General features: G+C 39.8%; 4 protein-coding genes across 8 annotated transcripts; 2 read left to right on the top strand and 2 right to left on the bottom strand.

Annotated features, from left to right (window-relative positions):
• Window positions 1-29,617: 29,617 nt before the first annotated feature.
• pla2g4f.2 (phospholipase A2, group IVF, tandem duplicate 2) lies at window positions 29,618-57,368 on the bottom strand. The gene is made up of 20 exons (XM_077239393.1): window positions 57,263-57,368; window positions 56,417-56,489; window positions 54,154-54,290; window positions 51,580-51,711; window positions 51,371-51,411; window positions 39,333-39,375; window positions 38,890-38,944; window positions 34,261-34,406; window positions 33,997-34,110; window positions 33,869-33,906; window positions 33,432-33,570; window positions 32,937-33,073; window positions 32,572-32,794; window positions 32,351-32,468; window positions 32,023-32,160; window positions 31,812-31,919; window positions 31,184-31,363; window positions 30,908-31,077; window positions 30,635-30,821; window positions 29,618-30,281 (listed from the first exon to the last, which is right to left on the bottom strand). Exons 1-20 carry the CDS (start codon window positions 57,278-57,280, stop codon window positions 30,043-30,045), a joined length of 2,436 nt encoding a protein of 811 aa, XP_077095508.1. The 5' UTR covers window positions 57,281-57,368; the 3' UTR covers window positions 29,618-30,042.
• On the top strand, window positions 42,282-46,402 carry LOC143746372 (uncharacterized). Its single transcript, XM_077238190.1, has 3 exons — window positions 42,282-42,362; window positions 43,308-46,278; window positions 46,380-46,402. Exons 2-3 carry the CDS (start codon window positions 43,314-43,316, stop codon window positions 46,400-46,402), a joined length of 2,988 nt encoding a protein of 995 aa, XP_077094305.1. The 5' UTR covers window positions 42,282-42,362; window positions 43,308-43,313.
• A 9,170-nt stretch (window positions 57,369-66,538) lies between the features above and the next one.
• pla2g4f.1 (phospholipase A2, group IVF, tandem duplicate 1) lies at window positions 66,539-95,681 on the bottom strand. 2 transcript variants are annotated; one of them, XM_077239392.1, is made up of 21 exons: window positions 95,598-95,681; window positions 82,451-82,494; window positions 82,136-82,208; window positions 81,580-81,716; window positions 81,268-81,399; window positions 81,108-81,148; window positions 80,933-80,975; window positions 80,616-80,673; window positions 80,225-80,391; window positions 74,922-75,041; window positions 74,644-74,678; window positions 74,341-74,479; window positions 74,075-74,211; window positions 73,565-73,787; window positions 73,289-73,406; window positions 71,921-72,058; window positions 71,623-71,730; window positions 70,589-70,768; window positions 70,180-70,349; window positions 69,778-69,964; window positions 66,539-68,802 (listed from the first exon to the last, which is right to left on the bottom strand). In XM_077239392.1, exons 2-21 carry the CDS (start codon window positions 82,457-82,459, stop codon window positions 68,504-68,506), a joined length of 2,514 nt encoding a protein of 837 aa, XP_077095507.1. In that variant the 5' UTR covers window positions 82,460-82,494; window positions 95,598-95,681; the 3' UTR covers window positions 66,539-68,503. The 2 variants fall into 2 exon arrangements, with proteins under 2 accessions (XP_077095507.1, XP_077095506.1); XM_077239391.1 differs by lacking the exon at window positions 95,598-95,681 and having other exon boundaries at window positions 82,136-82,211; window positions 82,451-82,589.
• A 226-nt stretch (window positions 95,682-95,907) lies between these two features.
• vax1 (ventral anterior homeobox 1) lies at window positions 95,908-110,995 on the top strand. Of its 4 annotated transcripts, none has more exons than XM_077239390.1 (8): window positions 95,908-95,924; window positions 98,689-98,746; window positions 98,840-98,938; window positions 100,706-101,478; window positions 101,630-101,655; window positions 103,048-103,301; window positions 105,571-105,758; window positions 108,253-110,995. In XM_077239390.1, the coding sequence occupies exons 6-8, from the start codon at window positions 103,085-103,087 to the stop codon at window positions 108,796-108,798; spliced, it is 951 nt and encodes a 316-aa protein (XP_077095505.1). In that variant the 5' UTR covers window positions 95,908-95,924; window positions 98,689-98,746; window positions 98,840-98,938; window positions 100,706-101,478; window positions 101,630-101,655; window positions 103,048-103,084; the 3' UTR covers window positions 108,799-110,995. The 4 variants fall into 4 exon arrangements, with proteins under 4 accessions (XP_077095505.1, XP_077095502.1, XP_077095504.1 ...); XM_077239387.1 differs by having other exon boundaries at window positions 101,630-101,840; window positions 102,411-103,301; XM_077239389.1 differs by lacking the exon at window positions 101,630-101,655 and having other exon boundaries at window positions 102,416-103,301.
• The last annotated feature ends 2,865 nt before the right edge of the window (window positions 110,996-113,860 follow it).

Here is a 113,860-nt window from a genome sequence, read left to right as displayed (position 1 = left end):
GCCTGGGACTTGCGATATAAAGAGTTGAGATACAAATTGAATATAGAAGGATGGGAGATTCAGTATAGAGCATCCGTTGTGCGAATGAACAGACGTGAGCTACAAATAACTCCAAGAATCCTTTTTTCATTTGCTTTTTTTCTCTCTCTCTCATCCTATTCTTTTATGTTTCTCCACCCCCGAATGCAGGTTATGGAAGGCAGCTTTCATTTTCCTTAACACAAGGTTTTCCCTATCACAATATATTCTTGTTTTCTTCCTTCCTTTATGTGTTTCCATTGATCTTTTTGTATTTTTATAGTTTAGTAAAAACTAAAAGCCAGGGTTTTTCATTTACCTTTTGTTGCCAAAGAATTCTAAATTTAATGTGTTCTGTGTAAGAGATTCCTTTGCTAAAATATAAAGGCGGTATAAAGTATTTTCATGTGCAGTATGAAGTCCCATTAATATTATAAAGACAAAATGCTGTTATTTAAATACCTTATAAAATCCTAAATTAAATCATTAGTTTATTTTCATGTCAAAAGATGATTAAAATATTACCTGGAAGTTCTTTTAAATATAACTTTTAAATAGTTATATTTGTACCGAGTAATGCTGCATTTATAATCATTTTTTCACAAACTATTTGCAATTTAATCATGATTTCTCATTTATAAATTTCTTTTTTACTTTTTCAAACTTTTTTCTATCTATCTATTTATCGTATGTATCTTTAATGAAATTTTTTAATGAAAAAGAGTTTTTCAGCAGCCACCTGTGCTCTCCTGACCCCAATTTGAAAACGCCTTCTTTAAATGAACATAATAGTGTAAATAAAATGTATAATTAAAAATGTCAAACCAAGTAAAATAAACCTGTATGTACTGTATCTATATTACTTCTAAACCCATCTGCTTTCCCATCACTCCATACATGCATGGCAGAAATATGCTTGAATATAAAATACCTAAAAATGTAATTTGTGACAATCACAAATAATTTGTAATTTGTGCGATTGTGGCAACAATTTTAGAAAACAAACTCGACAGACAGCACACTTTGTTCTCCCCTTTCTCAGTAGACCATGCTATTCTGAACCCAAACAATGCAGCCTCTTTTGACCAGAGAATGCCATCGGCCTCGTCCTATCTTTGGATAGTGGCTGGCTAATGTTCCATGCATCATTAAAGAGGGCAGCAGACCAATGCTCCTGGCACAGATGACCAGAAGAGAGAGGGGGAGAAGTAAACTCATTCAGCCCAGCATTCAGAGGCCGTCCTCCCTCCATTGATACTGGTGTACAATATTTATGTTTCTGCTCCAAATAGAAATGAAAGCAGAACTGAGGATTGAGCCTCAGGGGGCCTGACGCCTCAAGTAAAATCATATTAGGACTTAATCTGATCTAATTCTATGCCTGTTGATAATACCTATTCACTAGTGCAGGTGCTATAAATACACTGTATTGGGGGAAGGGGGCACTGGGAAGGCCAATGTCTCGGTGTTTGTGGTTTGCATAGTTTTGTGTAGCCAGATCTCTGATTAAAAAGAGTTCTGGTCCTTATTACAGCTTATTATAGTGAAGAACAGTCTGAGAATGTCTGACCGATTTTGCTTGCTTTACTATAACAAAAAAAGAGTGAAAAAAAATATATATACATATATATATATATATATATACATATATATATATATATATATATATATATATATATATATATATATATATATATATATATATTACTATAGTAATAACAGTAATTTAAGCATAATTACATGCAACTAACCCCAAACCAAACCCTAATCCTAGCCCTATGGCTTTCCTGTAGATCAAATAGTAGAGCTTTGGCGCTTGCAACACCAAGGTCATGGGTTCGATTCCCATTCCCAGGAAAGCAAAACTTGATAAGAATATAAATGTGTACCTTAAAATGCAATGTAAGTCGCTTTGGATAAAAGTGTTTGCCAAATGCACAAAAAAATGTAAATCTACTTAACTAATATATTACTCAGCACTTAAATGTACAAGAACACTTTAAAATAAAGTGTAACCTTATGTTACAATGTTTTGATGTCTACATTTAAATTTTAATTTACATGCCTAAACCGTGTAGCATTTAAAAAGTTTTTTTAAGATTTGATAAACTATGGCAAATCCTCAAAAAGCACTTGCTGAATCTGGTAACTTGTAAACATGACTGTTTGCAGGCGGACCGAGTTAAAAAAGAACACAAAAAAAAACTGTGCCCTGAACTGCAAAAGGCCAGCCAGTCAGATAATAGCTTGCCAGATTGTGAAAGTACTTTCCAGGTTTGTGTCCAATATGCATCAGACGGTCAGTGAGTGGACTGTGGGCGGTCCGTGGGTGTGCCGTCTGTGGCTGAGACATGTTAGGGATGACAAGAGCATAGAAATGCACAGAAAAACTGTAAAACACGCTCTATTTTTATTTTATTTTTTTGGAATGAAATGATGAGCATTTAAGCCACTGAGCCAAATACTGGGTTGAGATATGCATAAATGAAATACTTTCCTCAGATTTACTCTTATACAGAAGCTATAGAGTAATGCAGCCCGGAAGTAGCCTACATTACATCATCTCACTAACGTTTATTTTTTTTTACATTTAGTATGCACTTATGTAAGTTATAATATGAAAACATTTTTTAGGAATAGATTGTGCTTAAGAGTAAATGTATGTATTCATATTTTCAAAAAGTAAAGCAACGTAACCCTCGAGGCGCCCTGCATGATGAATCATTCTGGTGGAATGGGCCATCATCCTGAAAATTACTTCCCCTCATGCTTCTTTTCATCTCTCTGGTGAGAATCCATACTATCAAAGTCTTGAAGCAGTCCTTGCAAACCACTGTCTTTGACTTAATTAGTTTAAGCCCCAAATTAAGCAATTAGGCAATAAACAGGAAACAAGTATTGCATGGGTTAAGTAGCACGTCCATTACAGTAAATGTCACAAGGTCACTTAAGAGTTACCAGAAATATTTTATGACTGAACTCAGCAGACCATTAACACAAGCTCACTATAGCTCACTGAAGCAGGCAGACAAATCTCCCTATTTGGCAGTTTCAGACAGACTTACACCATTATGACTGGCTAACACAACACAAGAAATTAATACCACTCAGGCCGACACCATTAAGACTAGCAAAAGCACTCATGCAAGTTAATGCTGCATATAAATGACTCCACAATAGCACTCACGGTCCTCTGTACTTGTAGGAATGTTAGCATGTCTGAAATACACTACATGGCTAGAGGCGACATCAGTTTATATTACCACGGATGGCCAAATATTTTGCTGACTAGGTTATCAATTAACAATTGGTGAAGTGTGGAGTGAAATATTTTAGTCAAACACCTTCATTGTTGCTGTGGGGTTCACTTTAACTGCAGTGACTGTGAGTCCTGCAAAGCAAAGAGGGCCAGCACAACAAAGAATGATTCCATTTAATAAATAAAGTCCACAATTTGTCATATGGATGAAGTGCATCTCAAATGACATAAATGAACTTTGACATTAATGCTGTCATTTTCTTAAATTTATAGAATTGTATAATTTTATCTTAATATATTTACTTATTTTTATTTATAAATGTACATTTAAAAAAATATATATACACTACTGAAAAATGTGGGGTTGGTAATGATATATAGTGTTTTTGAAAGACATTATGATCACAAATGCTGAATTAACCATATTTACAAAGTAACCATGACAACTAATGGTGGCAGGAACATGGGAACAAAAACAAGCAAACTAAACGTCTATAAAGAACGTTAAAGTGAAAAAAAGCCAAAACGTGACAGCACTCCCCTCATCCGGGAGGCAGCTCCTGATGCCGAAACAAGTTCAGTATATGCGGAGGGTAGAAGGAAGTAGAGGTCTTCTCGAAGGGAGTGTCAGGGCAGGTGGCAGGAGTATGTACCAAGGTGGATCAGATGGTGGGAGGAGCCTGGGCCAGACCGCCAGCGATTGACCCAAGATATCTGGATACTCGTGCGAAGACAGGACTGAACGAGACCACAGGATCCGGAGGCCTAGGCAGAGCCACAGCGACAGGCACCTGAGGTGGAACCAGGCTACTGGAGGGCTGGGGCGACTCATGTGCAACCGAGGACCAGGGCAGAACCGGAGGGAAGGCGGAGCCAGTAGGATCCTTAGAGGAGGAGAGACGAAGTGGGCGCCGAAAAATGAACTAGTTCATAGTTCTTTTTTCCATATGTAGCTGCGAGCTATTTATTTTTTTTTTAATTATTGCGACAACCCATATACAACCACAGACAGCGGTCGTTTTATCGGCGGGCAAAGTTTACACAGAAATGTAAGATTTTTCCCATCCTCACCAACCTTGTCTTAAAACTGATCATACGATACGACGCCTCCTCGCGGCTTTGTCGACTACATGCTGCTTTCAAAATGTTTAAAAGATCATTCTTTCTCGTGTAGGCCTCACAATAATACAAATTCAAAGATGTGTAATATCTGATTTGCTGGGGTATGAAATTGCAAAAACAGAGAATGGAGAGCCTTTATAGAGCATAAATTGTGCCAGTGAACAGATGACATGAGCCATAAATAACTGAATTATTTCTCATTGGCTTTTTTTCTTCAACTTATATACCCTTTTATTTTCCCCCAAAGGTTATGGGGGACAGCTTTCATTACCTAAAAAAAATTAAAAAGGGGTTTGCCAGGGGTTGGGCACAAACAATCGACACACACACACATAGGTAGGATGAAGGAGGTATTCACAGGAATACACACAAACACACGCACAAACACAGCTCCATGTCAGAAGCCAAAGGGCATCTGTCTGCCTGTCTGGCCAAGTTTTGTGGCTCTCAGAAGAAAATGGAAGTGAAATGTTAATAAAGGCGGGCTCAAGACCTACATTTCACTTCCCTTTTCTTCTGAGAGCCACAATAAATGTATAATAAATGTAAAAATTCAGAATGTTTTCTGTGATGGGCAGGTTTCGTCATAGGGTTATGGAATATAATATACAGTTTGTACAGTATAAAAATGATAATGTCTATGGAAAGTCCCCATAAAAAATGGAAACCGTGTGTGTGTGTGTGTGTGTGAGTGAGTGTGTGTGTGTGTGTGTGTGTGTGTGTGTGTGTGTGTGTGTGTGTGTGTGTGTGTGTGTGTGTGTGTGTGTGTGTGTGTGTGTGTGTGTGTGTGTGTTTGTGTGTGAAGGCAGACAGTGGGTCAGAGCGATGAAGGGTTTGGTTGTTGGTTTGGATAGCATGTTGACTCAGCACTGAGTTATTCTGCAGCTGTTATGATCTGGTGGATGTCTTTTTAAGGCAGAGACTTCAGCCTCTCAATACACACTCCTTTTGCCAAAAATTACTAATACATCACAGCCTTAGACACTCCAGAGTGCAGTAGCCATGACAAACATGAAAGCTCTGCATGGCAATTTCTTGAGGTGATAGAGCAACTCTTTACGGTACTGCATGGATTTCAACAGGTTTCAACATTGTAGATGTAACCTGTTGTCGTTGAATAATGTAAGATTAAATCCATCTGTTCTTTTTTCTTTCTTATCTGTTTAATGGTTGTATATTGCATATGTACATATGTTGTCTTTTTGTACATGTACATGACTTAATCGCATTAAATGCTGTGTGATTAATTATGGAAGTGTTTATTTTGCTGTAGGTACCTAGAAATAGCTCAAGTGCAATACCCTTCCAAAAATTTACAATGGTAGCACGCCCCTAGCATTCACAAAAATACTTGCTAAATTAGTATTAGCCACCATCACCAAAAAAAAAAAAGTTTTAAGGAAATTATAGAGTTAATTGCTGGGCCATTTGATGTCTCAAAACGTTTGCAGAGAATGCTTCACATTCATTGATTTTATTAAGATTTTATTAAGATTAAGATCATAGATTAAACCCTGTGGAGGTGAGCACAACTTGTATTTATTTATTTTTTAAAACAAAAATGAATCCCTTTAGCTAAAAATATGATTAAAAAATGATCTAGAGAAATATGTTTAAAATTAATGTGATTATCTGAACCAGTTACATTTAGATTTAAGATTTAGAAGCCTGTGATAGATTATGACATCTGACAATATACATTGGTCAATTTTAAAATTCTGTGAAAATTATGAATCATATAGCTCATAATTGTTCAAGCCTTTTTTATCATGAAAATTATCATGTAATGCAAAAGAATGTTGTTGAGTGATATTATATATAAATAAATAAATAAATAAATAAATAAATATATATATATATATATATATATATATATATATATATTGACCTCATTCTGGTTTGTCTCCCTTATTGTGCCTGTCTCCAATCTCTCAACCTGAATAAGGGTGGTATAAATGCACAACCTAACTTTAGTTATTAACAAAAGTTAATAGATAAATATTTGGTGACATTGAAATTGTCTTATGCCATTCAACAAAGAGTGAAAATCGCAGCGTACCAACCAACCTCCAAATTTACGATTTTAGAGTAGGCTAACAATAACTATGGTATTTTAGCGTAAACTGTGGTTACCGTTGTAAATGTTTGTAAGGATAATAATGCCGTTGAACTTGCACGAGGTCGTAGGCTACATAGCAAATCGTCTGTCACAGCAGCATCTTCTGTCCGATCTCAATGAAACATTGTGCGTGTGAAAATCCTGATGACAGCCTCTATTTACGAAGCGTTTCTCAATGGACTTGTTTTCGAAATCATCTTTTTTACGCTATAGCCTAACATCCAGTTAGTGTCAGACGGAGCATCGCTATAAAGCTCTCATCTAATGTTTGGGTAATCTATAAGCCTGATTCAAACGTGTAACACGTAAACCCTAGAACAATCTTGACAAAAATACCTTTATATTACTCACGTAGAAAACTTACCTTGACAACTTGTCCAGCTTCAATATTCCATTGAACGCGTTATTGAATTTGAGTCCGCGATATAGAGAACTTTCTGAGCGACTGAGTTGATGAAAGCCTTTCTGTCTCTGTTCAACCACGAATGAATCTCTCTCTCTCTCTCTCTCTCTCTCTCTCTCTCTCTCTCTCTCTCTCTCTCTCTCTCTCATCAGAGGTTCAGTCAGTAGAGATACGTTGCATGCTGCTGTTACTACTGATGTGCCAACACAATCACAACTATATATGAAATCAATCTATTTGAGATAAATTATAAAACAGAACAGAAGAGCAAAATATTAAATGGACTCAAACATTAAAACATGGAGGGATAGGTAACCTTTGTTATTCTGTGAAAATATGATATTCATAATGTTTATAACAATGAGTGAGTTGAATAGCCTACGTGAGTGAATTTTGTGACAATTTGGCAAAACCTGTTGCCAACTCTGTATGAAATTAACATTGTTAATTGTTATCGTTGTTGTTTGATCCCGCCGTTGTGCCAGTAAACACGTCTTCAGAGCAGTTATTTTCAAAAATTTTATTATCTTTAAATATTTTAAAAGTATATAAGCATCATCCTTTTACCTATGTTCACAATACAACTTTTAACCCACTTTAAAATAATTGTTCTTTAGTATATTGAAATGATCATTTACATTGAAATGATCATTGTAACAATGCATTGAAAGTATCCTTTCAAAATATTATACAATATTATTATGCAAAGTATAGCCAAGTATTATTTGTCTATAAATGAGAAATAGGGTGGGCGGGATTTGATTTTGTCCATTGGGAATTGATTGGATTTGGTTTGCTATATGGCTTTGATCTCATGTGTGACAGGTTTTCCCACCCTCACGCCAGTAAACACGTCATCAGAGAAGAGATGTCACTGCAAGAGAGAGGGGAAGTTATTTGTAATAAAGTTTATGAGGACACATGAATTTTAAAAGTACTGTATGTGCACAGATAAATAATTTATAGTAAACAATAGGCCTATTCCATATTAAAAAAGAATTGTCGATTTTTATTTCATGGTGACTTTAAAGATGCCTCATATAAAGTGTGGCAGAAGTATTTGCAAATTTTCAAAGTGTTGAATTTCTTGAAACGGGTGATATCTCCCCCATTCATTGGTTAACATTTTGACTTTCATGTAGCCTATTAGTTCATTGAGAAAAGGATCCATTTTTTTTTTTGCCAAGGGAACCAGCTTTGCACTGCACTAGTTATTTTCATACATCTTCAAGCTCGTATAGTATTCAAATATATAATAAACACCGCCTTAATCCTCTTCACTTTGATGGATTCACAAAAGTCCATGGTTGAGCTTTGAGATTGATGGTGTGTGTTGTCGTACACATGATAAAACCAAAAACTCAAAACCTTTGGCAGGTCACATACTTTTTCCAATGGGAGGAAAAAATGATCACACAAGATAAATTCACTGCAGTAGGGATGCCAAAATAAATCAGTGGTAAAAGGAAGCATGGGCAGTTTGAACAGAAGTCATTGCATAATTGTTATTGATTGGTTCAAAATTGATTATTCTGTTTTCTGGCACTCAGACTGCAGTCGTGGCAATTTGTCAGACCACAAATGTAAGACAATAACCAAGAATCAGAGTCTCTACAAAATATAGCTGTAATTAGCTGTATGTATTCATCAAATCCAGAAGTTTTTGAGAGGAGACTTTTCATTTGTTAAACTGAATAAGGGGGGTGACAATATACCATACTCAATAAAAAAAAATGGAAACTTCTTTTATTTCCAACAAATGTCTTAACGTGTAAAAAATTTGTATGAACATAAGTTTCTACAATTTGATGAACATAAATGGAATAATGAGTCCCTGAACAAAGGGGGTAGGTGTCCAAATCGACAGTAGCAGTCAGTATCTGGTTAAAGGGTAAGTTCGGTATTTTACACTTAAAGCCCTGTTTTAAGATCGTTTCTGATGAAATAGACACATGCTGCTGTCCCGAGAATTTTCGGTTTCTGTGGTAGCACCCCCCACCTCCACAATGGTTTCATAGGGGCACTGGAACAATCATTATTAAAACGCATTAAACTTTAGTTTACAAAGACGTGAAACTCACCGAGTGGTCTGAGGTGTTCACTGATATGCTCACACAAAAATCGCTGCAAAACATGCTTTCCAACAGGTTTTATCGTAGTTTTTGTCCATCTTCATTGACTTAAGTCAGGACAAATGGAATATTGAAATGCATCTGATGAAGAAATCTGCTGAGCTTTTTGCAGAACTCTGTTATGAGTCATGCATTCATCAGCACACATCCGTTCTCACCTCTCACATTGCTTATTTTGCTGGGGAATTCCTATTTCACTGGAAAGGCACTATGCCATGTGGGAATATGCACATTTGGTAAAATTCCCATAATGCCATAAATGAGTCAGAAATTAAGTCAATTTTGTACAGAATTGGCTTATAAGCTACTGTACTTGCTTGTTTTACTTTTTATTCAGGAACTTTTATAGCATGATACATTTTGCATGAAGCAATCATTTTCAAATATGGATATACACACTGACAGAATTCTGTCTCTGTCAGTCCCCTGATTTTTTCCAATAGAGTGAATGTGTAGCAATAGCACAGTGATTCAGACGATTGTGACAAAGACTAGAAAATGAGTCAGAGTTCAAACTTGAGTCCTAAGGCAGAGCATCATTCTTGTGATGCAACTATCTATAATTTTTGTAAAAGTTCTGCTTTTGTAAACATCAGTATAAATATGGAATGTACATTTTTTGAAAAGCTACTCTGTAGGCTTAGCTAGCTTTCCAATATTTCAGTCATTTGGTGTGTTTGTTACAGCGGCATGATTCCGATGCCATTTCTCAGAGCTAATCGCTCTCTCTCGCTCTCTCTCTCCCTCTCTGTCTATCTCTCCGTGTCGCCATCAGTGCCAGCAGCCCACCTCTTCAAAGAGAACTGCCCTCTGGGAAATCAAAATTTAATTCGCCGTAACGAATGGGATTTGACTAACACTGTCACATCCTCGTGTTTGTTCAATGGTCTGTTCTCAACTCAGAATCAGAGATTGAACAACTGGGTTTTGTCTCAAAGCAGAAACGGATGTTATTGATTGTGGCCGGGGCCCAATAGGGGTCCTTAACCAGAGGTGAAAATAGGACTGAAAAAATATACTCAAGTAGAAGTACCATTACTATCCCCCCAAAAAATGTAGTGTGAGTAGATTAAAAGTACTTGTCCAAAAAACTAGTGATGTGACGTTCGGCACCAAGGCTTTGAAGCTTGTATCAAAAATACGAAACATCTCACATTGAAGCAGTGTATCTTAGCTTGATTTGTTTTGCCATAACCATGTGATCTGTGACGTCGGAAGCTTCGTTTACACACACAGTCACGTGACTGCTTCGTATTCAGATTCAAAAAGATGTTTTATTAACAAGGTTCGGGAGGAACACGTTCTAATGATCAAACAATCAAGTCATTCCAACCAGCTGTCAGCAATCAGTAATCAACAGGTCCACTCAATCAGCATGAGTGAGGCCTATAAATATACGCAGTCGACTCACCCATTCCTCGACATACTTGCCTGGTTATATTCCTAACCAGAGATACGGGGGGGGGGGGGGGGGGGGGGGGATAGATTTTGATGAACCCTGTAACACATTCTGTTGACTATAAGTAATGTTGCACCTACATGTCGAGTATTAGTAGACTGGTAGGGTTAGGGTTATAAGTTTACATCTAGTTGCAAAGTTACTTATAGTCAGTAGAATGTCAGTTGGAGAGCATCATAATAAAGTGTTAGAAGAAATTAAGTAGACTGTCAGGAGCGTGGGTGGTGAAAGGAGCGAGGCCTCAGGTGCAGAGTTGATGGGCTTTAAATGATAATAAAATAAAACAAAACATACAACAAAAATCAGACAGACTTGAACGACTTGACTACACAGCAGGGAAACACACTGTTATGCTGAGGTTGAAACATGGAGGAAGCAGGATCCAAATACAGCACACTTTATTCCATAAACTCAACGCTAGACAAAGACTCAGACTAGGGAACAGGACTCAGGAACGGAACAACCAACATCAACGTTACAACATCAGGTTCAAACAAAACCAAGAACTCACAATGACTAAACTAAGACACAGGGCTTAAATTCAAGGCCAAACAAGCTAAACAAGATAACAAGGGGGCGTGGTTTATCTGAAACACATGGGGAGACTAATAGACATAACAGGGAACTGCTAAACATGAAAAGACAGGGGAACACAGACTGACATCACAACATTGCCCCCCCCCCCCCCCTCTATGGGCGGCTCCCGACGCCCATCAAAACAGAAAACAGAGTTTGGGAGGGTGGTGGAGCGGAGGCGTTCCCGGGGAAGGGATGGAGGGCCAGGCTCATGCAGGGGAATGGGACCAGGGCCTTGCAATGGGCCGTGGAACATGGGCGGACCTGGGCCGTGAAACGGAAGATGGCCTGGAGATTGAATTAGAACTGGAGGCCAGGGCGCAGCAGGCTGTGCAGGCTGTGCAGGCGACCAGGACGGAGCAGGCGGAGCAGGCTGTGCAGGCGACCAGGACAGAGCAGGCTGTGCAGGCGACCAGAGTGGAGCAGGCTGTGCAGGCGACCAGGGCGGAGCAGGCGACCAGGGCGAAGCAGGACCTGCAGGTGACCAGGGCGAAGCAGGCTGTGCAGGCGACCAGGGCGGAGCAGGCCGTCCAGGCGACCAGCCATGCAGGCAACCGGGATGGACTAGGCAGTTCAGAAGACCAGGATGGACCAGGCAGTTCAGGGGGGCAGGGTGGTGGAGATTTTGCAGGCGGCCACGGCGGAGAAGACCCCTCGGGTGGCCCTGGCGGAGGAGATCCCTCGAGTGGCCCTGGTGGAGAAGACTCCTCGGGTGGCCCTGCCGGAGGAGATCCCTCGGGTGGCCCTGGCGGAGAAGATCGTTCGGGCGGCCACGGCGGAGATGACCCTTCGGACGGCCATGGGGGAGATGACCCTTCGGGCTGCCACGGGGGAGATGACCCTTCGGATGGCCATTCCGGTGAAGACCCTTCGGGCGATCATGGCAGTAAAGACCCTTCGGTTGGCCGTGCGCCCCTGAGCAGCCGCGGCAAGGACCTACTGCCCCCCCCCCCCTCCCCCCAAAAATTTTCTTGGGGGCAGCTTCGGGGTCATAGGCTGGAGCCGGCATCGGTTCAGGAACATACACCGGCTCAGGAGGAACAAACACCGGCTCAGGAACAGACACCGGCTCAGGAGATATGGTTCGATGGTGGCCATCTTGTCTGGGGACACCGGCTTGGCAATGGCCATTTTGTCCGGGGACACTGGCTCGGCGAACGTGACGTGAACGGTCTCTGGCTCGGTAGACGAAATGTGAACGGCCTCTGGCTCGGCAGACGAGAATTGGACAGGCTCTGGCTGGACTGGATCTGGCTGGACAGGCTCTGGGACGATGGCCCTCTTGGCAGCACGTGCTGACATCAGCAGGGGATCGGCCAAGCTGGAAACCAGTCCTGGACAGCCATAGACCGATCCGGTGGCTGGCTTGATGGTTGGCGTGACGTGAAGATTCTCAGGCTGGGCGGGCGAGACATGAACTGACTCAGGCTCAGGGGGTACTGTGAGCTTGCGGGGTTCTTCATCAGCCAAGTCCACAGTAAATGCAGAACCACTCAAGAAAAGGGCCAGGTCGATATACTGTTCAAGGGTCCAGCCAGTACAGTCCTCCGGCATCATTTGAGCAATGTCCTCATCCAGCCTACTCCAAAACAGGTCCCTGAGCTGGGTGTCATCTAACGATCCCAAATGACAGCAAGCCAAAAAGTCCCTAACATACCTCTCAATGGGCTGGCCATCCTGAAACATGGAGGAAAGAAATCTCCTAACACAAAATCTTACTTGCAGCTGCTGGATCCATTTTTTGGTGAGTTCTTCTGTTACGCTGCGGTTGAAACAAGGAGGAAGCAGGATCCAAATGCAGCACACATTATTCCATAAACTCAAAGCTAGACAAAAAAACAGACTAGGTAAAGGACTTGGGAACGGAACAACCAAAATCAACGTTACAACATCAGCTTCAAACAAAACCAAGAACTCACAATGACTGAACTAAAACACAGGGCTTAAATACAAGGGCAAACAAGCTAAACAATATAATAAGGGGGCGTGGTTAATCTGAAACACCTGGGGAGACTAATAGGCATAACAGGGAACTGCTAAACATGAAAAGACAGGGGAACACAGACTGACATCACAACACACACAGTGTACATATGACAACGAACCAGCACAGGACTGCAAACACAAGGACAATAAATAAGGAGAGCCAACAAAGGAGGTAACGAGGGAAGACAGGTGGGGCAAATGAATCAATCAGTTAACAAGATGGGAGGGACTAGACAATCGACAGGAGAGCACATGGCACAAAATACATGACAAGCCATGTGCTCACACCAAACATGACTTGAACAAACACATGGCCAGTAAAACAAAATCACAAGCCATGTGCTAACACAAAAAGAGACATCAACACGCAGCCAATGAGAACACTCATAAGCCACGTGTTCACACAAAACATTGCAACATGAAAGCACGCAGCCAGTGATAATCACAAGCTGCATGCAACACAGCACAAGACAAAACATAACATGAAAGCACATGAAACAAGGCACACAGACAATAAAAAACAGGAGTGTCAGGGCTCTGTCACAAAACCAAGAAATAGACTAGACAGAAGTGACAGAACCCTGACACTACCCCTCCTCTAAAGGGACGCCACCTGGCGTCCCTAACAAGGAACACCTCAAAACAAGACAGGAACATGCCATGACAACTCAACAACAGACAACACAAGACGGCAAGATCAAAACACAGAGACAAAGTGGGGAGAGAGGGGAGCCAAGACAGAGCCAGCATGATAAGGAGGGTTAACCCAAGGAGGGTCAGGCAGTTCTGGATTCCTGGCCAGAGTCCAGGGCGGTACCGGAGTGACGGACCAGGTGGGCTCCAGCGGATCTGGAATCCTGGCTAAGGACCAGGGCAGTGCCGGAGGGACAGACCAGGGAGACTCAGGCGTGTCTGGAGTCCTGGCTGAGGGCCAGAATGGTGCCGGCTGAGCAGGAAGCCAGGGCGGAGCAGGCTTGACAGGCATCCAGGGCGGAGCAGGCCGGGCAGGCGTCCAGGGCGGAGCATGAGTCCAGGGCGGAGCAGGCCGGGCAGGAGTTCAGGGCGGAGTAGGCATCCAGGGCGGATCTGACGCTTCAGGGGCCAGGGCGGATCGGACGCTTCAGGGACAGAGGCAGCCATCTTGTCCGAAGACACAGGCACGGCAGACCTGACGTGAACGGTCTCTGGCTTGGCAGGCATGATGTGAAGAAGCTCAGGCTCGGCAGGCCTAACTTGAAGAGGCTCTGGATGAGCGGCCACGACGAGACGAAGCTCCAGAAGGGTGGCCTCCAGGAGCTTGAGCAGAGCCGGCATGACAGGCAGCATGGGCGGAGCCGGCAAGGCAAGGAGCTTGGGCACTATGAGAAAGTAAAGACAAGGTATGGGATATAAATGTTTCAAAGACTAATACATTGATGCAGACGCATTATATGGGCCTATGTAAAGCAAGAATACATAACAGTCATACTGTGCTGTGAAAAGGATGGTTAATAATTCGACTGAAATCAATGAATTACTCCCTTCTGATATCAATAAAGTTTTATTTTAAAGGTATAATAAATATTAGGTCTTATAATAGATCTGCTACATTGCTGTTGCTGCTGCTGTTATTACTGCTGCTGCTGCTGCAGAGCAAGTACGGGACTTGCTACTGCCAATACATACATGACACGCTTCTGTGAGCAAGTAAGACATGCTACGGCTGTACAATATAGCGTGCATGAATTACCTGTAGCCAGGGGCGTCATGCAAGCCAAAATTCTGGGGGGGCACAATCGGAGGCAATTGTTTTCTGACGGTTAGACTAGGCTAGCTATCGATAACGTTACACTGACACAACTTAAGTTAATGCTCTGAATTCGCAGCTAATATCAAATCCATAACTTTTTGATCAAGTTAAAATTTCCAGGTCAACCACACATAATCCCACTACCTTTTAATATCATCCGATAACTAATTCAATGCCGATTTGTTGCTTTGCCCACTTACCACTTCAAGACCATCTGTAAAGCATTGCCAGCTCAACGTGCGAGACGAGTTGCTTGAACATACACAGAAAAGATTGTAGAGCGCTGATTTGATATACACAGACACCGTATTAGGAAAAAGGGTTGGGCGGATGCTGACTGATTTATTACACATCCAGAAGAATCAGGCATGTGATTTGCTAAGGACAAAAAAGCAGGAAAATATACCGATTTTGTTGTTTTATTAACATTAAATAGATAGTTCTCCCAAAAATTTTAATTGTCATCATTTACTCTCTCAAGTTGTTTAACCTGAATAAGTTTCTTTCTTCTGTTGAAGTTATTTGGAAGAATGTGGGTAACCAAACAGTTGATGTACCCCAGTGTTTTCCATAGTAGCCTATATTTTTCGCTATGGAAGTCAATGGGGACCAGCAACTGTCTGGTTACCCACATTCCTCAAAATATCTTCTTTTGTGTTCAGCACAAGAAATAAATTAATATAGGTTTGGAACAACATTACTGTGAATAAATAATGACAGAATTTTTATTTTTGGGTGAACTATCCCTTTAAGGACAAGTGGCTGCATGTTTATTATTAGGGCTACTGTCTCTTTAAGACCTGTACGTGACGTCTAATACACGCATTTGACAAGCAGATTTCTCTCAATTTTCTCGGTTTGCTTTCAGTTTAGACATAGCCAACTTTCCTTATGTATTTGTGTGTAACCTTGTGTGTATTTGAGAGTAGGCTATTAGCGAAATAAGACTCGAAAGATAACTTAGTCCAGTAACCAGGCGCTGTTAGACAGGCTTTTTTAGTGCATGTGCGCGTCGGGTGTTCGCGCTCAGTAAAGCGCATTAGAACAGCGCATCTGCACTGCAGTGAATGACATGTTTAACTGGAAAGGCTTTAAAGCACATGCAAATAATTAACTTTTGTGAACTCACTGAACTGATGTGTCCCGTTCCTCTGCGTTAACATTTGATATGAGTATTTGTCACGTTGTACACTAATGCTGTTGAGACGGAGGCGCCAGAACTACAACTGATAGAATGCATATACATATTTCTACAAAAGCAGTCAGCAGCTTGCTTGGAGCAAGGATCATAGCGCAAATTTGAACTATATCGATATATGCGATATGGTCTAATTCCATATCACATTTAAAAATATATAGATATATTTTTTATATCGATATATCGCCCACCCCTATGGTTGCCTAACAGCGATGTTCTTGTCAACTGACAACGATACCACTGTAGCGCGAGAGCGACTGGGGTACGAAATTGAGCAGGTGAACAAGCTGAACGCAAATACGTCCTTGTTGATACTTGGAAAGGAGGAAAAAATCTGTACGCACGTCAGCCTGTTATGTCCTCGTATCCTCTCCTTTTCACTCCGGCAGAGGCAGACCCCCGCCCCCCTCCTTTTATTTTTTTTATAGATCTGCATGATACACATAGGTCACATTTCCAGGTCGGAAAATCCGGAATTCCGGATTAATCCGGAAAAATCACATCCCGGAGAATACATTTGAGACGTTATAGGCTCTGGTAATTATGGAGCATAATAGGAATAAAGTTGTGACAAAAAAATTATCAGGGAGGAAAAATCTGAGGGGCCACTTTGAATGGGCATGACACCACTGCCTGTAGCTGGTCTATACAGGTGGAGCTGGGGAAGGTGGGGGGTTTCTGAAATCGCTCTGCAAACTGCTACAAATGGCGTGCAAATGCTGACCATGTATTTTAAGGTTTAGCAGCGAGCTCATTGGCTACTGATACAGCTAGGAACCAATCAGCTGGGCCCTATAGAGAATAATGTGATTGAGTTAAAGAACTGTCAGTCTGTGCCATCTAGAGTTTCATGTCAGAACTTAGTATTTTATTCATGCCAGAGCAAAGAAACTGCATGCATTTTTTTTTAATATCACTTTTTTAAATATTTTATGTTCATGTTTTCAAGTAAAACAGTTAACTTCTACAAATGAAAAACTTGAAATTCAGACTTTATACATTTTATATTATTATATAAATATTAACTACTGTGGGAAACAATTGGCCATTCTTGATCCACTTGAGCTTTTTTTGTAAGGTCTCAGAACTTAATTGACTTGGTAGGTCTTAATCTAAGTCAGGTGATGACAATTCCAGAGCTTAATGAACACTGTTAGTCTGTGGAAACGCTCAACAACCGAGTGCTCCTCTAAGGGGCTGGCAGAGGATGAGAAAAACAGACTCATACAGAGCAGAGGAAGCCCATCTGTATGCTTCGTGCTTGCAGTTTTCATGGTTTGTAATGTAATTATATACAGGGACTTTGAAAGGGAATTGTTCAAGTCCATTCAAAATCAGATCTTCAGATTTCTGCTTGTACACTCATCAAGAACAGTACTAAATAATCTCCACATCAATTCAAAGGACATGCAGGAAGATTTAGGGGTTTATGAAAAGGAAAGGCATGGAGAAAACCAAATGCCAGTCATTCAGGAATGAGGGAAGGTTGGTTATGCTTGGCAGTGATAGCCTGTAGCAGAAGATATGCGGGAGGAAGGAATGAGTGGATTCCTCATGAACATGTTTAGGAAGTAATGATAAGAAACAAGATATAACTAGACAAAAATCCAAAACATACCTCAACCAGTGTTTGAAGTGGAGAAAACAAAGTGCCGGGATTATGCCAGGGGGAGGATTAAAAAAACATTTAATATATTTTCATATTCATTAACATTCATTTAGAATATAGACAAATCTTACATTAGTGTAATTGTCTAGATTGGCAATATGCTTAATCTGCCCTATATTAAACTATTCCTTTTTTGTTTTTAATTTTATTAAAAAATAACAGGACATGAATCTATCAATTTGCCAATTCTATAATTCAAAGTGACATGGAAAACCAAAAACTCCTTTACTCTAATGCTATAAATGTCACAATCAGCTGCTGGGTCATTATTTAGTTGACCAAAATAACTACATGATGTTTCTCTGTCCCATGTCATTCATTCTGATAAGCTGTTTAAATCAGTGCATTGAAAACAATAGTGTTATAAAGGGGTGAACGCAGAAAAATCTTTACAGTGGATACGAAACTGTCTCGTATCGCTAATGCATCACATTTTGTAAACAGCAGAGAACTGCAGATGCTGATATCATGACAATCTATCGATAAACACACACCTTGTTCTCTGCTTCTGAAGCTGGCGCTGCGCTGCTGTGGACTGAGTAGAAAAAGGGGCTAGTAATGCCCCTGGTACCAACAACATGTCAGAAGTGCCAGTACGCAAGAAAAAGTGAGGGTACACTTTGCTTAAAATATAGAAGTGATTGTTTAATATTGTATTTATTATAATATATTTTTTACTAATTCTTCCAATAACTGCATTGTAATTTGTGTAAATGTTTATTTTTCTTAGCCTGCAGAGGAAAAATCAGAAATCATGTTAAACATCTCATTTTTTTGTGTGTTTTTTTAGTTAGAGGGTGATATGAAATTATTATGGAGACAGGATGAGTTAGATACAGTGCAATCTAAAACCATCTATAATCTTTAACACAGCTAATTGTTGCTGTTAATGTTTTGGATTTATAGTCTCATAATTTTTTCAACCGTCTATTCCAGGATGCATCCCATCTTTAATGACAGACCCCCACAGCATTTTCTGATATGTATAAAATGTCCATATTTGAGGAATATGTGTGTGACGAAGAGGCTGAGGCGTTTGGATCCATCTAGAGTAGTTTATTGATACAGGTGAGCAGTGGCGGTTCTAGACCATTTCAACTGGGGGGGCCAAGCTGGGGCCAGTTGTACTGTTAGAGGGGCCAGTTACATTTAGACTTTATTGTTGTCATATCATTTTCTGCACTGCACTGCAGGCATTAACAGGCAAAATACCATGTTTATAATCATTCAATGTATTTGCATTTCCATTATATTTTTACATTTGCATTACATATTCAGTATTAGTCACAGTAACTGTAATTGACATGATGTCCTTCTTTCTCTTCATTTTGGTGAGAACTATAGAGCAAAAGCAATGGGGACCAAGAAGCTTATTAATTCATTTACTGAAAATAACTGACTTGCTAGGTAACTATGTCTAACCGTTTACAGGGTTCCTGCACACTTTTTAAAGTCAAATTTAAGGCTTTTTAAGACCTGAAGAAATCTAAAATTAATACCGTACATTAGGGGTGCGCAATATTGACAAAAATATATCTCAATATTTTCAACGTTTTGTTGATAATAATTAGATGATATTTTACTGATTGTGTTTTTGTGCTGGTGCCATGGCTGGTTTAGGCCTGTTGTTGACAGCAGACTCACAAAGATATTCATATTTTTCATATTCTATGCAGTGGTCAGCTCACAGCAGTGACAGAAATTAATTTTTTAATTAAGGGCAAAATTTGCCACCTTAAATTGATTTCCAGGGGCAATTTCACCTATGGACATTCTTTCTAAACTTATTTAGAGTTATGCATCACCTTTTATGTCAAATACTAACATTCAAATTATACAGTAATTTTACTTATTTATACAATAATACTTAATTATACAATAATTATACAGTACCACTGTTACCAGTCAAATTAAATCATTCAATCAAAATCCATCTTTGCAGTGCAGAGGAGACACAGAAGCGGCATTAATATATTTACCCTCCATTTACAATTGCATAAATAAAGCTATGAGATTTTTTTTTAATCAATGTTTAAATATGAAATGATTTCGAATTTTGACGTTTTAATTAAAGGGTACTTTAAATATGAAACTAAAACCGCCAGTAGGCCGCGGTAAGTCCCTGTCTTAAGTGAGTTGAGGGAGTCATTCATTCAACCGATTCGTTCAAACGGCTGATTCATTCGGGAAAGAAGCAAGTGATTCCTTTCCAAACGCGGATTTCAGTCAAGTAATCATCGCTGTCTGACTCTGCTACGGTTTCATTTTGAAATTCTAGTCGGCGAAATAAAGGGAAAACAAACAATATTGACAATATTGTGTCTAAAAAGTAACTCCCAATGTTAACTTATTGTTAATTTAACTGTTGTATAACATCAATATCACAGTTGCAATTGTGCACGGGAAACAGCGCACTTGTTGATTTGATATTCTAATATAAGAACATAATATGATATAAATATAAGACAAAGACTAATTTGGGGGCATAGGCTACCTATGAACTGCACACAGCAGTGAAAGGACGATAGACAAATGCGATGTCAGCTCACAGTGCCTCCTACTATAGTTTTGATTACAATATCATAATAAAAAATACACATCGCACACCCCATACGCACATAAAGAATGAACTTACAACTGAACTGACATTTACCAGCTTTCTTCTTCTCTCCTCTCTCGCGTGCATGAGACAGACGTTATTCTGCCGCGATTCCCGCGAATGTGATGCGAATTGTCACGTGAACAAGCAAATCCACAAAAATAGAATAATAAAAAATGATAGGCATACAACGATAACAATGATAAACAACGATAGCAAAAAACAGTTTTGTAACTTTGTAAGTTTTGTAATTATTTCACACTCCACATTTAGGGGGGCCACAAGGGGGGCCAAGCTTGTTGTCACAGGGGCACTGGCCCCCCCTGGCCACCCCCTAGAACCGCCACTGCAGGTGAGCCAGCATAGAACAGCAGACATAAAACTCAAAAACAGCTCACAAACAAGGGCAATCCAAGAATAGTAGTTTAAACAGGCGAAGGTCAGGGCCGCCGGCTGAGGTTCACAAACGAGTACAGAGTCCAAGTCAAAATATACAAGCAAGCACGAGAAAACGGGTCAGAGATAGCGTGAGGGTAAATCAAGACTTCACAAAATGACAATGAACAGAACAGTCCAGATAAAGGGGAGCATATGGGGCATAGGTGATACTACTGAAATGAGGGGATAATCAGGAGATGATGAGCAGGGAAGGATGATGGGGAATGCAGTCCTAGTACGCAGGAGAGAGAGATCTGATGCAACCAGGAGGAGGCGTCGCTGAGTGCTCAGTAACAGAGCCCCCCCTGCGAGCGGCGAGGGCCTTGTCGTCGGCGCGGTCTACCAAGGGGTCTTGGAGCAGGTCGATCTGGGTGGTCTTGGTGAAAGGCATTGATTAATGCGGGGTCCAGGATATCCCGGGACCTGACCCAGGAGCATTCCTCGGGGCCGTACCCCTCCCAGTCGATGAGGTACTGTAACACCCCGCCGCGACGTCTGGAGTTCAGGACCTCTCGCACCCGGTAAGCCTCAGCGCCGACCACCTCAACGGGGGGAGTCTGCACAGGAGCAGCCTCCTCCAGACTTCTCTCTCTCTTGGGGGCAACAGCGGGTCTGAAAAGGAACACATGAAATGTGGGTGCGATCTTGTAATGAGCAGGGAGAGCTAAACGAAAAGAAACTGGTGTTATCTGGTGGAGGATGTTGAATGGCCCGATGAAGCGAGGAGACAGTTTCCTGCTCGGGAGCTTGAGACGGAGATCGAGCGCAGAGAGGCACACACCCACTGGCCGGTTCGATACCTGGGACCCTCACGCCTCCTCCGATCCACGTGGTGCTGAAAACGGTGGATGGCGCGTTGTAAGTGAACGTGAGCAGCATCCCAGGTGGCCTCACTGCGCGGGAGCCATGCGTCTACTGCTGGGAGGTCGGAGGGCTCCCCGGCCCACGGGAAGAGTGGTGGCTGGAAACCTAAAACACATTTAAACGGTGTTAGACCAGTGGCAGGTTCAACAAGGTATTCTGGGCATACTCCGCCCAGGCCAGAAAGCGACTCCAGTCCTGCTGGTTCTGGTGGCAGTAAGTTCTCAGAAATCGAGTCAAATCCTGGTTCAGACATTCAACCTGCCCATTGGCCTGAGGATGATAACCAGAAGTTAAACTGACATTGATATTGAGTTTGGAACACAACTCTCTCCAGACACGAGAGGTAAACTGGGGACCACGGTCAGTGACAATGTCCTCAGGAAAACCAAAGAGCCGAAAAACCTGATTGAGAAGAGCCTCGGCTGTCTGTAAGGCCGTGGGCAGGCCGGTCAGGGGAATGAAACGGCAGGACTTAGAGAAGCGATCCACCACGGAGAGGATAGTTGTAAACCCCTGTGATGGGGGTAGATCCGTAACAAAATCCACTGCAATGTGCGACCAGGGACGCTGAGGTACTGGCAGAGGTTGTAACAGACCAGCGGGCTTGAGATGGGAGGATTTAACTGTGTTACAAACAGAGCATTGGTGAACAAACTTTATGACATCCGACTGGAGAGAAATCCACCAAAAGCGATTGGTAACTAACTGTATGGTAGCCGCAATACCTGGATGACCTGCGCTGGGGGAGCAGGGAACCCACTGAAGCACCCGATGGCGGAGTCCGGGTGGAACGAAGAGACGGTCGGAGGGACACTCTGGTGGAGCAGGATGACTACTTAGAGACGCGGTGACCTCAGAGATGATGTCCCATTGAACCGGAGCCACGATAAGAGGAGATGGAACAATGGGTTCAGGTTTCGATTCCTCACAAGGACTGTCAAACTGGCGAGACAGGGCGTCAGCTTTGCCGTTCTGGGAGCCCGGCCTGTAGGTGATCTTGAAATCGAATCTTGAGAAGAACAGTGACCAGCGAGCCTGGCGAGCATTTAGACGCTTAGCTGACCTGATGTACTCAAGATTCCTGTGATCAGTGAGCACAGTGAAAGGCTGGCGAGCTCCCTCCAGCCAGTGCCTCCACTCCTCAAAGGCGGCCTTCATGGCCAGGAGTTCGCGATCACCCACGTCATAATTGCGCTCCGCCGAATTAAGCTTGCGAGAGTAGAAGGCACATGGGAACATTTTCGCCGGGCTCCCCTGCCGCTGAGACAGAACAGCCCCAACTCCTGTGCTCGATGTATCCACTTCAACGATAAACTCCCTCTCAGCATCTGGGTGACGGAGAATATGAGCGGAAGTGAATCTCTCCTTAAGTCGATCAAAGGCCGCAGTACAATCCGCCGTCCACTTAGAATATTTGCCCCCTTCAAGAAGCAGCTATGTGAGAGGACCAGCGATTACACTGAAATTGCGGATGAATCTGCTGTAAAAGTTGGCAAAGCCCAAAAAGCGCTGCAGCTCCTTAACAGAGGAAGGTTGGGGTCAATCCACCACGGCTCTGACCTTGCTGTCATCCATCAGAACTCCGTTCGCACTGATGATATAGCCCAGAAAGGAGATACGTGTCTGGTGAAACTCGCACTTGGAGAGCTTGGCATAGAGCTGGTTATCGATCAGGCGCTTGAGAACCGCACGAACATCCTGGACATGCTCCTCAAAGGAATCAGAATAAATCAAAATGTCATCAATGTAAACAATAACTCTCTGATGTAACATGTCCCAGAAAATATCATTTACAAAAGTTTGGAAAACAGAAGGACTGTTGGAAAGGCCGAACGGCACGACCCCATATTCGTAGTGAACAGATGTAGTGGAGAACGCCGTCTTCCACTCGTCACCATTCCGAATGTGAATCAAGTTGTATGCTTTCCTCAGGTCCAGCTTAGTGAAGTAACGGGCAGTACGGAGCATCTCCAGGGCTGTGGGAACCAATGGAAGGGGGTAGTAGTATTTGACTGTTACCTCATTAAGACCACGATAGTCAATGCACGGCCGAAGACCCCCATCCTTCTTAACGAAAAGAACCCGGCGGAAGCCGGAGATGTGGAGGGAGTAATAAAACCTTTAGCTAGCTGTTCATCTATGTACGCCCTCATGGCCTCAGTTTCAGGTTGTGACAGCGGGTAAACCCTTCCGCGTGGTGGTACGGCTTCAGGCAAGACCTCGATGGCACAGTCCCCAGTGCGGTGAACAGGGAGGTGAGAAGCTTCCGTTTCACTGAAAGCCAGAGCCAGATCTTGGTATTCGGTGGGAATTTTCTGAAAATCTACTCCCTTGAGAGCGGCGCTGTGGAGATCAGAACCTTGGACAGCGGCCGTGCAGTTTATCTGACAGAACGTGGACCACTGGGATATTCTCCTGTCAGACCAGGAAATTTGGGGGTTATGTCTCTCTAGTCATAGAAGGCCCAACATTGTTGGATGCATGGGCGAGTGGATCGTGAAAAACTGGATAGTTTCAGAATGCAGTGTCCCGAAGCAGATTGTGAGGGGTTGTGTGGTGTATTGCACCTCTCCACACCCTAGGGGGCGTCCGTCCAGCGCCTCCACCGTCACGCCAGATTCACATGCGAGGAGAGAGACACGATGAGTCTTAGTAAAAGCAAAGTCGATAAAATTTCCTGCTGCTCCAGAATCGATCAAGGCTTTTATGTCTAAAGTTTGTCCATTAAATTTTAAGGAACAATCCACAGAGAATGAGTTAGAAGAGTGATTCAGACTCACAGCAGTGGAATTCCTGAGTGCTGGATTAACCGGACAGGTCGCCCTCAGATGTCCCGCCTCGCTGCAATACATGCAGAGACGATTACGGCGCCTCCTCTCTCTCTCCGCCATAGAGAGGCGAGTGTAACCAATCTGCATGGGCTCCGACTCCGAATTGGGGAAAGCACCCTCGAAGAGACTGGATCTGATAGGTGTGCGTCGGGCGCGAATTAGGTTGTCGAGGCGGATGGCGAGCTCCATAATTTGACTCAATGATTTACCGTCGTCACTGCACGCCAGCTCTCCCTGGAGCTCCGGGCTGAGTCCCTTGCGATACAGGAGCTTTAAAGGTTCCTTCTCCCATCCGGCCTGGGCAGCGAGGGTCCGAAACAAAAATTTATAATCACCTCCAATCGAATTTCCCTGGCGTAACGTGAGCAATAATTCTCCAGGATCCTTTCCTCCCGCAGAATGCTCAAACACTTCTCTAAATAGGGTCAAAAACAAATTATAAGAGGGGAAAGAGAGCCGACCTCCATACCAGAGTGCAATAGCCCATTCCAAAGCCCGGCCGGTGAGCAGAGAACACAAGGAAATCCGGCTCTCATCAGTGGAGAAGGACTGGGTCTGTTGGTCAAAATACAAGCTGCACTGCAACAAAAATCCCCTACAGGTAGAGGTTGAGCCATCAAACTTCTCAGGAAGGGATAACTTGGGATAGTTTGAATTGTTACTCACGGCAAGTGGAACGGGAGCAGATGCAGCTGGGCTCGAGGCTTGATTATCAGCCGCGCTCGGCGGAGATAGGGCTCGGACTGATCTCACGAGTTCCTCTGTGAGATTTGTCAATTTTACCAACTGTTGCTGATAAGTGGCCAACACATTAGCTTGAGTGGATACCTCTGAGGCCAGTCGATGGAGATCTGCTGGATCCTGTTGCGGTGAAGTCTTCTGTGACGAAGAGGCTGAGGCGTTTGGATCCATCTAGAGTAGTTTATTGATACAGGTGAGCCAGCATAGAACAGCAGACATAAAACTCAAAAACAGCTCACAAACAAGGGCAATCCAAGAATAGTAGTTTAAACAGGCAAACGTCAGGGCCGGGGGGTGAGGTTCACAAACGAGTACAGAGTCCAGGTCAAAATATACAAGCCAGCACGAGAAAACGGGTCAGAGATAGTGTGAGGGTAAATCAAGACTTCACAAAATGACAATGAACAGAACAGTCCAGATTACGGGGAGCAGATGGGGCACAGGTGATACTAATGAAATGATGAGGGGATAATCAGGAGATGATGAGCAGGTAAGGATGATGGGGAATGCAGTCCTAGTACGCAGGAGAGAGAGATCTGATGCAACCAGGAGGAGGCGTTGCTGAGCGCTCCATAACAATGTGAAAGATAGAACATTTGCAGATGCAGAGAGTGTTGGGGAGTTGTAAGGTCACAGAGATGACTGTGTTCTAGAGAACAATAACCCCTCTGACTTTAACTGTCAGTTCATGCTGAGGTCCAGGTTGAGAATAAGGACACCAAACATACTCATTCGTCCCTCCCTCTCTTGAGATCTCCACCCATTTTCGTTCCCTTCCCCATCTGCCTTTTTAAAAACACTTGTTTACCATCCCACTGCCCTCATTTTCCTCTCGCCCAACCCCATACCAGCCAACTCATTAGTCTCATCTTCTTTTCCATCCTCTCTACATTCCTGTGGTTCCATGCTCAGATCACACGTCATGTTTATTTCCCCACAGACTCCAGTCATCATGCTTCCCCTCGGCTGCGGTTTTCCATCAAACCAGAGGGCCAAGAGGCCAAATGATCATCTCAAACCAAAATCACCTTTTCCTGTCCACACAAAACGCCACCGCTGTGGAAAAGAGATGGGCTATAGAACAGAAAATGACCCCATGCATGGATCAGATGGCATTTTATCACTTCACAACACTGTCCTCTGTTCAATGTCTCTCTCAACTGCACTTTTTGTGCTCAAATCAGCTTGATTGAGCTCAGTGTAATTCTAAACTATTTGGAAAAGGAACCACAAATCTGGGTCTTGGGTTAATATTGCTATTTCAGTCCTACATTAATTTGAATGCTTGATTATTATATCAGAGCACGGTGACCCTGCTGTTTTAAATATTATGCATGCATTTCCATAATAGGCCTACATCTAGCAACAGAAACGCAGTCATGAACGGATTTTCATTATTATCATGGAAGTCCACAGAAATGAACAAAATAATTATCTTAATCAGTATGTTCACCTCTTGTTCCAGTAAAAAATATGTAAACATCCATAAAACGTGTGTGTGTGTGTGTGTGTGTGTGTGTGTGTGTGTGTGTGTGTGTGTGTGTGTGTGTGTGTGTGTGTGTGTGTGTGTGTGTGTGTGTGTGTGTGTGTGTGTGTGTGTGCGTGCATGTGAGCTCGTGTATGCGTGCGTGTTTGTGTGTGTGTGTCTTTTATGTTCACCAAAGCTGCATTTATTTGATTTTTTTTAAAATTTATTTCGTGAAACATTACTAGTTTAAAATAACTATTTTCAATTTTAAATTACTTTTATGTTTTATTTATTCCTGTAATGACAAAGCTAAATTTTCAGCATCATCACTGCAGTCTTCAGTGTCACATGATCCTTCAGAAATCATTCTAATATACTGATTTGGTGCTCAAGAAACATTTCTTATTATTATCAATATTGAAAACATTTGTGCTGCTTAAAATATATGTGAAAACCTTGATAAAAGAAAAAAATCAAGATTCTTAGAGGAATAAAAAAGTACAAAAGAACAGCATTTTTTGTGACATTATAAATTACCATTTTGATTAATTTAATACATCCTTGCTGAATAAAAGTACTAACTTAAACATTTCACTAACAGGGTAAGAAAAATAAACATTTAAAGACATAGTCTCTGAAAACAAGTTGTAATGTCTCAAAACTCACAACAAAACTCAGATGATGCTCCTTCTTAAATTCAAATTCATTGAGTGCTGCACTGGTTCTGGTTTGGATAAATGCATGTTTTGATCAACTAGTGAAAGGTTGTTTGTTTTTCCATCATCACAAATTGCTGTTGGGAAAATAGTTTGCCATTTCCTTTTAATCTAAACATGAAACAAACTTGGACATGAGATATTCAAGATCTTTTCAATCAAAGCTTGTTTGATCTTCATTCTCTCTCTCTCTCTCTCTCTCTCTCTCTCTCTCTCTCTCTCTCTCTCTCTCTCTCTCTCTCTCTCTCTCTCTCTCTCTCTCTCACACACACACACACACACACACACACACACACACACACAAATCTCAGAGCTTCCAAATGTTTAGATTGTCTTTTTATCCTCTGTTGTTTGTTGAAACAAACTGCTTTACCTTCATCTTTTAAGCATTAAAAAAATTCACTAAGCTTACAGTCACATAACTCATTTAGATTACAGCTTTAGTGTTTGTTTATAATGTGTAATATTAAACATACAAAAACTTGTGTAATATTTGTGTTGCCAGATTTCCCAGACTTCTGTGGTGGATTTCTTCTTTCTAGCTCATCTAAAAATAGTTCAGCTTGGTGAAATCATCTGAGTTAAAAAAATAAATAAAATAAATATATAAATAAATAAAAGGATCACAATCCCGATGAACTGTCATATTTGCACCCAGTATCGTCAGTCTGACTTTACATGAGGTCAGAATAACCAGTAGTTCCTCCTTGGCCTCTTTTCCTCAATAGCAGAACAGTCATGCTCAGTGTCAGAGAATGAATCTTAGCACAACTCAGAATATGTGTAATGGAAACCAAATGACTCAACACCTTTTAGTCAGTGTCCATATTTCATTTAGCAATGTGAAGAATTGCTATACTGCTGATATGTGAATTTGGCATCTTTCATATCCAAAAGAGCACAACTTAGCCTAAAATGCTTTATGAATAACGAAATTTAAAAGTTAAATGTAATATTAAATGTATTCATTTAAATTAAATCCATTTAATGTGTACATTTTAAACTGAGGAAAAGCAACTTTTACAACTTCACTGATATTTAAAAAAAAACATTCAAGAGCTTGTCACCCACAGCAAATCTATCAAATCTGCTCAAACAGGAGCTGCTTTGCTCCTGCTTTTCCCCTTGGTGATAAATAAAATATTATTATTTTTTTGTTGTCTGGTAACACATTCAAAGAAATACTAGCCCCAGGGTATTTTGAACATTGTGCATCAATGTCACTCCTGTTGAGCAAATCATGACAGGCAACGGCAGCGTCCTAAGAGACTCCCATAATTCCTTGCAAACAGTCAGAAACAAAATAGAGGGGTGCTAAACCCAAGGAAAAACTGAAACAGCACAACACTGATACATTAGAGAAAGTGCTGGTCTCAAAGGAATTGATGACAGCCAGGCCTGAGACCTAAGTGAGCATGTCCATCTAGTGGTCAAAAGTGTAACTGAAAATTCCATGAATCTTAGACCAATGTTACATTAGTTACATAAAAATTTGGGGTCAGTAAGATTTTTTTTTTATAGAAATGAATAATGTTGTGCAGAAAGTTTCAAATAAAATTCAGCTTTACCACCACAAGTATAAATTACATTTTAAAATATATTACAGAAGAAAGTTATTTTAAATTGTAATACTAATATTTCACAATGTTTACTGTATTTGTGATCCAGTAGATGCAGCCTTGGAGAGCAAAATAATTTTCCCCAAAAACTATCTTTGAACAGTAGTATACATTTCACTAAGCTTTGTCACTCACAACTCATTTCGATTACAGCTTTAGTGTTCGTTTATAATGAAAAAACTCTTGTAATATTTGTTGCAAGATTTCCCAGACCTCTGTGGTGGATTTCTTCATTCTTTATCATCTAAAAATAGCCCAGCTCTATTGGTGAAATCTTCCAAGATGGATCATGGATCACGATCACGACGAAGTCAGTCTGACTTTACATGAGGTCAGAGTTAGTTCCTCCTTGGCCTCTTTTCCTAAATGCTGTAACAGTCATGCTCAGAATCCGAGAATGAATCTCTCAGCACAAATCAGAATAAGTGTAATGGAAACCAAATGACTCAACAGCATTTAGTGAGTATCCATATTTCATATAACAATGTTAAGAATTAAGTTATACTTCTGATGAATTTTGTGAATTTGGTCTCATCTTTCATATCCAAATGCCACAGAGCACAATTTAGCCTAAAACGCTTAATGAATAATAAAATATAAAAAGTTAAATGTAATATTAAATTTATTAATTTAAATATACAGTATATAAATGTAATGTCTACATTTTAAACTGAGGAAAAACAACTTTTATAACTTCACTAATATTTTAAAAAAATTCAAGAGCTTTTGTCTCCCACAGCAAATCAATCAAATCTGCACAAACAGGAGCTGCTTTACACCTGCCTTTTCCCATCATAAAAAAATTCGAGCTTGACAGCCCCTGGTCACCCTTCACTTTCATTGTAAATAATAGATTATTGCATGAACACCCTGTGATCTACAGAGAAGAATAATAAAGAAGAAAGAAAAAAAAATCACAGTTTTGGGTCAGGAATGGATGAACTATACCATTATTAAATGAATCCTTTAAGAGTTAAATATACAAAAACCAGTCGCTCCAACCAACTGCTCCTGCTGCCAGCCTTAACTTCCGGCCTCACACTTTTGATGACTTTGTAACAGGAATTCTCTCCATGTTTCTCTTAAGCACTTTGTTTAGCGTGTTTAAAATGACATCTTTGTTGTTCAGAATGTTGTAGGTGGAAAGGTTGGCCATCTTCTGGAAATCTTCAGGCTTGTAGGTAAGGTTTTGAGTGGCGAATGGACAGAACATACTGGTGAAGTCAATATCGAAATCTCCTTCCTTCATCTCCACCTTACCCTCTCTCTTCACTCCTACCACACAAACACACACATAATTGCTTTTAGTTTATATAAATACACTTTGAAATATACTGAGTATCTTCATGCAAAACCATAATCTCTATCTAAGATTTTTAAAAGAACCATCATTTATGCACTCTTCTGCCATTCTAAACTTGAATGAAATTCTTTCTTTTGAGGAACACAACTTGATATTTGAAAAATTTTATTCATAGAATGAAAGTCATTGGGGTCCAAAGTTGCTTAAATGAGTAAATAATGACAGAATTTTCATTTTTTTTGGGTGAATTATCCCTTTAATAATTCAAACTTGTGTTGATGATAAAATTATGGTAATAGTAAAGTTTACAAATGGCAGTACTCACCAGGAGCTTTGAATTGTTTGAATGAGAGATTGATCATGGGAAAGTGAATCACTATGGGGACCTCTGGATTATCTTTATCTTCAAACACATAAACTTCTCTAATCGGCTCAGACTCCAACTTTTTGAAATCGATCTTCGGAAATGGAATCTTCCGATCAGCACAGAACTCCTGAGTTTGCTTAATGGCCTATCGGACACACACAAACATCAAAATCACAATTTCCTCCATAATTCTTCTCCATGTAATCTATTAAATCTTCCAGGGCTTCTCACCTTGAAGTGGTCCGGGTCCCAAGCGTAGTTCAGGGACAGAATGACATCCGCATGTCTGTTACACCGTAACACAGGAGGGAATCCTGACTTGAGGACAAAGGCAGAGTCCACCAGGCCAAGTGTGGCGTCTGCTGGTGTCAGAGAGTTCGGGAAGGCATCTGGGTGCGTGTCTGCAGAAAGTCTACTTTATTAGTCCATTCCCAGTTTGATTGAACTTATCCAAAAGGGTAATGGTACAAGGTAGGTTAAACTTAACAACATAAATTATGTTCTGACCCTTCCATGCGGTGAAGTCACAGTTGTCACAGTAGTTCTTATGCAGCTGGAAGCCTCTCAGGAAGTTGAACACTTGGCTAATAATGGGGCGGCTGGTCAAAAAGTTGTTCAGCTTTTTTGCCATGTCAGTCATAGGGCTGACCTGAAGCGTGTCCGACGTTGTTGGGTTGTTGTCTGGATCTACAGATAAGAGAGAATGACATTTATTCATTGTTTGCATCAATGTAGATAAAACAAATTTGAACATAAAACTGAACATTTTCTATATACTGTAATCAAAGCTTTTTATGTCTAAAATCATATGAGATATGTATGTGTATTTTTGTTTGGGGGGGGGGTTGATTTTTTAATTTTTTAAGTTTTTATATATTTTGCATAGTGGTATGTAGCCTATATTATGTGAAATGACCAGTTTTAGAACATATTGCCAGATTGTGCGGTATTGTAGTTGTTTTAATGTGCAAAAATTTGACTTGTAGGGGCTAACTTGAAGGGATACACTACAATTAAGCACACTTTTACACATGGGTATTCATTAATTAAGCCAAAAGTCAACCAAACTTTTGAGAAGCTACAAAGGGAACATTTGGTCAGGTATTCATACTCATTGATATTGCATTCCACTTACCTGAGCGGTTCACTTCTTCCCCAATACTGCTGGCCCAGGAAGGGATCACTCCAGTCACAATATTCCAAAGCTGAGTCAGACTCAGAGAGAAAACACTGCTCCATATCCCTGCAAACACACCATATCACACACAATACATATCATTATCAAATGATCTTTAACTTAAAATTGTTTACCATTCATTAACCTTTGGAGTATTCACATTATTTACCCAATAGAGAGTATATCCCAGTTTCAGGGAGTTTCTTGACCATGTGTCCAAGGTAATATTCACTCCCAAAGTTCTGTGCAGGTATGAAGGCACCATACTTGGTAAATCCTACCTCATATGGGGTGAACTCACACCATTCTGAGAAGAGAGCAAAGAGAAGCATGGACAACATATCTACAGTAAGGACTTCAGTTGCTATCAGTAGGCTACAAAGAATTGATCTGTTAAGGAACAAACATAATTAACTTATTGACCATAAAGGACCATTATCTTGTAGGACTAAAAATAGAAGCCAAATTAAACTAGCTAGAGTGAATTCAGTACTTACCAGTCTCTATGATACATCCTGTCTTCCCATTCTTCATATTGAGAGCTGTGTAAATGGGTAGAGGGTTCTGGCCCGTTGTTAGTGCCATCTGCTGGTCAGATAGCGTACCCATTTTTTTCTGAGGAAGAAAAGAATTTATGAAGTTTCTGACAGAGAAAATTATTTGGAATTATTATTTTCAAAATGTATTTTACATCTGTGCAATGAAGAGTTTTATGTACCTTCCCTTGGATGAGATACTCTATAGACAGACCAAACATGTCGACAATAGATACGTGGCGTCCTTCTTTCGCTCTCTCTTCCATCTTCTCTTTATAATGACGTAGCTGCTCAATGGAATATACACTGAACAAACCTTTAGAGATCTCCTTCTTTACAGACTCCATAGCCAAATTTAGGTCATTGTTTGACCAGTTAGCGTCATTATAAAGAGAAGCCATAGTCCTACGAGACAACGAGAGAAAGTTTGATGTTTAATTACATTTAATCCAAAGAAAACGTTGGGATTTGAAACAAACCCTGATGAGAACCAGAACCACTTAGAGTTCAACAAGTCAAACTGGGACCTAGTGCTCTTTATACACACCAGGTGGAGCCAGAAACCCCTGTGATGTAGCTGACTGCATCAAGAAGTTGGAGTTGTTGCAGGGCTCTTATGCCTCCGAATGTGCCAATCATTGCTCTGCTCCCGCCCCCAGAACACACCACAGCCACCAAAGGAACCTGAGAAGTCACATCAATCTTATAAATAAACTAATCAAATAAGTCTTTTCTGCATGAACAAGACATGCCATAAACAATATACTATTAAAATGAAATATATATATAATATATATATATATATATATATATATATATATATATATATATATATATATATATATATATATATATATTTACATTTAATTGTGTTTATTAATTCATATTTAATAATTTAATTAATTATAATTATACAGATTATTACATAAATTGAATAAAAAATGGGATGGGAATATGGAATATGTGGAATATGTCAGGTCACTATGGCAGGAAGTGTGAATCTGTTGAATGTGTATACTCATGTCTGTGTTTGTTTTCTTGCCTTGCTGGGCTCAGGTGCAGAGCTGAGATTCAGAGCTTTCTGAAGAGCTTGTGACACGACTTTTCTTCTCTTCACCAGAAAATTTTTTTCTTCCATTGGAATATCAAAACCCAGACGCACATCCAGCTTTTCATCAGAGCTTCAGAACACACACACACACACACACACACACACACACACACACACACACACACACACACACACACACACACACACACACACACACACACACACACACACACACACGCATGATTATTCTAAGGAATCTATGGAATCAGATCAAAACTAATAGAGGAAATTTTGGTGGTATACGGTTTCATTTAACAACGATCAATTTCAGACTTAAAATCATTCAGTTTTGGTTGAGATATTACATGCCATTATGCCAAAATAGTATCTTTGAAATGGTTCCTGAACAAGTAATTTAAATTGTTTACCGGCCCTCTGCTGTGCTTAGTTGCAGATCCACTTCACCCTAAAATGAGTTTATTCCTGCAGTTAGTGACTAGCTTATCTTTTTATTGTGGGGGAAAAAATATTCAAATTTGATTTTACCAGTACTCACTTCTCTAACAGGCATGGAGAGTTGAATCTGCTGTTTTGCTTGAAACGGTTTCATGGAGACCGATGACATAATGCCTACAGTCTTTGGATTTACCCCATCCACTTCTGCCACAGCCTGGACAAAAAACAAACATGCAAACAAACATCAACAAACAAACAACAACAAGCATCATATAGTCTCAGCCGGTCTAGTGTTGTGCATGCTTTATTGTAAATCGTTTTAAGAAATCTTCTGCTAAGAATATCAGTTCAATCGATGACATACTTTTGGTGGGATGAGACAAAACTCAGTCTCCAGGTCTCGGTTGATGTAGAAGCATAACGTCTGTATGCCACTGGGGGTTTCAGAGCCCGAGATCATCCAGTCTTCCTTAAATGCACCTCGCAGTTTTAATATCATGCTCTTCTCCGCTGAAGAATAAAACAGACAAAAATATGAGATAATTCTTTTGTACTGGTTTTATTTCTGTAGTCCTATTTATATAAAATCCAAAAAAAAATATTTTAGAAGACGTCTGGCTTTTCAATAGAGCTTCAGAACACATAAATTATTATTCTCCAAGATGAATGGAAACAGATCAAAACTAATTGAGGCAATTTTGGTGGTATACAGCGTCATTTAACAACGATCAATTTCACAATTAAAAAATAAAAGAGATTTAAAAAAAATTCATTTTCATTTTAAAAGACTTGCTGCTATTTATACGTATGAAATGGATACTTCTTTCTCAAGCTTTCAGTGGTTATTATAAAGCGTCACGAATATTTAAAGTCCCCCTGTAGTCAATAATTGTATCCCTTAAAACTCATCTTTGATCACTGAAAATTAGATATTTAAAACGTTAAAAACAAAAACAACAACAATTCTTCAGGCCTTAAAATAGCTTGACTGCAACTACACCCTTGCTTCATTTACATATTACCTCTGCCTCCACTTACTCACGCCAGTTCATAGATCTGCTCTTTACAACGTCGGACACATAACGGTAATTAATATGATTAACCTTTAGCTTGACTATTATATTGTAAGACTTGAGAAATTAGAAAATGCCAGGCAGTCTACTTGAGGAACGACCACTCCCTGATGACACAAAGGACCGCTGATCGGAAAACCTTCTTTGGGCGATCCAGCCGGGCCTTACAATATCAAACAGCTAATAATGTGTTGCTAATGTTACACAAACCATGTTCCTGTTCCCCATTTCAGAGTCAGAAAGCAGCCTTCTAACAATCAGTATCCTTAGAAATGCTTTGAACAACTTAGAAGGTCAGTGGTGAAAGGCATAGGTTCATCATAACATAATAACAAATGTGTAAGGGAGGCAGGACCTGTGTTAAAAACTGGTAGAAAGTGGTCAGCAAAGAAATCTGTGGAAGAGGCAAAGGCTGACCTTCAAATTGGTGATATCGTCGGACAGGTACAGCATGGAAGAGGGGGTTTTGGGCTCAGTTTAGCTCCTCCTAAATGGCACAAGGCAGCCCCAGCTCAAAGGAGGAATCTGGTAGTCAACGAGGTGCGAAAGCAGGAGGAGAGAATGAGGTGTATAAAGGCCATTTACCAGGCCAAGCAGGGAGAGTGAATGAGATTGGAGAGTGTGGAACAACGCAAGGTGGGCTGGCAAGACCTTTGGTCAATGGAAGAGAGTAGGATCAGTTTCCTTATCAGGTCAACATATGATGTTCTCCCATCACCACAGAACCTAAACCTCTGGGTAGGAGAGGATCCCTCTTGTCCTTTGTGTTCATCACCTGCCACATTAAGGCACATTTTGACAGGATGTAAGGTGGCTCTTAGCCAGGGTCGATGTTTGGCTTCAGCATTGGAAGATAAGCGTAACATGACCAATAAGTTGCCACCTGTTCTAGCAAAACATTACACACAGAAGACAATATTCCTCCGCCCAGGCGAGCAACCACCAAGAAAAGGTGTTAAAACCAATTCTCGTCCAGGACAACTGGAAGCTGCTAGGGACTGGAAAATGCTGGCTCATCTTGATCAGCGGCTTATTTTTCCACCTGAGATTGCCACCACTAACCTCCGACCAGATATTGTTTTGTGGTCTGGATCAGCACGCATTGTTCAACTGATAGAGTTAACAGTGCCATGGGAGGATGCTGTAGATGAGGCATATGAGAGGAAGAAACTGCGGTATGCTCAGCTGGCTGCTGAAGCAGAACAGCGAGGATGGAGAGTCCGGGTTTATCCAGTGGAAATGGGTTGTCGAGGATTTGTGGCACACTCCACAACTCGGTTCCTCAGAGACGTCAGATTCAGTGGCCAAGAGTTGCGTCGCACAGTAAAGAACCTATCTGAAGCAGCAGAGAGGAGCAGCAACTGGCTGTGTTTGAGACCGAAAGATTCTGGCTGGCAGTGTACAGGCCGCCATGCTACGGTTTCGAAGAATTCTTGAAAACTCGAAGAGTCTGTTGGTTTATTTGTATAGTTTGCATTGTAATATTATGTTCCTGTGTATTTTACGTGAATGAGGATTGGTGTCTGGACAGGTAGTATGCCATACGGAACCGTTGCCACTGAACCTGCTTTAATGACGGCAGTGGGGCTCGACAGCCTTAGTCAAACGGGTTGGCGCGTATGGTCGGGTTGCGTTTGAGATTGTGAGAGATTGTGGTTAGGTCACATGTGAGCTATGAGGAAGGAGCAACCTCAGCAGCAGGAGGGAGGTAAAGGTCAGTAAGCTGGGCTGAGTTGAGTGGGGGACGGAGGGGGGTGACTCTGGGACGCCAGAGTCACTGTCGAGCCCTATTGAGGTGTCGTGGGCTAGTCGACGAAACACTGAGGACGGAAGGTGCCCACTTGAAGACCCTAGAGATGTTCCCTACTCAGCTCAATCCAGACGGTTGTCATGGGGGACCGCACTGTGGTTGCAGCCGTTGTGTGTGCTGACGCGCAAATACACTGCAGCTATTAACACCAGACAGAAGGAGATTCACATCACCATATGGAAAGAAGCGTAAATGGATGGAGAAGCATATAGGTTACTGTAAAGCTACGTCTTAGTTGGTGCATATCTTGGTGAAAGCTGAGTACAAATCAGTGTAGGGTATGGACCAATCAGACACATACTAATTATTCATTATATACAAAGGTTTATGAAACTCCTCACACAGCCCAAATGAACAAACACAAGGGCAGAAACAGTGTCATGTTACAGGGCATGATAAGGAGATTTTACGACCTCCGAGGAATGTGGCCACATACTCAAGAGAGAGACTATGAAACAGAAACCCTCTTTAAAACAGACTTTGCTGCATTAATCATAGACTAACTGATCTATAAATGAACATGCATAAAACTGTGAAAGAAACAGTGTAAATGGTTTACTGTCTCATGTACCATTAGGTATATATTATGGTATGTATCCTGGTATACAACCAACTAACGATCAATGTAACCTCACCTGTATCATGCCTCCTACCTAATTAATCCTCATTTAATGACTCACACTTTGATGTACATCACCTTCTTCTAGAATGCAGTGTGGATGTGTTATAGCTATTTTAGCATTAATGAAGGTATAATCATGCTAGGGACAAAGATCCGTAAATCAACTAAGAGCCACTTTCCCTCTCAGACATGTCCCCTTTCTTATTGGTCCAGTTCAACCCTTAGGGGATGATCTTCTCCAGGCCTTATTAGAGACAGTCCACATGTGACCTCCCTCTCTTAGTTCTTTCATCCAGCCGCAACACTGTTCTGGTGATTCTGGGGAACCCCCTCCCCCTCCACGGGGGCCCCAGGGCCCAGCAGGCCTCGATTCCAACCAGATATGGGCTTAGGCAGGAGAGAGATGACTCTCTCACAAAGAACCAAGGACAATCTCAAGAGTTTTGGAACAAAGACTCCAACCAACAACGACTCCAATCACCCATCCTTCCGACTTCCTCACTTCTCCTGGGTGCTCGGTGTGGCCTCAACAGAGTCCCAGGCCTTGACCAAACCAGCGATGCGTTCCTGGAGAAAGAGAACGCTCAACCAACTTCCACTTTACACTGCCGGAACCATCAACAACTTCAATTTTCAACAACTTCAAGAATTGTTCCCATTACAAATGCAAGTATTCAATTCAATGAAATGTGAAAATGTAATTCTGATGGTTCTTCTCATAGACCCTCTTCCGGTTTCCAATTTCATCCTATCACTAACCTATTTATGTATTCATGTGTGTATGTTGTTTAGTTTATTTATATTCATATAAATATCTATATTTAGTTAATAAAACATGTACATAATATGTATTTGGTTCCGTTTTGTTTGCAATACAAGTCACTTTACGATCACGGTTTTTGCTACTGGCTCAAAGTACTGTACAGGCGAAGAAATAATTATTCTTCTGTGGCCATGGAAGATACCCTTTTCTTAGAATAAATTAATAATCAAAAGAGTTCGTTGGAAGAACTGATTAATTGATTGTAATATTAATTCAGCCACATCAAGTTAATCCAATTAACTGACCCAAATATTTATAATTAATAATAACAAGATATTATTGATTATTAATATTTCCAAAAGCTGAGTTCCTTACATCAGCATGAAATTTTAACATCTACTCTCGTGTAATGGAAATCACCCACTATATTGGTAAATTTACACTTTTTTTTATCATAAAAAAAAACGGCATAACCTTTTTATCCCGGCACTTTGATTACAAGGTACTTTGTGACATAAGGAACACCTGCTATTTCAGAGACCAGAGACTGTGTTTAGATCACTTCAGTTTTAAAGAAAAAATATTCTGCAATGGTGTTGACAAATTAATTTGCACACGGTTTGTCTTAAAGCAAAATTAAACACCACATAGAAACATAAACAGGGGGACTTTAAATATCTGATTGAGGGTCTAATAGCTATAGACTACAGTATGTATCCATTTACCATTAGTCTTTAGACGTTTTTGCACCTTCACATCCAATGCACAGAATGGACCAGCCTAAAAATTAAGGAAAAATTTAAAGTGTTTTCAGAGGTTTACTTAGTTCAACTAATATGTCCAATGTACAGTCAGTTTTGTTCTATAGCAACCTGAACTTGTTTCTTATGATGTTGCTAAAGATTTTTTCATAATGTATGTGTAAAATATACAGTTAAAAAACATCAATGTCATATGATGTCAGTTTTATTGAATGAAAGTAAAGCATATAAGTGTTCTACTGAATAAAATGTGTACATTTATTTTGCAATATCATGTAAACATTTTATTAAGTGTAAGTGGGTTTAGCTGTATTTGAGTTTATACTGAAATATAATATTAGGTTATATTGATAAAATATCATGATAATTTCTAATCTATTCTTTTTTTAATGTATCAAATCTCTTACCATCAGCACTCCATTAGAGAAGTATGGTTCAGGCTTCTCAGAGCTTTAAAAAGAAAAGGAGGAGATAAAACGACAGATTAATTCAAGGTTCAAGGTATTTTTATTGTCATTCTGTACATGTTGACACATGAGAATGAAATATGTACTCAGGACCAGCAGCATAATAAAACAGATAAATAATATACAATATACATACAATAAGTAAAACATAGTTCAATAGACTACATTTAGAAATAACTTAGTAAACTAAAAATACCTGAAGAGTAAAACATATATAATAAATAACTAAGCAGCAAGTTTTTAAAAGCAGTGCATCAAATTCACATACAGTATAAACCAGAGCATCATTATCACACAGTGAATAAGAGGTATAAATGATAAGGAGAGATCAATCCCTAAGGCAGGGAATTCATGAGTCTCACAGCCTCTGGAAGAAGCTGCATTTGATTCTTTTAGTTCTGGCTTTAACGCTTCTTAGCCTCCTGCCTGAGGGGAGGGGACCGAACAGTTTGTTTGCCGGGTGGGTGGGATCCTTCATAATACAGGATGCTCTGCTTCTGCACCTGCTGGTGTAAATGTCCTCAACAGAGGGGAGGCTGCTAGAAGTTTTTTTTTGGGGGGCAGATTTGACCACCCTTTCTTCTTGTCAGCAGCCGAACAGTTTCCATACCAGTGATGGAAAAGGGGAGTGTAGAGGCCAAAGTATAATTCATAGTAATGTGAATAAGAATTTATGTTAAACAGGTAAATCATTTCATTTAGAAGTTCATGTAATGGTTAAAAATGTTAAATTATACTTAAAAGGTTAAAAGCATACTATAATTTATGTGCTTGTAGGATTGGTAAAAATAGTGTACTGCCTCTTTAAGAACAGGCCAACTCAGATTACATTATGTTGATTTTCATTACGTGTCGCAGATATTGAGAGCTGTGGAAGCGAACGGTTTTCTTACCTGATAACTTCTAACTTATAGCTATTTCTATTAGGAATTTCTTATTTCATTATCCATTATAATAAGTGTATTAATCAGCTCACTTTTTCTTTTGTAAACCGGAAACCAAGGAATAAAAACCGGAGATTTTCATCTTTTATTTCAACGTTTCTCAAGTGGATTTATTGAACTGTGTTGCTGAGCTTACAATGGAAACTGCAAATGGGACTAGCTGCTTGGAACAATGTTAGATAGTTATTAGTGTAAGCCATTGCACTTCTCAATATTTCAAACCTTTATATTAGTAAGAAAACCTGCTTGACATTGGACAACGAGCCTTTGGAGAGGTTTGCGGAAAGTGGGAACATGAATGAAGGTTCAAAGAGTGATCATGCACTGTGCTAGTGGCTGGTGAGTGCTAAGGGGATTGATAACGCCCTCAACGAGCATTGTTGTTGCTGCGTGACTGTTGCAAGTGGAAACTGTTAAAAAAAACGGATCGACTATCAAAGCAATCATGACGGAGACAGGCACAGAAGACACGGTAAGCCTAACCGAAGAAAAACGAGTGGTTAAACCGACACTTAAAGCATTGGAATATAGTCTGCAAACAAAAATAAGTTCCAGAAGAGCTATACTAGGAAAACTTACTGTGAAAAAGAACGAATTGCATGCTTTAATGGATGATGATGCAAATGTGGAAATCATTGCAAACGAATTGTTGGCCAAGTATGAAACACTAATAAAGGAATTCAGAAAAATAAATGCTGACGTTAAAGACTTATTCTGCCAGATTGAATGCGTAGAGAATTTGAACACAGATCAAAGTGATTGGTTTGAGCCAAGAAATAACGAGCACAGAGAATTTGTGCAAGAAGTGAATGCATGGATACAGAATGCAATACTACGCAGAGAAGAGGCTAACAAGGTTAGTGAGCAGATACATCCTGAAGATAGTGTGTCATTCACAGCCAGTAAGTCTAGAAAATCTAAGTCTGTTTCTGCTACTTCTACAACATCGTCTGCTCGTGCTGAACGCTTAAAGGTTGAATTAGAGAGAGCTGCTTTGTTAGCCAAGTCAGCTACATTGAGAAAAAGACAGACTTTGGAAGAGCAGGAACTACAGCTCAAAGTTGAAAAAGAACAGTTGGAGCTGCAATCAGAGCTCGCTGCAACTGATGCACGATTAGCCGTGTTAAGAAAATATGAAGGTTCAGATGTGTCAAGTAGAACCAAAGGCAGTAAGGTGGAAATATTGATGTCTGCGCCAAGGAAACGTGATGTCAGCCAAAGTAAGAGAAGCGTAGCTAGCTGTGGAACTTTGCATTGCCACACTAGTGAAAGAGGTGCAGATGCTATGCAAGCTTCTGTCACTTCAGTTAATTTGGTTACTGTCATGCAACGGCAAAATGACATCACTGAAAGCTTAATAAAACAGCAAAGGCTATCTACATTGCCATCACCGAACATTCCAGTTTTCAAGGGAGATCCATTAGAATATCGTCTCTTCATGAGAGCCTTTGAGCACCGCATAGAAAGCAAGACTGAAAACAGCAAAGATCGGCTTTACTATCTAGAACAGCATACAAACGGGCAGCCTAATGACTTAGTGCGTAGCTGTTTTCATATGGATCCAGATCAGGGATACCTTGAAGCCAAGAGACTGCTAAAGGAACGCTTTGGTGATAAATATAAGATATCCATGGCATACCTTGATAAGGCTTTAAACTGGCCTGTCATTAAAGCAGATGACACCAAGGCACTTGAAGCATACGCCCTCTTTATGACAAACTGCAATAATGCAATGTCGGATCTGGAGTACTTAGAAGAGATGGAAAATGCCGCTAACATGCGCACGATCATCTCAAAGCTCCCATACAGGCTGAGAGAGAGATTCAGGAGTGTCGCCATAGACATTCAGAAAAAACAAGATCGGCGGACAAAGTTCAAAGACGTAGTGTCATTTGTCAACACACAGGCTGAAATGGCAGCACACCCTGTGTTTGGTGAAATCTCAGGACAAACAAAGCGCCAGACTGAAAGGTCAAGTTGAAAGAAAAACATCACAACGCTAGCCACTGAAGTAAAAGAACAGAAAGTTTTTGCTGGTGCTGGAAACAAGAAAGCTCATGAGAAGGGAACAAGCATGGACAAAGCCTTCAAGAAACCTTGTATCTTCTGTCAGGGAGATCATACCATGGAACAGTGCAAGAAACTCCAAAGAAAGCTGCACAAAGAAAAGCTTGAATTCCTTAAGAGCAAAGGACTTTGTTTCAGTTGTTTTATAGGAGGACACATGAGTAATGCCTGTGAAGAGAAGAAGAGCTGTCAGATATGTTCAGCGACACACCCTACGCTCTTACACATAAAGCAGAAATTTAAAGACTTATCAAAGGAAGAGGCTTCACATGAAGAGCAGAAAGAGGGGTTTCCAAAGGAAGAGCAAACCGTTGTCAGTGGATTTGTGGATGCAGGGGAAGCATGCTCTCAGACAGGGGTCGGGGGTACAGGTAGTGTCCTCGCCATTGTTCCTGTGAGAGTAAAGGCAAAGAAAGGCAACAAGGTACTGACTTGTTATGCATTCATGGATCCAGGAAGTAACGCTTCCTTCTGCACTAACAAGCTGGCAAACGACCTTCATCTGCAAGGAAAAAATGTGAACATCCTACTCACTACTATGGGAGATCAAAAGACAGTCTCATGCAAAGCTGTATCAGACCTAGAAGTGAGTAGCCTAGAAGGTGACGACTTTATCGAGCTTACAGGTGTTTTCGCACAAAAGGTTATCCCCGCAAGTAAAGAGAACATTCCAACACAAGAAGATGTGGATAGGTGGCCACATCTACGAAGTGTACGAATTCCATCGATCAACGCGGATATCGGTCTTCTGATTGGGACCGATGTGGCAAAGGCTTTGGAGCCAGAAGAGGTAATCCACAGTGTCAAGGATGGACCGTATGCAGTACGCACAGCTTTGGGATGGACAGTAAACGGACCGTTGCGTGAGAACAGCAGAAGCTGGACAAAGAATGGATACCCGCAGGTCCAGATGAATCGGATCTCAGTGGCTCGACTCGAGGACTTGTGGACTCAGCAATTCAAGTATGATTTTCCTGAGAACGCTCAAGGAGAGCAGTTAGAAATGTCTAAAGAAGACCAACTGTTTATGGACAGAGTCTCTAAATCGGCAAAGCTGGTCAACGGCCACTACTCTGTTGGTCTGCCGTTGAAGAACAAGGATGTGAAAATGCCAAACAACAGAGCAATGATAGAGCAACGAGCGCTCAACATGAAAAAGAAGCTTCAGAAAAATCAGACGTTCAAAGAGGACTATGTCAGCTTCATGAATGAGGTGATAAAGAAGGGCTACGCTGTAAAGGTCCCAGATGAAGAACTAAAAAGGAGTGACGGAAAGGTGTGGTTTATTCCGCATCACGGTGTCTACCACCCTAAGAAGCATAAAATGCGAGTGGTATTCGACTGTGGCGCTTCATATCAAGGAACCACACTCAATGAACAATTACTGCAAGGGCCTGACTTGACTAGCAGTCTGGTTGGTGTCTTGACTAGATTCCGTCAAGAGCGAGTCGCAGTCATGGCGGATGTGGAATCGATGTTCCACCAGGTCAAAGTCCCACCAGAAGATGCTGACCTCCTCAGGTTTTTGTGGTGGCCGGACGGCGACACCTCAAAAGAGCTGCAAGAGTACAGAATGGAGGTACACTTGTTTGGAGCCACCTCCTCACCAAGTTGCGCGAGTTATGCGTTGAGAAGGTGTGCCGAGGACAATAAGAACATGTTTGATGCAGCAGTAGTGGATACAATCTTAAATAATTTTTACGTAGACGATTGTTTGAGATCAGTTGCCACTGAACAAGAAGCAGTCAGACTATTCCAAGACTTGAAGGCCATCTGTCAAACAGGAGGTTTTAGACTGACGAAATGGACAACGAACAATCGAAATGTGTTGTTAAGCATTCCACTTGAGGACCGGGCAACAGAAGTCAAAGATTTCGATCTTGACCAGGATTCACTCGCCATCAAGAGAGCTTTAGGAGTACAGTGGTGTATCCGGTCAGATCAGTTCAAGTTCCATGTACACATAGAGCAGAAGCCTCTCACCAGGAGAGGTATCCTGTCTATTATGAGTTCAGTTTACGACCCACTGGGAATGTTATCGCCAGTCATATTGCCTGCTAGAAACATCTTACAAGAATTGTGTAGACAAAGAACAGGCTGGGATGAAACTGTGCCAGAACACTTCGCACAACAATGGACAGAGTGGACTGAAGAACTTCAACAGCTCACTGACTTTGGAGTGGATCGGTGCTTTAAGCCACCTGAGTTTGGCAAAACAATGCAAGCTCGGCTGCATCACTTTTGTGACGCGTGCGAAACAGGCTACGGTACTGTTACTTACTTAGTCCAGAAGAACAGTAGCAACCAAATACTCTGCTCATTTGTTTTGGGAAAGGCAAGGGTTGCCCCCCTCAAACCACTAACTATCCCGCGGATGGAGCTGACGGCGGCTGCCTTAGCTGTAAAGGTGGATGTCATGCTGAAGAAAGAACTACAGTTGCCACTGTCAGATTCCAGGTTTTGGACGGACAGTACTGCCGTACTTAAGTACTTAGCAAATGAGAACATCAGATTTAAGACATTTGTGGCGAACAAGATTGCCATAATCTTGCAAGCATCAAAGGTGCAGCAATGGAGCTACGTCAACACTCAGTTGAATCCTGCTGATTGTGCCTCTAGGGGACAAAAGGTGAGTGTCTTCATGAAGAATGAAGTTTGGATTGAAGGGCCTGTCTTCCTCAGTAAACCTGAAAGGGAATGGCCAGACAAGCACGATCACCTAGAAGAGCTCGCGGCTGAAGATCCTGAGGTCAAGAAAGGCATACTTGTCAATGCTATAACAGCAGAAGAAAGCACTGATGCAATGCAACAACTAATTCAATACTATTCTTCATGGATACACCTCAAGAAGGCTGTGGCGTGGCTCATACGACTTAAGGGAACCCTGGTAAATCTGTCACGGAAGAGAAAGGAGATGAATGGATTGTACAGTGATCAACAACGGGTGAACAGGGAGATGTTGAGCTACAAAAAGAATCTCAAACAGACTTACCTGACCGTGGACAATCTGCGACAAGCTGAGACAGACATCATCGGCCATTGTCAGCAAAGTTTGTTTCATGAAGAGATATCTGCTCTTCGGAGAAAGGACTCCATCAAGAAGAGTAGTCGAATCTTCAGACTGAATCCACAACTTGAAGAGGGAATCCTTCGTGTTGGAGGGAGGCTCAGTCGAGCATCCATGCCAGCTGAAGCCAAGCACCCGATTATCCTGCCTAAGAACCATCGTGTGGCTGATCTGATTCTCCAGGATTCACATGAGCGACTGGGACACAGTGGACGTAATCATGTCTTGTCTCATGTACGTCAAAAGTACTGGATTTTTGATTCTTCCTCGTCAATCAGAAGAATGCTGTCACGGTGTACTATCTGTCGAAGACAACATGGGGCATCAGGCACACAAATGATGGCCAACTTACCAAGAAACAGAGTTGTACCAGATGAACCACCCTTCACCAGAACTGGAGTGGATCTATTTGGGCCATTCCACATTAAACGTGGAAGATCGTCTGTAAAAAGATATGGGGTTATATTTACCTGCCTTGCATGTCGTGCAGTCCACATAGAAATGGCAACATCATTGGAAACAGACTCCTTTATTCAAGCTCTGCGTCGCTTCATTGCAAGAAGAGGTCAGGTGAAGGAGATGAGATCTGATAATGGGACCAACTTTGTTGGAGCTGATCATGAGCTCAGAAAGGCAATAAAGGAGTGGAATACTTCACAAATCGAGAACAGCTTGCTCCAACGTGACATCAGATGGTTATTCAATCCACCATCCGGATCCCACCACGGAGGGGTGTGGGAGAGAATTATCCGCTCCATCAGGAAAATCATGGGTTCTACGCTGAGAGAACAAAACTTGGATGAGGAAGGTCTTCAGACGTTCTTTTGTGAATGTGAAGCCATTCTGAATAGTAGGCCTATTACCATGCCTTCCAATGATATTAATGATTTGGAAGCTCTTACCCCACAGCACTTACTCCTGCTCAAGACTAATCCCAACTTGCCACCAGGACTCTTCGATAAGGATGATACTTATGCGCGTAAAAGATGGAGGCAAGTCCAGTATATGAGCGATCTATTCTGGAAGCGTTGGACCAAGGAATATCTGCCTCAACTCCAGGAGAGGCAGAAATGGAACCATCCATCACGGAACTTCATCCCGGGAGATGTAGTCTTGATTGTCGACGAATCAGCCCCCAGGGGATCATGGCTGATGGGAAGAATCGTTAAGGCTATGGAGGACGAGCATGGAGTGGTCCGCAAGGTTCGAGTCAAGACAAAGACGAATGAACTTGAGAGGCCAATAACTAAACTCTGCTTACTTCAGGAAGCAGTATGAGAAGGACTGTTATTGAGTTTTACTCAAAAGAAAGACATTTAAAGTTGTAATTGCTTCTAGGATAGAAGGCAATTAGGGGCCGGGTATGTAGAGGCCAAAGTATAATTCATAGTAATGTGAATAAGAATTTATGTTAAACAGGTAAATCATTTCATTTAGAAGTTCATGTAATGGTTAAAAATGTTAAATTATACTTAAAAGGTTAAAAGCATACTATAATTTATGTGCTTGTAGGATTGGTAAAAATAGTGTACTGCCTCTTTAAGAACAGGCCAACTCAGATTACATTATGTTGATTTTCATTACGTGTCGCAGATATTGAGAGCTGTGGAAGCGAACGGTTTTCTTACCTGATAACTTCTAACTTATAGCTATTTCTATTAGGAATTTCTTATTTCATTATCCATTATAATAAGTGTATTAATCAGCTCACTTTTTCTTTTGTAAACCGGAAACCAAGGAATAAAAACCGGAGATTTTCATCTTTTATTTCAACGTTTCTCAAGTGGATTTATTGAACTGTGTTGCTGAGCTTACAATGGAAACTGCAAATGGGACTAGCTGCTTGGAACAATGTTAGATAGTTATTAGTGTAAGCCATTGCACTTCTCAATATTTCAAACCTTTATAGGGAGTGTAGTGTACTCTCCACCACACACCGGTAAAAAGCTAACAGAACCGGAGTGCTGAGACCAGCCTGCTTCAACCTCCTAAGAAAATAAAGGCGTTGTTGGGCCTTTTTTTATAATGCTAGCTGTGTTGATGACCCATGTTAATCATTGGAAATGTGTATTCCAAGATACTTGAAGCTCGAGACCATTTCCACAGCCGCTCCTCTGATGAAGAGGGGAGAGGCGGTGTAACCTCTCCTCCTAAAGTCCATGACCATGTCCTTCGTCCTCCCCACATTAATCCAGAGGTTGTTTGCTCTGCACCAAGCGGCAACCTCCCTGTCTCTCTCTTGAAACCAACACGGAAGTGAATTAAACTGCAATTCATCGACTGGCCGCTTGAGGCGGGCAGCAAAAGTGAGTCAAATCTATATCTCGCCCATGTTAAAATGCCCAACTTTACAGCAAAAAAATATGTTTACAGCCTAGTGTCTTAAGTTGTCTTGGTCTATACAGCTAATTTTGCCCTTCATGACAACTGTGAGGGGGGTGAATTTTTTTTAGAACTCATCCGTTTAAGCCTTAAAATGCTGCATAATCAAGGGCGTGGCCACTTGAATGACATTTGGATTGCTGCTGCTGTTACTAGCCGTTTGTCTGCTCTCTGTTAGCCATCATGTCACCTTAGCTGCTGAACTTGTCATCTCTGCCGTGTTTGTACTTTTTTCGGGATTATTTCATACAGTTTATTACACGCCGCCCTTACCTTCGCCCACACCGTTGGATTCTGTTGTTGTCGAGTGTCGAGAGAACAACCAGCGCTGTTCTTCAGTTGTTTTCCTCTGTGAACATGCACTCATGGATGTCTGACAATATTGTTACTTTTTGGAGTTCAGATTTAAAAACGTCTAAGATATAGAGGCCACACTCGATCTGCTGTACCGTTGATCTTACGGAACAGATAGACTATAATACGCTTATTTAACTTTTTATTGTTAAATAAAAAGTACCGTCCGTCAGACGAAATCCTGCAGGTGTCAGTGCTTTCTCTCCGTCCCTTAAATGAGAGCGGATTTCTAGTGCATTACTTGAACTTCTTAGGTAATATCTATCAGAATTTAAAATGGACTGAATAAAGCTCTCTACGAACTTGACGTGCGATGCCGCGCTGACTGACATGAATGCGCATGAATCACTGTCACACAGACATGCTCAGAGCAAATATTGTAAGTTACTGCATGAGAATAATAATGCATCACAATACACATAGTCTCACGGTTAGTTATGTCTTTTAACTATAATAGTATTTCAAAGGGCAAAAACATGAACTTTAACAATTGGCTTTAGGCCTACTTCTTCAAGTCAGCTGTCACTTTACCGCGAGGTCAGTAGCAAATTAGCTTAGCCTGAGCAAACTCGATCACGTCGAGCTAGGCGGGCGTAGTTTCAGCATCCAGGCACCTCAACTCCACCCACGTCCCGCCTTCCGCACTGTGACGCATTTCCAAGATGGCGACGAGCGACTCCGCCCACTTTAGGCTTCAAAAACGCTCTTCAGAAACCTACGGGCGACGTCATGGACACTACGTCCATATTTTTTTAGAGTCTATGCTCTGCACCAGTCCTCAAGTTCTTCCACCTCCTGTCTGTAAAAGGACTCGTCGTCGTGGGATATCAATCCCACCACAGCCGTGTCATCAGCAAACTTCACAATATGACTGCCCGGATATTTAGCCGAGCAGTCATATGTTAATAGCGTGTACAGCAGGGGCCTCAGGACACATCCCTGGGGGGAGCCAGTTTAAGGATGACAGATGAATATGAAATGCCATGGACTTTGACAGTCTGTGGCCTGTTTGTTAAAAAGTCATGGACCCAGTTACAAAGTGATGGTTTAAATCCAAGAAGCAGCAGTTTATAAACTAGAGTATTTGGAACAATTGTATTAAAGGCCGCACTGAATTCCAGGAAGAGCAGCCTGACATAGGAGTCCCTGCTCTCCAGAAGAGTGAGAACAGAGTGGATGACCGATGAAACTGTATCAGACGCAGACTGGTTCTCCCTGTAAGTATACTGATGGGGGTCCAGATTAATGTCAATGGTATCCTTCATGTGGGCCATAACCAACCTTTTACCTTTAACCAACCTCATTCATGCACGTCACGGCCGAGCTTTTGGGAACGGGGATGATAGTAGATGTCTTGAGACACACTGGCACCATACCCTGGGAGAGTGAGGTGTTAAAGGTTTCAGTCAGCACCCCAGCCAGTTCATGAGCACAGTCTTTCAGAGCCCTGCCTGGGATATTATCCGGACCTGCTGCTTTACGTGTGTTAATTCTCAGCAATGTCCTCCTCATATCCTCAGCGGACACAGTGTGAGTCTAGAGAAGGGAGAGGGATTGGATGTCTCAAAGCGGGCATAAAATGTATTCAGGGCATCGGGAAGAGATGGATCCCGAGGGCAAACAGCATCTCTCTAGCTGTAATCAGTGATGCTCTTGATGCCCTTCCACATGCTCCGGGGGTCATTGGTGGAAAAGTGACCCTGTTGTGTGCATACTTAGCCTTTGCCCTCTTAATCCCTACCTCTAGTTCTCTCCTCGCCGTTCTCAGTGTAGGTGCGTCTCCTGTCCTAAAGGCTAAGTCCCATGCCTTCAAAAGAAACCGCACCTCTCCATTCAGCCAAGGATTCTGATTTGGACAGATGGGGATCTTCCTGGTAGTAGTGACATCATCAATACATTTACTGATGAAGCCACAAACAGATGATGCATATTCCTCCAGGTCCACCCCACCAACACTGGTTGCTGCTTCTCTGAAGATCTGCCAGTTGGTGCACTCAAGAGTCCTGCAGCATGAAGGCAGCTCCACGTGGCCACACCGTTTTTATTGTGGGCTTGGTGTCTTTCAGCAAAGGACGATGAGTATGAACCAACAGGATGGATATGTGGTCAGAGAAGCCCAGGTGGGAGCGGCGCACTGCTCTGTATGCTTCCCGTCTGATAGTATACACACGGTCCAGCGTGTTGTTTGCCCTGGTTGCTATGGAGACGTGCTGGTGGAGCTGGAGCAGAATATCCGTCAAATTAACATTGTTAAAATCACCTTCTACCACAAAGAAAGCATCTGGACGTTTGTTCTGTAACGCAAAGATATAGTCATGAAGTTCTACGAGAGCCATGCTAGCGTTAGCACTCTGAGAGATTTAAACAGCCACAATAAACACAACTGTGAACTCCCGAGGCAAGTAGTATGGTAGGCATTTCAATGTCAAGTATTCCACCACTTCAGAACAGTGGCTGCTTACCAGATAGCAGTTTGTACACCAGTCTTTGTTTATGTAAAGACAGAGTCCTCCTCAGCAAGATTTCCACGAGAGACGGTTTCGATCAGTTCGGAAGAGGACTAACCCGTCAATATGGCAAACTGATTCTGGGATGTTGTTACATAGCCAAGTCTCCGTTCACAGAAGTACACAACAGTTTCTCATTTCCTTATAGCTGCTTAGTCTGAGTCGCATTAAGTCCATCTTGTTGTCAAGCGAGCAGACGTTTGCCAGAAAAAGCGTTGGAAAAACGGGTCTGTTATTAGCCTTTAGCCTGGCTATCAGACCAGCCCGATTACCCCTCTTCTGCCTTCGTGCACACTTTCTCCTTCCCTTTAGCCGATGTGTATCGCTCCACCACCTCGCTGTGCTCAGAAGCCTTAACCTGCCCAACGTTACTTTAAGCTCTGGTTTAATCACTGCATTGCGATTAATACGTTTAAGAAGTCCAGATAAACTGTACTTTAACACACAATTTCTCATGTTGGTATTAATATAAGGGATTTGTTGTACACGCGCCGGTAACTGAGATTGATGTAATAGTAATTCAAATGTATATTTTTAATAAGGCGGAAGTGGACAATTACTAATTAGTCTGCATAACCACATGCAGTACTTGGTAATGACACCACCATTGTTGTTTTTGCAGATTCTTTTCAACAGATTGTTAACATTTTCACTCACCTCTCCGTCATCTCAAACTCTACCCACAGCTCATTCTTTTTCTGGAAAAAAAAGACAGCACAATCAAGCATATAGGACTATTCTCACTCAAAATTAAAAGTAAAACATTTAAAGTAATGGACACCAAAGGCCACTTCCACTCAGAAGCCTTCGTATAATAAAATAAAATAAAAATGATTTAATCTTATATATAATCTAAATATATCTACCTTATCATCTGAAATGAAGCATTTTGTTTGCTTTTGTCCAGGTGTGAGGTTATTTATATCGAATAGGATGGTGGAGCAGTAGTCATCTTTCGTTAACACGTCAGCATCAAAAATGTGAAATTCCAGAATGTTCTATAAGGAGACAAGAACATAGAGGTGAGGTCATCATGAGGCCCCCAAATATAAGGTCAAACTTCTGCCTAACCCATTACATCATATCACAGCCTATGGGACTTTTACACAAGTTCATATCAAAATATTTTTAAAAAGCTGTTAGTTTGTTTAATACATTTTTTTCTACTTATTTCCCAGGGTAATGGAACAAATGTAGCCATTGGTTGGCAATTTATCATTTGGAAGCATGCCATTAGTTTTCACTGTTATGCTGATGATACTCAGCTCTATATTTCTTCACGCCCTGACGAAACTTACCAATTCACAAAATTATCGGAATGCATAGCTGATATAAAAAACTGGATGGCAAGTAATTTCCTACTACTTAATTCAGAAAAAACAGAGATTCAAATTATTGGACAAAGAACTTCCTCACGTAATAACCTACAATACTGTCTAACACTTGATGGTTGCTCTGTCAAGTCTTCGCAGTCGGTTCTGGTTGTGCTCTTTGATACCAATCTTTCATTTGAAAGTCGCCTTTTTTCTAGCATCTGTAAAACCGCATTTTTCCATCTTAAAAATATATCTAAATTATGTCATATGCTCTCAATGACAAATGCGGAACCATTAGTTCATGCGTTCGTGACATCAAGGCTAGATTATTGTAATGCTATTATGGGTGGTTACCCTGCACGCTTAATAACAAACTACAGCTGGTCCAAAACGCAGCAGCAAGAGTTCTTACCAGAACCAGGAAGTATGACAATATTAAAAAAATTCAGTGAGTACTTCCGAGTTCTTCCGTGAGTACTTAACATAAAATAAAATAAATTTAAAAAAAATTTAAAAAATTCTTCTCTTTTAAATCTTTCCTTCCCTTTTAAATCTTCCCTTGTCTGGCTTTTGCTACTCTGAGCAATGCCTGAACTATTTTGAGCACTTCTTGCGTCACTCTTCCCTCTTCACGATGACTCGCTTGCTTTAGTCCTCAGATGTAAGTCGCTTTGGATAAAAGCGTCTGCTAAATGACTAAATGTAAAATGTAAATGTATTATCCCGGCTCTGTCAACACTGCATTGGCTCACCAATTAAACATATACATTTTAAAATATTGCTGATTACTTACAAAGCACTAAATGGTTTAGCTCCCCAGTACTTGAGCGAGCTCCTAACGCATTATAGTCCTTCACGTCTATTGGGATCTCAAAGTTCCGGCCAGTTGATAATACCTAGAATATCACAATCGACTGCTGGCGGAAGATCTTTTTCCTATTTAGCACCTAAACTCTGGAACAGTCTTCTTAACATTGTCCGGGAAGCAGACACACTCTGTCAGTTCAAATCTAAACTAAAAACACATCTCTACATAACACATTATAAACTTCTATAATTCAATGTTAGGCTGCATAGATTAGGTCAACCGGAACCGGGAACACTTCCCATAAATTCTGATGTACTCATTACATCATAAGAAAAATGACGTCTACACTAATATTAGTCTCTCTGTTTATCCCGACCCGAGGTTTACCACAGTCCGCCGGATCCAGGCCTTATCCAGATCTCATGAAGGACCTGCGCCTGGACACGACGACAACGCAGTCCTGAAGTGTCCACTAGTCTCTCCCCTGGCATGGCCTCCTTCCCTTCCCTTTACCTCTGTACAGATAAAACGCTGTCAAAATAATTCCAGTTCACGTGGCTATGCGGAAGCGATAAATAATTCTGTATTATAAATTTTAAAGGCCAGACAAGTAATTTGTTGAGGTCAATTAGTAAGGAAAGACTACACGTCTGCTGACACATTTATTTAAACACGCATATCTATAGACTAAACACATAATACGCATGTGCACGCTGTCAGCATTTTCACAGGTTTGCGTTTTTGAAGTTTGCACAGAGATAACCTTTTTAAAAATAATTTTCCAAGACTTGCACCTTGGAACCTATTTCAAGGTTTGCGTTCTCGATCCACCAGGCACTGTTTTGTGCAAATGAGCGGGCCGGATCACGTTAAGAGTTTTTTGTTAGAACAGTGTTGTGTTACCGTCCCCTGAGTTAATAACTAATGATCTTTTCAACAGAAGTGAATCAATCAAAACTAACTTTAGCTGGACAATAAATTTATTCTAGAGGTGCTGTAAACCCAAACAATCTCTGTTACTTTAATTTCCTATTATCACTGTAAAGCTGCTTTGAAACAATCTATATTGTTAAAAGCGCTATATAAATGAAGGTGACTTGACTTGACTAAAGAATAACTTCGCTGTCAGTGACAGCAGGTTAGGGTAGAGAAATGAAACTCATTTTTCAAGAAAAATTATGGTGGAGAATCTGAGGTTGGAAGTGCAATGCCCAGTTGCAATTAACCCTTTCAATTAAGAAAAACCCCTTAGTAATAAATGTAAAGGTGTTATTTGTAAGAGTTTTCTTGCAACAGTCTGAAACAGATTTATTTACCTTGACACCGCTGTGCACTCTGAAACGGAACGTTTCATTCCATTTTGGTGCATCATTATTTTTCACGGTTTTTGTGCGATGGCAGCAGGCACAGGCCGTGGGTAACTTTAAGATGACGTAGCAGTCACATTTAGACACTGGAGAGAGAGCAAAGTTAGTCCACACGCACGCTTTTTAGGTGCAGTATGTAGTATGCAGCAAATCAAAGTCAGCAAAGGCACAGAAACACATACTACAAGGACCCCGTTGTAACGTCCAACAAGGTAAAAAAAAAAGAAGAAAAAAAGGATCTAGTCGAGAAGACTAGTAATAATATTCACGTCAGATATTGGTTGTGTCAGAAATCGCCCTTATACCCTCATATCAATATCAAAATTATTTCTAGAAAACAGTTCCAGTAGTGGGATTGAATGTGAGATTGAATAAGTGCACTCAATAACGTACACAGTGGTTTGGACACCCAGATGGCTGTTCCCTAAAATAGTGCACTATTTAAAGTCTCTATGAACATTTTTTTGGATTTTAGTATGAATATGTTAGCCTTACTGTTATCTAAGCTAGTCTGTCCGATGTCGGGTTCTGACGTCCACCCGACTTTCATTTCCAACCAAAATTCTACCTCTAAATTCTAATTCTAAATTCTAATTCTGAATTCTAATTCTAAATTTCTACTTTCAAGGACCTTAACAGAAGTGGAGTCATAGGTGTAGCCACGGGTGTGCCGGTTCCACCCACTGTGGCATTTGGCACACCTATGAATAATCATGTACTATACCTGAATTAATAACTACTTTACTATTAACTAATGATGAGTTAAGACATGTACTAATGAGGAACTAAACTTAACTACGGCATGAGTCATATGAATTCCTGCATGAATATACCATCTTAACTACACATTAGTACATGCTTGTTAATTCATGCATTAATTAACATTTCGGGGGAAACTAAATCAAACTTGCTCTAGAAAATGGACAGATTTTGTGACCCAAAAGAAGAGAACCCTAACTGACTAACATCCAACTGCATTATGATATAAAGACAGTAAACCAATCCATAAAATAACCACATAAATAACCATCATCTGTGCTAACACTGATTTTAATTTAGCAAATTGCATCTGTTAATGAATATGTTAGTGTAGGTATTTCACTCTTGATGCCAGCAGTGGGATCAATTAAAACAGAATGAGATTAAATTGTTTTTAATTATGAATGCATCATTGTGTGTTCAATGAGTAAGGTTAAATGTAAACATTGCAAGACATCTAGTGTCATTCACTGATGTTTGTGACAGTTGCTAGTGTCAAATTTATGAACAATTTTACATTGTGCCCTTTTAGTACATCTTTCCTCTGATCTAGAGCATGTTTGATTTAGTTTACCCTGAAATGTTAATTAATGCATTAATTAATTATTAATTACATAACATTATTTAATGCCGCTGTAATTCTTCACTGTCAATTATTTAATTTGATTGTTAGCAGCCATATAGTGTGTTATTATTCTAATTTAATTTATTGATCAAATTTAAGAATTTAAAATGAAAGATTAAGCATATATTTAAAACGATTAAGGGAAATGCTCTTTATAAAGATTAAAATATAAATATGTATATTTAATAAATATGCCCAGATTTTTCTGGACAAGCAATTTTTTTACTTGGACAAGTGTATTGACCGATTTACTTGTTCAAAGGACAAGCACATGAAAAGGCTTAATGTCGAGCCCTCAGTTATATTTTCTATTATGGTTATGTGGCAAGCCTGAGTATAGTTTTACACATCAGCCCAATCTATTCTGTAAAGTTAGTGATAAGGGTTTATTGCACATTAATCAGACAATAAATGTGGCACGCCCAGTTTTTCTTATGCACACCCAGAGACTCTTTTCTGGCTACACTAGGGAGTGGAGTATATGATCAAAAATGTTGTTATATCACACTGGAAAAATCTATTCATTAACCCATCTAATCATTAAAATTATTACTGTACCTATACTATTATATCTATCTAGCTGGCTTTCTTTTTTCTTCTTCTTTCTTTTCTCCCCTCTATGTGTACTTGTTTGTATATGTCATTGGTCTATTACTTTGTATATGAAGCTTTGTCTTGTTAATAATAAAAAAAAGTAAAACATTTCCAGAAAAAAAATTATAATAAAAAAGCTTCCTTTTGTACAGTATTCAAGTAAATGTACACCTCTGTAATACACCAAGATCACCAGTTATAAAACAAGTTACAATGTAGGGCTGATCTACTCACAAACGTCAAATGACTGATTGAATTTTCCCCGCAACACTGTGACACTCAGGTTCCAGTATGGCATGAACTCTTTCTGTGAGACAGAACCAAAATGAAACTGGTTTAAAAACTGTAACAGCAACAGAATTTGTAACAGCAACATATGTTTCATACAGAAGATGTAAGAAATATGTGATTTCATTTCACTCATTTGAACTGAACTCTTGAGACTAAACTTCACAACAAATGAAAATATAGGATGACATACATAAAAAGACTTGTCAGTTTAGTATTGCTTGTATGTAAAAAATATATTCATTATCATCACAGGTATTTTTGTTTTTTGTAAATTGTCATATGGACATTTAATGTTGCATATTATTTTAAAATTATTATATTTACATAAAATTAACATTTAACAATAAGCATAGCAAAACAAGCATTTACTTGCTTGCAAAAAAAACACAAATAAATAAATGAGTTACTATCACTACAGTTACAGTAAAAGAGAATTTTATTATTTTCCATAAAAAAATCTCAAATTATTATTCAAATAGTTTTGTATTACAATACAATACAAATATCTATTTTACTAAAGTGCCCAAATGAATTGCCAAACCCAACTCTTTTCTAAAAAGGAGCTGAATGAGTTAACACATTAACTAAACTATTAACAACTTCTTTCCATGAAGCACTCCCAATAACTTGCTACCCCTGTTTGGGAATCACAATTATTATGAATCCTTTATCAAGCTCCCTCAGGTTTGTCCACAAAGCTGATATTTGTGGTTTTAAGCTAAGATAGCATTGCTATGAAACAAGTAGGTTAATTTTTCACTGTCAAATATCTGCGAGCTAAAGTAGTACCTTCAGCATTGTTGTCATCTCAGCAAGCCAACAGTGAAGTCTTGAAGGCAGAAGATCAAATGAAGATCTCACTTGTCAAAGTGAGATATACAGTAACACAGAACAACCTGAGGAACTTGTTCCCAGCCCTTTGCACCCTGATAAAATATTTGATTTTGTCTTGTGTTTAAAGTATTGAGGATGGGTTACAAAAACTACAATCAATAAATGATGGGTTATTTCAACCCACGTTTGGGAAAAATATGGACAAACTCAACTATTGGGTTTAAAAATGTAATTTAAAAATTTGGTCACACTTTAGTTAGGGTCCAATTCTTACAATTTACTAACTATTACGACTTTTGCCTCAGTAAACTCCAAATTACTGCTAGTAAGGTAGTGTCACGGGTGTGTCAATGAGGACTCAAATGAAGAACGAGTGATAACAGGTTTATTGACAAACAGTAGACAGATGACAAGATGTGGTGGGATAGGTGAATAGTTTAGAGACTCCAGAAAATAGGCAGGGTTGAGACACAATGACAGCCGTTGTAACTAGCCGAGCAGCAGTTGTTACGAGCACAAGATGACTGTAGAACTGAGAATAGTGGCAATAGCCTGACAGGATCTTCAAGCACAACAGCAAGGCACTCAGGGATATCAGGCTCAGCACCAGGCTTGCTCCAAAGCAAAGAGTGTAAGCAGCCAGGGACGCTCTGCTAGCAGGACAGGAACTAGAGACACAGGAGAAAAGACAGACAGGACCGATGGCAGAACTAAAGCACTAAAAAACTTCTACACATTAAAACACTAATGACTTTGGTAATAAGAAACAAACTATGTAACACAGAAACACATCTAACAAACTGGCAACACATGAGGGAAAGAGCAAAAATATAAAGGGAGCTAAGAACAAGAGGAACAGATGACAACACTTGGACAAGGAACAGGTGAACACACTCAGGTAAACGAGGACTCAAACAAGGGAGCAGAGAACATGAGAAACAGGTGACAACACTCAGACAAAAGTGGACTCAACTAGACAAGAGGACGTGGTACAGGGAAACAAGGAGGCAGGAACAGCGGAGCAAATGGCCAACACAAACAAAAACAGAGCCATACGTTCAAGCACAACATAGAGACATGAAACAAAGACAACAAAGACAAAGCTGCCAGGGCAGAACCCTCACAGGTAGTTGTTAAGTTAGGTATTGAGTAGGATTAAGGGATGTACAGTAGAATATGATCATGCAGAATAAGGCATTAATATGTGCTTTATAAATACTAATAAACAACAAGTAATATGCATGCTACAAGCAACAACTTAATAGTGAGAACTGGACCCTAAACTAAAGTGATACCAAAAATTTTAACCTTGGGTTTGTGCATATTTGGCCCAGACATGTTTTGAAACAACCTAGCATTTAGAAAAAATAAGTTGTCAGAGGCTGCATGCCAACTTTACACACCTTATTCTCTTTGATTATGACTATGAAAGTTAAAGTGATACATCATGATGGAGATTTACATTTATATTAAAAAGGTGTTGTGTGGAAGAAAACCCTCCCATTCCCATGAATACCAGCCTTGCCCTCTTTCATTCCAATGCACTGAGGTTCTAATCTCAGAAAATTGAGCCATTATAAACCATTAACGCTGAATTGTTTCATTGTAAATCTAATACAGTATGTTTTTGTTTACCATAAGATTGTGTATACAATGCAGAAAAAAGCTATAAAATAACATTTTCTTGATGATAGAATGATTATCCAATGATATGTTCAAGTTGGCTACTTTAATCATACATGGCTCAGCATGTGTGTAAAGTGTCAAGGCTGCCCTTGTGAAAAGAAATGTGCTTAATTGTATTGAAAGCGTACTTTTTGTGTGCTTCAAATCATAAAAGTATACTTTTTGAAAAGTGCACTTGAAGACAATATAATATAGTTAGTTGGGATAATATATAATATAGGCAAGATGGGACCATGGTCGGTGGGGAACTGGCAATGGTTGCCGTAGGCCAGATGGTAACTGTCTGAGATGTTTGCTTGTGTTACAGGTGATGCATTCGTTAATTTTTTTGTGTCTGCCGCAAGGTTGGCCACCAAAAGCTGTTCTGAAGCAGGTGATTATAGTGGCAGCAATTCCAGGGTGACAGGAGCTGAGTAAGGAGTGAACTTGCTGTAGTACTTTCTGTACTTGTAGTACTTTTCCTGAGGTACAAAAGTTGTCAGAGGGGTATTCGGGAGGAGGGGTCTTTTGTGAATTGGCTTGAGTGAGCTCTGTCATGATGTCCCACTGAATTGGGGCCATGATTAATGACTCTGGAAGAAAGGTTTCCTTGGATTTAATGGGAGTTAAACAGTCGTGTTGGTGTGATAAGGCACCTGCTTTGGTGTTCTTTGAACTGGGATGATAGGTAACGGTGAAGTCAAATCGTGTAAAGAAGAGAGCCCACCTCGCTTGTCTGGGATTCAGTCTTTTTGCAGATCGTAAGCAAAGAGTATAGAAGTACCAAGAGGCGAAACTCAATAGAACGTTCCATTGCAACAAATGCGCCCATGCACAGAGCAGCAGCTCCGCCATCTTTGACTGAACGCAACACAGCTGTCATAGAATTGAACGATACCGGTTCCAATTCAAAAGGGGTTAAGGGAACTAAATAGTAGTTTCTAGTTTTTAATATCTCTATAGCCTAAACTAAAACGGCGTGTTGAATAATGTACAACAAAATAATGCTTATGGATCGGTTTATAATTAAACAATTTCATCAAAGAGCATGAAGCTGTCAAATAGGCTATTTATTTACCCCAATAACTTTTGGGGATAACTCCCGTTTTCATATACACCACAATTTTACAACACCAGTAACAACAGCCTATCCTCATGAAATGATTGACAAATTCATTGAAAAAGCCAAAACACAATGAACAGTGAGTAAGTTAGGTGAAAGGGAAAACACATTAGTCAAGAGAGAATATTTAATAGTAATAGAAGATCATCACAAAATGAACAGTAATACAAATGGTGATGGTAAGTAGATCACAGCATTTCTGGCTGCATTACACACAACAAGTCAAACATCGTGCAAATGCACACATTTACTACACATAGAATGGCAATGGTAAGTATATTAGCTGTTCTATATGTTTTAGTCTTTAGTTATAATTTAATTCTTGACTGATAAAAACTTTGTACAACACGTTACATTTGATACAGAAAGAGAGAGTTAATGTACAGATTTACAGATTACTTAATTTAGCTTTTAAAAAAATCTGTTACGCTTCTGTTTTGGGCTGTGATAGTTGTCGATATTGGGTCCGTAATATATGATGGATTCTGACTCTATTGAATAGTTTCACCTTGTATACAAGACTGTTTTTGCACTTTTCCTTGTCACCAGGGCCGGATTAACCATTAGGGCACTTGCCCAGGGGCCCACGACATCTAGGGGTCCTGGGCACCAGGGGCGGAGTGGCAATCGGGAGAGTCGGGAGTTTCCCCGGTGGGCCGGTAGTGTTTCGAGGCCGCGAGGGCCGGTCTGATAAAATGTATTCTTGCAAGTTCGCCATGCGCACTTGTGGCCCAAGCGAGGGGAAGAAAACAAATATTTTAGATAACGAAGCGTATATCTGCACTGAGTGCCTGAGTGTCTTTTTAGCAAAGCGACGCCTTTCACGGAATAGCTACAGTGGCGCAGGTCGTAGCGCGTGAAGTGCTAGAAAGCAGCTTTTGATGCGCTCGACCCGAGTTCGATTCCGCCTTTTGCCGAACTCTCTCTTCTCCCTTTTCCCAACAAATATGAGATGTAAAATGTATAACCTTACCAAACATAAAGGTCTCTAGCGTTATATTTTGCCAACGAACTAAAATCGAAACCATGATATGGCTTTGTGCCTTTATAAAACAGCACAAGACTTTAAGAATAGGCATCCTGTTTGTGCTTCGTGATTTAAAGAAAAGTGCGCTCTTTGAACAGCATGGTTATCTGGTGTTTTCTCCTAAATAAAAGCTCAAGGGTTTATTTCTTGCAAGTGAAGAAATTAGGACAAAAGTATTTTAATGTTCATGTATTATAGTGTAATGTAGACTAAAATATACTTTTGTAATATTCATTTTCACTTATATAGTACATTTATAGGCTATATGGATTTTACGTCATAGGAATAATTATATAAATCATTATTACATTATTATTATAATTGTTTGGCATTCTAAAACACCATTGATAATGTAATGTAGACTGAGACTCTCATAACTAAAAAGATGTTTGAGCCCTCTTTATTTTCCTGGTACAAATCAATGCTTTTTCTTTGTTCAACGAGCAGTGCATGGGTTGAAGCTCTTAATTTTGATCTCTCAAAGAGAGATTGATGCATTTAACCTTAAAATGTACAACATTTTCTTGCGGGGGAGCATGCCCCCGAACCCCCCTAGAGGCACAGAGGTCCACCCAACATAGTTTTACAAATTCCTATGGGAAAGAACAACCATTTATGAACTTTACTCCAGCATAGTACAACAAGGTTCCTTTTAAGTCAGTAAAACTGTTAATGCCATATTAAAATGTCCTTGGACAAAATATACATTTGGCCTGCCTAAGGGGGGGCCTACAAGACATTGTGCCCAGGGGCCTCTGAACTCTTAATCCGGCCCTGCTTGTCACACACAACTTCCCTGCACTCACTGTTGTAACGTTACACCTCCATGCCGCTATTTACGTATGGAGACGTACATACGCTGCGCACTTTAACGTTAATAAAAACCTTTTCTACTTTACCTCTCTGGATCTTTGGGGAATCTATGAAATGCTAGTTGATTGGTTCTAAAACCGTTGGTTCAGCCCAAAATGGCGCCATCTAGCGATTGTTACAAAAACTGCAACGGAGTTTCGCCTCTTGTTACTTCTATACTCTTTGTCGTAAGTATTCCAAATTCTTGTGGTCAGTTAGAATCACAAACGGATGTTTAGACCCCTCCAGCCAAAGACGCCACTCCTCCATAGCTGCTTTCATGGCCAACAATTCCCGGTTTCCGACGTCATAGTTCTGTTCGGCTGGGGGCTGGCAATTCAAAGTATTAATAAAGATTAATAAAGCTAAGATTAATAAAGTATCATTCATTGTTAGTTAATTTTAACAGAAGTAGAGAGAGAGAGTGTGTGTGTCTGTGAGAGTGTGTGAGAGAGATATATGTGTACTGGTAATCCCTATTGGGACCATATGACCCCACAAGTATAGTAACACCAGTAAATTACATGGAAAAAGTCTTTTAAAACATATAGAATGATGTTTTCTGAAAATGTAAAAATGCAGAATGTTTTCTGTGATAGAAAATGATTGCGCATATAAGCCTCATTGTCCTCCAGACTCTTTCTAAATGAGAGTTAAATGACAGGGGGAAAAAGTAGACTTTATTGTATTTGAAATATATTCCCTTTTTCAATAGTACATTGCAAATATACTAACAAAAATTCTACTATCTTTAAATATATTAAAAGTATATTAGTATATTTTCAAAATATATATTTTAGATAAATATACTTGAAGTAAAAATTCAGTTTATTTTTTAAAAGTGATATTTATTTGCACAAATATATTTTAGGTATATTTTAAATGTGTGCTGGAAAGGACCACTGTAACAATGCAATGAAAGTATACTTTCAAAATACATTATAGTGGGCAATTGCGCTGCTGTGCTGTGTTCGAGTCCTGGCTCGTTGACCCTTCCTGAACCCATCTCCTCTCTCTCTCTTCTCTCTCTCTCTCTCTCTCTCTCTCTCTCTCTCTCTCTCTCTCTCTCTCTCTCTCTCTCTCTCTCTCACATCACTTCCTGTCTAGCTACTGTCCTATCTTAAAAGATGAAAACGCCAAAAATGATTAATGTATAAAAATATATGAATACACTTATGGTATATTGCTTGTATGTTTCAAAGACACTTGCAATGAATTTGTAATATTCTGTACTTGTAACACAAATAAAGTACATTTTAATATCACTAATCATCAAGAATGTAATTAGTCCCTACACAGACATACTTAAAGTATGCTAAGTATAGCCTCAAGTATAGTCCTCAAGTCGGTCCAATTTAGTACACAAAAGTAGGCTACACTAAATACACTTAAAGTTATGCTTTACTATTTAATTACTAATAAAATATACTTAGTACAAAAATTCACTAATCATTAACACACTTGAAGTATACTGATAATTAGTCTGGATGCAATTATACTTAGCTTCTTTGTTTTCCACCAGGGTGCATCAACAGAAAGGTTTTGTTCATTTATTTTAGAGATTGTTTTGTCAGTAAATGTAGAGGGTTTCAATTTAAATTTGTGTTGATTGTAACTAGGTTATTAAGATATTTTTTTTATTTAAATTTGAAATATTCTAAATTGTTAGTCAACTTTATTATTAAAAAAAATCAATTACAAATCTATTTAATTATATAATAGTGTACATGTATATTACGTTAAAGTATATTTTAAAAATGTATTAAAGTCCCACTTAAATTCTTCCAAAAAATCACTCTTAATTTCAATTTATTTCATTTAATTAGAACTTAATCTGTGATACATTTGAAATCAATGCATATAATATGCAATACGTCTGTCAAAAACATTACACTTAATTTACACTTAAGTGGATTGTTAACTGACATTAAAGTATATTTTAATTCACATGAATTACTTGTCAGTACATTGAGCAGTGCACTTTAATTATATTTTAAAGACATTAGAAGCAATTATGAAAGTGCATTTAAAGTTGTATTAAAGTCCCACTTAAATTGTTCCAAAACATCACTCTTAATTTCAACTAATTGCATTTAATTTGAACTTAATCTGTGATACATTTGAAATCAATTGCATATGCTATAAGTCTGTCGAATCATTACATAAAGTATATTTTAGTTCACATTAATTGCTTGTCATTACATTCAACAGTGCACTTTAACTATATTTTAAAGACACTTGAAGCAATTATGACAAAACATATAAAGTTGTATTTAAGTCCCACTTAAGTTTTCAATTTATTGCATTTTATTTAAACTTAAGCTGTGATACATTTGAAATCAATTACATATAATGTGCATTAAGTGTGCCGAAAACATTGCATTTAATTCACACTTAAGTGTATTATTTGTGTAACAAGTACACTTTATAAAAGTGCACTAAATTGCACCTTGTTTCACAAGGGTGTAGAAAGCATTTGAAGAAGGATATGAAGAAATAGAAAGTCTTTAATAGTAGTAAACTCGGGAGTAACGTACACGTTCACACAAACAATAGGCTAACCGACAAGGGATAGAACAAAACAGGTAGGCTATAAATACACACGCAGACTAAAAAAGGAACAGCTGACAAAACTTTACTGCTTGGAAACCATATAGACTATAAGAACAGGTGCAGACAAGACAGAAAATAAATGTGACAATATTTACATCAGAACGCACACATTTGTTTAGTTTTGTATAGTAAATCTAACACTTTCCTTTATCGGTCTCCAATGTTATCTGCAACAAGAGTAAAGGCTCTGGAAAGAAGGATGCGGGAACATTCCACTAAACATTTATTTCAAATTTCTTTATTGTTTTGTTTTTTTCTGCATGGAACATCAAATAAAAAGATAACACTGATTTTATGAAATTATCATTCCACACTGTTAATGCCCCAGTAAGAAACTTTCCACAAACCAGCAACCTACAACTTCCAATAAGGAAGAGAAAAGAAAAGAAAAGCAACAACACAATCTTGATATCTTAAAAAACAAAACACTTTGTTTAAGTGTCTTGAGAGTTAGCCAGCAAATAATCTAAAAAGGGCCGCCACAGTTTGTCAAAGGTCCATAAAGAACCAGTGATTTACAGTCTGTTTTTTCCAATTGAATGCAAGTGCAAATGTATCAAAAGAAGGGGGTGAGGCATGTTTCTGCATGAGACGTCTCGCCACTATAGGCCTACTGAAAAGGTTAACATCAACGGTCTTCACAAAAATGACCAGAAGTGGGCTATTATCAATAACTATGGCAAAGGTGTCCCTCAAACTTTTAAATATTTTAGTCCAGTAATCAAATAATTACTGGACTTTTAAGGGCATCCCATATGAATGAAATCTGCTGGTGATTGCCTGCACCTATTACATGCATCGGTGACAGAGGGGTATATTTTAGTAAGTTTAGCATTAGTATAGGCTTCGAAATCCTATGTAGAATTTTATCGGGCTATGTCTTGCGCATATAGATGATGTGTGAGTGAGATCAAGAATACGCTTCCAGTGTTCATCAGAGAACTCAAATCCCAAGTCCCCATACCACGCACCCCTGGCCCTACTTGCAGAGCCTGCATTGATATTGTGAATCAGATTATAAATGACAGAAATACAATGTTTTGAATGTGGTTCAAGCTTTAAGAATTCATCCGATGGAGATTCAGGGGAACGATTCGGAAAGTGAGGGAATGGTATTCGAAAAGTGCCTGACTTTAAATAAATGAAATAAGTGAGAATTAGGTTGGTCAAATGAAATCTCATGGAAAGGTTTTTGAAGGATGAGAAAACTCCACTCTCATAGAGATCCTCAGTCTTTATGACTTTTTCAAATCAAATTTCAATGTAAAATTTAATCATAAAATAAACAACAAAACAAAAGCATATAAACATAATAAAACACAACATAAATCGCCCAGGCCTGGTCCTCTCTTGTCTTGCACTGTCGCCACTCCTCCTTTTGTCCTTCCAGAGCTCCTCTGTGAGACTTGAGGTGTGCCAACGGACTCGCTCCCTTCCCACAGCTCTTTGCCCTGCCCTGCTTGCAACATTGTCATTAGACATTCGTTCATGCCCCTGCAAAGCCGGCTTCTAATCCAGGGAAGACTATTTTTTTATCCTACAGTGTTGTACTGAAACTCTTTAGTGAAGTCATAGACATGCAGTGTATACACCCCAACGACACTCTATAGTGAAACAATAGGGAATCACAGCAACAACAAAAAAAGGGCATAAACATCAGTCTATCCAGTGTAAGGCTGGAAGCTATACGCTGCTATTTTGAACCAATAATCGGAACAAAAGGTAGTTGAAGGATGACGTGTATAATTCAAATATTTATCTGACTCCAATATAATTAATCTGACTGACTGACTCCATTAAAGTTGTTATTCTTTAACCTCTTATTCTTTAAAGGTCTTTCTTAGAACTGATAGGAAAAACGTAAGATTTAACCTGAACGTTTAGATAACGAAAGTTATAATCACTTTAGCTTTCAACATCCTAAGTGATAAAAGGAAAGATTCTCAAAGCCTTTAAAGCAGGCAAAGTTATTTATTAAGTTACATGTTTAAATATACAGACAGTAGAATGGAACAACATACTGTATAGAAAACTTAGTTGTAACAAATAATGTACGGTTGTGCAAACGAGGCCGTAAAAGCCTTTCTCAGAGTATGAGGTTACGCACCGGTGTGCGGGAGGCGGGGTTAAAGCCTTTCTCCAAGATCAACAGTTACCTTTCCTTCTTATATCCTGAGCAAAGCATTGTTAAACATGATTGGAATACCAACACAGAAACCGACCGACAGGAAACCAAAAGAGAAGACAAATGGGCGGTGATCAAGAGGGGGAGAAGAATATTAATATATTCTCCTCAATTCATGTTTAACCAATAGTACCTATATTGTACATTAGGATCCTTTAATATGTTTATTAAGTTCACCATCATTCATTTCAGTGTATAAGCTGTCAGATGAGACCAAACATGACATAATTAGGCCTACATATTAGAACACACTAATATGAACACTAAAGCATATTATCATATCCTGTGAAGCAAATGGTACAGACGTGTCATTGAGGTGCAAATGACTCTGCCTCTCTCGACAGAACCATCCTGTGCCTGGAGTGTCCCAAGAGTCCTCAATCTGCATATTGATGAAATCCCTTGCACTAGATAGGCATTAACATACTGTGGTGATGATGAAGGCCATTGTGCCATGTTTAATTCACATGTATACCTTTAAAAGGCTTTTTGAAGTACTAGGGCAGTAAAGAGTTCTGCCCATATTTGCTCAGCCCTACACCAGTAAATGAATCATATTGGCCAAAAGAACTTGCCAGATATTTTGTGTGTGGAACAACTTAATATGTCTTCACTACTATTGTTAAAATCCTGAGTGTTCTGTCAGTTCTGTGATTAGCCAATCAGAAATTAATCATTTTGTACACTATCCACCTTATTCCTGACGACCTTACTGCGTTTTGAATTATGGGTGGCCGGTTTGGGGAACTTCTATTCAAAAAGGCTGAAACGAATCATTTCAAATCATAAGGTTGTCCAACAAATAAAGCTGATCCGTCAGTTTGACTGGATGAGCTGTCAATTTTCTTAAATGATTTATTTTCAGACATCATGAGAATAACGTTACTTGGTATTTTAACGTGACATGTTATTACAAGAATATCTATGGCAAGAGCTCTTGCTTCTTTTCCCCTCATGTTTATTTTCTTTTTTCCCTTTGCAATCCGATTTAAAAGTATGAAAAAGGACAACATATACTGCACATTTGTGGTCTGTTCTCCCGAATTTAATTCCATTTGATTCCATTAATAATTCACTGGAATGCATGAAGAATCTCTCGTGATTCTCCTCAAATCCTCACGTCTCTTTCCAGGTCTGTTTTCACAGGTAAATGCAATTTATAATCTGTTAAAATAACGGAAATTACTTTGAAATAGTATCACGTTATGCTGAAGTTAATGAACAAATTTGATTAAGGTAACATATATTTTTTTTATTTAACCAAAGACTCGCGCTTGTGGGTTTATTTGGTCTGTTGAAAGTACCTTGTTGATGCTTTTACACTTTTACATTTTCTTTTAATGTTCGATGGTTGAAGGGTGAGAAGATTAATGTCATCTCATTGTGACACTTTTTTAACCTATTGCGTTCATAGAGCGAGCCTTTCACTGATTGTTTACAGCTTAACGGAAGTTACACCCATAATTTGCGCAAAGCGTCATGGGGCGTAGGAATACTGTGGATAGATTGCTGGGTTGGCTGGCATGTGTTGGGACAGAGGAATGCTCATACAGTAATATGTACAGCTCATACTGTAAGTGTATCATTGCAAACTATTTTTCATTTATTAATATGATTGACAAAAGATAAGACTACTGCACAAACATAAAAAATAAAATAAAGGCTTTAATTAAGGATGCAGAAGAGAGACTGTCTGTTCTGAAATTTACTGTACAGTAGCCCTGTTGCAGATCACCGTGCCTTATTCTTTCTTCTTTTATGTGATCCTGGTTTTGGTCTAGAGCCTGAACTGGTCTTTCCTACTGCCGCCTCCTTCACCTGACTTTCTCTGTTTCGGTTTAGTGCTTTGTTTAGCGCATTTAAAATGACATCTTTGTTGTTTTGGATATTGTAGGAAGTGAGATTGACAAGCTTCTGGAAGTCCTCCGGTGTGTAAGTCAGGTTTTGAGTGAGATATGGAGAGGAGGTACTGTTAAACTCAACATCAACGGCTCCCTCTTTCCGCTCCTTCTCGCCTTCTCTCTTCACTCCTACACCACACATATACAGATCATTTTACATTAGCATTGATTATTTGAACAATTGAGCTGACGTAGGCTACTGAATGGCAATTTTTAATCACAATAAACTGCAATCCAACCGGTAATACATAGAATATCAACTAAAACCTAGATTAGCATTTCCTGAAGAAAATACGAAGTAGCAAAAGAATATTGTTAAAGTTTTAGCTAAGCTTTGGCTTTTAGAGATGCTTTGCCATTAATGACAGTCTGTGCATTGTAAAAGTGTAAATGGGTTAATAAATGCAAAGAAGACAAGACCAATCACAACTCAGTATGCAAATAGTATAAGAAAGAACAATTAGGTGTGCAAAAATTATAGTGTTGTCATCATCAGTTACAAATTGAATGGATTCTAGCAATATAAGTAAATTGAAGATTTTTAAACTTGAAGCTTTAATTTCTCTTAAATTTCACTGCCATTCAGTGAGTCTGTTATATTGTTTTAAATAAATATTTTGTTTAAAAACTTTCTGCTCATCAAAGAAACCTGGGAAAAAATGTAATACTGTTTTCATAAAAATACTAAGCAGCACAACTGTTTTCAACATTTGATAATAATAAGAAATGTTTCTTGAGCAACAAATTAGAATATTAAAATTGATTTCTGAAGGATCATCATGTGACACTGAAGACTGGAGTAATGATGCTGAAAATTCAGTTTTGCATCACAGGAATAAATTACATTTTAAAATATATTAAATTAAAAAATTTAAGTATAAACATTTTTCTCTACATTACTGTTTTTACTGTATTTAATGATCAAATAACCCAAGCTTTTGAAGTGTATTGATTACATGTTTGGTTTAAAAAATGTATACAATGTATAACCAGAATATCTAACATGAATATCTGAGGAACATACATACAGTTCTCCCTTACATGCACTGTCATTTCTATTAAGAATTTGGTATTAGGTTTGGCCTATTAGTTGGTAGTGCTTACCAGGAGCTTTGAACTGTTTGAATGAGACATTGACCATGGGAAAGTGAAGCACTATGGGAGCTTCTGGATTCTCTTTATCCTCAAACACATAGACTTCCTTCAGCGGCTCTGACTCCACTTTCTTGAAATCGATCTTCGGAAATGGAATCTTGCGATCAGTGCAATACTCCTGAGTTTGCTTTATGACCTACTGGACACAAACAATGCATAAATATATATATATAATATATATATATATATATATATATATATATATATATATATATATATATATATATATATATATATATATATATATAATTTTTTTATTTTTTTTTATTTTTAAGTTAAGTATTTTTAAGCTCAAGTTCCTGACGTATACATTTCAACCAAATTTTACATAATCTTCCTGGTCTCCCTCACCTTAAACTGATCCAGTTCCCAGGAGTAGTTTAGAGACAGAATAACATCTGCGTGTCTGTGAGTGCGAACCACAGGAGGGAATCCTGAATTTAAGGCTAATCCAGCATCTACTAAACTCAGCACAGGATCCGTTGGTGTCAGAGTGTTGGGAAAGGCATCTGGGTGTGTGTCTGTAGACAGTAAAATCTTATGGAAAACTGCAAACACTATCAGCTGTTCATAAGTAAAAGGCCCTGATTATATTTCATGCAATAACAGACATCAATTACATGAACATGAAATAAGATAAGATATAATAGAATAAAACTAATTTAAAAAAACAATTGAAATCCCATCAAAACTAGAAAAGGGGGGTGAAAAACCCGGAGGCACACTTGGAGTGGTCAATGGAATAAGTAGAGCTCTAGACCTTTCCATGAGATGAAGCCCGTGTTCTTATTGTAGTTCCTGTGCAGGTTGAAGCCTCTCAGGAAGTTGTACATCTGGCTGACAATGGGGCGGCTGGTCATGAAGCCACACAGAATTTTAGCAAAGTCAGTCACGGGACTGATCAGGTATGTGCCAAGTGCTGTTGGTTTACTATCAGTCTCTTTATGGAAGAGGACAAGAAGACAATTATGTCATGTCAATGTATAATCATAAAATACTTTTTACTACCACAAATGTTCAAAAATGTGGGGTCTATAAGAATGTTTTTCTCTTATGTTCACCAAGTCTGCATTTATTTGATCAAAAATACAGTAAAAACAATAACATTGTGAAATATTGTTATAATATACAACATTGCATTTTAAATAATAATATATTTTAAAATGTAAAATATTCCTGTGAATTTATTCCTGAATTTTCAGCATCATTACTCCAGTTTTCAGTGTCACGTGATCCTTCAGAAATCATTCTAATATGCTGATTTGGTGCTCAAGAAAAAAATCGTATTATAATCAGTAATCAACGTTGAAAATAGTTACACGAGTTCCTTTGCCCATATAATCTTTAAGCTAATAAGGTTACGCGTATTTGGCTTGCTGTCCGCCTGTCAAGATATACCCCCCAGTGGGAGTACTAATGCTTTGATAATGAGTATGGTAGTCCTAAATTATGTTGGTAGAGTTGGAGGGATGCCAAAACAGCTGATGCCAGAGCAAGGTGAGTGGCTGCTTATATGCTCCGGCAGTTAATTGAAAGATTAGAAGGGTTCACTCCTCCCAAACTTATGTTGTGCACTTCACTTAAAAAACAGTTATTATTTTTGTGGATTTTTAGGATTCTTTGATGGCCAAAAAAGAGAAATCAATAAAAAAGGAATCAATTATAAATGTATTTACAGTCACTTTTGATCACTTTAATGCATCCTTGCAGAAAAAAAGTAGTAAAAATATCTTAATGACCCCAAACTTTTAAAAACTAGTCTATTTTACATTTCTACATAGGGTTTAAAATCACCTGTGTTACTCACTCCTCCTCCAAACCAAGGGATCCAGGAGGGGGCGACTCCTGTGGCAAGACTCCAGATCTCAGTCAGATTTATAGAGAAAATGCTGCTCCACATTCCTGCATAAACACACAGAGTTTGGACTTACTAAAGGTGACTGGATCCAGTTTACATTGTATGCTTACAGCACAGGACCAGGGCCAGTATACCCCTAGTGGCCATAACACATGCCACTTTCTCTTTCTCTTCCTTATGGCATTCAGTTCTCTTTAATGTCTTCATTATGTGCAAAAACACACATGCACTCACCCACGAGAAAGGACAACCTAGTTTCAGGGAGTTTCTTGACCATGTGACCAAGATAATATTCACTCCCAAAGTTCTGTGCAGGTATAAAGGCACCATATTTGGGAATCCCAACCTCATATGGGGTGAACTCACACCATTCTAAATAGAGAACAGAAATAAACAAAGCACTTCAGTCGCAACACTATCAAGCTACAAGCTAGTTGTTTATTATCTCCTTTCTTAACCAATCAGTGAACCTATTATAAAAAATGTTCTGTAAGTCTTTGGATAAGAATATCATTTGCATGCGTTTATATCATTGGAAGTTGTTGCTGAATAGGCTTCACTTCATAGGAAGCTAAGAGGGAAATTTACCCAAAAATCATTGCGGATTATCACTCCAGCACATAAAGAAGTTTGAATAAAATAAAGGTGGTGAAAAGCAGGTGTGGATTGTACTCGACTGTTCAAGGGTATAAAGTGCGTGAGATGCAACAGTTACAATGCACCTCTCACCATTATAATTATATAGTATAAACGACACATGTAATATAACCCAATTATGTTTATTTTCATATTAAACATTGCAACAGCATATTATCAATCAAATTAGCCTTTTTAAATATGACAATTACTATTATTTAAATTTAAAATAACATTTATATAAATACACATGGATGTATTATACTGTATACACAAGTATATTACACGAACATATGGTAATTTATATTATATAATATGCACGACTCAAGTGTTATCTATGTTTGACGACGTTGAAGGCTGTTCCGAATTAATACGTTTTATTAAGTGGAGGGAACTTCAACACCAGACTTTTGACTATCAGAATCAGATACAAAGTCGATGGTAGCCATTGACTTATAGTTTTGTTTTTCTAATATGGAAGTCAATGGGTGCAATCACCTGTCTGGTAACCAACATTCTTCAAAATATCTTCTTTCTAGTTCAACAGAAGACAGAAACTCATACAGGTTTGGAATGACATGAGAGTGAGTAAATGATGACAACATTTTAATTTTTGGTCGAACTACACCTGTGAGTACAGCCCCCTAAATATGTAGAATGAAATTAAAATGTATAGCTTCCTTAGTTTGACTTTTATGACTACAGAGCCACACAGCACATTCGCAATAAAGATTTCTACTGAAGATACACCAGAGTCTCCCGGTTTTCGCTTCTGCGTTTCCTTCACATGTAAACTTGGTACACGACTAACTAGTGTGACCCAGTATAGTAGGCAGGATGTTCAGAAAAAAGATTTGTTTGACACAATTAACACAGCTGTATTACAAAATTGTTGCCCGTGGGATTTTTATTTCCTTATGTCTTATTCTGAGAATAGAAGCTGAATGGCCATTATCTTTTACATACCTGCATCTACTATACTTTCTGTCTTGCCGTTCTTCAGGTTGACAGCTGTGAAGATTGGTAGAGGGTTCTGGCCGTGGGACACTGTCCTCTGCATTTCAGATAGTGTACCCATGCGTTTCTATAAAAGGAAAGTATATTATATATATATATATATATATATATATATATATATATATATATATATATATATATATATATATATATATATATATATATATATTGTACCAAATGTTAATACTGAGCCAAAACTGTCAGCAAACACCTGCTTATTTTTACCTTTCCTTGGAAAAGATACTCTAAAGCCAGACCCCACATATCGATGAGAGACACGAGGTGTCCTTCTTTCACTCGCTCTTCCACCTTTTCTTTGTATTCCTGTAGCTGCTCCAGGGAAAACATACTGAGCACCTTTTTAGAGATTTCCTTCTTTACAGACTCCATAGACTTATCAAGCCCCCCTTTTGACCAGTTAGGGTCTTCATAAAGAGAGGCTAAAGCCCTGAAATACAGAAATTACACAAAAGATTTTTAGCCATATGACACTGTGGCAGTGTTATACAGTCATTCAGATCACGGAGGTGACCCATCAATTCATTTTGTTCTGAAATTAGGGTAATTATATAACTTAAAACTATGTTTCCAGTCTGTCTGATGCATCCTACACACAAAACTTGTACTATTGATCTGACTGGCTGACTGATCTGAAAAATAGCTTGCTGTGTTTTTATCAGTCTAGATACTGTACAAAGTCATGTTTAAAAGTACATTGAGGCTCCTCGATCTCACCAAGTGGCACCTGAAACCCCTGTGATGTAGCTGACTGCATCAAGAAGTTGGATCTTCCGGAGACCTTGAAGGCTACCGTACGTGCATGTCAATGCTCTGCTCCCGCCCCCAGAACACACCACAGCCATCAAAGGGACCTGAGGAGTTACATCAAACATAGATCTGAAATCAAATTTCTATTTTTGTGTATATACTGTAGTAAAACATCACAATCTCTTCAGTTCTTTGCTGAGTGTCTGGATTTTTTGTGCTTGCATCTACAGTACCTTGCTGGGCTCAGGTGCAGAGCTGAGATTTAGAGCTTTCTGTAGAGCTTGTGACACGACTTTTCTTCTCTTCACCAGAAATGTTTTTTCCTTCTCTGGGATATCAAAATCCAGACGCACATCCAGCTCTTCATCAGAGCTTCAGAACAAAACACAAAAATATCCTTACTCTAATATTAGGATGGATTTGAAATGAAAGCTGATAAATAGTATTGAAGCTTACAATGTTTTGTTTTATACTTCCAAAGAACAATTTGCTATTAAACTATTACTAAGGATAGGTGTAAATGAATTCACGGTTACCGGTCATCTGTTTTTAGTTGCAGATCAACTTTATTCTTTAAAAAAAAGAAAGAAAGGTCCACTTAGATAAATGCACAGAATTTGAATACAAATACAGGATTGTTTAATTATTATATTATATTATGAGAAAAGATGGAAAGCAATTTATAATACTCATTTAAGTTAATATGTTATCAATAAACCATTTTTGGAAAGCCACATTCAGATATAATTAATTAACCAATAATTATAATTAATTAACCAACTACACGCAAAGTTTATTTTTTTACAGTACTCACCTTTCCAAGAGGCACAGAGACAGTAAGCTGGTGTTTGGCTGGTGGTGGTTTTAAAGGGAAAGAAGTCAATTCAGTGCCTACATGGTTTGGAACAGCAGCATCAACTACTACTATCCCAGCCTGGAGAAAAGTATGTTTAAACAAACATTTAAAACCTTTTTGATGCACACTTTCTGTTTTAGAAACAGAAACATCCCCAAATGTGAGGCATGCATATACATACTGTTCCTCTTCAGTCGGTCAGTTGACGCCTCGTCGAGGACCGACTAATAGGAATCTCACTAGAGAGGCCAATCTACTTCGAGTGAAACTAAACAAGCCAATGCATATTGGCGTGCAATCATTTGCATCAGCTTTGCAGCCTCGCAGTGTGGGTATATAACGAGCAGCTGGTGCGATTGCACTTCAGCCTTTTGCTTCCGAGCCAAGCACTTCCATGCTCTATACAAACTCTCAGGAGATTGGGAAACCTTCAGGCAAGCCTTTTTCTCTGACCTCTCCACCCTGGTGCGGGCGTGACAGCACATCAGCGCGAGCGGTCTTCTCTTCTCTCTCCCTTTTTTGTTTTTTTTTTAATACTGAGCAAAACAAAAAAGCTGTTGTCACAGCTGGTAAGGTGCGAAGTGAGAGCGCTCAACAGCTGTTTTCACGCCTGGTAAGACCAGCATGAGAGAGACAGCGCACAGATAGGTGCACATTGCTGTCTGTGTTCGTGGTGACCGTTCCCCTGCGTGCTTAAAGGGGTGGTTTACTGCTTTTTTTCTTTGCATGACTGTGTTTATGGGGTGCAATATAACATGTCTTCGTGTTTTTTGTTTTTTTTAAGCCTTATTTTTAATAAATTTCACCTTTGTTGTAAGCCGCTTTCTCCTCTGTCATTTGAACGACCGGTTGACTTATGAAACCACTCCCTCAGAAACAGGCAATGGGCTCAGATTGGTTAGTTGGGGCGCTGTGTTGCAATTGGCTAAACTGCGTAGCGCACGTGGCTACCGTTTTCTGGAAGCTGTCTTCCGTAAAATGCGCAGCACAGAGAGCTAAATTACGATTGTAATTTTCAGGAACATAATCAAACATAAATTGTAGCCATTGTTGACGAACTACAGCGTCCGTAGGAAGCCCGAACACAGAAGACCTGTCAGCTAGGTGAAAATAACACACTTTCGACGGCAGGGCTACTGCTCTCCACTATAACTCTTCCTCTTCGACAAAGCAGCAGAAATATGGCCATGCCCCCTTTTTTGCATATTTTGCATATTATTTTGCATATGCATAGAGGGAGGGTTGATGTAAATTTATGGGTTAGTTACGTATAAAACCCGGGAGTATCTCGTTGTAGTCCCATTCGAGTCGTTTTTGTAGGCATTAAACTTCCTGATTTTTAAAAGACGATATCTATGCTTACGTTGAACTTTCAGCACAGCAACTTTGCAGATACTGTTCATGGACTAACAGCAACATTACACACTATTTAAAATGAAAAAAGTGAAATCGCAATCAACCAGTGAGAGCAGTCCCTAAAATAGCTTACACAGATCGATTGCATCATTTTCAAGATGACTTTGTATCTGTGTTTCTGGATGTGGTCGTATACTGTGGTCACGGGATGGTCATGATCGCTGCCTCGTGTGTTGGGCCTAGAACAAGCTGAGGCAGCGTTCGTGGATGAGTCATGTACCCATTGTGGGAAGATGACATCACAGAGCTGCGGTCGAGACTCTCGTTCCTGCAAAGGGGCGGAGTCCCCGTGCCTCTGCCTTGATCCAGCCCTCCCCAGAGGGCTGCTTCAGGCAGTGACATGGGAGACCTGAGGATTACGGTGAGCACGCTTCCTTCTGGGAACCAACCCCATAGGAACCCTCATCCCTCTCACGCTTCGCAGCCAGTTGAGTTACCAATGGAACGTGCTAGACCATCCTCGAGGTGTGTACCAGTCATTTCATTTGGTGCTCTCCGCGACGATCAGATGGGTGGCTCAGACTGCCTCCTTTGGGTGTGCCAGCGGTGCCCGAGTCGGACCCAGAGATTCTCATGTGTGGCCATCAAACAATGGAATCAGTTGCCAACGGAGCTGACCACATGTGTACATTTTAGCACTTTTTCAGACCGGGCCAAAAAATGGCTTCTTTTAAAACAAACATGCTTGCATAATGTATTGTAATTGACGTGTATGTGAGAGGGTATTTGTAAATGAATGTTGAAGAATGAATGAAGGGTGTGACTCTTTTTCTTCTTCTTTTATTGTGTTTTTTTGTGCTGTTTTTGAGAGGAATGATTTTATTAATATGTGTATCTGTTGACATCAGCCTGCCCAGGGACTACAGGTGAAAATTAGCACAAGTGCTATAACCTGGTAAAATGCATCTCTCCTCTTAAGGTTAATGTATATTTTGCATTGTCCCTGTTTAAAAATAAATAAAGAAAAAAAAAAAAAAAAAAAAAAAAAGAGATGATGGCCATGCTTTCCCGGGCTGCCAACAGGATCGGGCTTGAGTGGAATCCTCCACCGTGTCCTGAGCCCTCGAGGCTGGACGATTGGTATCTCGGGGTTGTGTACGCTGGTTCTCAGCAACCCACCCCAGTGCCTTTCTTCCCGGACGTGGACGGCACCTTTTACTGCCAGAAACCGTCTCAGTGGCTCCTCCTCCCTTACCACCCTTGTTGGCGGGGTAGCTAAGGGATACACATGTGTTCAGCCGGTGGAGCGGGCCGCTGCAATGCAGCTGTGCCCTAACTCCACTTGGCGTGGAGAACTGTGTCTTTGAACTCGCCGGAACTATTCGACAAGACTTACAAGGCCTGTGGGAAAGCTGCCTCTCCCGCGCCTCAGCAGCAGCCTCCACCTAAACGGCGCTGTGGAGCCAGTCGCAGGCAGGCCGCCCCGCCCGGAGATGGATGGGACTGCTGACCGCACCGCTCCTCCCCTGGACAAGGGCCAGCTGGACACATTTTCAATAAGAGAGCAGTTCGTTCATCTCTGGGTCTGATGAGGGCCCGGAGAGCAATGGGAGAAGAGAATCCTTACCACTCTCATCCGCCTCTTCTATCGCCAGCGGGCAGCAGTGTGCGGTCTGAGAATGCCACCGAGCCGCCTCCTGCATCTCCTGCCCCATGGAACCAGGTAAGTGTTGCACAGCACACTCAGACCCCGCTACGAGCCACCTCCCAGTGAGAGCCTCCCGAGCCGTGTCCCTGTGTTCCACCTCGCTGCCCCACCCCGGGTACGCCTATGGTCCCTTTGGTCCCGGTCCTTTGTACAGTCTCTGCGAGCCTGGTTAGCGCTCCCAAAACCATCTCGCTGGCTCATTTGGACCATCAGGTTCGGCTATGAGCGGCGTCCCCCCCAAGTTTCGGGCTATCCAGTCTACTACAGTGAGAGCAGCAGATGCCCATGTCTTGCGTGCGGAGATCGCAGTCCTACTGGCGAAGGACGCGATAGAACCGGTCCCTCCATGCCGATATGAGGTCAGGAAACTACAGTCCCTACTTCGTTGTACCCAAGAAAGGTGGTGGGTTACGACCGATCTTGGATCTGCGGTTTTTGAACCGGAGTCTCCACAATTTACCGTTCAAAATGCTTACGCAGAGATGCATTTTCTAATGCATCCGTCCCCAAGAGTAGTTTGCATTGATCGACCTGAAGGACGCGTACTTTCATGTCTCGATTCTTCCTCGACACAGGCCGTTTCTGCGTTTTACGTTCGAGGGTCGAGCATATCAAAGCCCTACCCTTCAGCCTGTCCCCCCGTGTTTTCACGAAAGTCACGGAAGGGGCACTTGTTCCCATGAGAGAACAGGGCGTTCGCATCCTCAACTTTCTCGACGACTGGCTCATACTAGCACACTCTCGAGAATAGCTATGCAAAGGTAGTGAACCTGCATGCACTGCCCTTGGAGGAGGCAGACCCAGCCCTGACTTTGCTCTGTCCCGTTCGCGGTCTGCGTTTGTACGTGGACAGAACTCAAAGTCTCAGGACCTCAGACCAGCTCTTTGTCTGTTACGGAGGCCAGCAGAAGGGAAAGGCCGTCTCCAAACAGAGGATGGCCCAATGGATTGTGGATGCCATCGCCTTGGCTTACAAAGCACAAGGCTACCCTGTCCACTCAGGTTGCATGCTCACTCCACGAGAGGCGTTGCGTCCTCCTGGGCGGTTGCACCTGGCTCCTCGCTAAAAGATATCTATAGAGCTGCTGGCTGGGCGACACGTAACACGTTCGCTATATATTATAGCTTGTGTAGAGCCGGTCTCCTCTCGTGTTCTCACCCTAAACGGGTAGAAGCACCGAGAGGTCCGGCTCTGTCGACTTGGTGCACCCTACTGTGCGCCCTTATTACTCCAGAGTGAAACACCTGTCGAGTCCTCCAACACCCTCGGCTTGGACATGGCGGAGCGTCCAGTGCCAGGCCTTTATCCGATGAATCCTTGAGAACCGGATCTGGGCTGGGTCCCATATGCGTTACTCTACGGGGATCCCGTATGTGTATATTCTCCACGGCTGCTCCTATCGGAAACCCTTGTCTTTCCCTTGGGCTAAGTCACCCATTATTGATATGTAGTACAACCTTCGGGCTAGTCCATATGTTTTCCACATAACTCCTTGAAGAAAGTGGCTTCCGCAGCGATCTCCTTCTTAAACAGAAAGGGCACGCTTTCCCAGTGTTATCCAATGTCTCACTGTATGGGTTATCACGGAACAACAGTGACAGATTCACTCTGTGTAAGCCTCCTCCTATCATCCTTCCAGGCAAGAAGGGGTAGAGGCTTGCACAAGGCGCTGGATGGGGTGCAGCAGCTGTGGCCCTTTGGTTGGGCTTCCCATTAGTCGGTCCTCGACGAGGCGTCGACTGACCGACTGAAGAGGAACGTCTCTTACATATGGTAACCCTCGTTCCCTGAAGAAGGGAATGGAGACACCTCGTCCCGTTGCCACATCTGCTGCCACCCGCCGGGGCGGCCAACTTATCAGGCTTGGCTCCTCAACAAAAGACTGAAGTGCAATCGCACCAGCTGCTCATTATATATACCCGCACTGCGAGGCTGCGCAGCTGATGCAAATGATTCCATGCCAATGTGCATTGACTTGTTTAGTTTCACTCGAAGTAGATTGGCCTCCCTAGCAAGATTCCTATTAGTCGGTCCTCGACGAGGCGTCTCCGTTCCCTCCTTCAGGGAACGAGGGTTACCATATGTAACGGAGACATTTCTTATGGCATCAAATATCGAGAATGAATGTGTATTTTTTCAAGTAATTTTCAATTAACAATGTGAGTCAGGAATGCGTCTTGCACATCAATTACCTACATTTTCTGTGCTGACAACAGTCTCAGAGGTCAGATTAAGTTCAGTTTCTAGGTCTCGATTGATGTAGTAACGTAATGTTTTCAGGAAGCCGGAGCTTTCCTCAGAATTTGAGATCACAAAATCCTCTTTGTAGGCTCCTTTAAGCTTTAACACCATGTTTTGCGTTGCTGGAACACAAAGAGAATAGGCAAAAATCACCTAAATCTGTGATTATATCACACTTTCTTGTGTTTATTTTTACACTGCTTATTTTTTTCAAAATTAACGTAAAGAATAGAGTAATTTAACACTTTATGTTCTATTACATCTATTTCTGAATATCGAATTCCGTTGTGTTTTCAGTAGCCATCTGTTATCTATGCAAATTTTGGATGAAAATGTCTTTATTTACCTTCAGACTTATTGAGAAGCTTGTCTATTTCCACATTCAGCTCACAAAAAGGACCTGTCTGATTTCATGAGAAAGCATAAAGCTCATCTGATTAATTTGATCTAGTATTTGATTTTTTTTTTTTACAAATTTAGTGGTAAGAGTAAACATAGCCTTTAGCCCCTCTTTTAGTTCAGAACTCATATAAGTGTTTCTTATACACCTTGCAAAACAAAAATCCTCCATTCCCTTTCAGATTTTACAGAATAATGTCTACTTTTAAATATTCTGACTGTAACCCATGATACAGATAAGAAAGCTGTAGTAAAGGTTCGTACCACCAATACTCCATTAGATACACATGGCCTTGGTGTATCGGAGCTGCAATACATATTCAAACACAAAACAGACAGTTCATATTTATTGTGTATGAACATGCACATGCATCTGTAAAACAGGCTCTCACTAGCACCTTTTTTTGCAAATGTTAATGAAAAGGGCAATCTCCCTTACCTCTCAGTGACCTCAAACTCTACCCACAGTTCATCCTTGGTCTGAGAAAAAAAAGTATAATAGTCACAAATTCACAATCAAATATCAAGTGCTTTGTCAAGTGTCCATTTTATTGTGCTGTAATGTCAGTTTAGATTGAAGATCTCAAAATAGCACTGACCATATCATTTACAATAAAGCATTTAGTCTCCTTTTTCCCGAGTGTAAGATTATTAATGTCAAAAAAGATAGTGGCACACTGGTCATCTCTCATAAACAGGTCTTCATCATAGATCAAGATCTCCAGAATATTCTGTGTAGGAAAACAGAAGAAAGATCTGAAAGTGTGCTATAAAATTTTTTTGGTTCATATGACACGTTTGTAGTTCATACGACACATCCTACTGGAGAGATAAATAGTGAAAGCTAGAAATACTGTACGAGACAGTATAAGAAAACAATCTTAGATCAGATAAATATTTTAGTGGTTTACCTTGACGTTGCTGTGGACCCTGAAGTTAAACGTTTCGTTCCATTCAGGATTGTCGTTATTTGGGATAGTCTTGGTGCGGTTTGTAAGGACCGATGCTGTGGGTAAGTTCAGGATTACATAGCAGTCAGATGCAGAAACTAAAGAAAAATAGGGGGGGGGGGGGGGGTTGGAAAAGTCGGCAGTGAGAAATAAACCTTGATCCATTTATACAGTATACAGCCCTTAATAATAATGAAGAGAGATTTTTGTTGTGTCAGTTGTCAGATTGTAGGGCTAAAGTCCCAGAAATGCCTTTAAAAATATGTTAGGTGGGTAAAGGATTATACAGTATACATACATAGAATTTGAGATTGGAAAAAATGATTGTACCCTATATATTACATTAATAGAGAATATGCTCTTTATTGCTCTATAATAAACAGGCACATGTAACCAGCAGAGAAAGTCCACATGAAAACACAATTTTCTTTCATCAAAACTGCAAACAGCTTTACACTTCTGGTAAATGTGTAAAATTAATATATGTGGCTGCTGTTAATAGGATGGATTGTCTCACAGTAGTCATAGGACCGATGGATCTTCGCATGTAAAACTTTGACAGACAGATTCCAGTATGGCTTGACTTCTCTCTGCTGAAAGAAACAGAAAACTAAGTAGTTGAGAAATAATGCCATTTGATTACAAAAGTGAATAACACAATCTATGATCCCTAGATCTACACTGTATTCACACAGACGGTTAAAATGAAGTCAATCATTACAACTCCCTCAAGTAAGTAAAGTCAACTGTTGTTTGTTGCAAATCTCATTACAAAAATCTCAATTACAAGTCGAGTCTTTTACAGAAATTCAGAGAGGAAAGACCAGCTAACCTTAAGCATGTTTGAGGGTTTGTGCGGAGATCTGGATTCAGCAGCTTTGCAAAAACAAATGAGAGTGCATGTAAGAGCCAAATGTGGTACAGTACAGCTTGAAAAGCAAGTTTTCCTGCTTATCTATCCATTGCACTGTGTTCCAAGAACTAGGCCTACCTCAAACTAACAAAACCTTTTCGACTGCATACCAAAGACAGGTTTTAATGAAAGCATAAATATAGACATGTCATGACAATGTGAATTGATGAAAATATAACAGTAGAGCATACAACATCAAATTCCTCTACACTGTATGGCTGTCATCCAGGTTTCACCCAGGTGAGTCTTATTTTTAAACTTATATAAGTGTTCATATTGCAATGTTTTTCCCCTCTTCTATTGTATTTCTAAAATGATTTGCTTGTAAGTTTCATTATTTCAGTCTTCAGTATCTAGATTGGTATATTCACTTGCTGACTTATTTTTCTATGGATTTTAAGTAGGCTAGACACTCACCAGGTAAATGGATGCAAGGTTGCTTTAGAAAAATATCGTCAGTGAGTCTGCCTATAAATCGTGAAGTAGCTTCAGTGCTTTTCCTCTTTCAAGCATATATCACAAGTTAAGAGGTCATGGTTGTCAACCTATTCAGCAAAATCTTTTTCTGAGTCATTAAAATGCACATCCCATTTCCCTGAATGAGTTTATTTAGCATAAATAGATTTAAATGAAAAGAGAAAATGAGAATGAAGAGCTTCATAACTATACCTATTATATTTGTTCATTCAGTATTTGATAGTAATTGAACAAATACAAAAACTTAATAATGCCTAATTAACTTTGACTAGACCTTCCTAATTCCATAAAAGGCTACTAAATGACATACTGTAACAGACATGTTTTCATTGCTATTAATGTTGCCAGTATTGTCACTGTTGTCTGCATGTGTCAAATCTGCCCAAGGTGTCCAAGTCAGTGGGTGTGGTGACCTCACCTGAATACGTTTCATATTTAGTAACGTAGCCTACAAAAGGAGTGCTGTCTCAGTCAACAGACTCCACCAGTTGGGCAACGTCTAATTCTTGTCTTTCACATGTCCTTCATATAAAAATATTAAACTTTTTGTCTGATTCTTTTATAATTAGGCCTATTCTACATTTCATGACTTCTTCAGAGACTACATGGAATATCTGTCAGGGTTCTGTCACTTCTGTCTAGTGTATTTCTTGGTTCTGTGACAGAGCTCTGAGCCTCTGACACTCCTGTTTTGTCATGTATTTGTGTGAGTGTGCAGTTTCGAGTTCGCTAGGACCGTACGCTCTTCTGTCTTTTTTTTAAATTATATGACATAATACAGTAGATACAAATGTTTCACATATACTGTTCTAAATGATTACAAATCATCATAAGATATGAAGAGCATTATAACATACATTTCAATGAAATTAAAGAACATTCGAATCGCACATTAGAAAAAGAACGGAAAAAAAAAACATAATAGAAAGGGGGTATACATGTATAATTAAGATAAAGAAGAGGAATTTAATTATTTGAGGATGTCCATCGTTCTGGTTGCTTTGCGGTTTGAGAGTCCTTTCAGCGTTTCAAAATAAATCAAGTCAGCTTTAAAATGGTACGTTAGGTATCCTTTCAGACCATTTATATTTATGTATGTAAAACTTACCAAGTAATAAGATCAAATTTAACATAAAATCGTGACTCTTGTCTAAAAACATCCCTTTTCTCTATACTAATCGTAAAGGGTCCCTCCACCTCTGGAAAGATGAATGTGTATTTAAAATGGGTAATATATGTAGTAGAAATGTGAAATTATTTTTGAATTTGGAGCTTTCTAGAGTGAGAAAAGACAGAAAATGTATTTTTGGCTTATGTGGGTGAAAGACAACAACTCCCAGAATGCACTTGCTCCGCTTCCCTAGGAGGCCACGCCTACCGGTAACAGAGGCTACTAGTGAGTCTCCGTGAGTCTGCCCGAAAATGTGTTTCGAGATTGCCCAAAATGTCCGGGATTCGGCTTTTGCGTTCTACAGTCACCATTCATCATGTTTACTGTGGCAAGCAGGACGAGTGAAGGCCGTGTGGAGAACGACGCTAGGCCGGTGGCGTGATTACTGATGAGCGACACCTGTGAGTCGCACTCGCACCGGTCTCGTATCTCTCACGGAGGAGAGTGAATTTTCTTAGCAATGTTAAAACGCATATCAACCGATCACTTGTTTAGCGTTTATGTAAACACTACATCCAGATTCACCAATCAGAATGAATTCAGTTAGATTGAAACAATAGCTGTGCATGTAAACAATGAATGGCGACCGCAGAAAGCAAAAGCTGAATCCCGGACATTGACGGCCGGATATGTCTGGGGAAAAGAGGACGGTATCCTTAAAGTTACTACTCAGCTTTCTCCACAGAACAAGAGCCTGCTAGCTTACCTTCCAAAAAAGATCGCTGACACTATGTGTAATCCCAATCCTCCATAATGCATCCGTCTGCGTATTCTCAGTACCTTCGTCTATATTTTCAAAAAGTTTCTGCCGGTGAAATCAAACGCACTGGCACTAATCTGTGATTGGTCTGTTAGCGCATTAGGTCCAGCCCCCTATGGGTGGGTTTGAAAGGGTGAGATCTAGTGCTTGTAGTCTTTACAGAAATCCCCCTGTCTTACACTTCCTCCTACAATGATGTAAAATGACGATTTTTGCGTCATTGTAGGAGGAAGTGAAAAAGGTAAATAGAGGATTTCACTCCTCTCAGGGGAAAATGAGAGAGTGTTGCACGACCATTCAATAGTATAACTGTGTTTCTAACAATGGAAAGCTTAATGCAAATGGGTGGAGTGACCCTTTAATTCCACTCAACATATTAAATAAATATTCCACATCAATCCAGAAAAACTTCACATAGGCGTAGCCACGGGTGTGCCGGTGCCACCCACAGTGGCAGCTGGCACACCTAAAAATAGATGCATAATTATTTTTTAAAGTCTTAATAAAAATATTTTTCTAAACTTGGACTATTGTTGTTTACTTACAATATTTGTACATTTAAAATGTATTTTAAATTATTATTGTTAAAAAAATATCTGAATAACGTCTATTTTCAAACTATTTTTGAAAATAGTTCAAAACAAAGATAACAAAAACACAGCAGAACCACTGTAGCCTGGCTCCGCCCTCCTACGTACTTCCGCTCAATTTTCATTTTCCTTCAGTATTAGGTCTGGGATTGTGCTTCAGTCTTTGGTTTTCTCCGATCAATTTTTTACCGGGCCAATCAGCGAACAGAGGGAGTGGCTGAGAACGATGACGTTGATGTTGTGCTTTATTTTGAGTTGTAGTTCAGTAATGGCAGCGGAGAAAGATGCGAGCGAAGCCATTCGGTCCGTTGTGGCAACGCTGCCGAATATAAAAAAGTTAAAGCCGGAGCAAGAACAATCTTTGTTTAGTTTTGTTGGTGGCCATGATGTTGTGCCCCTCCTCCCCACGGAGTTCGGGAAAAGTTTGATTTTCCAGCTCGCTCCGTTAGTGGTGAATGAGCATAGACAGTAAAAGAAATGGACACAGCGACCCCATTGATTTCAACAGAGAAGACTGAAGCCCGATTATTGCACTTCCTGTCTGATGGCTGAGCGACTGCGCAGGCTCAAACTGAGCGTGACGACAGTCTGACAGTTGTAAATCTTCTAGTAGCTGTGCCAAAACAAATCTGAATCACCTAATTCCTCAAAAACGTTGTTGAAATATTTTGTCCCGTTGTTTTTATGGACTCTCTATCTATGGACTTCTCCCTTGACTTTATGCCTCTTTGTCCCCCCGATTGCCTCATAGACAGTAAAAGATTGCCTGCGAGCTTCTTCCGGCAATGTCTCTTTTGTGCGACATAAAGTCGCGTGGTTATGACGCAATCGTTAGCCTGTTTATAACAAAAACGGCTTCTACGGGGCCATAACGTAAGATACAAAGTAATGGAGCCTTTTATACATTGTCGTGTCTATTTAGAAATAAATAATGGACAAATGAAGTCTTTGGATGCCTCAGATGTAAAGTTATTCGCTGTCAAAGTGACGCCAAAATGAATGGGAGTCAATGGAATGCTAACAGCAGGTGAAGTTCTGCTACTATGGCGGCTCCCGCGAGGCTTCAACTTCCGGCTGATGGATTACCCCCTTTGTAGGCTTGTTTGAGATGCGCCTTGCTTCGCCTGAAATGTAGTCGAGAATAGGCGGCTGCAGTGAGAGGAGGAGTGAAAAAAGCGCAGGCAAGCCGGACAGTTCTCTCTTCTCGCAGTGGATCTGACACCTGCGAGATCAATGATGGATATCGCGGGATTCACATTCGTGCACAGTGTTGCTAATAAACTGGATGTAATTTAAGTTTTGTTGCTTTTATATGAAAATAAATATAATGAACAAGACGCCCAAAGTAGGCCTACTTGTTATTTAATTCCATTCCAAATAAGTGTTTATCAATCATTTTTTCTTTAATACAGACATAGGCTATGTATATATATATATATATATATATATATATATATATATATATATATGAAGAGTTCAGATGCAAAAGCCTCTAAGTGCCATCTGAAATTTTCTTCTACAATGATCATTTTTATCAAGCTCGTATATTTAAGTTCAGTAATTTCACTTAAATGACAATTAACAGGTAATTTTCATTGACATTTAATTGAAATTAATGAACTAAAATATACGAGCTTGATAAAAATCATCATTCTAGAAGAAATTTTCAGATGGCACTTAGAGGCTTTTGCATCTGAACTCTTCATATATATAATAAAATGACATTGCATAACCCATAGAGATCGCACTGTCCGAGAGTTTGGGAATATTCACACATAACATACATGTATATGTATATACACATAAAACATGATATCCGAGTTTTAAAATCAAACATTTTAAAAGAAAACGATACATCACGGTTGTTTAAACCAATCAACATTAAGCTGTGTCGTCAGCAAGTCGTTTCCCATCATGCTTTTGATCAGCGCAGTCGGTGGAGAGCAACTGCGCGCGACTGCAGAATCCGACACGTGTGCCTTGCACTCGCGAGATCTTTTTGACACACGTCAGCATGACATCAGAGCAAGGCGGGCCGCACTCGGATACATTTCTAACCGGCATGCATTACGCGCTGATCACCGGTGATCGGTTCTGCGCAGATTTTGCTCGTCTCAAACAAGCCTATTCATTGGATTCCTCCGTCCTCATTTTCTTTCCTTGCGTCCATCCCTCGCATCCTACAGGGGGTGGAGCTGAGACGCGAGGAAAGGAAACGAGGATGCACAAATAAGAAATCAGAAGCACCCTCTGAGTTAAGTGCGCGCACCACAATTATAAAAAAGCCAGTATCAATGGAGCGCAGATATTAGGAGTCACCATGGTAACAGCGCCACACAAAAAGAGGTCTGCATATTTCTCATCTATGATTTCTCACCAGCAGTACGCAAACATTTTTTTTAAGCAACAGGGCAGTAGCGGCGATCGAGAGAGTTAGTTTGGGAGAAAATAGTTGCTCGAGTCAATGCGTAAGTTTATATTTTAATTACTGTTATACAGTGTTGGGTGTAATTACCAAGTAATCTAAATAGGCCTACTGTAATTTAATTAAATGGATTACTCTTAATTCTTCTGTAATATAAAGTAAAATATGATGTCATTGCATTAAATACTGCATAGACTATAGAACAATTCTGTATAAAACAATAGTGGATTTAACATAACATTTTTAAAGGTATATTTTTAATGTAACCTTCTCTCTCTACACACTTTGGTGAATTCAAGAATAAATCATGCAATTGTATATTTTTAATTTGAAAGCATTAAAAGTGCAGTTTATTGTCTCTTTTTATATTGTCCCAGTAGTTGAGATTGATATGGCATTTATAAAAGTAATTAGTAATAAGCAGGGCTGGACTGGGACAGAAAATCGGCCCAGGCATTTTGGCCCAGACTGGCCCACTACATATGATCATAAACACCACCCATCTTTGCACACCCTTGAATATGTTCAACTCCTATTCATTGAAACCACTAATGGCATGTAATGAGTGAGTAGGAACGAGTGAGAGTTAACAGATGAAATAAGTACAAAATTGTAATTTATTAATACAATTGAACTATACTCCGCAGTTATGCATAAAAAAACAAGATATAAGCTGCATTGGCATAGCAATACCAGTGTTTCCCACAGGATCTTTTGTGTGCATTTTAATGTTAAATTCATCAATCTGGTGCACTTTGAGAGTTAAAAATTAAAAGCTCCAACCTATTTTTAGTGTGCAAATTAAACAAAGAAGAGAAAAAAACCTCTTTTAGTATAAAACTATATTTACTATATTACACTACTACATAATAATAGTTATAATTTATCTCAAGACAGTAGCCTAATAGCCATATATTGTTAAACAAATGCACTGAAAAATAAAGAAAACTTTCATAATTAGTTTTGTACTAATTTATAAACTCGAAAGAGATAAGCACATGATCTTTTATTTTGACGGAAACTGCATCAAGCTTTTATTTTGGCGGAAAACATGGATACAAACGCGTCTCATTAAACTTCTAGTAAATTGCTGTAATCGTCAACAATGCAGATGTGGAAATAATGCATAACTAGGTAATGGGTTCCTACACTCATAGCCAAAGTGTTTTAAAAAGTAGTTCTGCTTACCACAGACTCTACACTTTCTCATCTCTCTCTCCTGATCCTCCTCACTATCCTCCTCATCAGCCACTGGAGAGACTATAGTCTCTCAGACTATAGACAGATACACACTTGACACTGCTCGCTCACTCAAAGCAAAAAGGGGGAGGTGTTTGAAGATGTGATTGGGCCAGCCCAGTGTCAATCAAGAAAACAACCAATGGGCCGCTGATCTACGTGTTTCATGGGTCGGTCTGTCATTGGAAAAAAATATGATTTTTTTTTTTGACCAATGCATTACATCGGCACTAACCCAGCGCCGTCAATTAAACAAAACAAAACGAATGGGCTGCCGATGTACGAGTTTTATGGGCCGTAAAAAAAAAAGAGAAAAAAAAGAGATGTATCGGCCCAAAAAGCACGTCGACCCACCGGGCATTTGCCCGGTATGCCAGATTACCAGTCCAGCCCTGGTAATAAGTGTCATGATCCTGGTTTTTTCTCTCATTCCCACTCTCACATTACGCTATTTCCTCATTATCTCACACACCCCCTCGTTATCCTCTTTTTTTTTCCTCCTCAGCTGTTACTCGTTCACTAGTTGGAGCTCTCGCCCCTCTTCACCTGAATCCTTTTCTCTTGATTAGCGTCTCTATTTCTCCCCCCTCTCTGCTCAAGTTAATGACCTCACGCTACAGCTTCACCGGATTCGCCATGATCCTCCTGTTTCTCACGGTTCGCAGGCTCCCTCTGAACCTTGCGTCAATAATCCTCCCTGCTATTCCGGTGAACCGACTCAATGTCGGTAATTTTTGACTCAATGCGAGGTTGTGTTCTCTCTCCAGCCCTCTACATATTCCAGGGATTCCACTTGTGTGGCATTCGTCATTTCTCTCCTCTCCGGGAGGGCTCGCGAATGGGCAACAGCAGTTTGGGAGTCGGATGCCGAATATGTAAGGCATTTCCCTAATTTTAAGGAGGAGATGATCAGGGTGTTCAACCGTTCTGTTTATGGTGAGGAAGCCTCTCGCCTTCTCTCTTCACTGCGCCAGGGTAAGCGCTCAGTAGCTGACTTTTCCATAGAGTTCCGTACCTTGGCCACTACCTGCGGCTGGAGCTTTCTCGAGGGGCTTAATGCTCAAGTCAAGGATGAGATACTGGAAAGAGAGGTACCGACTCGCCTCGACCCCCTCATTGAGCTCGCCATACGGGTTGAGAAACGCTTCGACCTCCGCCGTAGGGCTCGTGGAATGGAATCTGCTCTTCTCTCTTCGGCACCAGCTGTCTCGCCCTCTTCTCCCTCTGTTACCTCTGGCTCAGAACCCATGCAGCTGGGTGGTATCCGTATTACACAGACGGAACGAGAACGAAGAATTGTAAATCGTCTCTGTCTCTACTGTGCCTCCGCCGCCCACTTCGTCTCGTCATGTCCATTAAAAGCCAGGGCTCGCCAGTGAGGGGAGGGCTACTGGCGAGCGCGATTTCTCTGGACTCTCCACCTATCTCCTGTACCACCTTTGAGGTTCACCTTCGCTGGCCAGGTTCCTCTGTTCTCTGCAGGGCGCTCATTGACTCGGGCGCGGAGGGAAACTTCGTTGGTGAGAGGTGGGCGCGTGAACAGGGTATTCCCCTGAAGGGGTTAGACGAATCCACTCCCCTTTTTGCTCTTGATGGAAGTTCTCTCCCGAGGGTCAGACGAGAGACTTCTCCTTTGACTCTCACGGTCTCTGGTAACCACCATGAGACCATTTCCTTTTTGATTTTTCGTTCCCCTTATTACCCTTTAGTCTTAGGCCATCCTTGGCTTATTAAACACAATCCCCAGATTAATTGGGTGGAGGGTTCTGTTGTGTCGTGGAATGTTTCGTGTCATGTTGAGTGTCTAACCTCTGCTCTTCCTCCTGTCTCCTCTGTCTCTGTGTTGCAGGAAGAGCCGGGTGATTTGTCAGACGTTCCGAAGGAATATCACGGTCTTTGGATGGTTTTTAGTCGATCATGGGTGGCCTCTCTCCCTCCTCACCCTCCATATGACTGTAGCATTGACCTCCTCCCCGGTACCACGCCTCCTCGCGGACGTTTGTATTCTCTGTCAGCGCCAGAACGTGAAGCACTAGAGAAGTATTTGTCTGAATGCTTAAATGCTGGTACCATAGTTGCCTACACGTCCCCTGCCGGCGCTGGGTTTTTCTTTGTAAAGAAAAAGGATGTGACGTTGCGCCCATTCATTGATTATCGTGGTTTGAATGACATAACCATAAAGAATTGTTATCCTTTACCGCTTATGTCTTCGGCCTTTGAGATTTTACAGGGAGCCAAGATCTTTACTAAACTCGATCTCCGTAACGCTTATCACCTTATCCGTATTAAGCAAGGGGATGAATGGAAAACTGCGTTCAATACTCCCCTTGGGCACTTTGAATATCACGTTCTTCCGTTCGGGTTGGTCAACGCTCCCGCAGTTTTTCAAGCATTGGTCAATGTTGTCCTTCGGGACATGCTTAATGTTTTCGTTTTCGTTTACCTCGATGACATTCTCATTTTTTCGGCCTCTCTCCAGGTGCACGTTCAGCACGTTCGTCGTGTCCTTCAGCGTCTTCTCGAGAATAAATTGTTCGTTAAGGCAGAGAAGTGTAAGTTCCACGCCCAATCGATTTCCTTTCTGGGTTCGGTAATCTCGTCAGAGGGGGTGATTATGGACCCTGACAAGGTGAAAGCAGTCACTGATTGGCCTGTTCCAGATTCTCGAAGTGCTCTTCAGCGTTTTCTCGGTTTCGCCAATTTTTATCGTCGTTTTATTTGTAACTTCAGTCAGATTGTCACTCCCTTGACTTCGTTAACTTCTTCCAAGTGTCGTTTTCTATGGTCCGAGTCCGCCCAGAACGCTTTCGATCATCTGAAGTCCTTGTTCACTTCTGCTCCAATCCTGTTATTCCCTGACGTTTCCAGGCAATTTATCGTCGAGGTGGACGCGTCCGAATTGGGTGTCGGAGCCGTTCTCTCCCAGCGCTCACCCTTCGATAATAAGGTCCATCCCTGCGCGTTTTTTTCACACAAGTTGTCTCCCTCCGAGCGCAACTATGATGTGGGAAACCGCAAGCTACTTGCTATTCGTCTTGCCCTTGAGGAATGGCGTCAGTGGTTGGAGGGTGCGTCTTTTCCGTTTGTCGTGTGGACTGACCACAAGAATATCGAATTTATTCGGTCGGCTAAGAGGCTTAATGCTCGTCAGGCGCGTTGGGCTTTATTTTTTTACCCGTTTCGACTTTACGATTTCCTATCGCCCTGGAACAAAGAATGTTAAGCCAGACGCATTGTCACGTCTTTTTGGTCCCTCGTCCTTTATAGCCTCCTTTGTGTTTTCAGTCCGGGGCTGGTTCGTTTGTCTAAGTTCCTGTTTCTTGTTCCTAGTGTTTTTGCCTTGTTAGTATTGTTCTGGTTTTTCCCCCCACGTGGGAGTTTTGTTTGTACTTTGTATTTTGTTTAGCTTGTTAATTAAAATCTTACCTTTTGTTTTCCTGCAATTGAGTCCTCGTTTATGTTTCCTGATTATCACGTGACACTCTTACCTCCATGACAATAAGTAGACAAATACTTTCTAGAGATAGTAATTATTAAATTAATCTAATAACACTGTTGAAGATGTCATAGTTAGTAATTAATAACTATTTTAGAGTAACTAAATTCAAGCTAATTTTAATTTTCATGTAGGTGCAATCCTGCAGGCATTAAAAGAACGTGGCAGCAGCTGAAAATGAAATATAAAAACATAATTCAATCAGGTAAGGCTTGAGCATATCATGGATGTAGGCTACCTGACTTTAAAAACATTTGACGTATTAAATAACTAAATAGCATCCAGTGTCTTGCAGTGCAGCCGCATTTTTGACATAGGTCTAATTAACACAATTAAATGTTCATTCTCATTTGACTTCTCAGCCACCAGAAAGAAGGAAGAGGCTCGCAAAGATGGAGATGGAGAGATGGAGATGCAGAGGAGATGGAGATGCAGAGGAGATGGAGAGGAGATGGAGATGCAGAGGAGATGGAGATGCAGAGGAGATGGAGATGCAGAGGAGATGGAGATGCAGAGGAGATGGAGATGCAGAGGAGATGGAGATGCAGAGGAGATGGAGATGCAGAGATGGAGATGCAGAGGAGATGGAGATGGAGATGCAGAGGAGATGGAGATGCAGAGGAGATGGAGATGGAGATGCAGAGGAGAGGGAGATGCAGAGATGGAGATGCAGAGGAAATGGAGAGGAGATGGAGATGCAGAGGAGATGCAGAGGAGATGGAGATGCAGAGGAGATGGAGATGCAGAGATGGAGATGCAGAGGAGATGGAGATGCAGAGATGGAGATGCAGAGGAGATGGAGAGGAGATGAAGATGCGGAGATGGAGATGCAGAGGAGATGGAGATGCAGAGATGGCGATGCGGAGATGGAGAAGCAGAGGAGATTGAGATGCAGAGATCGAGATGCAGAGATGGAGATGGAGATGCAGAGATGGAGATGCAGAGGAGATGGAGATGCAGAGGAGATGGAGATGCAGAGGAGATGGAGATGCAGAGATGGAGATGCAGAGGAGATGGAGATGCAGAGGAGATGGAGATGGAGATGCAGAGGAGATGGAGATGGAGATGGAGATGCAGAGGAGATGGAGATGGCCCTGAGCCTGAATGCTGGAAGGCAAATGGCTGAATTCCTGGAGGGACTTCATCAGAGCCAGTCACTCCCGAAGATTCAAGTGCCTTCATTAAATGTAAGAGGTCTACATATGTGTTATTTTTTATATAGGCTGTTTTTGATATTTCCATATATTTTTCTTTGGGTTGGGTTTTTTGTTGCTCCCAACAGATTCTGATGGTCATATCTGTCTTTTGGAACCTCCTGTCCCAACAGAACCCCAGACAGTTGTAAGTAGCCTACTCAATACACCAGAAATTATGACAAATAGTATTATAAAATGTGCTCAACCAAATGCTCATCTTCACAGGACGATGGAGATGGGGTCTACACATCAAACAATCTACACATTCACATTTCTTCACATTATTTATCTGGAGTAGCCTATAGAATCTATGTTTATATCTAAGTATAAACGGATATTCTTATCTCTCCCCCGTCCCCAGAGTGTGGAAGAACAGCAGGAGGAAGGTCCATCAACTTCTGGTGCACAGATGTACAGTTCAGTGATTTTGAGTAAATGCCACAGTTTAATTCTGTAGAATTTGTTTAGAACTACATGATGTAACTCTAATCTACTGTATTTTCAGTTGCCAGTTAAGTTATATAGACTTCATCTTATTAAAAAAATTGGGGGGAAAAACAGCAATGAATAAATATACTGAAAGAATGAATGAAGTGTTTAAACACAGCTTCCTCTTTAAAAAAGGGGAGGAGATCGAAATAAACTCTGGGTTTACGGAAGTAAACCTGCTCCCGACCAGGTTAGGTTCACAGAGTAAGTTACCATGGTAACTGACTCTGAGTATAAGTTACCTCTCTTTCAGAAACGGGCTTGACTTACCCTGCTTTCTCAGGTTTGATTTACCTACCATTCTGAAACAGAAAACCCAGAGTTTCCTCATTTCAGGGTTAACATATTCAGAGTTTTCACTTAACCTCCTTTCTGAAAAGGCCCCTGGTTCGTTGTCATATGTAGGCTATGTTGTATGTCTGAAGTGAAGTGTAATTTTTTTTATTAATAAAAGCCTTTATTTCTTCTGCGTTTGAGTCCTTGCCTCATCTCCTCAACCCTAAACCATGTCAATATCAGTGCATCTAAAATTACAAAACAATTATTTGTCAACCACACATAATGGCCTACATGTTTTCTACAATGTCAGATTAGATATATGATCCTGTTATTTTGGTGTCAATTTACATATATTTATTAGGCTACCATAAAAACACAGATTTGAACCTCATAATCATCCACAAAGTGTTGAGAACGTTTTCTCTGCAACTGCCTCATTGCATGACCACTGATCTGTAGCCAGTAGACACAGTTACACACTACAAAACACTGGTTTGTTTGACTGTATGAGGACATTGACTTACAAAAATTGTATGAGGTTAATGGTTATTTTTACGATTTTCCCCGATTTATAAGCATTACTAGTGAGGATACATTAATTGTTATCACAAGGTGTTTATTATGATATTTCACTTTATGAATTGGCCCTCACAATGTCCTGTACACATAGGCTTAACGTTACTGTAAACCGACTATTTATTTTCAATTCAATTAAATTTGTTAATCCCAATATACTGACCAAAACAATAGTTTGTTGGCTCTTTTTTTGTGCGAGCGTTTCATAAACATTTAAATTTAGCTGACAAGCCAAACGGCTAATAGACTGACAGGCTCCTGGATCACTGAATCTTTTTTTACTGGGCGAAAAGATTTTAAGGGACTTTAAGGGATGTGATACTACAATAAATATTTTATTTTAGTGATAATAAAAGAAAAATACTTACACTAAGAAATAGTCACCCGTGGAAAAAGTGTAAAGTAGCCTCGTCAGTCGTCACTAACATGTGATGTCGTTAAACCACCAGAAGATGGCGTCAGTCGCTAAACCATAGGAGACTGTGAGGAAGCGTCGCTTTGCCCCCAAACAGTTTGGAAACACAGTGGCTAATGTGATGATGGTCTGTTTACATTTTACACCGATTTGTAAACCAGTTTTATCACATATGTATTCCTCATCTGGCTACATTTAATTTCTAGATACTTTTCAGGGCTATCCAGTCAGTGGCTCAATTAACCAATCTCTGGAGGGAAATGGCCGGACGCTACCCATGGTATGTGTTCCCAGTTTTTGCTTACGTGCATAGCTAGAAGAAATATTAGAAAACACCTGAGATAAGTGTATGTGCAGTAAATGTTTTTTGACCAGACTTTGCATTTAACGTAGGCCTAAATAAAAAAATTGCACAGAGATTCACATAGCCTACATATCCCCTCCTCCCCAAATGCCGACCTCACCTGCAACATTCCTGTGCATTATATTCCACAACGTGCCGCATTAATTTACACTCAGACTCATAGCGCTGCTGTAACAGATTGAAGTCTTCAGCATGCTCCTATAAGTAGAGCTTTGTGGATGAAATCCTGAAACCAATCTAAAGTGGGACACTGGAGGGGGAAGGGAAGTCTTTATCCTAAAAAGCCTAAATTCTGCATGACATTTTATAACTGCACATTGTTCCACTGGGAACAATATTTCTGCAATTTCTCAGGTTAAAATTATTTTATTTAAAAGATGATGCATTTATCAGTGCAAACATCATGGTTGATATCCTTTGTGTGAGAGAAAAGAAAATAATTAAATGTTTGTAATAATGTTTACAGTTTCTTTTAAACGATTAAATTGTTTTTCTTTCATATTTTTTCTAAGACTGCATAGCTTTGGTGTGCTTTTTGAATTCTCTATGAACTTTTAATCACTTTTTAATTTTACAGGACGCGTTTGCCTTTGTTAAAGCTTCCACTGAACATAAAGGAAAACCAAAAACATGAACAAATTCCGCATCTCTTTGCAGCCCAGCTCATTTAATTGAAATTGGAGTGATTGTCTGAGATTATGTCTCAAAGATGAGAGTGATGGCTATAAACACCCCTCCTTCTCCACCTGTAATGGCTCTGAACCCGACATCAGACTTTAACAAAATGTACTCTGATGAGAAACCTTAGCCCGTGTACTTACAGACACACACACACACACACACACACACATAAACACGCCTGTGTAGCCTACTTACACACACACACACACACACACACACACACGTAAACGCGCCTGTGTAGCCTACTTACACACACACACACACACACACACACACACACACACACACACACACACACACACACACACACACACACACACACACACACGTAAACAATCCTATTTAAACGCACACAGACTCCAGGTCAGACAGGTTTCTGCTGGTATTGTGTGGTTTATTATGATTTGAAGATGGTCCCTACACTGTTTTGAACAGGAGAACAAATGGTGAGAGATATTGATTTGTTAAATCTGAAAGAGAGGCTTTACTTTAGGTAACATGATGGAAGAGAAAGAGAAGAAAACATTGGCCACATGCTCTCCAGAACAATTATCTGAAAATCACTTGTTTAAAAACAGTCAGGTCTTTTTCTAATCCTTGCGAATATATATATATATATATATATAAAAAAACCTCTGATGATTTTAAGCTGTTGCATGTAAGTATATGTGACATGCCTGAATACCAGACGTCAAATAATTATTTAGTTGATAGTCAGCCACTAAAGCATATTTTATTAAATATATTATTTTTGTAGCATATATACGATTCTGTTGAGGTGAGCCAGATATTGTATGCTGTTTAATATAATTTATATAAATATTTACAATTTTATATATAATTACGTAATCAATCAATGCGAATTAAATGTGAGTGAATGTTGATTTTAATATGTATTACCTCTGCTCCTCTGATTATGCTGCATGTACTAGACACAAACAAACACCTCTATTCAGTTAATTTATTAGAATTCGCTTTCACCATTCTGTCTTTTTGCGGAAAGTAAAATTTCCTTTTATGTGCTCATAAATCATGCAGCAATGCCGTATTATTAGAGCGTGGATTTATTAGACATTGCATTGGTCATGCACCTCCTGAACTTTCTTACTTAGACTAGACAGAAGCTGCTGCCTATCCCCCCAACACAAACAACAATAAACCTTTGTGCAAGAGGATGAGCTTTTCAAAATATCATTTCAGATCAACCCCTCTCTGATAGTAGCGTGGTATGTTTTGAAACCATTCCCAGGTTTTGTCTCTACTTGCCTCCATGCACATTTGACGTGTTGTAGATGGCAGAAAGAGGTACGGGGAACATTAGCAGAATAAAGGTGCTAGCGATACAGAAGAGAGCCTGCTTAGCTCTACTAATGAGCTATTAAGAGCAAGATAGGGCTCAAGTCTCTCCCCCCTCAACCTCTTTTACAGCCAAAACACACTTTGTCTAGTAATGGGTGTATCAGCAGAGTAAGAATGCACGGGTGTTAGTTGGAAGTGGCAGGTGGAATCTGCTATTGATGTATGTTTTACCCTATTACAGTAATATATTTTAAGGTTTATTCATTGCTGAAACAGGGGAATAGATTTAGTTTAATATGAATAGTACCTAGACTTTTGTGCCTTTATTTTTAATTTAGCTCATGTATTTAACTGGATTAAGAACACTGACCAGTCACAGATTTGTGATGTAGTTTTACAAACTAATTAGTTATTAGAGAAGCATATCACTACCATATCAGTTTAAAGGTCAATATTAGAGATTTTTGTCATTTTATTTATATTTATATTTAGTTGTGCATGCTTATTTTAATTTGCTCTCTTAAAGTACACATTCTTAACACTGATGATTTAATAACACTGTTAAATGCCATACTTTTTATACTGTATATATTAAATTATGATGCCTAAATTCACTTGCAGCATTTAAAATTAGTTTTTAAAAATTGTATGGTTTTTTTTATATATATAATTCTGCAATGTTATGAATGTTCAATTATAGGAGTCTGAATAGTTCCAGATATTCATAATGTCACCCACAGAGACATTTTATGAAACGGGTATTCTATATTTAAAATGAAAGTAGTGATCATAGTTCTGGCTTTTTGCCAACCTTCTTATGCATGCCTGTTTTGTTTCTCCATAATCCACAGGAGGTTTTTAAAATCTTGGAGTTCTGATAGCTGTGTAACCCAAATGCTGCATTGCCTAGACTCAAAGGACCTGCTCAAAATGTGTTTTCCCATCTTCAGGTATTGTCATGTCATGCCTTGTTTCTTATTTATCTATTGATATGTCTCACCATCTGTCTTTTTGTCTCTATCTATGTGTTTTTCCGCACATCTCCCCCTTTGTCCCCCTTCTCTTTGGACGCTGAAGTGTTTTGTTGTCTCTAAATAAATGAGGTGGGTGAGTTTTGCCATTCTGACACTGGGCTTTACTTACCATCTGATGGGAGACTTTACCGGCAGTGACACAATAGAGACAAATAGAGGAAGGGGAAAAGGCACTCATATTGTCCTAGGATCCTCACAGCTAATTCATTAAGGAAATATCTGAATAACCTTCACACAGAAATGTAAAATAAAAAAAAACATGATGAAAGCCCAAAAATGTCATATCGAAAATATTAGCATTTCACAATGTTATGACTGCTTTTGTTAATGACAGAAATGTCTAAACTGAAGGTCAGGTCTTGTATGTAGTTTGACTTCAGATAATGCTTCCCTTATACCACATACTTTAAATACTTATAATTTATAACTATCAAAAGGATGTTTAGTAATTTGCATGACTACAGGGTCAAACATTTTCTGACATGTTGCTAGGTGCAGTGGACTCTGCACATGCTCATGCTAAGAATTGATGGCTCTCTACTAGATTTGAGTCCGATCCCATTCTCAGGAGTACACTCTACTATAAGCCTTTGTCATATATTGTCTGCCCAGCATCTAGTTATTGGACCAGCATAGAAGTTGTGTTGTTTAGCCATGTTGGAAACTTGTATATAAGCGATTCTTGGTTAAGCAAGTTGAAAAGCCTACCCCTAACATATACCTACTAATACTTCAAAGGGTTAGTTCACCCAAAAATGAAAATTCTGTCATTAAATACTCTCCCTTGTGTCGTTGTGTCATTCATCTTCAGAACACAAATGAAGATTGAAGATCTTTTTAAGGAAATCTGAGAGATTTCTGTCTCTCCATTGACAGTCTACGCAACTACCACTTTGATGATTCAAAACATTCATAAAGAGATCATAAAACTAATCCATGTGAATTGAGCTTGTATATTGAACAGATTGAATTCAGGCTTTTATTCACATATAAACTATAATCAACACACAGTTGTTGTAAACTGAAACTCAAACCTGTTCGCTTGACATGCGAGAACCAATGAGGTTCATTTTTGTGTTACGCAGCACGTATGAGCTTCTGTTTATGTTTGCTGATCAATGTTTATATGTGAATAAAAGCCTAAAATTAAATATGTTCATCATATAAAGCGATCGCGTCTCTTCAGAAATTTCCAGAATTTGGAATAAACCGTTCATTTCATATGGTTTAGTTTTAATAAAATACAAGAACCATTAATATGGTTCTTTCTCATGACCAAATAGAGAGCGAGAGAGATTATCCTTCTGTTCATAAAACGTTCCAGGCTTAAAGGAGATACTGTATACCCACCTAGTTAAGATGGAGAGGATCTCAAGCTGACTAGCTGAATACGTTATAGTAGCTTTACCAGTTAATAGACACAGTACTTCCTTGAAAATAAATTTCAGCACAGCGCTACAAAAATCCAAATGAAATGACCCTTAATGCTTTACAATGAACTCCATTTGAGAGCTACATATTTATATACATATAGAGCAACAATTTATCTGTTGCGTATAAATACGCTATCTCCACAGCACTTTTACAATTAAAATCCCTCAGTACTCGCCATCTCCAAAACGCCAAGCCAATGTTGATTCTTGTTTTATTACGAGCTCTGTCACGTTCTCTGTTTGCCAGCAGACTCTCCTCTGTTCGAGTTTTTTTTAAAACAGGAGATTCTCCGGAGGTTTGAGATTTAGCCTGCTCCATGTCAACTTTTCTCACTGGTTGTGACAACTAACCTATGCCTCTCCCACATCATACATGTGTCAAAGAAGCTAGAGCAACTTTTCTCTATTTACGGATATGATGAGACACGCACGGCTGAGTGATGTACAGTTTGTACACAATTTTCTGTGGTAACCGTCCTGCCCAGTTTAAAATATAAACACTTAGAATAGGCTTACCAAAGTGAATCATGGTAAGACAAAAACACATTTTGGAAGAAGGATGCAATGGTCCATTATTACATTTTGTTAATTTTAAACCAGAAAAAATCATAATATTTTAAGGGTTGATATTCTTAACTTAAGGGAACATATTTGTTCCTTAAGGCTTGACTTTTGTAACTTAAGGATACATGTTAGTAACTTTAGGGATGATTTTAGTAACTTAAGAATACAAATTAGTATCTCAAGGGTTGATATCCATAACGCAAGGCTTTATATTAGTATCTTATGGGTTAATATTCGTACCTTAAATAACATATTAGTACTTTAAGGGTTGATTTTATAAACCTGCATTCCAAACTTAAAATTTGTTGTTCTTTTCAACAGGTATTACACAGTACCGACAGTTTTAAAAGGCAACAGATATTTGAAGATGCCTCTGTACCAAAACAGTTTCGTGTCCTACGGTCTCCGTCCAGGACATCTTCATCTTTTGTTGACCTGGAACGTCTCGGATCACAGCTGGTACGTGTCCCACCAAACTCTTTTTCCCAAGCTCGGCGTAGAATTGCCCCTCTGCCCCTGCAGCCCCTTTTCGTAGCCTCCTCTTACCTTTTCTTTAAACAATCCCTCCCTCTCATCTTTTCTTTAAACAACCTTTCCCTCTCTCCAACAGGCTGCCCCACACACTCGCTAAATGAAGTTAGTCCAGCACCCCCCTCCCCATCCTCTTCTGCTCCCTAGCAGACACACTCACAGAATTGTTTGTTAATAGTCCAATTAGATAATTGCCATCTTTCACTCCTTTTGCTCTCCGTTTCCCATAAAGGACTGAATGGTTTCGGGAGGGGGGAGTTCAACATGAAGAGGGCCTCTGGCCCTGCAAGGTGACAAGAAGGGTCCGAGCCTGTTCCATGCTCACAACCATTGGCTTGAATTGAATCATTGTAGCCTAATCAATGGTCTTATTGGATTACAGACCACTGCTGTTCCCCCAGATATTGTTGCTTTGACAATGAAAATAGGCGAGACTGAGTGGGTGGGTGTGTAGTGGTGTGGAAGGAGTGGGAGTGGGAGAGGGGAGGAGGAGGGGGCCGCTTTGGATTTTAGCGTTGGTATCTCGTACAGGTTGAGTTTTTTAGCGGTGCTTCAGCAGGTTTCTTTTAGGGTATAAGGGGGCTGAGTGATCGTAGCATACGGTTGGGGTTTGTATTTGAGGTGCTGGATAACTCTGGGTGGTTGTTGCGCACTGTCCTCGGCTTGACAGAGTTCCCTTGTGTTCATCTCCTTTCTTTTGTGAATCCGTGTTCATTACCACTACAGATTCCGAGCGAAGTGGATTCCATTTTTTTTTCGTATTTCAGGTCTCTCCGCCTCCCTCATTCTTTTTCTCTCTCTCTCTCTTTGCTCTCCACCGATCTTTCCCTCTCTCTCTTTTCGCTCTTTGCTTGTATTAGCTCAGAGGGTGCAGTGTGTGTTATCGGGCCGTTATCCGGGGGAGATTCACAGCCTGCACGTAAAGTTAGCCCGACCGAACTACAGCCTGAGAGCAGAGGAACAACCAGTGCCGGGGCATCGAGGAATGAAGTGGAACTTTTCTGGTGGTCCTTTGGCTCCGTAATTGTGCATGGTGGCGATTCGAGGCGAATCATCTCCCTTGATCCTGTGTGAACGAGGGCGGAGAGGGGGGTCGGAGTGAGTGGACCCCTCTATCAGGACAATGTGTATTTCCCAAACAGTTTAGAGTATTCATGAGGTTACGCAAATGTGGAGGCAGCAAAATTACCGTAATCAATCGAAGCGGCGAGCATGCGTCCGTCCACAGCTCTGATTACCCGGAGATCAGCCTGATGTGAATGTTACAAGGAGAGGAGCTGTTAAATTGCTGTTGAATTTGGGTGAGAAGTCTATGATCATTGGGCAAGTGAGTCTGCACAGAGATAATAGGGCAGATCAGTGGACTGGGCAAGTGCTGGTGGCACATTAGCTATCTGACTCCAACTCCAAGCTGCTGTTTTACAGAAAGACCAAACCTATATTACCCAGAATAAGCAGTGTGTGTCCAAACCCGAGCAGTTATTTCTTCCCAACAAGGAGAAAAAGGAGAAATCTTCACAGAGGATAAGCGACTATGGAAGTCCGCTACAGCCAAGACTCGGAGTCCGGAATGCTGCTGAAGAATGGACTAAAAGAGGGGAAAGAGGGAAAGGATTCTCAGGGGAACATTTCAAAAACATTCCTGAAGGACCAGCAGGAGTCCTTCTCTCCATCCGGACCAGTGGAAAACTGCGAAAAGAGCCGGACGAGCTCAGGAGATCCTGACTACTGCCGAAGGATTCTAGTTCGAGGTAAGTTTAAAAACACTCATTTGGAGCTTTCAATACATTCTGCACTTGAGAAAAAAAAAAACAAGAAATCGACTTAACTTTTATTTTTGCTTTTAGTGCTAGTTCTTCTGTGTCGCTGGTTTTGTTTTCTTCCATGAGTGAGAATGTATAGATTTGAGCGTTCACAAGTGTAATTTGATGTACGCTGAATTGAGAACAGGGAAAAATGTGTTCTGTATTATAGAAAAAGAATTATGCTTGTTATTTTATCAGCTGTTATAGTGTGTCTCATAGCTCAATGATAATTTTTTTCCGCTGCCTTTTAGTTGCAAATATTTGCAAATGCTATTTAGAGTCATTTCAACTGTATATTACCATTATAGACATAAACACTAAAATTAATAGAATAATTATCAAAGCTGGAAAATACTTTTGCAAGGGTATTATGATTGACAAAGCTTTATTTGTTTAAAGTACATTTTCTGTGATTATGAGGTTTAAGGATACATTTAGTCATTTTTATATATAAGGGATAATTTAACTTTTTATTTACACAACTGATTATGTTGATTATCATTTTTAGATGATCTTATGATGTCTGCTTTTTATATATTTATGACCTTCAATGCTTTTTGTCCTTCATTGGAAAAATTTCTAAGGTATCGGAATGGAGATCTGAATGTCAGAATTTTTTTCTTTTTTCTTTCAGAAACAATGTGATTGAGATTGTGGAGCATGCAAAACAATTTATTTATAAATTGAAAATGTTTCACATTAAGTTTTCAGAAGAGCTATTATAATGTTTTTTGCGATCAGTTGGCTAAAAACTGTTTGTCAATTTGTGTCAAATTACTAACATAGTTGTGAAGCCCCTCCTGCTACTGTCAGCTGATTGTAAAATTCTGGAGAGCAATCAGCTCCATTAATTTATTTAGGTTGTGAAGCTAAATCTAGGTCAGTCTCAGAGGCCTGTTGAAATATGAGGAAATTAACCTTATGAAATGATTGTGTCATTTCTTCAGTCACAATTCAGCAGCCAATACAATAATAGTTCAGTATCTGGATTTTAATAATTTTGTAGACCAGTGTGTGTATATATGTGTGTGTGTGTGTGTGTGTGTGTGTGTGTGTGTGTGTGTGTGTGTGTGTGTGTGTGTGTGTGTGTGTGTGTGTGTGTGTGTGTGTATGTTTTAATGATTTTGAAGTTGTCACAAAGCTTATCTTATTTTAAAAGGAATGTATTTATTGATAATAAAAAAAAATTATAAGCATGCTGGTGCATGGTTCTCCGACATTATTAACAAAAAAGAAAAAAGAGTGTTGATTTTAAATATAAAAAACCAGCTAACGTGTTTGGTGTATGTTTTTAAATATTTTATTTTTTTAGTTTTCAAATCACACATTTCTCTTCCTCTTTTCTTTTACTTTATTAATTTTATTACAAAAAGTTATTAGTAATCCTTTAATCTGTCCTGAGAGAAAAATTTGAAATATTTATAACTTAAATGTGACAGACAGAAAAATCAAAAAAAGTTTGATTTGATAGATTTTCGTGTATTTGTGATTTATGCAACTTATTAGCTTTTTATTTTACACAACACTATTTTAATACATAATAAGTTGTTAGTATTTAAAAGCACTGAGCATTTTTTTATTATTAAAATAATAAGTACTAGTCGGCTTTTGTTTAGCATTTATATGCCACAACCTACAAAAACATGACGGTCTTTGGGGAAAAAAAGGTTTTCTTGATTAAAACGCCAAGTTTTGTACAGTTTAATCTGTTTTGCATCACTATCTATATTAATTTCTCAAAAAAGTTACACTTTTAGCATGTTTTTATTATATAATGATTTCTGCTAATTGTATGTACAAATATTTCATTGATAATTTGGTAACCGTTTACAATAAGGTATAATTTGTTAACATTTGTTAACTACATTAGTTAACATGAGCTAACAATGAACAATACTTCTACAGCATTTATTGATCGTAGATGTTTATTTCAACATTTAATACATTTTTGAAATCAAAAGTTGTATTTGTTAACCTTAGTTAATGCACTGTGAACTAACATGAACAAACAATAAACAACTCTATTTTTATTAACTAACATTAATTTAGATTAATTAATTAAGATTAATAAATGTTGTAAGAAATATATAGTTCACTGTTAGTTCATGTTAGATAATACATTAACTAATGTTAACAAATGAGACCTTATTGTAAAGTGTTATCTTATAGCAGGTATACTGTAATTTGCTGAAAACATTTTCCCCTTGACATTTAGATGCCAAAGGTTCGATTAGAGAGATTATTCTCCCCAAGGGTTTGGATCTAGACCGACCAAAGCGTACTAGGACCTCGTTCACAGCAGAACAGCTGTACAGACTGGAGATGGAGTTCCAGCGGTGCCAGTATGTTGTGGGAAGAGAACGAACCGAACTTGCCCGACAACTTAACCTGTCTGAAACTCAGGTACACACTCAAATACACATATCGATACACACAAATACAATTACAAATACACAAAACAATCAATTATGAAGACCACTGAAAAACAAGTCAAACTCAAAAATAATCAGAAACATGTATCACACACATTCAGCTCTCCCAGAAATATTTATCCTTGTGACACGTCTGACGCATTTGATGTGTAAAAATGCATTTTTGATTCTCTGTACCATCTTAAAAGACACAGCTACCTGGTAACAATTTGTTCATACTATATGATTTTGATCTTTATTTTATTTGTATTTTGATCATCCTCTGGCATCCCTTCAGGGCACCTAAAACATCATTGGTCCGATCGCATCTTCCTGACATTTTCCTGGATAATTCCCTCTTGCAATAGTTTGATGGTTTGTTAGTGGTATACAGGGCCGCTTTTCAAAAATAAGCCCAGCGATGCATTTGCAGCACATGCTTTGCGCAGGGGTCAGCAAGAGGTCACAAGCTTGAGATTACATGACTGAACTGTACATGCACTCTCTCTCTCTCTCTCTCCCTGCTTCTCTGACCTTTTTTATCCCTCTCTCTCTCTCTCTCTCTCTCTCTCTCTCTCTCTCTCTCTCTCTCTCTATCTATCTATCTATCTATCTATCTCTCTCTCTCTCTCTCTCTCTCTCTCTCTCTCTCTCTCTCTCTCTCTCTCTCTCTCTCTCTCTCTCTCTCTCTCTCTCTCTCTCTCTCTCTCTCTCTCTCTCTCTCTCTCTCTCTCTCTGCGTGTCTCCCTGGATAATCTGCAGTGCGGGGAAACTATGACTTCAGTAGTAAGGCTAATTTTGGAGCCCACGTTTTTTATTTGTTTATTCATCAGTGAACGTTCATTATACCACATGCTTGCATGACCAATTACTGCATTTATTAAAATGAAATCATATAGCTGATTTTTTCTATTTTAGCAAATTCAAATAATTTTTTCTCAATTATTCAATCATATGTCGTTACTATTGATCGGGCCTCCCCTAATTAAACTCCCTGAACACCTGCAAACCGACAAAGCTGTCTCAATGTTCCTAATTCTGTTGGCCATTTGAACTGTGTCACATTCTATCACATCATCACCCCTCTAACGACTTTAAAATTCTTCTGCTCTCCTGTGGGGCAAAATTACGACATTTGAAGCCCCGAGGCAGATCAGTGGTGCTAACACAGGGAGCACAATAGAGTTAGCTTCACTAATGCCCTCTCTAATGCCCCGTGCTGCAGTGCAGTTCAAATCCATGCCTTGATTACATTAAAGCTTCCCGTGTCTCTTCTTGGCCGCCTGATGAGGACGGTGAAGTGCTCCTTAATGACGACATCATGAAATTAACATTGTGTTCAGAGACGCGAAATGTTCTGTGGAAAGATCAAACAAGGAAAGTCATCCATTTGTGTTCCAGCAATGCATTTTTTATTTCTCAAAGACAAAAACAAGAATGAGAGAGAAAATATAGTTTTTTTAGAACTGCTGGTAATTCAATGTTTTCCTTGACCTTCTGGTTCATTTTATCAACAAAATATTGTGAGATTAAACAGATACAAATGACAAATGTACATGTTTGAAATTTATAGACTATGGGTTTAATCTGATAACTCAATAATTAGCGTGTCATTACAACAGTGATGAAACTGTTAAGGTATGTACTTATGTAAGTAACAGCTTTGTTAAACTGAGCTGCATATTTTTTCTTTAATAATTTTGCACGAAACATTTAAATAATATGACCGCCATTGTGATGCCTTTAATGTGACAGTTAAACTGTGTGACACAATTCTGAGATGTTAGTCATTCTTCATTGTTCTTATTTCTCTAAATCTATCGATCACTTGAAGTACAGTGAATATGAAGCGGACCTCCTTTTCTCTATAGAAAATAAATATATATTGTGACTTTGTTTTGCTATTGGAGCTTGAGCTAAACATGTATTATCTGGAAATTGCCATTCCTCTTTCTTTGTAAACCTAAATGAAATGGATACGATACAATTATGTGGTTCAAAACAGTATTGATCCATCCATCCTTGCAAAAGGAGCTTGTGTTGTGCTGTTTTTCAAAAGAAAAGCACACATTTTTTTTCATTAAATAAGTCTTCATCAAAACTTACATTTACCTTTTTTATTTCAAAATAAGTTTCACTTACACTATTCATTTTAATTTTAGCTTTACATCCACAGGACACTTTTGCCTTTTTTACAGTGTTTTTACTTTTTTACTGCTCCAAAATTGAATCAGATTTACCTTAGACTTATATAATCTAATCACATTTTACCTTATTTAGTTTCTATAAATAGACTTTTACATACCAATAATCATGGTATGTAAAAAATCAAAGAATTGTTTTACTTTTTTGTCTTTATATTTTATATTTGTAATCAATTCTAAGTAGCATTATAGTGGTATTATGCAAGATCACACAATTTACCTTATTAATTTGTTTGTTGTGTTCTATTTTAAGCTGATTTCTCTCTTTCCGTCCTTCGGCAGGTGAAGGTTTGGTTCCAGAATCGGCGCACTAAGCAGAAGAAGGATCAGGGGAAGGATTCAGAGCTGCGTTCTGTGGTCTCTGAGACAGCTGCCACATGCAGTGTCCTCCGTCTCCTGGAGCAGGGCCGGCTCCTCACTCCCCCTGGCCTGCCAGGGTTGCTGCCCCACTGCGGGAGCTCGTCACTAAGCTCAGCCCTGCGTGGGCCGTCTCTGGGCATCACCGCTAATGGAGGCTCTTCCAGCAGTAGCAGCAGCGCGGCTAGCTCAGGCACAGCCGGGGGGAGCCCGCCGCTGCCAGCGGTGACCAGTTCGGGGACAGTCACGGGGCTGCAGGGATCTCCGCCTGCCCACGGGCTGTTTAGCTTTCCTATGCCCTCTCTACTTGGGTCGGTCGCCTCACGCATCTCCTCCACCCCGCTCGGCATGGCCGGATCCCTCGCAGGGAACTTGCAGGAACTTTCTGCCCGCTACCTGAGCTCCTCCGCCTTTGAGCCCTACTCGCGGACCAATGGCAAAGAAGTGCTAGACAAGAAAGTTTTGGAATGATCACTAGGGGTTTCTTTTTGTCTTTGTTGTTGTTGTTGTTTTGAAATTTAGTTTGAGCTCTGATTATCTCTCTTTTTTTATTAACTTTTACCCCTTTTGTCCCATCAGTGCTGTTGTATTTTTAATCTTGTAGTTTTTTTTTTCTCATGTCATCAACCTGCACACTTGATTCCTCAGAACTGTAAAAAGGTGGATTTTCAGAGCTTTTTGCACTAAATCGAAGTTTCTCCAAATTTGACACAAACGAGAGCTTGAGGAGGGAATGTAGCAAGAGATTATGGAGGGGAAGAGAGATAAAAATGCTTTCTGAGGCAATATTTTCGGGGCACTTTTTTCCCGTTCACCTTTTTTGGAGCTGGACAGTTGTATTCAGATTAAAAACTAATCTGAAAACTGCTGGGTATTAAATCAGCAGTACAGAACATAGACCCCCTGATAAAAACTGAACTCATGGCAACATTGCTCATGTTTTCAGTTTGAAGAGCGATCTAAATGTGATTTTTACATAGTTGCGTTTGCCAAGCCTCAATTAATGAAATATATATATTATATCGGAATTCATTTTCGAAAGGTTAGCATACAATACAGTCATACTGTGGCTTTATATACACAGTTCGCTTACAGAGGTCATGAATTTGCTGTACCAAGCTATAAGATCGGATGTCTATACCATTTTGTATTCGTTTGGTTAAAGATGTTCTGACTAAATCGAAGGAAAACGCTGTCAGACCGTTAAATAGTCCAATAGTTCTGTGTTGTTCTCTAAATGGTTTCTGTGAGGGTGCTCCCCAAAACGAGTTTTGAAGGCAGTCCCAGTTTGTGAGTTTGTATGTCTTAAATATGCAGTTTTTCTCCTCTGTGTGTGTGTGTGCTGGTACTAAAGTTGTAGTCCTGGTTTCCATGTGTAGGTGCTTGTTTAATTGAAAACCTAAAGAGAAAATTTTAAATGTCATTGCCTGGGATAAAGCTCCTGAGTATCGACAAGACCCTCGCATTATTGGACTAGACGATTTGCCGTGAGCAGAAACCCCTGTACCAATGCGGCAAAGTTTTCAAGAAGAATTCGACGCCCTTTCTATTATCAGACCTGAAACGAGGCAGATCTCTGATGGACGAACAGGGTACGATTACTGTAGTATAAAAGCAAGAAGATTGAATAACTAAAATTGTTATTTTATTGTAAATTATTCACGTCTGTAATAAATAGATCATTAGTATATCTGTAAATAATGAAAGAATGAATGTATGTGGGGGCGGTGTTTCTGGCTGAACAGCCAATCAAAGCTCGGGTGGTGTTGTTGTTAAATATCTTGAAGTTTGTGAACCGTGGTATGAGTGTGGATATATATTATATATAACTAAAAAGTCAAAACAAAACAAATCTCTTCAGTCTTTCATTCCATCTTTCTTAGCTGTGTAAATTCTAAATGATGTGATGGTTTCTTCATGTGGTGTTCTCAGCATCAGTGTAAATCATCCAAGGTCACTTAACCCCTGCCAGTTCTGTCACAGCGCTGGCTGACATTGTGTGCTGTGGTGATGTTTGAGGGACATACAGGAGTTCAGCCTTGCATGAATGAATGTGTCTGGACATCCTGGAATTACTCTTAATATATTCTACCTGATTTCATTTGGACAGAAATATCTCCCAGAGTTACTCCTTGATTTGGTTTTGGACATAGAAACAATCGTACAAACACAATAGGAAGACGTTTATGGGAAATCTACTGGTCCAACTGTGATATCACAGGAAGGAAATAATCAAAGTGTTCAATTTCAAAGGTTGGAAATCTGAAATATCTAGTATTTTTGCATTTCTTTACAACACAATTAAGACTTTTAAATATGGATGATGAGTGAGACAGTGATTTTAAATGAGAAAAGTGAGATGAGGTGAATTTAATAATTTATTGAGGGGTGGGATGGAAGGTAGACCAGACACCTCTGTTTTTCAAAGAAGAAAAAAGAAAAATCTGTCCTTGTAATTGGATGAACATTATGATGTTGTTGCATTTCATAAAAGGGACAGACTATTGAAAAGACGTTGGGATACACAGAGTAGGGAGAGTGCATTTTTTATTTGTAAAATTTTTTTGTAAATGTATGCTTGAGCAAAGTCTGAAGGTTGTAGAATGGCAATGACTAGCCAAACAAAAGCAGAACTTCTCAGTGCAGATGAAGTTTTGCAATACTGAGTTCCTCAAGGGCAAATAAACACAATAAATCTGCATTTGAAAAGCAGGATATTAGTTTTAAAAATGATTTGTTAATTATAACATTTGATTCATTATTTTAAGTGTCACCAAATTTTTTTCAATGATGATTTCTGGCAGATATGACGGGGTTAAATCATCATTGAAAATCTTTATATCTGCCAGAAATCATCATAAGCCGTTCACACTGAAAATCTTTCATTTAAAAATAAATAAAAATTTGGTTAATATTTATTCTAAATAACTTTTGTTTAATTTATTTTATTTGGCATTACTTTGTTTTGCTACAAGTTGAAAAGAAATAAGTTTAATATCTCTTTGATTACATGCCATTTTAGCTTTCAGGTTTGAGCTATCACATGTTTGTGTGCGTGTTTATATGTGTGCACTGATTGGAGGCTTCTAACTAAAGGCCTTTGTCACTTTGCTACTCGGAGTGTTTTGCAGTCTTTGCCCTTCTGAGTCTTGGGAATCTTCCTTAAAAAAAACACAACGGTCTTGGCCTCCTCTCCCCCTCGCTCTATTTCTCCTCCCTCACAGCCCAATTAGGCTGAAGGTCGAGCTGCATTGTGGTTGGGGGTGAGGGAACGGGTGGAGACGATGGGGGAGAGTGTGAAAGAGAGGGAAGGGGGGATTGTGTGAGACCACCAACACGTTCCCCGCGTCACATGACTAGCCCTTAAACACCGGCCTATGGTGGGAGGAAAGGCAGCATCCTGTGGGTGTTTTGTGCTCTTTGTGCGTCCCTCACTTCCTCTTTTATTTGTGCTTACATATGGTGATCAGAGCGTAAACGCACGCTGTGAAAGAACCTTGTACAAGAGTAGAGTGGACTCGTGACCCCGATGGTCCTGGAGAGCGTTAAATCCTGTCATGGCTTTCCCGGCCTTTCCCTGAAGTGTCATACATGCTGACAGGCTTTTCCAACTAAATGATCCAATAAACCAATCAGGGGATTTTGAAAAGCTGAGCAGCTACACGCTGGTACCTTTGGCACATAGACTTGCCTGGGCCCTTAAAGGTCTTATCTTATGCTGACTGACAATTAGTTTAAAAAATGCAAAAGAAAACACGTTTAGATATCTATCTCCTGATGATGTATAATTCACATTCTGAAGCAGAATCAGAGGCAAATAATAGTTACAAATAATAATAAAGGGTTTTGAGCTTTGAAACTGGTTTTACAAAAGTAAAACTTTCCTTGAATTGGATTTCATGAAACATTCAAATTGACCCTATAGTTTTTAATGCAAATGTCTTGTCTTGTTTTGAAATGAAAGAAAAAATACTTCATCAACACACTCCGCCTCTGAAACAAATTTCCAATTTGCTGACATCATTGAGTCCTTTATTTTTCAACCCACCACTTTTCACGATTCAGTCAATTATAGTTTACACAAAACATGAAAATTGAACTAAAACTTTAACAATAAAATCAAGTTCCATCCTCGAAGCATCCTTCTCGCTCAGAAATGCTTCATATTTTATAAATAAAATGGGCTGTGAATGTAGTTTTGTGTTAACGTTAAGCAATCTAATCATTTACTGATGGACTGCCTACAGATGCATATGGCGGTTTATGACAGAAACCTGCTGACTAGGTGGCATATCACTAAGCCTATTAGTACATATCTGACACAGCAGAAGTCTCCAAACGATAATAATCAGTGATGCCAGTGATGGCCCCTGCTGTGGTAGATTAAATACAGATGTTGTCATCAAATCTCACAGGTTTCAAACAACAATCACGCAGGTGGTATAAACACCATTAATCGCCACATTAGAATCAACAAGCATCTCATTGAGGCATTGGAGAGCCAAATCGGTTTGTTTGGCCCGTGTGAGTGGCACTACTCCAAAATAGCCCATTTCATAATGTTTTCGCATTGTTGTGTAATATTTAATGCAATTAAAAATAACTTGTTTTTTAACAATAGCACAATTGTCTACTAGCAGAGGATTTGTTTCCCACAGCGTTTCGATTCAATTTGCGTTTGCATGGAACAAGGTCGCTTGAAACGAACAATAATAAATACATCAACAATCCAACCTCCCTCCACCTGGATCAAACCGCACCACAAAGCCTTGATGTTTTTTTTTTTTTTTTGTGGACGGATTGTGAAACAGATTATGTATTTTAAGCGAGGGCACGACTCCAGTGGGTGGGTACACTTCAGGGGCATTAATTTGCTATTTTTTGCATTCTGTCTGAAACATTTGGATTGACTCTCAAGAGACTTCACAAACGGCAGCATCACCACCGCAACACCCACCCACTCCAAACTCTAGTGCTTTTCCCTGCCAACATGTCTCACACTGGAGAGTGTGTATGTGTGTATACTCATATCCATACAGTGTGTGTGTGTGTGTGTGTGTGTGTGTGTGTGTGTGTGTGTGTGTTGTGTGTGTGTGTGTGTGTGTGTGTGTGTGTGTGTGTGTGTGTGTGTGTGTGTGTGTGTGTGTGTGTGTGTGTGTGTGTGTGTGTGTGTGTGTGTGTGTGTGTGTGTGTGTGTGTGTGTGTGTGTGTGTGTGTGTGTGTGTGTGTTAGGGCAGAGGTTCAAATCTTCAAATCTCAAACATTAGATTTGAGTTTTGGACCTATTGTACTTGCTGCATGTAGAGAGAGACGAATTCAGTGGGAGAATGAACATCAGATAAGTGTGTTCCAACATCTAGTGTAGCTGTCAGTAAGGAGGAGTGATACGTTAATAATAGTTGAGTGGAAAGTTACACATGCAGATGAAGATCCAAATGGATTCCACAAAAGTACAACTATCCTTGAATTGACCATCATGGAAAAAAAGGAAAATAAATGAAAATGAACCCTATTTTCAGTTTTAAATAAAAAA

This window comes from Siphateles boraxobius, unplaced genomic scaffold, assembly GCF_051911475.1.
Source record: "Siphateles boraxobius isolate OS27281-9 unplaced genomic scaffold, OSU_SipBor_1 22, whole genome shotgun sequence".
Taxonomy (NCBI): domain Eukaryota; kingdom Metazoa; phylum Chordata; class Actinopteri; order Cypriniformes; family Leuciscidae; genus Siphateles; species Siphateles boraxobius.
The sequence above is the reverse complement of the archived record's forward strand: the minus strand, read 5'-3'. Positions and strand labels throughout refer to the sequence as shown.

Excerpts from the sequence above, each read along its gene's own strand:
- LOC143746372 (XM_077238190.1), top strand. The coding sequence starts at position 43,314 with ATGAATCGGATCTCAGTGGCTCGACTCGAGGACTTGTGGACTCAGCAA. Across the intron at positions 46,279-46,379 it reads ACAAAACTTGGATGAGGAAG|CACTTACTCCTGCTCAAGAC; the intron begins GTCTTCAGACGT and ends CTTACCCCACAG.
- vax1 (XM_077239389.1), top strand. The coding sequence starts at position 103,085 with ATGGAAGTCCGCTACAGCCAAGACTCGGAGTCCGGAATGCTGCTGAAG. Across the intron at positions 103,302-105,570 it reads CCGAAGGATTCTAGTTCGAG|ATGCCAAAGGTTCGATTAGA; the intron begins GTAAGTTTAAAA and ends CTTGACATTTAG. Across the intron at positions 105,759-108,252 it reads TTAACCTGTCTGAAACTCAG|GTGAAGGTTTGGTTCCAGAA; the intron begins GTACACACTCAA and ends GTCCTTCGGCAG.
- pla2g4f.2 (XM_077239393.1), bottom strand. Across the intron at positions 32,795-32,936 it reads GGGGTTTCTGGCTCCACCTG|GACTATGGCTTCTCTTTATA; the intron begins GTGTGTATAAAG and ends GTTGTCTCGTAG. Across the intron at positions 32,161-32,350 it reads AGGATGTATCATAGAGACTG|AATGGTGTGAGTTCACCCCA; the intron begins GTAAGTACTGAA and ends CTCTCTTCTCAG.
- pla2g4f.1 (XM_077239391.1), bottom strand. Across the intron at positions 74,679-74,921 it reads TCTCTGTGCCTCTTGGAAAG|AATAAAGTTGATCTGCAACT; the intron begins GTGAGTACTGTA and ends TTTTTTTTAAAG. Across the intron at positions 73,407-73,564 it reads AGTATCTTTTCCAAGGAAAG|AAACGCATGGGTACACTATC; the intron begins GTAAAAATAAGC and ends TTCCTTTTATAG.